Raw genomic sequence first — 144,179 nt, forward strand, 5'->3', positions numbered from 1 at the left:
TCCATGCGAGCAAGGTGATTGTAAGCCTGTTTGATTCTCCCTTTGAGAGACACTGTCCTTCAGCGTTACTCCTCTGAAGATGCCTGCCACAGCTGCTGGCAAGACGTCAAGAAAATACCAAGACCATGGTTACACAACCCGGATAACCTACAAGAACCAACAAACCAGGGCAAGTTGTAAGCTTCAGTGCTAGAGTGCTGAGGGAATACTGCAATAGCTGTCAAAGATCAACGAGAGTGTAGTCTTGCTGGCATTCGGCCACTCACTTTTATATTCTTTTGGAAAGGTTACTCTTAAGCACTTGCCTAATGGAGTGAGTAGAGCAGATAAGCATTCAGCCTCTAAAACAATGGACTGTAACACTTTTGAAAGAGATAACAAAATAGAACAGGCAGAGCTGAATGTTGCTTTTAAGAGGAATTTTGCAGGATCCATCTAATCCAGAATCCTGTTTCTGAGAGCATTCAGGGAGACATCCTTAAGAAGCTTACATGCAGGCCAGAGGGACAGCAGCTTCCCCCTCCTAGCAGGCAACCCTGAACTAAAGGTAAAGGTCCCCTGTGCAAGCACCGGGCCATTCCTGACCCATGGGGTGACATCACATCCCGATGTTTACTAGGCAGATTTTGTTTACGGGGTGGTTTGCCAGTGCCTTCCCCAGTCATCTTCCCTTTACCCCCAGCAAGCTGGGTACTCATTTTAACAACCTCGGAAGGATGGAAGGATGAGTCAACCTTGAGCCGGCTACCTGCAATTGACTCCCGTCAGGATCGAACTCAGGTCGTGAGCAGAGCTTGGACTGCAGTGCTGCAGCTTACCACTTTGCGCCACGGGGCTCATTAACACTGAACTAGATGAACCAATAATCTAAGCCTAACACAGCTTCCATCTTGACACAGCAGTCCCTTTTAGGTTCATTGAAGTTCGTCAGCATGAATTGACTACTACTTAAACCCACTGAGTGTTGTTTTATATCCTGCTAAGGTATAATGGTCCTCCTTTGCTATGCATGCTGAGAAACATAATTAAACACGTGGGGAGGTGTTAGGGCTTAGAGGTAGAGCAAATGTTTTTGTATGCAGGAGATCCCAGGTTCAATCCTTGGTTTCTCCCATTAAATGTGACCCCTAGTGAACTACAGCCAACCAGAGCAGGCTTTTTTTTTTTTGCCATCAAGACTTATGGCAACCCCTGGTGGCAAGCCTCAAAAGAGTGCCCCAGATGGAGCGGGTTACAACAATTAAACCTTGATATGACCAGAGCTGGACAATGAAGAAAGCTGACAGGAAGAAAGTAGATTCCTTTGAAATAGTGTTGGAGGAGAGTTTTATGGATACCGCGGACCACCAAAAAGACAAATCAGTGGGTTCTTCAGCAAATCAACCCTGAACTTTCCCTAGAAATTAAAATGACTAAACTGAGGCTATCGTACTTTGATCGTATTATGAGAAGACAAGAGTCACTGGAAAAGACAATAATGCTAGGAAAAGTGGAAGGCAGCAGGAAGAGAGGAAGACCCAATATGAGATGAATTAACTCTATAAGGAAGACATGGCCTTCAGTCTGCAAGACCTGAGCAAGGCTGTTAAAAATAGGGCATTTTGGAAGACATTGATTCATAGGGTCGCCATGAGTCTGAAGCGACTTGATGGCACTTAACACACACATGACCAGAGACTGAGAGAGAGCGGTTGGCCTGAGGTGTCCCAATAAGGTTCATGGAAGTGTGGGGTTTTAAACCTTGGTCTCTCCAGTCCGACACTCTAAGACACTGTAGCCACATTCAAGTTGGCCCCTGATTCTGCCTCCTAGTGCTTGTATTCAGAGGTTTGCTGCTTCTGAATATGGAGGTTCCCCTTGGTCACCATGCCTAATGGCCATTAATGGACCTCTCCGCCATAAATCTGTCCAACCCCTTTTAAAGCTGTCTATGCTTGGGGCCTCCTGTTCCCACTGGAAGTGAATCCCACAATTATATGTTGTGTAAAGTAGTAGTTCCTTTTGCCTCTTCTGAACTTATTGCCTGTCAACTTCATTGGACAGCCACCCTCATTTTAGTATTATGGGAGAGGGGGGAAATCGCTCTCGTTCTCCTTTCTCCACTTCTATGCATAATTTTATGAACTATATCACATCTCTCTCCCTAAGCTGTCTTTTTCCTAGACTGGAAAATGTCAAATTCTTCAGCATTTTCTCATAGGAAAGGTGCTCCAAGACCTTAATTATCCTGGGCTGCCCTCTTCGGCGCTTTCCCCAACTCTGCATTGTCTGTTTGAGATGTGGCAAATAGAACCATACACAGTATTCCAAATGAGGCCATACCATAGATCTTTACAGGGAGCATTATGTTGTGGCAGGGCTGAATTTGCTTCTTTAAATAGCAAAAACAAAACAAAAAAGCTTAATCTAAAGGTCCACAATAAAATAGCAGTGGAGCGTTGCATATATTGAGGTGTTCAATTGCTTTTTAAAATCAAGAGCCGGCAGATTTGGGTGAGTAGAGTAATAGGCAGAGCTGGTTCCAAGTTTTTTTTGGGGGGGAGGGGCTGCATAGACTGTGTCCAGGAGCCCCCTCCCCTCCTCTGTCCACCAGCTCTGCTGCTCGTGCCTCCCTTTCCCACCTACCCACTCCCTCACGTGCACCCTACCTGGGCATCCTTCCCATATCTAGGGTTGCTATCTCTGGGTTGTGAAATACCTGGAGATTTGGGGGTTGGAGCCTGAGGAGGGTGGGGTTTGAGGAGGGGAGGGACTTCAGTGGGGTATAATGCCATAGAGTCCACCTTCCAAAGTAGTCTGGAGATCAGTTGTCATCCCAGATCACCAGCTACCCCCTGGAGGATGGCAACCCAACCCATGTCCCCTTGCAAACTTTCCCACTTCCCTTGCGCACATACCCCACCTGCTCTTTCTTTGACTGTGCTGGGTTGTCCGTGCAGCCAAGTGTGCCTGCAGTAGCCAATGCTGGGCAGCATACACAGCCAGGAATGTTTGTGGCAAAACACAAGTGGGTGGGATGGGGAAGGGCAGGTGGTGGGGCAGTGGCAGTGGGCCCTACCTAGAGCCCCAGGCCCAGGCAGCTGCCCCACCTCAAGGAATGCTGAAGCCAGCCCTGGCGATCGGCTTCAGGCAGAGCATGATTCAAAATCCAGTTCGGAACCTGGCTTGCTGGCTGCCTTTGCACAAGACCACGTCTTTGTCACTCGTGCAGCCACGGAAGCAGATCTGTGCCTGAATCTTCAGTACAAGCCCTGAGATAGCACCACAGACTTTAGGCTCCTGGAGAAAACGCCGTGTCTGTGAATTGATGCCCTTGTATTTTGCACTGCAGTGCTGCGGGGGCCTTCTGAGATACAAACAAGATATCGGAAACAGGGCAGCTTGGGAAAGACACAAGGAGACCAATTATTTGATTCTTCTCAGGAGACAGCTTGCTCCACAAAGGCCCGAGAGCTTTGCCGCAAAAGATCACTCAACCCACTGTATGGTTCCTGTATGGTGAAGAAGAAGAAGAGTTGGTTTTTATATGCCGACTTTCTCTACCACTTAAAGGAGAATCAAACCGGCTTACAACCGCCTCCCCTGCCCCTCCCCACAACAGACACCCTGTGAAGTAGGTGGGGCTGAGAGAGCTGTGAACAGCCCAAGATCACCCAGCTGGCTTCATACATAGGAGTGGGGAAAGAAATCCAGTTCACCAGATTAGCCTCCGCCGCTCACGTGGAGAAGTGGGGAATCAAACCCGGTTCTCCAGATCAGACTCCACCACTCCAAATCACCGCTCTTAACCACTACACCACACTGGCTGCTGATGGCACCCCAATTTCTACTGAACAACTAAATAAATAAATTAGTCACTCAAAATGGCTTTTACTTCGTTCATCTTGGGTGGAGGATACAGCTTGACCAGTACTTTAAATATTGGGGGAAATACAGAAAGGAGCCTGGCAGCGCTTGAAACAACTAACACATTTATGGCAGCAGCAGTTGTTCATATGATTCAGGATGCCTGGCTTCCTTTGGGGCCGGGGCCATGACTTGGTGGTAGAGCATCTGCAGTAGCCACAGAAAGTTTCAGGTTAAGTCGCCAGTGTCTCGCCCAAAAAAGCTTCTGCCACCCAAATCTGTCAAGCGTGCCGCAGAAAAATCAAAGCGGCATCTTGCGGCACCCGGAAAATGAACAGAGCTGCCAGAAAGCAAGATGGGCAGCTTCGGCTAAGGTAGAGCGAAGCATTCTCACTGGTGTGATATAATTTCAGAAGTATCTGTTTAATACTTCTCCCCCTGGGAACACCTGAAAAACAACCGAATGTTCACAGCAAATAGGCTGTACGTGTGCGAGTGTTGCTTTGTTTTATCAACCCAAAGGACAGATGCAGGAGTTCCTGTTTGTATCAGCAAGGCGTTGATGCAGCCAAGCCTCAATGCTACCTGTTGCCAGGAACCAGGGCTCAGCTATGTAGAGCATTAATACACAGCACTGCTGTTCAGTTGAAGTTACATGGACCACACATTAGTGGCACTTCCACCATTTCTTGTTTGTTGTTGTATAGTTTTAAAAAAAAAGGGGGGGTTACCTAGGAAAGGACCTTGTGTTTGTAATAGTTATGCAGCAGAGCTATACCCATATCCTTTTCTCCTATAATAGCATCTGACAGGTATGATGAGGTAGGGTGGCAGCAGCAGGCACTAAAACCCCACCCAGTCCAGTACCGCTATTATCATGAGGGCAGCGCGCATGGATTTTGGGATTTACTGAGGACTACTGCCCACACCGCACTTCTTTGTCCACACCAGCATGCCCAGCTGAGAAAGAGGCAAAAGAAACATTTAGTTATTGGTCTGCCCGTCCTTGACGCTATTTATAACTAGCCACCCGAGGGAAACAAGATGGCGTTCCTAAGGTATTCTTTCCCCTGCCTTGGTAAAACTCAGTTATCGTCTTGTCTTTCCTTAATACCAAGGAGGATAGAGATTTAACGCAACAAGAAGTTTATTTTACAACGAGGGGAACATAAACTGTAAATGTTCAGGGCCAACTTAGTGAGAGTCTGAGATATGGAGATGTAGTTTCTTCACAGAATATTATAAAAAGTGTCAGAGTGGAGAGAATGCCAGAAACAGCCAGACTGCTTTGGACTTGAAAAGCTGTTCTGTTCCCTGAGGTTTCCAAACATTTTAGATTGTTCATTTTAAACCCACAGACTTCAGCCTGGCCCATATCTTTCAAATGGCCCTGAAAGTGCCATCAAATTGCAGCCAACTTATGGCAACCCAGTAGGAAGTTACTGGATAATCAACGTATATTGAATTATTGATTTAACTTCATTTATACCCCCTCCTGTCTTCTCAAAGGGGACCCAAAGTGCCTTACATCATTCTTCTCTCTTCCATTTTATCCTCACAACAATCCTGTGAGGTAGGTTATAGGCTGAGAGTGAGTGACTAGCTCAAGGTCATCTAGAAAGCTTTTATGGCAGAATGAGGATATGAACTTGGGTTTCCCAGATCCTAGTGGGACACACTAATCCTTACCTTTCAATTTTGTCAAATAAATCAAGTAGTCACTGCTTTATAGTGAAAGCATAATGGTTCATATCCAAAAATCTGTTATGCAATAACACACCACCAGATCCAAAGATAATTATATTAGGATATTTAAAGAGACTGGTAGCTTCTTCAGACACTGAGTTAGAGCGCTTTCACACATGTTGGAATAATACACTTTCAATCCACTTTCAATGCACTTTAATGATAGTTTGCAAGTGGATTTTGCAGTTTCACACAGTAAAAGTGCATTGAAAGTGGACTGAAAGTGCCTTCAGTCTCAATTCTGCTTACAGCTGCGAATGTGGTTATTGCAGCACATGGGAACAGAGAAAGAAAACAGAGGCCCTTTCTACTATAAAAGATTGGTTTAATCATATTTGGAATGTAGCCATAGTAACTAAATTAATGTATTACCAAAGGATGCAAAGAAACAATTTAAATTGTACCGATTGAGTTTTGTGAATGCTGTGCAATTTTTATTGTTTACTGGAATGAAAAAGTGGGTGATAAAACACATCCGTGCTATTTATGAATTGAGTTAACACCCTTCTCTTCTTTTTCTTCTTCTTCTTTGCATCAAGCAATAACGTAACATATGCAATAATAAGATTATATATATATATATATATATATATATATATATTTAAAAGAATCAGCTCCAATCTGGTTTTGCAAGAGATTGATGTTCTCAGGATCTTCTTTCTAATGACAAGATAAAAAGCCCATCCATTAAGCACTACTGTGAAAACATGTTATAAAGCAGTAGGATAATTATGTAACTAAATAAAATTAGCAGGGGGTATCCCTGTTCTACTCTGCGGAGGAAGGCAATAGAAAACCGCTTCTCCTTCCTCACTTGACTTGAAAGCCCCTTGCTGGGGTTGCCAAGGGTTGCCAAGTCGGCTGCGACTTGACAGCATTTTACACACATGTCCCTGTTTGAGGGCAATGTGACAGACTTCCTGCACAAGCAAAGATGTCTTTTCTACAGAATCACAAAATAATAAGTGTCCATACACACACACAACAAATACACACAGCCTTAATCCTTGGATTCCCTGCCCTTTATACAGATTCAGGTCCAGTAACACTTTAGAGACGAACAAGAATTTCAGGGTATAAGCTTTCCAAGAGTCGTAAGAACATAAGAGAAGCCTTGGATCAGACCAAGGCTCATCAAGTCCAGCAGTCTGTTCACACAGTGGCCAACCAGGCGCCTCTAGGAAGCCCACAAACAAGACGACTGCAGCAGCATTGTCCTGCCTGTGATCCACAGAACCCAATATAATAGGCATGCTCCTCTGGTCTTGGAGAAAATAGGTATACATCATGACTAGTATTGATTTTGACTAGTAGCCATGGATAGCCCTATCCTCCATGAACATGTCCACTCCCCTCTTAAAGCCTTCCAAGTTGGCAGCCATCACCACATCCTGGGGCAGGGAGTTCCACAATTTAACTATGCATTGTGTGAAGAAATGCTTCCTTTTATCTGTTTTGAATCTCTCACCCTACAGCTTCAGCAGATGATCCCGCGTTCTGGTATTATGAGGGAGGGAGGGAGAAAAGCTTCTCCCTGTCCACTCTCGCCAAACCATGCATAATTGTATAGGCCTCTATCATGTCTCCCCTTAACTGCCTTCTTTCCAAGCTAAACAGCCCTAATGGGCTGGCCCAGGCTTGATTTCACTTCCATGTATGGCTGGCAGTGCTATACGAGAGAGGGAGAGGGAGAGAGAGAGAGAATGAGTGTGTGTGTGTATTTGCGCGCACACAAAGGCTTTCCAACTGTGGTCGCCTTGTTGTGCATTCATGCCATCCCCACCACCAAAACAGCACGAGCGCTATCGAACACATTTGTAACACCAGACCGATTCCCCATTTGACTGGTTCAGTACTGGCAGACACATGTAAACAGTAGCTAGACTTTAAAAGAAAAAATCAGCAAGAAACTGCGAAGCCGGAGGGCATGAAGCTTCCGTTTCCATGGGAACCCACAAAATAAGAGCCTTTTCAGACAATGTTCTGTGTGTGGACAGACAATGCTTGTTGTGTTTCTTAGTGATAGCTTAGGTCCTGATGTAGCTTCAGTGGCTCCATATGACAAAAGGGCCAAAGATAGGTTTGCGGGGTGTGTGTGTGTGCGTGTCATGGCTCAGTGGTACAGCACATGTACTGAGCATGTTGGGAAATCCCAGGCATTTCCCAAGGATATCAAGAAGCAAAAGCTGGGAAGAACATTCCTCAGCTTGAGAGTCACTGCCGGTCAGAGTCGACAATACTAAGCAAGCAAGGTCAACGGTCAGACTCTGCATGTGGCAAATTTACATACTGGGTACATAGTGGGAGAGCCAGATTTTAAAACAAGAAGAGGAGTTGGTTTTTATATGCCGACCTTAAGGAAGAATCAAACCGGCTTACAATCACCTTCCCTTCCCCTCCCCACAACAAACACCCTGTGAGGTAGGTGAGGCTGAGAGAGCTGTGACTTGCCCAAGGTGACCCAGCTGGCTTCGTGTGTAGGAGTGGGGAAACAAATCCAGTTCACCAGATTAGCGTCTGCCGCTCATGTGGAGGAGTGGGGAATCAAACCTGGTTCTCCAGAGTCCACCACTCCAAACCACCGCTCTTAACCACTACACCATGCTGGCTCTCTAGTGAATCTATGCGACATTCGTTATCACTTGAGGTGGCCATGGAGATGCGTGTTAATGAACTCATAAAGCTCCCTTATATTAAGGCCATTGGTTCATCCAGCTCAGTAGTGCCTACTCTGGCCAGGGGAACTTTTCTAGGGTCTCAGGAAGAGAGCGGGGCTTTCCTAACTCAAGTTCGTCAAGATCCATTGAGTGAAGACCCCAGAGATTGAACTGGGGACCTTCTGCACACAGTTAAGGTACGCTGCGGGTTGTGTGCAGGGGAAGTTACCTTTCTCAGGGACAGCTCCAAGGTCCTTTTGGCTCTTCACAGCAACCCGGTAATGTTCTCGCCCCACAAACACCCTCCACAAAGGTCCTGGAGTCCGAGTCAAGAGGCCTAACACAAGCACCATTTGCAGCCCAAACTTATTAATGTAGCTGTTTGTAAAAGTTAAGTGCACAAACCACTCTTATCTCCTTTCATGGTGCGTTATGTTTAATTAGCACTGGCCATCAGCTTTCTGAAGCAATGAAAGCACATTCAAAACCGTAGCCTCCCTCTTCACGTTTCTGAATGGGAGAGACACCGTGTGGCCTGCGACCATCATTACAATTTCAAAGGTTTAGGGCTTTGCTGTGTGACAGCTTCTCCTGTAAGGAAACTCAAGGATAGTATTAAAAAAAATTAAAATGCACAAGACACACAGTACTCATCATGTGTTCCAAAGATTGCTGCCACCCCCTTCGCCAGTCTAAACCACCTTGGAAATATTTAAAACTTACCCCCTTTCAGTCTTATCAAAGGTTACCACCTTCTGATTTATTTATATCCCACTTTTCTCCCCAATGGGCATGGTGTGGTGAACCGGGTTTGTTTCCCCACTCCTCCACATGCAGACTGCTGGGTGACCTTGGGCCAGTCACAGTTCTCTCAGAACTCTCTCAGACCCACCTACCTCACAAGTTGTTGTGAGGAGAGGAAGGGAAGGTGATTATAAGCCGCTTTGACTCTTTACAGTAGAGAAAAGAGGGGTATAAAAACCAGTTCTTCTTTGACTTCATTGTCGTCCCCTCCTCCATTTTATCCTTACAACCACCCTGTGAGGTAGTTAAGTAGGTAGGCAGGGTCAATAGCAGAGCAGGGATTTGACTATGTGTTTCCCAGATTCTGGTCTAACATGCTCCCCACAACACCACTGGCTTTCATTGTACCCTAAGCAAAAAAAACCCTCTACCACTATATCTAATAATAAACTAGCCCCGACCCTGTGAGGATAACAAAAGCAGTACAAAGGCAGGCTTCTCTATCTATGTGGGTACGGTGACCAATCTCCATATGGGGCGTTGAGTTCTCTTGGAGTTACAACAGGGCACAGATATGAGTTCCCCCAGAGGAAATGACAGTGTTGGAGGACGGACTTTATGGTATACCATAGAATTTAGGAGAAACAGAAGTCCTAGAGTGACATCACATCCCCACTGACCTCTTTCCCCTCCCCAAACTCTACTCTCCCCATGCACTTTCCCCAAATCTCAAGGAATTTCCCAAGCCCGAGTTGGCATCTCTGGGGGACACTCCAGATAGGCAAAGAAAAAAAACCTAACTTCATAAATTAAGCTAATTATCCTCCCAAGTAAAATAAAAAATGGCCTGAGGACTAAGTATGCTCCAGGAGAATGGAGTGGTGAGAGAAACAGAATATCAAGTTAAAGGGGGGAAAAAAGATGTGTGTGTGTGGGGGGGAATCAGCCTGCTAAACCTCTGAGGATCCTACAGTAAACAAGAGCTGATAAGCAAAGGCCGCAGTAACTAGATTTGGGCAGTGATGAATGGAATAAGAAAAACCTATAAGGAAGACGGCTGAAAACACTACGCGGATGGCTGCTCCAGGATTTGTTCATGCATTTCCATAACGCTATAATAATTCATTTACTGTGAATGCTGAGGACAAAAGGGTCATTGCATTATATCCAGTTCTCCCCCCCCACAAAAAAAATAGGCTCACATGGCAGTGCCTGAATACGTTTTGACTCCTGAATGATGTAGAGTCCAATCTTTCTGAATGCTTACTTCCTGCTCCAATGGCAAAGGGAGACCCAGTTCTCTGGAGAGAATTCAAATGTGTTTAGACAGGCCGAGATGTTGCTTAATGAACTGTAAAGCCCATCGGAAACAGTGTGGCTTCAGAGTGGGTGACATGTGACAAACTGATTGTGACAAATCCAGGGAAGCCACAGCAGAAGGAAGAAGAGTTGGTTTCTATATGCCAACTTTCTCTACTACTTAAGGAAGAATCAAACCAGCTTACAATTCCCTCCCCTTCCCCTCCCCACAACAGACACCCTGTGAGGTAGGTGGGGCTGAGAGTGTGTGACTGGCCCAAAGTAACCCAGCTGGCTTCATGTGTAGGAGCGGCGAAACAAATCCAGTTCACCAGATTAGCCTCCGCTGCTCATGTGGAGGAGTGGGGAATCAAACCTGGTTCTCCAGATCAGAGTCCACTGCTCCAAACTACTGCTCTTAACCACTACACCATGCTGGCTCTCCTTTACCTCATTTATACTCCACTTTTCTCCACAACAGGTACCCAAAGAGGCTTCCCATCATTCTCCTCTCCTCCATCTTATTTCCACAACAACCCTGTGAGGTGGGTTAGGCTGAGAGTGCATGACTGGCCCAAAGTCACCGAGTAAGCATCCATGGCAGCCAGGAATTGAATCTGGGTCTCCCAGATCCTAGTCCAACACTCTACCACACCAAGTAGAGGTATCCCTCCTCCCCCTTTTAGCAGTGGCTTACCATTTTAGGCACTGTCCCCTACAAAGGGGCAAAAAACAAAAGGGGGAAGAAAACAACCATCTTCAAGTACTTGAGGGGCTCCCATATAGAGGAGGGTGCCGAGTTGTTTTCTGTTGCCCCAGAAGGTTGGACCAGAACCAGTGGGTTGAAATTAAATCAAAGGAGCTTCCATCTAGACATTAGGAAGAATTTTCTAACAGTTAGAGCGGTTCCTCAGTGGAACAGGCTTCCTTGGGAGGTGGTAAGCTCCCCTGGAGGATTTTAAGCAGAGGCTAGATGGCCATCTGTCAGCAATGCTGATTCTATCACCTTAGGCAGTTCATGAGAGGGAGGGCATCTTGGTCATCTTCTGGGCATGGAGTAAGGGTCACTGGGTGTGTGTGTGTGGGGGGGAGGAATTTGAAAATATGGGAGGTCAAGCACGTCCAGAAAGGTATGAAGGTTCAGAAGGAAGGTGTCCAGAGGAGGGCAACAAGGATGGTGAGGGGTCTGGAGACCCAAGTCCTATGAAGAAAGGTTGAAGGAGCTGGGTATGTTTAAGATGCTCCTCGTCCCTGGACATTAGCTCCTCTGTCTTGTGCTCCTTGCCATTTTCAGAGCTGGGTATGTTTAGCCTGAAGAGGAGAATACTGAGAGGGGATATGATAACCATCTTCAAGTACTTGAAGGGCTGTCATATAGAGGAAGGTGCCAAGTTGTTTTCTGTTGCCCCAGAAGGTCGGACCAGAACCAACAGGTTGAAATTAAATCAAGAGAGTTTCCATCTAGACATTAGGAAGAGTTTTCTAACTGTTAGAGCAGTTCCTCAGTGGAGGTGGTAAGCTCTCCTTCCCTGGAGGCTTTTAAGAAGAGGTTAGATGGCCATCTGTCAGCAATACTGATTCTGTGACCTTAGACGGATGATGAGAGAGAAGGCATCTTGGCCATCTTCTGGTCACTAGGGGTGTGTGTGTGGGGGAGGTAGCTGTGAATTTTCTGCATTGTGCAGGGGGTTGGATTAGATGACCCTGGTGGTACCAACTCTAGGATTCTATGAGAGGGAGGGCATCTTGGCCATCTTCTGGGCATGGAGTATGGGTCACTGGGGGTGTGTGGGGGAGGTAGTTGTGAACTTCCTGTATTGTGTAAGGGGTCGGACTAGATGACCCAGGTGGTCCCTTCCAATTCTATGAAAGAAAAATATTGCTTTTATATCAACCGTAGTTCAGAGGGCCCCAAACATGTAACCAGAAGACACTGGACGTCAGAGTTCAGGAAGAGGGGGAGTCACTGTTTTGACCTCACCAGCATCAAGGCTAGGACTGGAAGCATCAGAACAGGAGACCCAGAGAAAGGAAATGCCAAGCAGAGAAGCAGAAGATGCAACACAGCAAGAAGCAAGCCCAAGGTCCCAACCACCGGTATGACCACCCTCAGCATGCTGCCCATCTCAATGTGCACGCACAAAGAGGCAGGAGGCATGGTGCTCTTTACACATGCGCACTAGTAGCAGCAGGGTCTTCCGAAAGGCAGGAAAGAAGGCATCTAATATAGCAGTTTGCAACTCAACAAGTACGGCTACATGACCCACCTGACGGTCTTGACTCATTGGTCAAAGGCCTTCAATTATTCAGAAGGCACACCAAACCTAAGAGCAAATATTTCAAATTCTGACATGCTTTGAAGGCAATCGGCAAACAGGAGAAGAGCATGACAGGAGTTACATTTACTAGGAAACCTTTTCTATAGCTTTTCTGTAACGTCAGTCTTAGCAGCGTGGATGTCTTGCTATATTGTTACAGCGCTCGTGACCATAGCGAAATCTCCTCTCCTACTGTCTCGAGATGTTTTATGCTATTTTTCAATGTTTTCTATGGAGATTTGTCTCTTTCTCTTCAGGACACCATCCTATTGGGCAAATTTTATGCCCCTCTACAAAGCATTTAAATACTCTATGCAAGAAACCCTGATTGAGCAGTTGCTTGCTATTTTTATGAAAACAAGAGAGAAAAAGATGCTCAGATACTCACCAGAGATTTTAGAAGAGAAGAAGAAGAGTTAGTTTTTATATGCCGACCTTCTCTGCCACTTAAGGGAGAACCAAACCGGCTTACAATCGCCTTCCCTTCCCCTCCCCACAACAGACACCCTGTGAGGTGGGTGAGGCTGAGAGAGCTCTAACAGAGCTGTGACTTGCCCAAGGTCACCCAGCTGCCTTTGTGTGTAGGAGTGGGGCAACAAATACAGTTCACCAGATTAGCCTCCGCCGCTCATGTGGAGGAGTGGGGAATCAAACCCGGTTCTCCAGATCAGACTCCACCGCTCCAAACCACCATTCTTAACCACTGTACCACACTGGCTCTCTTTTAACAGCCCTGAAAAGTTTTTTTAATTGTTTTAACAAAAAGAAAAACTACTATTAAGGATGGTCACCATCCCAACAATTCCTACTGTTAACAACCCTGTACAGATTTATTTTAAAGTCATATACATTACGTTTTCCTCTACAGCTTCTTACCTGGTGTATCATCAAGGTAATTACAGCGACTAGTATAGCAAGGAAGAATTATGAAGAGGTAAAGTTGGTCTGAAACATTGAGCATCAGCATCCTGGGTGAACCCTGATAATGGGAGCATCAAAAAAGAGACTGAATTGTGATAGAAAGCAAATCTATTTAAGAACAGTTCTTTAAAAATGAAACCCTTTATCCTGGTTTAAGTCTGTCATCAGAAGGACTAAATAAAAATGGGTTTACACAGAAAACATTTCAAGGTAATTAAGCCCATAATTAAACATTAAATCTAATTCACAGAAGACACAGGTACAGTGGGTTGGAATAAAGTTGATTTTGTTCTTTTGCAGCTTGATTCAAGGAAGATGAGTCTTGGAAATCAGGGGTACCCACTGTAACTATCCATTCAGGGCTGTCTAGGAGCTTGTAGGAAAGAAGCTGGTCACCTAAAAATCTTTAGAGGGGGTGTATATACAATCGCTACATTGCAGACACAGGGCAAATTACAGAACATACCCTGCAGTGCAAGATCTGGTTAATTCCAGCAGTTTAAAAACCTAAAACAAACAGATTTGTAACCATCATTAGTTTCAGAGGAAGTCTGTAAAGTATTTGGTAAAATACTGCAAAATGGATACAGCTTTCAATATCTCAAGGACTGGCCTTTTATACTCAATATTATGGTTCCTGCTAAAAGGCTTTACAGTCCCTTTTCCAATAGTCCAACTCCCAGTCTTTTCTCCCCAGTCTCACGCAAACCCCAAAATTATGCAAAAAACCATATAAATCTACACAGATTTGAGCACATGAAGCTGCCGTATGCTGAATCAGACCCTTGGTCCATCGAAGTCAGTATTATCTACTCAGACCGGCAGCGGCTCTCCAGGGTCTCAGGTAGAGGTCTTTCACATCACCTACTATGTGATGCCAGGGACTGAACCTGGGACCTTCTGCATGCCAAGCAGATGCTCTACCACTAAGCCATGGTCCCTCCCCAATCTATTGCACAATCTCTTCCAACTGCAACCTCTGGTTTTCCTGCTCAGATATTATGGCATTTCTGTGTGAATCCTTAGATCGATGGTAAGGTAACTGGTAGATACCTTTGGAATACTGACAGAATGGAGAAGAGCTGTGGATAATCGATTTGTCCCAGATTTATGCAAATCTAAAATGGTGTTTGGTTGCAGACCTAGGTGAAAGAGAGGCGAAGCCCAGACAGCGTGGTCTGCCAATTCAAACAGAATAATCTGCTGGGGTAAACTTTTGTTATGTTCTCTGTATTTAAACATATAGGTGTGAAAGTATATGTTAAGTATGTTTATGTTGGAAATGTTGTTTTAGAAGTGTGTTTGTGTTTTAAAGTAACAGGATTTGAATCAGAGAAACTCAATGGAGCAGTCAACATTCTCCTGTAATGGCAAGATATAGAGCAACAGACTTCTGATGAAGCTGATATGCGAAACAAGTACCTGGAGGTTGGCAACCCTATAACTACTACTTGACTATCTTGGGCCACTGTAAGATAAGATTTAGAAAATAAACACTGATTTGGCGAGGTGGTTGTTCTCTATTCTTTCATTTTCACAAACTGCTCACAAGGAAGAGCTGCTCTAGTCCACAGAAGCTTATGAAGGAATAACATTTGTAAGGTGCTATTACCCTATTTTTGCTTTAACCGACAAACAATGGCTAACCATCTGAAACTGATCACTAGGTTGGTTTTTTTTTTTAATATGCCTATCATATATGTAAATATAGTCAACATCTGGATCAGTCACAGGGCAGTTCATACACTTCGTTGTTGTGCGTGTGCTCTTATTCCCCCTTTCTCGGCTAATCTCACCCACCTATTGTATCGCAGTAACGTCTGTGCCATTGAAAATGTCAGTAACGGGCAAGGGCCATAGAGCCATAGAGTTGGAAGGGGCCATACAGGCCATCTAGTCCAACCCCGTGCTCAATGCAGGATCAGCCTAGAGCATCCCTGACAAGTGCTTGTCCAGCCTCTGCTTAAAGACTGCCAGTGAGGGGGAGCTCACCAACACCTAGGAAGCAGATTCTACTGTTGAACTCTGGAATTTAAATATATATTCCTACTTCAGTGTAAGGTATTAAAAGGTAATATTAGTGCAAACTCTGTAGGCTACTGGCAAAGGGCAGAGGTCCCTCAAGAGGTTGCCCCGCACAAGTCCCGTGGTCCTCAGAATGAACAAATAACCCCTAACAAAACCTGTAATTTCTGGCAGTAAAAAACTTCGAAGAGAAAAAGGCTCAACTTCTACTTAGTAAGAAAGAAAGAAAAAAAAGAAAGAAAAGAAAAACTTGGAAGCATTTCCCCACAATTTTAATTATCACAAACGTGTAGTTTTAATCGGATTCAGACTTAAATAATAATAAATAGGAGGGAGAAATAATGCAAGACTTTGAAGGGGGGGGGAAACACCACCATGAGTTTTAAATTACCTCATGAGAGCAAATTAAAAAAAAAAAAAAACAACCCACAGGAATAATTGTCAACAACCAATAACCGAAACCCTTCATACTAATCTTAAACACAGCAGTGAATTGTAAAACCTGCATTTACTAGTTAACTAGTCAATTATTTTGAAGTGTTTTCCACCTTGGCAGCTTCAATTTTAGCACCAAAATTAGCCCCCCCACCCCAAAAAAAGAGCTACTGGTACATCTTTGATGTTTTCCAGTGAGTCGTTTAACATATAATACTTTTATATCATAATAATACACACATACTGTACATTCACACATCCACACAAACAGGAGGCATATTCAAATGTCTATGTTGTGGTGTTTCAGGATGTTTACCAAAGAACTCAAGAGCAATGGAAATAAAGCAGAAGGGAGTAATATTTTACATAGGAGGCAACTTTAATGCTGTAGTGCACTTATATATATAAAAAAGTCCAACTCTCCCTCCCAGCTCAGCAGCTTGTTTTCTCTCTCTTTAATATCATGATTCAGAAGATGCAGAAGTTATTGCCCTAAATATTATTCTATACATTTCCATTGTTGTTCTCAAAAAAAAAAAAAAAATTGAAATTGCTACTTTGTTTTTTAAATTTACAAACTCGATTGCTCTTCTCACATTACAGCTTTAACTCATTGGCGATTTTGGAAGCAATGTTTTTAAAAGCTATGGATGTTCCCGATATCCGTTTGAAGCGAACTCCGTTCAGGGACAGTCTTGGCAGCTTGCACACCTCCATCTCCCACTGCACGAGGTTTTCTGCGTGGCCGTCCCCATGGACGCAGAAAAGCAAGAAGCGCTCTCTCTGTTCATAGTCACAGTTGTTGGCGTCCAGGACTTTGCGGATCTCCCTCATCATGTCATTCGGGTCCATGGAGCTGGTGGTCTTCATGCTCCAGGTGAAGCGCAGAGAGCGGGGCTTCCCTTCCTTGTTGTCGTCCTTCTGATCCCCGGCCACGTTGCGGCTGAAAGGAAATCGCTCGGGTTTAGTGTTCGCCGGACAACTCTGTCGCCTCGGCAGTTGTTAACGTTAGTCGAAGCCGCCCTTCCTTTTTTGCAGCATGCATGACGGTTAAGTGTGTTATCTTAGCGGCCGCTACCAAACCCCGTTGTGAGTAAAAAGCTGTTCTCGCTAGGCGTTATGGGAAAAGCAAACGCTAAACAGAAATGACATGCAAATACGTATAACAGACCCAAACTGTGTGATCTCCCATGGAAAGAAGCCCCCCCGGGGGGGGGGTGTTGAAGTCAAGCAGAGAAGTAGCAGTGTTGGGGGAGGGGAGGTCACAAATTCCCCCCACCTACCACTTCTCTACTCAAAACCATCCTTTCCAAGGCATTTCTCCAACTTCCACTTCGTACACAGGGGACCAAATGTGTGTGTTTGCCCTTGCAAAGACATCTGGGATTTAGGATTTAGAATGTACATTCTAAATACACCGTGGGTCTTGCACTAAGAGAAAGGTCCCTCTGGGCACCTGCTTCATCCTTCAAATGCAAAAACCAATTGCAGTGTTGGAGAATTTTTAGTGCAGAATCCCATAGGTCCTATACCATGAACACGGTTTTTCCAACATAGTACCTGTCTTCTATATGCATTTACTGCATTGATATCCTGTCTTTCTTCATTCAGGGAGCTCAAAGGGACTAATGTAAGGCTCCTGAGAGGTCTCCCGCTCAAGCAGTGACCACATACAGGCAGTCTTCAGCAAGGTTGCTGTACTGTGTCACCTCTAACCCAGGGGGTCCCAAACCTTTTTGAGCCTGTGGGTACTTTAGAATTCTGACACAGTGTGCTGGGCGCAACCATAAAAAGGCGGCTGAAGGAGCCAGAGCCAACCACAAAATGGTCACCACAGCTTACCTTCAGTCACACAGTGAAGATCCTTTTTGCTGTGGTGGCAGCTGATGCTAAATAATTTTAAAAATCTGCACAGCCAGTCAGATCGCCAATGGCCAATCAGAAGCTTTGTGGGGCAAGAGGCACACCCACCTTGTAAAAACCCTTGGCAGGTACTAGAAAAGGTGTCTATGGGCATCACAGACCCCTGCTCTAACCACACCCCGGGAAGTCCTTGCAGAAAGGTCCCCTAGGACATCTTCCTTTAATACTGTGAAACCACATGGAGAAAGCCTATGACTTGGACAGACCTTCCTACTTCCCCACAAATTGAAAGCAGCTAAAAAGAATTACCGTATTTTCCCATCTATAAGACGCCCCCATGTATAAGACAAGCCCCTTTTTTAAACCCAAAATTAAGAAAAAAATAGGGGTCGTCCTCCGTGTTTAAGACGACCCCCAATTTTGGGGCAAAATTTAAAAGAAAAAAAAACGCAGTCTTATACATGGAAAAAGACGGCACTTTTTGTGTCAGGTGTTAATGCTTTGGGGAATAGTGGCCACGTATGTTTAGCTGCAAAGGGGATATGAAAGGTTAAGATCACTGTTTTCTAGGCACAAGTTGTTAAAGTTTAGATTAAAACTGGAAGGTATTAGTGACCAAAAAAAAAAAAAATCTTTTCCACTACAATTGTTAGAGCTAAAACATATAAACGCAGCAGCTGCGGTCCAGAGCGTCAGGAAAACACAACCATTTTCACAGCTGCACATGGCTTCCAGTTCTCTGGATCACCGGCTCTCTATTGAAACACGCTCACACAGAGCATGAGAATCAGAGATTCAGATATGAGAAACAGGGACTCTCCTATAGCTGCCTTCCCACTTCCCGTGCCCCTTTGGGAATGGCTGAGAGAAAACGAAAAAGAGTACAGAAATGTCTAGAATTTCATGTTGCTCTTCTGTGAAATCAGTGGCCTTTATGACAGGCAAGTGGTCTTTAGGCAAACGGGCACCCAGGAATTGAACTCTGTGCATAAAGCCAGTCGCCACAAAACTTAGAGCCACTTCACAGACAGTTGTCGCATAATAGGAGGAGAGTGGCACTTAACACAACTGTCGAGAACACGGCCCCCAACTTAGCTGATCCCAGTTTAAGGCAATGCGTCAATGAAATCCTAGAACTTCTGTAGAAAAGAGGAGCTTCCCGTTTAAAACCAAGGCCCTCTTATAGACATTTCTGTGATTAACTTACAGTTGCACAAAACTGGGTTCCGCACTGCAGCAGTGGCAGCCAATTGTACATGAGCATTATCTCCCTAGAATGCAAACTGGGGAGTCCGACTGTGTACGCCGAGGTGTTTGGTAAGGTCTTTTTCAGCAACAACCTCTGGCTAAGACGACGAAGCCTACTTTTCGAGCAGCGCCATCACCTGCTGGCTTTCTCCGCCACAGTTTAAGAACCGCAGCAGCATTACGAGTCATAAGACTTCCACCAGGGAATGAAGAAGAGTTGGTTTGTATATGCCGACTTTCTCTACTGCTTAAGGGAGAATCAAACCGGCTTACAATCATCTTTCCTTCCCCTCTCCACGACAGACACCTTGTGAGGTAGGTGGGGCTGAGAGAGCTGTGACTAGCCCAAGGTCACCCAGCTGGCTTCATGTGGAGGAGTGGGGAAACCAACCCAGTTCTCCAGATTAGCTAACGCCGCTCATGTGGAGGAGCGGGGAATCAAACCCGGTTCTCCAGGTCAGAGTCCACCGCTCCAAACCACCGCTCCTAACCACTACACCACGCTGGCTCTCACGCGGGCTGGAATGGGCATACGCGAGAAACCTCGAGTTGTGCGCTGTGATTTAATCACAGCTCTGCAGACAGAAGAGGCCTTCTTGGTTTTGCACGTTTGTTAACTCTCGAGAGGGGTATCCACCACCAGTGCTCTACTACCCAAGCGGCGTATCAAAAGGATTGGAGAAGAGAGTCCAAACTCACCTAAAGGAACATTTTAAACAAAAAACACACAACAACAACAACAACAACAAGTTGCCCTCACCTTGAGCCCTCATATCTCCCGTTCCTCTCATATTCAGTCGGGAGCCTCAATGAAAAGAATGCCGAAAGCACAAAGGAAGCAGGAAAAAAGAAGACAAATCTTACACTAGCAGGAATAAAGGCGGCAGAACACTTGCAAGCGACATCTCACAATTGTAAAACGAGAGCCTGGGTTTAAGCGTACGAGCTGATCGGTCGGCTTAGAGCACCCAACATGCCTTTGCCCAAATGAAATATATTTGGAAGCCACAAACCCTTGGCCTTCGGGCTACCTATTCACTATGCACATGGAAGCTGTCAGTGCGGGGATTCTAGCAAGAACCCCCATTCACCAGAAAGACCAGGGCCTGTTAGGCAAGGAGGATAAGAAAATGAAGGTGCTAGGAATTCAGTTTCAGTTGTAACACAAGTCCACCTTCATGAGTTGGTAATTGCTACCCACTTATCTTCTGGTTAGGTTTTATCACGGCATGCTTCTATCCGCTTAGCACCCTCTGCCTTTCCTTCGTACATACATCTTTTGAAATAAACTTACAGCTGTAAAGACGGACGCTTTTAAACTACTGAGGGAGAGAAGGTATGCAAAACTTTAGGACAAACTGAGATTGTCCCCCTCTTTGCTGGCTCCCACAGTGAACAGTAAAAGTGCACCTCGATTATTATGAAACTACGATGTTTTTTTCCTTCTTCACAAGTGCCTGCTTGAAAATTAATTTCCACCTAAAGATAAATGTTTTAAGTAGCCAGCAGAAACCCTTCCTCTAACTTGCCAATTCAGCAAAATATTACAAAACCAAAAACACTCTGGGGAGGGAAAGACATTTCCACTTTTAATCCCAATGCTCAGTTTCAACGTGACCCCACAACGGCCTTCGGTATAACTTGTGCTGATGTGGAATTTTGTCTGAGCTAGTCATGCAGAGCTGACATTACACACAATTCTATGCACAGGGACACACACGCGCACACACACAGAGTGTCTACAAATCAAATGGCAATGCACTTGCAAAGGTCTAGTTCAGTGATTCTTAACGGGGGGGGGGAGATCGAGGGAAATGGGAGTCGGGGCAAGGAGGTTATTTTACACTGCATGCTCGGCCCCAAGGCGAAAACCCCAGCCCCCCCCCTCCAAGTAGCACACAGCAAACAGGAATCCAACCTTACATAAAAGGAGTTGCGTGCAGGCCGTCAGGAACAAGGACCTCACTGGAGATGTGCCTGTAGTGTGTGTTTGTGTAAAGTGCCGCTAAGTTGCAGCCGACTTACGGCAACCCGGCAGGGTTTTCAGGGCAAAAGATTAACAGAGGTGGTTTGCCATTGAGTGTACTGCATGCATATACTATAAACATACCAATATAAATAAAGCGCCCTTATCTGATGGGCTGTTTTATGTCCTAATTGTCAACTGGTGGTGGGAGGTATGGAAATGATAATACAGTGTGCTGTGGGTGACGGTGGATTAAAGGTTAACAACTACCGATGTAGTTACACCACAGCCTTATATATACCAAGCTGCACACCAGTTCGCTCCCTATGTGCTTCCCTTCTATTCAGCACAGAAAGGGTGCCAGTGGCCTCCATTCCAGCACTATTGGCTTTGGTTATAATCGTCAATGAATATAAGCCTGGTCCCTGGCCTGAGAAGTGTCCAGCTGTCCTCGGCCAGGGCATTTCCTGGCCTGGTGGAACTCTCTCTAATGAGACCAGGGCCCTGTGGGATCTCAGGCAGTTCTGCAGGGCCTGCAACACTGAGACATTTTGCTAGGCCTCTGGTTGAGGGCGGCAACAGTCTTCCATCTTAGCTGGCCTCCCTCCCCTCCCCTTTTACACTTCAACTGACCTTTAATAGGGGACCCTCTGTCTGCTTTTCCTGGGCTGGCGACAGACCTGTGTGCCGACAAAATAAGTGCCTACTCGCTTTTAGCTCAGAAACGGTCGGTTTTAGATCGTATAATTTGTCTTGAACACATGAAGCTGCCTTATACTGAACCAGACCCTTGGTCCATCATGTCAGTATTGTCTACTCAGACCGGCAGCAGCTCTGCAGGGTCTCAGGTGGAGGGTCTCACCTACTTGCCTAGTCCCTTTCAACTGGAGATGCTGGGGATTGAACCTGGGGACACCTACATGCCAAGCAGATGCTCTTCCAAAGAGCCTCGGCCCTCCCTCTTGTGTGGATTTTAAAAAAACCCTCATATTCTTATTGCTATTTTATGGTTTTTACTGTTGTTAGCCACTCTGAGCCCGGCTTTGGCCGGGAATGAGCAGGATAAAAGTACAAATAAATAAATAAGGTTGAATCTGACACCATTACTCAGTAGGGTGATTTCACCAGACATTTAACATTGGAACAGAAGCCCACTAGTGGTACTCAATTGCTCAACTGCGTATGACAGCACACAGTCAACCTGAACACCCATGAAGCTGCCTTATACAGAGACTGGCCATTGGTCTATCAAGGTCAGCATGATCTACTCCGATCAGCAGCGGCTCTCTGAATGTGGGACCTTCTGCATGCAAAGCAGTTACTCTGCCGCTGAGCCCCATCCGCCCCCTGCCAATTTGTGTTGTCTTTTCAGAAAATTTGAGGCAGTTTGGAAAATGGTTGGGAAGACCCAATGATTGATCCTGGATGTAATCTTACCCCCAAGTCTGCTGCTAGTTTTAAAACCTTTTCACAGTAAAGGTGATAGAAAGTAAGTGGTCAGCCCGCTAAATACATGAACGGCTCAGCAAAGTCTGAGAAGATCTTAAAACTGCCAAGCTGATGGCATATGGATATTTGCAGAAAGGTCCCTGAAGGGCTCACAATGTTAATTACTCTTGGGCTACTGCTGCCAACCGCATGAGCAGGATGGAATTGGCTATGGTTGTGTTGCCCACAGCATGGATTTGCATTTTCATTTAACCTAATTCACTGGTGCAATAATTCAGTAATGGCTGAGTACCACTGTCTAAACATTTGTAGATGATAACTACAGCGTGAAATATACATCAATGATATCTCAGCAACATAACAGCAAATCTCAAAGCTCTCAGGAGATGATCTGGTATAAAGCATTTTTCATCACTGCTGAATAGTGACTTTGGATATTGAAACTAACCACTGGTCTCAATATCTGTAAACACACATGCTAGATTGAGAGCATTTTAACTCCGACCAACCGTGCTTCGGGGTATAAGAGTTGCTCTGTAAATGAGTTCTAAGATAGTTTTCACACTATCGGCAGGCCGGGTGATTCGAATTATTGAACAATGTGAAATGAAATGTATATAGCTGACCACAGAACTGCTGGGACAATGGTACATCACAGTAAATACTACTGTAAATTTAGTGTTTCCATTACAACAGACCAATAGCATGGGGAGAGGGAAATGCATGCACGTCACAATGGATGAGATGTGTCAGCTTAACGAGTAAGTAACATATAAGCAATCACAGCATCTAGGACTGCTATTTTGGAGGTATCTTATCTGGGACTCAGGATAAACAGGACTTTATGTGTTAGAACTCAACACATTATTTTTTTTTATTTCTGTCTGAATGGTAATCACACATCTTAGTAAACTCTTGCTGTCTGTAAACTGGAGATGCATGCAAGTAATTTAACGAGGCCAATTGTTAAATTCAAAACATAGCCAATCAATAGATTAACAGTTCTACAAGAAGCCACTATCAGAGTTTAACAGTTCTATAAGAAGCCACTATCAGAGTTTTCCATTCCTAAGTATGGAATTTTCTCTGACTTGCTACTGTTACCGCACTGCAAGATGTAATCCTTTCAATCTGCATCATTTCTAAGGTATGACACATACCAAAGGTCATATTCTTTTATAACCTACTGTTAAATAACGCTTAAGCTTGTTTGTCACTCAATCTTCCTTCGGATGACCCCCAAGCACCCTAAAATGCACTAGAATGAAAGAATTTGCAACATTTAAAAAGAAGTGATCTAAACTAATTTCTCTATAAGAACAGCTCTGGACATGGTGTTTTGGGGGGGGGGCAGGCCATGCGCTTCCTGTGCTGCCCCTTCCCATAACCAGGACACCTCCAAGGCTGGCCTGTTAAGAACACCCCTGGCCTGTTGAAAACACCACTCAACTCAATCATCTCAACCAAGAACCCCACAAGGTTCCAGCAGGCCACAAACGTGGCGCGTGGAAGCTACCCTATTAATGGAGGCATCTCCAGATGCATACAGTGATGTTCAAATACAGCTAATAAACTTGCATAGAGACAACAATTAAAGTGTGGAAGGGGATTAGACAAATTCATTGCTAGGTCAATCAATGGCTACTAGCCACAGTGATTAAATGGAGGGCTGTGTCTTGCAAAAAATGTCTACTAGCAGGAGAGGGGCATTCATTTGCCAGTACCCCTTACCAGCCCCTTCCCGCGGGTGTGTGTGTGTGTGTCCTTGGACCCCCAGGAGGAGCATTTCCAGGGGCACTTCAGGCGGCAGCAGGAAGGAGCAGAAAGGAAATCCCACTCTGCTGATGGAAATCCCTTCCATCAGCAGAGAGCTGCAATGGGATCAGAGCCAATACCCTCCATGGTTCAATGGAAGGAATCTTCTGCATACCAGTACCACAGTGCTAAAACAGTGGTAGGCCCCAGCCTCTGTACCCTGCTTGTAGGCCTTCCAGGGGCATCTGACTTCGCGTGAAGCAGAATGCTGGACGAGGTGGACCACTGGCCTGATCCAGAAGGCCTACTCTTCGGTTCTCACTGAGCGCTTCATAATGGTGATTGGGGAAACTCTTAATGTCACAGGAGCTTCAAATGTACTTCAGAACATCAAAGAAAGTTATTGAAATGGGGGAAGGGAATACAGTAGCTGGACCCAGCAATGTACAAATGTGGAAAAAATCTACTTAGTGTAGTTCTGCTTGCAGAAGGGATTGAGAACAATCTTGTGCGATGGCTCTGGCTCCTGTCCTAGTTTGCTCATGTACACAATGACACACAAACACACAGTCTCTCCCTTCTCCTATAATGTATCTCGGGGAGCCATTTTGAGAATGAAGAAACTGCTAGCATCACTTTCTGATTGATTGCCCGATATCTTGGACGTGCGGAAACACAAGTGACTCACAAAAGGGCATACCTTGCCAGAAACTTAGTTTCATCTGTAAGGTGCTACTGGACTCTTGCTGTTTTTTTTACTGTTTGAACATCTCACTGAGCTTGAGTTTCAGCAGGTAATTCTCAAAAAGGCAAAAAGAGCTAATGACTTTTTACTGATTTTAGAGCTACTCGGTAGTCTCGTAATATTATTTCCACCCTCTCAAACAGCAGAGACCGTTTATATCCACTGAATGAAAAGACTCTTCACAGATTCTGCTGTAAAAAGATACTAAAAGATTTGAAGGTGTCATCATATTTCTGGGGTATCACTATTTGAATTTAAGCAAATAAAACAACCGCCCTAAAATGTGGAGCAAGGTTCCAAATATATTATGACCAATGGAAAATAAAGCTCTGAAACTAAAATTAAGATTAATTGAATGAAGCGCAGTTGTACTTACCTCCGAATTATACTTTTCACCAATATTACTACATCATTCTTCAACCATAAGCATGCTAAGTGTATTAGTATAAAGAACAAAATTATTTTGGGCACTATCAAAGTAAGTAGAGCGCTCAAGGCATGCTTTGCATCTCATTATTCAGGTGCCAGAGATCCTTAGGGATTATCAGTAGTTAATGAATTTATTTTCATATCTTGGGTACATTAAGAGTATTTAGTTCTCAGCAGAAAGTTTAGTTTTTGTTTGTTTTGTTTTTTTCTTGAAAGAAAAACCAAAAAGGCTAGAAAAGCCAAATTCAAGGTTAATTGCGAGAGCTGGTTCTTAAAAATATATAAGTAAACGCCTACCTTTTGATAAACCTGAATGACATGTTTCTAAAAGAAATTAAGCCAAAATAATAATTAACAAAATGTGTCGGTATGAAGTAAACTGAAAATCCATTTAAAAAGTAAGACACACAATTATAACAGACTGACAAAACAAAAGGAAACAATAGTTTTCAAAATTCATTCTGTGAAATAAAGAATGGTTATTGGAATGGATGGACGCTCATGCTTAGAGAAATTCAATATTCTCATCCCCATGCTCCTAATTCAAGGGGCAATAAAGCCCACTCCCCTGTGTGAATGAGAGGAAGGTATCCAGTATAGGGGCCTCTTCATACTACTTCTGCATTCGAAGCTTGACAACGAAGCAAAGCCTAGGTCACATTTTGTGTGTGTGTGTATGAAGGGTACATGATATGGATGAACGATGACATCTTGCAAATCTATAGCTTTAATATTTAAGCAAGAAAGCTTAAGAACAGCTGGATGGAGTCCATTGTTCCCATCCTCCAGTGGAAACAGCCCTTCCTCATATGGAAGACTCCTTATTTAGCAGAAGGGAACCGCTGGATCTAATCCAAGGTTAGAAAGAAACCGTGCACTTCTTCCAGGAACAAGAGTTCATAAGGAACACAGAGCTCTCTGTGCTCCTCTGTGATCTTTTCCTAACCCCCCCCTGCTCCTTCCACTTCCTCATCTCCCAGGAAACTGGGAAATTCTAAATACACCAAGTCAACCACACACCATAAGTGTGAGACAATTGCATGATTTGTTCTGAGAATGTGCCTGTTGCATTCTGGAGCAGGGAAAAAAAAAACCTCAAACCCTAGCATTTTGGCTTACTGTTTACAAAAATCATGGTGCCAATTAAGAGAACTTGGAAGTCCCAAAAGTGATTGCTTCTTCCAGATGATATAGTGTCATTTTAGGAGTGGAAGTCAGAACATTCCTGCCCATTCTGACAAACTACTCAAAAGGATAGTTGCATACAGCTGACTCAAAATGTGAAGAATACTCCAACAGTTACAGTGCCAAAATATTACACGGGTGTGCTAATGTGAAGCAAAATGTCTCAAGTCCTTAGTGGCGGGACACCAAAAAAGTTTGGGGCTTGCACATTTATGAATTGCAGGCGTCACAGGAACAAAGCACCATAAATTTAATTGTTGACCCCTTGGAACAGCAGAATTCCCTCCTCAAATCGCGTTCCCAGTGTTCAGGGAAATCTCTCGAAGCCTACAGACCTGTCCACCAGGCTCTGGTCTTGATGAGGCAGAGTCTGCAGCCTGCCTGCCGCTTGGAATCATGGGATGCTTCAGCACAAGCTCCCCCTCCCAGTCACCTCAAGGCAGAGACACAAGACGCTAAACTTGCAAAAGGAGTGGAGTATGAACAAAGATGAGCTTGGAGCTGTTGCATTAAATACAAGATTGGAAGAACCGAAAAAGGATTCACAGAACCAGAAGGGCTCAGTGAAATGTGCCAGCTAGAACAGCCGCTCTAGAAAGCCAAAGGTCTGGATTTTGGGTCGGTCCAGATTTTGGATGTCCGGATAGGGGATACTCAACCTGTAATATGAGCCATTTAAAACTATACAGGGCATTTCTCAATTCCTCTTTTTGAGGGCATGACTCTCAGTCCTGCACGCTGGCACCTATGCTGTCCTCCTGCACCCATCTCTTTATGAAGCCCTGAATCCTGATAAAGCCAGCATAGTTTGAGTCTCACTACTGGGCTGCCCTGATGATAAAGCACCTACTTTTCTGGTGGAACGCTTCCTGTTCTCTTGGCTTACATTAGGAAGCTGAACCAGGAGCACGAGAAAGCTACTTATGAGACGATCCTTAGATTTCTAACATTTTTAGATACTGTAAACACTCCTTTCCTTGAGTGGATCTTATATGGGAAAGCAGGTGCAAGAAAAGGGCCAGCTTCCTGTTAGATTAATCTCAGCACATTTAAAAGAACATTGTCAAGGTTCAGTATCAGTGGTAATTTGACACTTGATATATAAAACACACTGATAAATGTTGGAGATGCCATGCTAATAGAGCAGATTTTAATCATATCTTTTGGACATGTCCTCAAATTCAAGCTTTTGGGACTGTTATTTTGGAACAAGAATCTGGAGTTACAAGCTACAGATTGTAAATGAATCCCATAAGTAATATTATTAATAATCATTAAGTGCAGTGAAGTCACAGCCGACTTGTAGCAACCTCACGAAATTCCACATTGGGTCTCCAAGGCAAGAGATGAGCGGAAGTGGTTTGCCATTATCTCCCTCTGCATAGCAACCCTGTCTTCCTTGGGTGTGTGTGTGTGTGTCTCCCATCCAAGTACTGACCATTGACAACCCTGCTTAACTTCCAAGATATGGCAAACTCAGGCTAGCCTGGGCTATTTAGGCTGCTGTAATATTATTACGCTATCTAAAAAACTGAAGTGCCTCACATAGAATGGAAAATGGTTATAATCTGTTGGCTGCAGCAAAAATTTGTATTAAGCTGGAACAATGGAAAAACATTAGTAAGATCAAGATGATTTCATACTATGTATATGCTCAAAGAATGTCTAATTTGGGGGTGAACAAATTCTATGAATGATGGTTGATATGTTTAACGTACTGGAACTCCAAATTCCAAGATGGAATCCGTCCACATATATTCTTTGGAATGCTATAACTGATGATATATAATTATCTGTGAAATTGATTTGGTTGTAAGTTTGTTGTTAGCTATTTAATAAATATATTGTAAAGAATTCTAAATAAAAAATGGTACCGGCTGGTTTATACTGCTTAGTCCTGGTATTTCTAAGACCGGCCAATTTATCTTGGCCTTTGCAACCCAACCCCAATAATGGAACAGTCTCATAGAGTATCTGTGCAAACTATCTTCTTTGCCGTATCCGAGCCCAACACCGATTCCTTTGAGGGGAACATTTGGAGGAGAAAAGGAAGGGTGAATGCTACATGTTTAGTTCTACCACACCTCAAACAGGGTTTTCACATCTGAATTTTCAATATGACTAGATGATCTACTTGGCTAATAAGAACTCCTGTGCTGAGCAAAACTCTTTTGCAGTTGCTGTTTGTTTGTTTTTGACTCGGTGGCAAGGTTTTTTCAGCTCGTAATTAGAGAACGTGATTGTTACTCTGCACCATATATCGGTTAAGTCAGGACTTGAATAACCAAGTTACCAATTTAGTGGGATTTGTATGTTCATATAAAAATGATTTTATAGTAAATTTTATCGTATGATATCTGCATGCCCTTATACCATGCTTTTACTGTAAACTTCACTGTACGATCTCCCTGTTAAAGCCAATAAAGGCTTTCGTATTCGTAAAATACGTACCTTCTCGTTAGCTTTGAGGTTAATTTACTGAATAGGTTAGTGGAGCCCCTACTTCGTGTCTGCGAAAGCGGCGTTGCTTCGTGGGACAGACTGGGCGACGCAGGCGGTCCGTTGTAAGTGGCGGTGCGCCGTTCTCTGAGCTGACCGTGGAAGGTGCTACGGCTGGCAGTGCCTCTTGGGAAACGGATCCGATCCGGCGTCGTTGCGCTGCTGATGCTGTGAGTTGAAGCAACCGGGGTTCTTTGATCAGGAGCAGCACTAGAATAGAGGAAAAAAATTCACCCACTTCTTCAAAAACATAAATCTTTGTAAGCTTAACATTGCATGTTCACAAAGAGAAGGAAGTTAAGTGCCATAATAGGGAACGAAACATTTCTTATGGATTACCATTTAGAGAGTTACACAGAACTCTTATTTTAATACACATTAGAAACGAACAGGCAGACTAAAACTCTGCATAGGGAAGGACTTAGTCTGTAAGGAAACCATAAAGACTTTTACTGGTAAGGGTAAAGCAAGAAAGGTGGGGAGGACCAAATGCGGCTTCTTTTGAAAAAGACCAATGTAAGAACCTTCCTTTCCTTCCCTCTCTATCTAAACTGATACACCTTGAGGATGTCTATGAAAAGGAAAAGCCACTAAATATCACCACTTCCACAGCTATATGATTACAATACCAGGCCAGGTGGCAGGGAGATTTGAGAACATTCAAGATGTTCCTCAAGAAGGGATCACAGCACAGACAACCTTGACCACAAGACAAATGGGAACAATGAGAATGTGGTGGTGGTGGTGGGGAGAAACACACTCTAGCACAGTCTACTGCTAAAGGTTCCACAGCACAGCGTTAACCAGCAGTGGACATGTTAGTTTCACGACAATTTCAGAATTTCTTACATAGACCTGAAGTTATCTGTGACATTGTTTACTGCAGGCAACATCATCTTCGCATGCACAGAGGCCGACATGGACATCGACTTCTGATGTCGCAGCCGAACACTGACGGAGGTTGTGGTATATACCGTAGCAGGGCTAGCCGCATAAGCGAACATTTCTGTCAGGCTGCGAGGTGGGGGGGAGGGGGAGGGTTGGGTTCAGGCAAAGGCAGAAAGAACAGCATGATGGACCAACAAACAAACATGCAAGCTACTGCATAGTTTCAAATAAAAAAAGCAAGCATCTTTCCTTCCACAAAGCTGTTCCAGTTCCAAATTGTGGAACTCCCTGCCCCAGGATGTGGTGATGGCTGCCAACTTGGAAGGCTTTAAGAGGGGAGTGGACATGTTCATGGAGGACAGCTTTGGCTACTAGTCAAAATGGATACTAATCATGATGCATACCTATTCTCTCAAGGATCAGAGGAGCATACCTATTATATTAGGAGTTGTGGAACACACTTGTCTTGTTTGTGGGCTTCCTAGAGGCACCTGCTTGGCCACTGTGTGAACAGACTGCTGGACGTGATGGGCCCTGATCTGATCTAGCATGGCCTTTCTTATGTTCAGTTTGGCTAAATGCTTACAGCTGGAGTCCAACCCACAAGGGGAGTCAAACCCCCAAGGGGGAAATAACAGTGAGGGGGACAGTCTTTCCCTTACTGGTCACACAGAGATAAAGCTGCCTTATAACAAGTCACGCTATTGGTCCCACCGGCTTCGTATTCTGACCGGCAGTGGATCTGCAGGACCTCAGGCTGAGAGCTTCCACAAACCAGCAACTTCATTTGCAACAAGCTCTTCTTGTAATACCAAATGAAGTGGGTTTTTGCAAATACCAACCAGGGCTGTTATCAGTATTATGAAAAAAACCCACATTTCCTCTCCTGAATGAACCATCTGCCATAAACGCACCCAATTTAGAAAAAAGGGTCTTTCCATGCAGGCTCTAGAAGATTAAAAAAAATACTTAAGGCTTTGCTCCACTCAAAAAATCTCTGGTGTTCAAAATATCCTCAGGAATTAGGACTACAACCTTTGTGAAACCCGACCCAGCCAATTCAAATGAAAATGAGTCAAATTTTGTCCCCCTCCCCCATCTCCTCACTTTAAACAGCTATGGGACAGGCACTTTCTAGGGCCAGATTTCCAGCATCTTTACAAAAAGAAGACTCATAGCTGCAAGGCTCACAACTAAAGAAATCAAATTCTGAAACCCAGAAGACTTTTCTGACTCACAGACCACCGAGCAGGCTAGATCCGTACGTTTTATTCTCCTCCCCTCCTTATTACCCTGCAGGATTCAAGGGCAATAAAACCTTTAGTATAGTATAAGCCGCTTACTGTGGATTACTCAAAGCACTTTTCTCCTGATACACATGAAATCCACCAAGAAGGAGTGCCTGACCGTTGGGGCTGGTGAAAATGGAGCAAGATGGGTAGTTTGTTCTGACCTTCAGCTCCCTGGAAAGGCCTTAATGTTCATGCACTCCTTCTCGGTAAGAAGAGGTTCTGTGAATGCCACTCAGATAAAGGGACAAGTAATTCTTCCCTCCTTTGAAGTGTCCACTATATCATTTTGCTGGAAGTCAGCTGGAGATCTGTGTGGCTCCAAAATGAACTCCCCCACCCCAACCAAAATGCCTGGAGAAAAGGAACAGTGGGGTGTGACCGGGACTAGGTGTCGGCCAGGAAATTAATTTACTTCCAAGACTGAGCGCTATTAGTTTTCACGTGGATTATCTGTTTGGGAAGAATGGGTTTAGTATTTCTACACGATAACTCGTTTGCTTGATGGAGTGCTTTCAACAGTGACATGCACAGTATATGAAATCTAGGGCCTGATACAAGACACCTACCTTGGCAAAATTTAAAAAAAAAGAGAGAGACAGACAACCTTCTATGGAAAACATGTACATTTTTTAGGAATGTAGCAAGCAGCACAGACTGGGCTGAGACACAGAAAGACAGACATGAACGCACCAAGTGTATTTTCTTTGGGTTTGAATGCAAAAAACCCCTCCTTAATTACCTTTTTATTCCACCTCGACTTAAAAGACTCAAGGGGAATCTGAACACTATAAAAAAGTCAAGGACCATAAATGCTACAGGAATGTCCGAGAATTAAGATCCCTATATCCCGCCTTGCATGGTAGCAGCATAGTTAATTACCAATTATGACAATAACCCAACAAGCCGTAGGTAGAATCAAACCAAAGTACTGTTAAGTTCCACTAATTTTAATGGAGAATGTTAAACAAATGTTAAAGTCTCCCCCACTCTGGATGGATTCTGTCTTCTGTATACTGTGTGTAGGGGGTGCCAGATTAGGATTTACAAAGGAAAACGGGGGGAGGATCAATATTGGGGCTCATTTGTAATACGCCACAGCTTGTGTTCATGTTTACTACCTGAGGAGGAGAGGAAAACAGACACACCCATTCAATGTGATAATGGCTTTGAGAAGAATGTCACTGCTCCTTATCTACATGAGACTCCTACCTGCTCTCCTTCCCATTCTGAATGACTGAATGCCTGTCTGCAGCGGTCCGTTCACTACAAACATACGTATTGCGCCGGGTCATGGCTCCAGGAGCACTGTTGTTCTACGAAAAAAGGGAACATATTTATTAATTTCTGTGAAGAAGGGATGCCCAGGATCTTACTGGAAAACAAAGAGTCTGTTTTACTGCCCTTGCTGAATTTAGGCAGGCCCAACCATAAAGACATTAGAAAACTATTATTTTTACTAGAACGAGCTCTTAAATCAACACACAAACTCGGAGACTTTTATCTGTTGTCACTTTCTATTCTTAAATATTTTATGGCTTTCCTTGAGTAATGAGATTCTTTCTGAAGGGAAATTAAAAATGACATAATTCAGAGGCTAGCAAAGACCCAGGGGGAAAAATGAAAGCAATTATTACTACCTACAGTGGGTTTTAACAACAACAACAACAAAAAATCAAGGCTGCAAGGAAGATAAAAGATAAAACAAAAGGAATTAAAAACAGACAGAATAACGCAGAAGAGCTGGGGCAAGTCATTTCAAATATGTAGGCACACAGGCACAGAGGAAAACAGAACCACACGGTCGCTCAAAAACAACATTTTGTTCAGGGAAGGAGCACAAAGAAAGTTAAAGCATTCCTTTGCCTCTGTCTTTACAGAGAAAGAGTGTGGAGATATGCCCAAGCCTTTGATTGATTTTCCAAGAATGGAAGAAGACCTCGAGGGTAACAGAATGATTTTAAAAAACGCATTAGGTGCACCGAACACAGACAAAGCGTGTAGCCAAGACAAGCATGCACTCGGCAGGGCTTCGCAGGAAACAGGGAAAGGCGGGAAGCCCCACACTCTTTCCCTCCTGAATAGTGCAGCAACAGAAGTCGGATAAAATACCAATGAGGACTAGAACAGAAACCAAGCAATTCCATTACAATTCCCTCACCCTCTCTCGGCTTCAGGGAATGATACAAGGAGAGGTCACCGAATCAAGCAATTCACAGGTGAGGGAAATCTTGCAGGGATTGGTTCTTGTAGGTTATCCGGGCTGTGTAACCGTAGTCTTGGTATTTTCTTTCCTGATGTTTCGCCAGCAGCTGTGGCAGGCATCTTCAGAGGAGTAACACTGAAGGACAGTGTCTCTCAGTGTCAAGTGTGTAGGAAGAGTAATATATAGTCAGAAAGGGGTTGGGTTTGAGCTGAATCATTGTCCTGCAAAAAGTATCAAATGTGCTAATCATTGTCCTGTAGGTATCAAGATAATGTGCTAATGAGGATGTGGTATGTTAAAATGGAACCATTGTATCCTGAAGTGATCTGTTAAATGTGTGAAATCCAAAGCTAATCTGCATGGCTATTGTTGACTGTAATCTTTGTTAGTCTGGAGGTTTTCAGGACAGGAAGCCAAGCCTTATTCATTCTTAAACTCTCTTCTTTTCTGTTAAAGTTGTGCTGATGTTTATGAATTTCAATGGCTTCTCTGTGCAATCTGACAAAATAGTTGGTAGAATTGTCCAGTCTTTCAGTGTCATGGAATAAGACCCTGTGTCCTGTTTGCGTCAGTCCATGTTCAGCCACTGCTGATTTCTCAGGTTGGCCAAGTCTGCAGTATCTTTCATGTTCTTTTAACCTTGTTTGTATGCTGCGTTTTGTTGTCCCGATGTAAACTTGTCCACAGCTGGACAAGTCCGTATCTTATTCATTACTAAAGGGAGGTCTGAGGGAAAACGTGGATAGGAAATCTGTAAACTTGAAAGCTCCACAATCTTAGCACCGGGCACACACCACAGCTTTCTTTCGGGTGGCCACCCGTCTAACCTCAGAAGGCAAGGGCACATGCAGAAGGGCCTGAGAAGAAGCTGTAGTGGTCAGCACCTTGAACCGGGCCTGAAACTGGGAACCAGTGAACACAGGCATCCTGGTTGAAGAATTCTGTACCAACAGGAAGTTTCTGAGCATTTTTCAAGGGTGGCCCCGCTGATTGCGCATTGCAGTAATATGATCCAAATATTACCAGGCACTCACCGCGGTGGCCAGATTTCTTCTGCTCAGGAAAGACCACCACGATTGTGGCCAAGCACAAGAAAAGGCAATTTATGGAGTGATCCTGACTCGAACACTTTGCCCAAACCTCTCCCAGCCTAGGGTACGTGTTAATTGTGCATGCAATTAACTGTATTCTTAAAAGGCAGTGAGAGGGAACCAGATGGACAGTGACCATGATGTGCAATATTTTTGACTTGGAAACTGGAACAGGAACAATTCACATGGTCAGCCCTGTGGGGGGGGGGCAGCATAGGTGGGGCAGAGGAAAAACGAGAGAGCAGCCCTCGGGTAAGTTGGGCAGGAGGTGATAAACTGTCCCCCGGAATGCTTATTCAGAAAGCTGCCATGAGGACAAATCCTTGGCATGATTGTGTCAATTCAAGAATAGTGTCAAAGCCTAGCTAGGCTTCTTGCTTTTGTCCTTTTGGCATATCTACAGGGCCAAAAACCAAAGATAAGTGGGAGTGAGAAGGGAATGACTACATTAAGACGCCATGGCTCAAGATCAGTAAGCATCCTCAGCTACTCAAGCATGCTTCTGAGCGAACTTTCTAACAGAACGTTTCCTCTGTGGAACAGGCTTCCTCGGGAGGTGGTGAGCTCTCCTTCCAAGGAAGTTTTTAAGCAGAGGCTGGATGGCCATCTGTCAGCAATGCTGATTCTATGACCTTAAGCAGATTGTGAGAGGGAGGGCATCTTGGCCATCTTCTGGGCATGAAACAAGGGTCACTAGGGGTGTGTGTGTGGGGGGGAAGGTAGTTGCGAATTTCCAGCATTGTGCAGGGGGTTGGACTAGATGACCCTGCTGGTCCCTTCCAACTCTATGATACTATGGAATGGAAAGCTGAAAGATGTTCCAAAGTCGAACAAAGACGGAAAGAAGTGTCCTTTGGGCAAAACACGATCGAGTGCATTCAGCACTACCAAAGGGATCCTTACTTAATGGCAAGCAACCAAGCAAGCAGGCTAAGATGCTTAAACAGATGAGTTAGAGAAATATCAAAGCCATCTGAGAACTCGAGAATTCTTTCATCCTCCTACTCAAAGAGTTCCTGAAAGGAAACAGGTTACTTTTCATTTGACTATGAAGACAGACAAGTAGATGTCAGAAAAATGTGCACGAGGTCAAGAAATTATAGTCAAGCTTACTCCTACTGAAATGTCGTACGCTTCACTGGAAGTGGTAATAATGAAAGGTTCCAGGAATTCCAACAGAGAGACCAAGAAAGAAAATCAATCAAGCCCGGAGTCTTGCAGAGAGATATTTTTACAAGAGAGCAGGATACTGTAGTTACATAAACCTATCTTTCCTACAGTGTTAACATAAATGTAAGTCTTAATGTTTGCTCTGACGCCATTTTAAAATGTACTCTAGTACCAGTGCTAATAGGACTTTTTTCCCTTTAAAAAAATAAAAATTAACAATGAATGGAAAGCTGTTTCAAAAGGCTGCATGATTCCTTACACAGAGGTTTTGTGAAAGAAAAAAAAGAGTTAGGTATACCCTAAACAAGATTAGCATATGCTACCCTTAGACAGAGGTACTAATTATAAAAAAAATACAGCTACAACAATGCTTGTCGAAAATATTTTCCTTTTCAAATGATAAAACTAGAGACCAAATAATTAACTGAGATAACGAATTATGTTAGTGCACTGGAATTCAAGCTGACTAGGTTAACAGAAGACAAAATGAATTCAGTACAGAATCAAAGACCTTTTGAAAAATATACTGAGAGTTTATTGTGCTATTAGGGTCCTTCTTTCTGAAACATACACACAACACAAGCAAATGAGAGGCACAAGGAAGCAATCACCAGTAAAATCTGACAAACCTTCTCTAAAGGCTGCAATCCTGAATGGGGGCGCGCGCGAATCTCTACAGGAGCTGGAGTGATCCCGCGCCAGCATAGGTGCCACTTTAGCATGGGATAAAGTGGCAAACACGCCAGTGCCAGGGCATAATCGTCGGCATCCGGGAGCAACGGAGCTCTGCCAGCCCCCACTGCTGGACAAACACTTGTCGGGGATGCTTTAGATTGATCCTGCAATTGAGCAAGGGGTTGCACTAGATGGCCTATATGGCCCCTTCCAACTCTATGATTGATTGGACTAAGACATTTTCACATTGTTTTGAAAAAAAAATTAAGACTCCTCCTTACAAATTAAAACAATGCTTCAACTTACGTTAGGGGCAGCAGAGCTTTTCTTCCGCTCAGGAATATCGGCCTTATTGGGATTGCTGGCATTCCCAAGCATGGGGCTGGCAGGAGCGATCCCTCTTCCTCCAGCAGCACTGCTACTAGACTTCCTGTCTTCCTTGAGGTCGCCATCTGCAGTGCTGGTCTGACTTCTTTTTGGATATGCCACTACTGGAGGAATAGATGGACCAGCTGAAAAAAGACAGAATATATCACATGTTACAATCCCCTACTCAAAAGTTAAGAGTCAAGAAATCTAGGAAGAACTAATAAATATCCAAGAGTAACTTTTTTTTAAAGACTACACCATTTAAAAGATGAAAAGCTGAGGTTGACTGGAGAAAATGGGTTGGATCCACTAACAGCAACCTCTATGCAGAGTCTAAAAGGTTAAGGTAGTCCCCTGTGCAAGCACCGGGTCATTCCTGACCCACGGGGTGATGTCACATCCTGACGTTTACTATGCAGACTATGTTTACAGGGTGGTTTGCCATCGCCTTCCCCAGTCATCTACACTTAAACCCCAGAAAGCTGGGTACTCACTTTACTAACCTCAGAAGGATGGAAGGCTGAGTCAACCTTGAGCCGGCTACCTGAAACCGACTTCCGTCAGGATCGAACTCAGGTCGCAAGCAGAGCTTTTGGCTGCAGTACTGCAGCTTACCACTCTGCGCCACAGGGCTCCTTCTGGTCTGAACCCATTGAAACGATTTCTCCCCATGTCAGTCCTGAGGGTCTCCTGTCCACCCAGGACTAGCATTTCAGTGGGCTGTAGCAGGAAGGGGAGAGGCAGGAAAGTTCTGTTCTGGTGTCGGAACTGCCTTCCATTAGTGGAAAATTTAAGTCTAAATGTAACCCACTGGATTACATACAAAGTACTCTCACGAAACAGAAGTTTCCTGCACCTCCTCTCCCCCACAGTCACATCCCACAAATACTGCATCTCTGGACCCATGAGAATAGCACTGACACAGCGGAGGAATCAACAGAAGAGGAGAAGCAGCGGAAAAAAAATTCCCTTCTGCTGGCGAGAAATGAGAGTTTGATCTATAACACGCAGCACACTGTCTGCCACCAACCACCCTGCTCCATATGACATCTAATATCTTTGGAGAGGTTCAAGATTACTAGAAAAGTAATTATTGGAACACCGATCAAAGTTTAATTTTCTTTTTGGATTTCTGGAGGAATCAATATATCTTGCCACCTGTGAAAAATGTCTGTTGGAGAAAACCTATTGCTTACGGCTGCTTGTATGTTTGTTAGGTCCAGCAATGCTCTATTAGTTCCCTTAAAGGGAACTGATTTAATGCATATGTTCTGCTTCAGGCTGTTTAAACTAACTGCGGTGTGTGTGAGATTTAATGATGGTGTTACATTCTAGACTGTACTCCATGATACTGACATGTGTGTTACATAAAACATTTCTTTTTGTTCTTAGTTATCGGCTGGATCCAGCCAGCTTTTTTGCTCAATCTCGTACAACTCCCCTCATTACTACAGCCCTCACCCATGCACGGGTTTGTCTATGCAGGAACCATGATAGGTAGTCAAGTGGACACCCACGCAGAATTTTACTTTTCCCTTGCAACCATATAGAAGGAGGCTGATCTCCCCAACTTCCCCTCAGATGCCCCCACAAACAAACAAACAAAATGGTGAGAGTCAGGGAATCCCTGTGGGCAAAACGGCATCTCAGGCTATAGTAAGGACAGGGAATCGGACAAAATCTTCTCTCCTTTTGTACCACTGAATAGCTCTCTCTGCTAGCGAAAGAAGGAAGGAGTAATTTCCTCTCTATAAACCACAGTGACGTCATTTTGCCCAGCGTTGGCTTTGTGGGGGCCACACGACTGCTAGGAGAAGGCCGGATCCACCTCTACAACCTCCTTGACACTCATGTTTCATTGGCTCCAAGCTCAAGTTAGCTACTTCGTTGTTAAATTATGATGTGACATATCTTTGGTTTTCTGGCAGCCAAGGGGGCCAGAGACTTTCTAGCAGCCATGGGGCAGGATAATAAGCTTTCGTCCATGACTACTAATTTCTAAGATGGCCTCAAAGCAGCATGACATCTAAGACAGCCAAACAAAAAGCAAGCAAAAAAAACAAAAATGAAAGTATTAAGCTTTACAGAATCTAGGGAACGTACTTGGTTTATGAACAAGCTGGGTGATAATATCAGGGCTCACATGTATTCCCAACTGAACTGGGGCATACCAATCAGCATACATGTGACATGCGCCAATGAACAAGACTACAGCTTCCACCGCTATCCTTTCTCCCCACAGTTGATAAATGCCCCTTCTCAAAGGAGCTATTGCAACTAGGTTCTAGTCCAGGGGTGGGGAACCTTTTTTCCGCCAAGGGCCATTTGGATATTTATAACATCAATCGCGGGTCATACAAAATTATCAAAAATTAGCTAAGCCCCAAGCAGGCAGCTGCCCCATATGATCCCCCCGTGGGCAAGCAGGCAGGCATCCAACCAGTGGTGCACAGGATGGTCTGTTGCACCAGCCTGGCGTAGCCATCCAGTCGCACGCCGGAGTTGCTCCTTCTTTGCATGGTCAGGGCCGGATTCTACAGCCGGCTCCTGCTACCTCTGGCTGCAGGAGTGAAATGAGGACACACTGGCTAAGAACTCCCCCCCCCCCATGCATTCTGGCCCTGCCCCCTTTAACCCCTCCATTGTCGCCACTTATGCCCCCAGCCCTCTTGTAGTACAGAGGGAATATGTTTCTCCATGGCCCAGGTGGGAAAGGGTTAACAGTTTCTTGGGCAGTCCTAGCAGCTCCATAGCTAACGACTCTTCTGCAAGGGGAAAAAAAAAGGTTCCTTTTCTCAGCAAAACAAACTCACATCCGCCTTGAATAGAGGCTATTCCTGTCTGTGAGAGGGGGGACGGATCACCAGTCTTAGATCCTTCTGAGCTAGAGATCTGCCAGGACCCACGAAGGGCCAGACCAAATGATTTTGCGGGCCTTAAATGGCCCCCGGGCCTGACGTTCCCCACCCCTGTTCTAGTCAATTAAGTAATGGTACAATAAGTTATGCATCCAGAGCTGCATTTCCATGCAGTGGGTTTTTTTTTTTTTTGGTTCTAACTAGTATGTGTATATTTCATATGGATGACTGGAACACATTGTTATGGAAGGAAAAGGGGAAATGGTGCCTTTCCTTGCTGGGAAACTCCCTTAATACACTGGAAAATACACTGATAAACCAGCTGTCACCACTCAGGGCCTCCTGAGAATGTCTAGACTGACCCAATGAGAAGGTAGTCGTTCAGCGCAGTACTAGAACAATAACAAAATAGCTCATAACCAACCTGGTAGCACCCGTGCAGTCTGGCACATGGGGAAGAGATTAAGAGAAATATCCCAGAGAAACAGACTGAATTAAATCAAGCCAAAAAATGACTTTATAATAAAGGTTTATCGTAAAAGAGAGAGAAAAAAGGGAAAGGGTGGTTGGATTAAAAAAGGGGTGTTAAAAAGGCAAAACAAAATACAGAGGAAAGCACAAAGCAACAACAGCAGAGATATTCAAATGAAAAGCAATGAAGTTGAACTAACCAAGGTAAACTAATGTTACCTACAGCATGTGCAGCGTCCCTTGTGGTAACAAGAAGTCGAAGGAGTCCTTAACCCCTACCCAACTTCCTGTGGACCCAGTTGCCACTGAAGATAAGGGAAAATCCCAAATGTCCAAGTATTTATGCTAAATGAAGTTGGACCTAAGCCAGCCTCCTTTCTAAGAACGACAAGCTGATTTCTCCAATTCCACGCAAATCCCCATCTCTGATGTCAGAGGCTACTTTTACCAATCAGAGCCACATACAATATAGTACCACCTCCATCAAGCACCTGGTAATAGCTCTGAACTTCCATGCCAAACAGATGGTCTGGTCTAAAGCAGATAGTCCTTTGTCTAAAAGGGATTAAGTCTGCCAGGATGGTCCAATGTGGAATGGAAGCGAATAGCTCATTCTAATGGAACCTCTCGGGGTCCAAGATCCCAGACACTCTAGGTGGTGAGGAGGAAGAGGAAGGAGGAGGAGTTGGTTTTTATATGCCAACTTTCTCTGCCACTTAAGGAAGAATCAAACTGGCTTACAATCGCCTTCTCCTCCGCACAACAGACACACTGTGAGGTAGGAAGGGCTGAGAGAGCTCTAAGAGAGCTGTGATTAGTTCAAGGTCACCCAGTTGGCTTCGTGTGTAGGAGTGGGGAAACCAACCCGGTTCTCCAGATTTGAGCCCACAGCTCCAAACCACCACTTTTAACCACTACATCATGCTGGCTCTGTCACACACATTGTGCTCCAATGAGCAAGAAGCATGGAAAAAACACAAATGTGACAGGCCAAACAACCCAAATCATCTTACAAAATGGGTAATGTCCAACTGTTTCACTGAGACAATGTGATCAATGGTTTAAGCAGATCTGCTGCTTCTAATATGTTTAAGAATACGAGTGCCCACCCATCCAAATGGTATGCCTTTCTTTCAAGACAAGTTCCCTTTGTCAGCCTTTATCTCTGCAGCAAAATTAAAAGAAACCAGGGGCTTTCACTGTTGCGTTTCCCACTTCAAAAAAGCCAACTGAGCATCGTGACAGACACGCACAATTTTAGTTTCTGCTTGTGACAATTCCAAGAGACTGCAGGAGGAAAAAGTTGACTTCTCAGACTGGGATAAAGCCTTGCAGTGCATTTAAGATTCAGAAGATGATTGCTCTTACTAGGTCACACAAGGCAAACAACAACAACACACAACAAACAAACTTTCTTTGCTGCTCTGTATTCACTATGCAGACTTTTAGAAGGAGATGACAGCCCCTTAGGAAGGAGGAAATGCAAAGAAATACTGGGGGGGAAAAACAGTTTCCCTGAATTCTTTTAAGCACAGGCTGACCCAATAGTGTCAAGAAGAAAACAAAAGCCACACACACACTTGCTAAGACTAAGAGAAAAGGAACTCGCTTGCTAAGACTAAGAGAGAAGGACCTTTTGTGCTTTTTGTAACAGACCTTGCAAGAATCTGACTAATAAGTCTTCTCTAGGACAATCATGAAAACCAGGCAAAGAAAGCACACATGATTTAAGTGTTCAAGGCAATGCAATCCATGAGTTAGCCAAGCCCATTGCTAAGTAAAACAAATAGCGACTTTCACCAACACATGTACAGCTATGTGAAAAGCAAATGAAAACATCCTAAAAAAGAGAAGACGTTCTGACATATCACATTTGGGTTAACTTGGTTTTAAACATCCTGTGTGTGTGTGTTAAGTGCTGTCAAGTTGCTTCCGACTCGTGGTGACCCTATGAATCAATGTCCTCCAAGACGTCCTATCCTTAACAGCCTTGCTCAGGTCTTGCAAACTGAGGGCTGTGGCTTCCTTTATCAAGTCAATCCTTCTGTTGGGTCTTCCTCTTTTCCTGCTGCCTTCCACTTTTCCTAGCATGATTGTCTTTTTGAGTGACTCTTGTTTTCTTATAACGTGCCCAAAGTACGACAGCCTCAGTACAGTCATTTTAGCTTCTAGGGTCAGTTCAGGTTTGATTTGATCTATAAACATCCTGCACCCCAAATTTTCATTAGGCAGATTTACAACATGTGGTAAATCCCTGAAGTGCAACTGCAGTAATTCTGGTAGTCTTCAGCTTAAGGTCACTTTTAGAAATCAACCTTGCCTATAAGGTTTTTGTATTGACTACCAAGAGCCACACATGAAGGGTGAAGCTGACAGCCCACAATGGAAACACATCTCCTGCATATCTGACATATGCAGGATTAGGTTCAAGAGACACCTGCTTTAGTTTATATCAGAAAGTGTGGATTTGCAAAGCACAGAGTGGCTAGCCCTTCTGTCAAACAGGAAGACATCTTCCCCCTTCAGAGATTATCTTCATTTATTTATCTCATCCTTTTCCTTAACTGTAAATGTAAAGCGACAGGCAAGCACTAGAAGAAGAAGAGTTGGTTTTTATATGCTGACTTTCTCTACCACTTAAGGGAGAATCCAACCGGTTTACAATCACCTTCCCTTCCCCTCCCAACAACAGACACCCTGTGAGATAGGTGGGGCTGAGAGTTCAGAAAGAACCGTGACTAGCCCAGGGTCACCCAACTGGTATCATGTGGAGGAGTGGGGAACACCCCAGTTCACTAGATTAGAGTCCGCCGCTCATGTGGAGGAGTAGGGAATTGAACCGGGTTCTGCAGATTAGAGTCCACCGCTCCAAACCACCACTCTTAACCACTGCACCACACTGGCAGCTAGAGCAAATAACCATGCTGGCAATTTGAGGTGTGTGCGTGTGACTAAGACAGTCTGCCCTAAGCAAATGGGACTGCTTTCAAACTAGAAGCTACACAAGTCTCCAGTGAGTAGCAAAGGTGGGGGAAGGAAAGCTTGTCCAGCAGCTGAAAAACCTACTTTATGAAGATATGCCCATCTTCATCCTGTTTTCTAGATGGGTCATGTTACATTTCTCTAGTATTAAACTTTAACAATATGCTCCTATAGAGCTTATGGAGGCTTCTGGGTAAGCGTGCTGAAAACTCTGTGGAGAATGGATAAAATTGGTCCATGCAGCAGGACAATATAAAGAGCAGAGACCATACAACATTTTAGTAAAGAACTATTTTGTTCAATATCACCATCAGAAACCAGTCCCAACACACAGGGAAGGGCTGTGGCTCAGTGGTACAGCATCTGCTTGGCATGCGGAAGGTCACAGGTTCAATCCCCAGCATCTCCAGTTAAAGGGACTAGGCAGGTAGGTGATGTGAAAGACCACTGCCTGAAACCCTGGAGAGCCGCTGCCTGTCTGAGTAGACAATGCTGACTTGCGTTGACTGAGTAGACAATGCAGACCAAGGGTCTGATTCAGTATAAGGCAGCTTCATGTGTTCATGTGTTTTCGCCACATGTACTGGAAGATTTTAATCCCTGGAGATGCCGGAGAGTCTCCAGAGCTCCCTTGCCCAAGAATATTAATGCAAGAGTTTGTGCGTGTGTTTCTGGCTTGGTCAACAGGAAAAATCCCAGGCTAATTTGATGACCAGCAACTCCGAATTTGGAAATTTTCTTTTTCAGATCCGTTAACCAGGGCTATCAAATTCAATGCAGAATTTTCCATTATTCTTGGAAGGGAAGACACTTTTAAGTAAAGCTTGCCATAACTTCTGCGATTGGGAGAGAACTGAAACTGTACTAATGAAGAACTGCTGTAGTCAAGTATCTAGGTAAAGGCAGTCCCCGTGCAAGCACTGGGTTATTCCTGACCCATAGGGTGACGTCCTATCCCGACGTTTACTAGGCAGACTATATTTACAGGGTGGTTTGCCATTACCTTCCCCAGTCATCTACACTTTGCCCCCAGCAAGCTGGGTATTCATTTTACTGACCTTGGAAGGATGGAAGGCTGAGTCAACCTTGAGCCGGCTACCTGAAACCGACTTCCGTCGGGATCGAACTCAGGTTGTGAGCAGAGCTTTTGACTGCAGTACTGCAGCTTACCATTCTGCACCAAGGGACATCCTTACACCATGGGTACCAGGTAGCAGGAGAAACACACCAGCACGTACTGGTCCCAGCACCTTTCTCCCACATCACGTATTACACTGGTTACCCTTTTGCCTTTCTGGGATTTGCATAGTAAGGACATCTGAAATGGCAGATATCACACAAAGCCGACAACAGCAGTAGGTTATGGTACACTGTGGATCTCCACATCAAAACCGAGACCTTCCGTTGGGCAGGATATGAAAACTCTTCATCCCAAACCCATTGCTTTTTAGCATTCTGAAGTCACTCCTATTTTAGAGGCTGAGCTATGAAGGACAGCTGCACTGATTTCCCCGACTCTTTCCTGCCACAAAAATTCTGCAGTAATGAGGCAAGGGACACTCACCATGATCGCTGTACCGTCGCTGCTTCTGGCTGGAAGATATACTTCTCTGCACCTTGTGATGTGGAGATTGTCCTGTGCTGTTGTTGAGATCACTACTTGGCCTGACTTTAGCGAGCGAAAGGTTGCTGCTGGAGCTTGAGTCGCTGGCATCCAACTACGCAGAAAGTTGCAGACAGGATAAAAGTTAGCCATTCGTCAGTAGGGTTGAGTGCCACAAGCCTGCAAAGGGCACTGGAAGTGTAATACTTCCTGTGCACCTACAGGGCAACATACAAGCACGGCTACCTATTATTTCACATTCGGTAAGGGGCAGTGGTTCAGTGGTGGAGAATCTGCTTAGCATGCAGAAGGTCTTGAGTTCAATCCCCAAAATCTCCAGTTAAAAGGAGCAAATAAGGAGGTAATGGGAAAGGGTAAAAAAAAAAAAAAAAGGTAGTCTCCTGGGAAAGTACTGGGGAATTACTGATCCATGGGGTGATGTCACATCGCAACTAGGCAGACTACGTTTATGGGGTGGTCTGCCAGTGCCTTCTCCAGTCATCTTCCCTTTACCCTCAGCAAGCCGGGTCCTCATTTTACCGAACTCGGAAGGACAGAAGGCTGAGTCAACCTTGAGCCAGCTACCTGAAAATGGCTTCCATCAGGATCGAACTCAGGTCATGAGCAGAGCTTTGACTGCAGTACTGCAGCTTGCCACTCTGTCCCACAGGGAAACGCCTCCACCTAAAAGCCCGGAGAGCTGCTGCCAATCTGAGTAGACAACACTGGCCTTGATGGACTGGAGGGTCTAATTCAGTATAAGGCAACTTCATGTGTCACTCCATTTGACAGTATATTGCACTTTGTACGGCATCCAGAACTCAATGATTAGTATGCTAAAGAATTATTCACTGAACAAAGAGAAAGTCCTGAGCAAAGCAGAACCAGTCATGGGGATGCCGGATCATGTGGCCAGTTTCCAGACCCTCTCACAACACAAGACCGGTTCTTTGCTCATTAATCTTGAAGTGAACCAGCAAAATTAAACAGACGACAGATAAGAGGACATACAGATGGAATTTATTATTATTGTTTTGGTTGCTGGTGTTGCTAGGATTGTTGTTGTTATTAGCAACAGCAACGACAACAATAACAATCCTGGAGTGAGTGTCTCAGGAACAAGGATGAGAAACACCTCCCCTTCAGACCCTGGATCAGCAGGGTGGGCCATGTCAACCACTGGTCAAACTCAGCAAAAAGCACCTGCTTATTTTCTGCTCAAGGCTATAGCTGAATGAGCAGTACTAGTGAGATAGGTAGACACACCAGAATATCACTCTGATCCTGACCTGCATGAGTCCACGTGGGTGCCACAGTTAATAAAATTAACTTTCTCAGCATCAGAAAGGACTGCTGGGCAGGGGGTTGGGGGAGAGAACCAAAGGAACAATTGGCGATCTTTGCATCATGGATCATTGGCTCCAACTCAATAATTGTGCCTTCAACTCACCTCCGATGACTTCCTTCCCAGTAGCAAATACGTAGCAGTGATTTCATCGTATTTCATTTTACTAAGGGATTCCTGTATTTCTTCTTGAGAATATCCCATTCCAACCATAATGTCTGAAAATAAAAAGAAAATTGGCTTCAAGCTACACGATATTGGGTATGGTATCGTCAAGTGTCACAAGAATATTTCAATGTCTTGCTACAGCCAGGATCCTTCTTCCCTCTATCTAAATTTGCATGTTAAATCAAACAGCAAGGTCTGTCCATGATCATCACGGAGCCACAAGATCATGGGCGTTATCAGGGGTCTCCGACACTTACCTATTCTCTTCTGGTCTGAGATGTCTAGCTCTGGCTCAACAAAAGGTTTAAGTTCATCATCCTCATGGCCTGCGTTGATCCACCTGTCCTTCATAATTTGCTGCAAGATCAGGTTTTGTATTAGTGTTAACAGTAACGAAAGACTCCTGTATGTCAAGCCTTATCATTTTAAGTTAAACTAGAGGAAAAGTCAGCTGATTTTGTATAAAGGACCAAGTATCTGCCCTTTCTCTGTCATATTCATGCCGCTTCCCCCTCGCAGAAAACAAAAATAATTAACAGTGCCAAGATCAGATCCTCCTAAACTTACTCTCCTGGTCTTCCCATTTCCCACACAAAATGTTCCAGCAGCACAAGAGATGAATACTAAATTCTAGCACAGGGGAAGCTAGTTATAGTAAAGGAAGAGGGCACATGCTAAGAACTTCTTCAAGACATTTGAAGAAGAAGAGTTGGTTTTTATATGCCGACTTCCTACCACTTAAGGGAGACTCAAACCGGCTTACAATCCCCTCCCCCTCCCCACAACAGACACCCTGGGAGGTAGGTGGGGCGGAGAGAGCTCTAACAGAGCTGTAACTTGCCCAAGGTCACCCAGCTGGCTTCGTGTGGAGGGGTGGGGAAACCAACCCAGTTCACCAGATTAGCTTCCACCGCTCATGTGGAGGAGTGGGGAATCAAACCCGGTTCTCCATATCAGAGTCCACCGCTCCAAACCACCACTCTTAACCACTATACCATACTGGCTCTCCATTTGCTGATTCTCTCCTTGTGGGATGATCTAAAGCAGAGGTAAGGCAACTCCTGGTGCAATATGCCGAAAATGGCACCAAACAATTTTCTTCAGCACAGCGGCTCCCTTTCTGCACTCCTGAAACAGGGATGTAGTTGGGCCAGGCTGGGCTGAGCTCAGTTCCAGGACTCAGCGTGGTGTAGTGGTTAAGAGCGGTGGTTTAGAGCGGTGGAGTCTGATCTGGAGAACAGGGTTTGATTCCCCACTCCTCCACATGAGTGGCGAAGGCTAATCTGGTGAACTGGATTTGTTTCCCCACTCCTCCACATGAAGCCAGCTGGGTGACCTTGGGCTAGTCACACTCTCTCAGCCCCACCGACCTCACAGGGTGTCTGTTGTGGGGAGGGGAAGGGAAGGCGATTGTAAGCTGGTTTGATTCTGCCTTAAGTGGTAGAGAAAGTCGGCATATAAAAACCAACTCCTCTTCTTCCTCGTGGCCCCACTCCCGCTAAGTGCGAGTAGCCCTGTGCCAGTGGTTGGTACTGTACTGCACAGCTGCAGCACTGCTGTTTCATGCACACAGAGTAAGTCAAAAGCAGGAGGCTACCAGGCACAGGTGTGGTGCCGTCACCTTTTCCAAGAACAGAAACCATAAGCGCTTGCTGCTAGGGCTGTGCATCATCCCTCCCCCTGGTATTTTTTGGGTTCAAGTTTAATAAACTCGGAAATTTAAAAAAAAAATCTGAAAAACCAAATCCTTTATTTTGGCTTTCTCCCCTGGCTAATCGAATATTTTTGGGTTTATTAAACCTGAAAAATATGTGGTGCAGAGCTGATCGCTGAGCTCGAGCCCAGCGTTCAGTTCTGTGCCACCTGCTGCCTCCTAAACCCACGTAGACTTTGGAGGCAGCAGCAAAGACTCAGCCAGCAGGTAGGTGAGGGGGAGAGGCCTGGGGGGGGGGAATGATCATGGGGCCAAAGCAGCTCTCCAATTGCTGCCATTTCCCCCTCAATAACCCCCCACACCCAAATACCGATAAGGTATTTTTCAGAGACCTCCCTCCCCCAGTATGGCTTTAGTCAAATGCACACCCCTACTTGCTGCCCTCCACATCCCGGTGGAGTTGCCTCCGTGGCCAACAAAACGGCTTTCAATGGGGTGTGGGTTGCAGGCAAATTATTGGGGAAGGTGTGGTATGCGTTCACTGTAGTTTGTATGTCTTAAATTTAAATTTCAGACTGCAAGCCACCTTGATTCACATGGGGGGCAAAAGGGCTATTAAATATTTTAATGAATAAACCCCTCATCCTACTCTCCTTTGGCTTGGCCGCACATCAGCATCTTCACATTTCGTTCAGCACTCAGACCAAAAAGGCAGCCTACCCCTGTGCTCTAAAGCATTGGGATGCAGCTGCAGGGACTCTTGCTATGAAGTAATGTAAATAAGACCATACGGTATTCCACATTACTTCCTCCGTGTAGCTGCATTCCCAGGATACTCTGCAGAGGAATCTGCAATACCCAAAGAGACACCCCTGCAGATTTCTATTCCTATCAATATATTGGGGGGGGGGGAGTAGGACTATGTTAAGCCAGAGGGGAATTCTTAGAGGGAAATGCCCTCTTTTGAGTGGGTAAGGGGACAGGGAAAAGAAAAAGGGATCATGGTAAGTACACTGTGCCCACAACAAAATTCTTCTGTATTTATGCTGCCTCTTCCCAAGTATCTGTGGATTATTTTGAACTGGACAAGAGGCTTGATACATAAACAGTAGCTTCTGCCCCCATTGTGGTCACAGAGCAGAAAAGGAGGACAGCTCTAAACCACCTCTGGGAATTTGAGATGGGGTCGTGGTCAGTTGGGACCAAGACTGTTCGAAGAGTGCTCAGCTGAAGTAGTGTCGGAAACTCTGACCTGAAGGAGAACTATTCAACAAGAGCAGAAATAGTAAATGGGCATGGTTAAAGCAACTGCTCGCTTAACTTTAGTTGTGTATCATCTACTACTGTTCACTCCTTTCCCCTCACAATGGAACTGTTTACAGCTTTGAAGTGCTGATTTCCATTCAGCCACTGGCTTCAAGAAATCTTTTTAAAGGGGTATTCAGAAAATGGGCAAATGCAGCATTAAAAATTGCCCAAAGAGGAGTCTCCTCCAGAGTGTAAAAGGAAGCCTCATGATATGCAACTATCAGAGTGTACAGGCTAAATTCAGATTGACCAAAAAGAACACCCTCTAGGTGGAGCACACTTCCATAACATTCACAGCAAAGCTGCGCAGCAACAACAGGGATCACAAGTCAGAAGGATTCGCAGATCTCCATTCAGGTTCATCGCCACATGGCATGTTGGATTAGTAGCACACAAACTGATGTTTTCATGAACACTCAAACCAGACCTAGAACTAAGGCAGGAGCTTGTGTGTGTGTGTGTTAGAAGGAATGGATGTACGGCGTTTGCAGGGGAGGCCTAATTTACCTGGATTAAGACATTCCGTTTCATAACCATGTAAATTTTTTTTTTTTTTTGCAAAATCTCAAATCTGCAGTTTCTTCTAGCTACAGAAAAACAATTGCTGACGTCAAGGATATGGATTGGATTCCAGACAAAATTTTCCAACAGCAGAATGGAGCTCCTGCCCAGCCCACAGATCTCCACAAAATGATGCTGGGGGGGGGGATTAGGGGACCCCGAGGAACAACATGAGGTGGGTCTGTAGGGGGGGAGAGGGAATTGGTGGAAATTGCCAACTTAGTCTGGACCCAACCCTAATAAACTACTCGTAAAAGGCATAATATTAGCCAATATCATACACGTTCCGTCAGAATGTAGATACTAATAATGAATGTACAAATCTTGTAAATTACTTGAAAAGAGACCACAGTCTCTTTTGGGGGGGAGGGGGAGAAACACAAACAGGTACCTCAAGAGTGCCTCTTTTAGTTGGGTTTAGCACCAGGAAACGTTTTAGCAGGTTTTCACAGTCTGTGGACATGTAGAAAGGAATCCTGTATTTCCCTCTTAGTACTCTCTCTCTCAATTCCTTAAATCAAATCAAGCAACATCAAGCAGAAAATTAGAAAATGCTGTGGTCACAGAATCATAGAAAATCACAGAATCATAGCATTGGAAGGGACCACCAGGGCCATCTACTCCAACCCCCTACACAATGCAGGAAATTCACAACTACCTCTCCCCACACCCCCAGTGACCTCTACTCCATGTCCAGAAGATGGCAACAAAAACCCTTCAGGACCCCTGGCCAATCTGGCCTGGAGGAAAATTGCGATTGGCATTACCCTGGGCATGTCACGATCCAACTTGCCAAGTTCTACCCCACGTTGGCATAAATGAGGCACGTACCTTAAGATTCTGACCATCGAAAGGCAGAGATCCACTCACAAGAGTGTAAAGAATTACGCCTAAACTCCAAACGTCAACTTCGGGCCCGTCATACTTTTTGCCTTGAAAGAGTTCAGGAGCAGCATACGGAGGACTGCCACAAAATGTGTCCAGTTTATTTCCAACTGTAAACTCATTGCTAAAACCGAAATCAGCTATTTTAATGTTCATGTCGGCATCTAACAATAGATTTTCAGCCTAGAGGGGGAAAGTAGAAAAGTATTTTTTCCCCAAGAAAAACTGAATTGCCCATATTTGACGCTCTCCAAGGACTAGTTTACATCATCAACTGAAACATCAAGTGACAAAATTTAACATGCAATTATCTCAAATATCATAATGCTGTAAAGCTTCTCAATACATGTACTGCATATAAAGCTGTCTTATACCGAGTTAGACCCTTGGTCCATCAAAGTCAGCATTGTCTACTCAGACCGGCAGCGGCTCTCCAGGGTCTCAACGTAGAGGTCTTTCACATCACCTACTTGCCTAGTCCCTTTAACTGGAGATGCCGGGGATTGAACCTGGGACTTTCTGCGTGCCAAGCAGATGCTCTACCACTGAGCCACAGCCCCTCCCCATAGAGTGCAAAAACTGGGGATGAATACTGGCCGGCCTCCAGCTGCAGGTGCTGGTTTTCCCCAAGGGCTTTCCCGGCCGGCTCTCCAGGGTCTCAGGCAGAGGGTCTTTCACATCACCTACTTGCCGAGTCCCTTTAACTGGAGATGCTGGGGATTGAACCTGGGATCTTCTGCATGCCAAACAGATGCTCTACCACTGAGCCACGGCCCCTCCCCACTGAGAACCTGAGGATCAGGGAAAATGAATGAAGGGGAACCAGGGGCCTGAGAAAGGAGAGGGAGATGGGGAAGAGCGAGACTGCAGGAATTTCCTCCTGCTGTTATAGCTTAATTCTACACAATGCCTGTGCTCCCGAGAAAGATGCTGCTCATGGGGAAAGAGTAGCTGCTCTCAGGAATAGAAAGTTATGGTATAAAGAGGACGAAAATTCTCTCTCATCTTCTATCATCCACAAAGCCAAAATAAAGCCATAAAAGAAGAAATGAGCGATGCTCCTGCTTAGGCCTCAAGCGATCATTTTGTTCTGATGGCCAAAAAGGAAAACCCCGCTGTGCAGATGGCAACAAAGTTCATTAACCTCCAGACAGCATTTCCACAAGGCCATCGCACAACCGGTTCCCAAGCAATACCCTCCACCTAAATAGTATCACAACCTCCAGCAACAGAATCTGCTACTCCCCCCCGTAATGTACCAACAAGCGTTTCAGTTTCTGAACTGAAGTCAACAAAACCAGATACAAATCCAGGAAAAGAACATCCTAGACACCTTAATTTATTAAATGTTATTTATTAAAGCATTTACATCCTGGTCTTTCCCTCTGGCTTTAAGCCATCAGTAACGCTCACATTCAAATTCTTGTGTTTCTTTACTTACCTTTAGATCTCTATGAACAATATGCTTTTGGTGGCAATACTGCACGGCAGACACTATCTAGATAGAAAACAGGTCCGATTATATAGAGGGATGCAGAGAAAGGAACAATTTGCAGTCAAGGTTTTCAGCAGAAGTTGCTAAAACAGGGAAGCAATTATGAAATCCATAAAGCCCATTATACTGAGCAACAAAAGTAAGAATTATTTAAATAAGTACATTTAGGGGTAAGTGTCAAAGTGACAATTCAAGGCAGGCCCATTACTTAGGCTACTTCAAGCAGATTGTTATGTCTTCTCTGTACAGTGCACAAGATTAACATAACAAATGGTAAGAAAGACATCACAGCAATTCTGTTTCTATTCCTGTGATTTCGCATGTTTTAACATTTTCCGGAGAAGTGCTTCATTTTGGGTTGCAATGAAAGCGACCCAGAATAAATGTGGCATTTCTAGCTCTAACATGTGACTGATGTGATCTCTCTTCTCCCCGTCTACAGCGTGAACTCCCCCTGCTGTGATTAACCATTACGCCAACACCATGGTTATTGTTAACCAGAATTCAAAACAGGCTTCAATCTGGATTAAGAGAGAACCATGGTTTGTGCTAGCCAAGGTTATTATGGATGGGTAACCCTGGCAGTGGGAATTCAATCTTCAGAGTGGGGGAACGAGATCCTACGGCTTGTTTCCACAATCAGGAGTGTTACAATGGCACAGGGCTCAAGAATCCATGTGTTGTCTTCTATTCTAAAGTCTAAACATCTTCCATTTCAAAGAAGAATTTTCAGCGTGTTTAATGTTATCCATGGATTTTAAACATGGAACTTAAGTACGGATCCATTGTTTTTAACAGTATGGTATGGCTTGCACAAAGGAGTAGAAGAGAAGAGCTGTGGGGGAAGCCCCATATTTTCATGTGAGCCAGAAAGCAATCCCGGAAATTGCTTGCTTCCAATTCTTTGCCACTATAGAACTTGAAGTTATATCATCACGTTATTCTAACCAAATAAAGAGTTAAGGGTTTAATTTTACCAAGCTCTCAGCAGAGATTAAACCTGAAAGCCTGTTTTCGATCAAACATCTCAGGGGGGCAATGTGAATCGAAGAGAATAATCTAAACAGGACCTAAACTACCAATTTCCCAAGATTCTTAAGCCTTCTCTCACATGAAATGAATCCTGGGTTGTTGTTTTTTTAAAAGTTGGGAGTAGACGTCCCTTCTGTTTCCAGGTTTCTGGGAAACGGATGTTACTTTCCTTGTACACTTTCACAGTACTTTGTGGCAGATAGGTTTATTGGTTGAACAGTGGAAACAGTGACACTGAACAGGGAAGAACTTGGATCAGTTGAAAGAAATGCAAGACTTTCTATTTGAAACAGGAGGAGCTGATAATCAAGCACAAGCTGTTCCATTTGCTTTGAGGTGTTTCCAATTATACCTCTTTGCATCACTCTCTCTCTCTCTCTCTCTTTCAAAGTCTCTTGTTAAAAAACCTTATAATTGATATCAGGGCTCAATCTCCCACACTACCACTTTAAAAAAATTTTTTTTTATTAAATGTAATATAAATACAAAAACAAAAGCTACCACCACAGCAGCATTTTACAAATAACTAGCAGGCAATTGTCATCTGTCTGGTTTTGTACAAACAGTATCTAAATAATTCTTAAAATGTGAACCCCAGAAAATGAAATGGAGAATCTTGTGGAAGAATGCTGGATTCCATTACCCCTCCCCACCATGCAGAACCGCAATTGTCTCCCAGGAAGCCATCAGTCCCATACTACCACTTTTGCAGATGTAAATGAATCTAAAAAGGACCAAGGCTATATCAACTGCACACTTGAGGGGGTCTGCAGAGAACCTTGCAGTTCAGGATCATTGAGGGAGGAGTTATGACCGTTCCAATTTCGCCAATGAAGCAAGCTAAATTTGTAAGGCGTGCCTGGTGTTGAAGACAGCAAGATACTTCAAACATCTAAGCATGCTGACATGATGGTCAACAGCCAATAAGGAAAAACTAAAATCAACATATATATTTTTTGCTGTCAAGTCACATCTGACTTATGACGACCCTGGTGGGGGTTTCATGGCAAGAAATGTTCAGAGGTGGTTTGCCATTGCCTGCCTCTGTCTCACGATTCAGTATTCATTGGGGGTCTCCTGTCCAAATACCTGCCAAGGTCAACCCTGGTTAGCTTTTGAGATCTGACGAGATCATGCCTGCCACCAAAGAAATATGAAGCTTGGTATCTAAACCCTAAGTTGTTTACTTGAAGGAAAAATTTCAACTGGCACAGTAAAATGGCAAGCAGACTAGCTGACTAGACCACATGTTACCTCTTAATTGTTTTTCCTGCTTTGGATTCTCTATTTTCATTTGTTGTCTCATGGATGCTGCCTTGGCTTAATTGTTTATGTTGGCTTGTATCATATGATCTGTTTCTGATGGTGGGACAACTCTTGATATGATAATCAGCTTCAAGTACCTGAAGGGCTGTCATATAGAGGAGGGTGCCGAGTTGTTTTCTGTTGCCCCAGAAGGATGGACCAGAACCAACAGGTAGAAATTAAATCAAAAGAGTTTCCATCTAGACATTAGGAAGAATTTTCTAATAGTTAGAGCGGTTCCTCAGTGGAACAGGCTTCCTCGGGAAGTGGTAAGTTCTCCTTCCCTGGAGGTTTTTAAGCAGAGGCTAGATGGCCATCTGTCAGCAATGCTGATACGATTACCTTAGGCAGATTATGAGAGGGAGGGCATCTTGGCCATCTTGTGGGCATGGAGCAGGGGTAACTGGGGGTGGTGGAGGGGAGGTAGTTGTGAATTTCCTGCATTGTCCAACTCTATGATTCTATGAACTCTGATGGTGGAAGGCATGTGACATTACTGCCAACTCCCCCACCCCCACTTTACAGACCCTGTATACTGTTCATGAGCAGCTCCAAACCACCAGAAACAGTATTTCTAGGGCTCAATGGGAGGGGGAAACTAGGAAGTCCTGCTCTACGAGTTTTGCTTGTGGTTCTGGTAGGACGATCAGTGATCTTTAACCTGTCAACCACCTCAAAGGCTTTTTAAGGCTAAAGATAGGGAAGGCTACTTTAAAATAAAAGGACCCCTATTGATTTCAAAGGCGCTTACATTCCAAGAACACCGCTTAAGACCACAGACAAAGGTCCCCTTCTTTCCTGCCGCCACCACCACCACAACGAGCTAAGTTACAATAACTTCCCTACATAGTTATCGCACGCAGGTAGAGAGATTGGGAGTGAAAGGATGTCGATATCGTAACCATTGTGTAGGGCAGATGGCCCTGGTCTTTCCCACTTCATTTGTGGCCTATGAGGGAGGGCAACAATTGGGTAGGCAAAGTGCGATACACCTAAAATGTTCCAACAGTTCACTACAGATTGCACATACCTGTCTAAATTTAGCTCTTGCCTCCTTTTCCTTCATTCTTCCATGTGCAACTAGATAATCAAAAACCTCCCCTGTAATTGAGAAATATGAAAGATTAAACAGGATTTCGCAACTGTTTTAGCTAGCTTTTTTCCCTGACTGAATGGAATCTTAATAGATTTGGCACAGTTTACAAGAACGAGTGTAGGACTGCAGGAGCCTTAGGAGGCGGGGTACCTTAAAATTAAAAGCAGAGGACAGAGGAGCTTAAAATTTTAATCTGGTGTACACAGCTGCTGATTAAATTAATTTCATTGCAGTAAAATACTGAAAATTAAGCTAGAAATAGAGATGACAATGTCATAAGCAAATAAAAAGGTCTAAAGAAAGACCGGCAAAAACTGAAGGCCACTGAAGAATGCGTGTGCATTGCCCTTTTGGAGAAATCTGCTCATCACTGTAACTGCTCGTCTGTCAAGTAATAGTAAACATCCAGCTGCTTAAAGAAGGGCCTTTGACAGTGCAATCTTGAGGAAGAGGAAGAAGAAGAGGCAGAACAGGAGGTGGAAGAAGAAGAGGAGGAAGAGGAATTGGTTTTTATATGCCAACTTTCTCTATCACTTAAGGAAGAATCAAACCAGCTTACAATCACCTTCCCTTCCCCACAACAGACACCCTGTGAGGTAGGCGAGGCTGAGAAAACTACTGTGACTGCCCCAAGGTCACCCAGCTGGCTTTATGTGTAGGAGTGGGGAAACAAATCCAGTTCACCAGATTAGCGTCTGCCGCTCATGTGGAAGAGTAGGGAATCAAACCCGGTTCTCTAGATCAGAGTCCACCTCTCCAAACCACTGCTCTTAACCACTAAACCACACTGGCTCTCTTTGGCAGAGCTGGACTCTTAAGGCTGTACCTAGACTCAGAAGGTTGTTACACTGCTTAGGATATCATTGTAAGTCTCCTTCAGAGCTTGTATGGGCAAGCTGATATGGTTTTTGCATTCTTCCCTTCCTACCTCCTCCATGCTTTGTCTGCTGTTATAATTTTACACAAATCTGACTGCTGTTACTGTTTTTTTTTTAATGATTTTAATAATATACTGTTAGCCATTTTGCTCATTTTCCCCCCACTGAGAAAAGGTTAAAGTTTTGAACACTCTTAGCTCTTGAAAACAATCTGTGCATTTTGTGTCATAAGACTTGTGTGAAGCACTATACATATACTACTAATAGTGTTTTAGAAACAGGCGTGCCTTAATAATATTTAACCAGATTTGTTTTCATGGCTACAACGTTTATTCATATTACGATTTTGACCCCCAACCTATCCGAAAGGTTTCAACCAATTAACATACTTCAGGTGAGGATATGTATAGAAAATTATTTTAGCATGACTTTACCTAACGTGATACCTTATAAAATTATTCAGACATGGATAATTAAAATATGATTTATTTTAGACATTTTGAAATAATCGGATAAGAAAGGGTTAAACTGCATTCCTGCCTAATCCCCCCGTAAGTCTACCAAATTCAAAGGGAAGCACAACAAAAATACAAATTGTTTGACAAGAGACAGGGATCAACATGATCTTAACTACTAATTTAAAGATCTGTTCCTTTTACTGGTATAAGTAATCCCTAGATTTTTGGAAACAGATGTCATGCTTCCAGCAAAGAGTACATTACAAGTACAAACATAAGTACTTTCTTACTGGAAAAAAACCCCTTGTCTGATAGGGGGCACCTCTTACTGCTTGACCTTCAGGGACAAACATTTAGAAAAATCACCATCATCTAAACTGAGATAGTAAAAGGGTGGTTTCAACTACAGTACACACTATAGAGAGATTTGTAAGATTCGAGTAAATGGAGCAGGTCACAGGAACCGCTTAAAAAATTCATGCTGAAGACGTCAATCTCAATGCTGCGGGAATTAAGTGATTCATTCCAAGGCAGACAACCAAGACAGGAAATTCTCAACAGATACTGTCAATAGTATTAGCAACCCTCTGGCCAATCAGCACCCGCCCCTTTGGGCTCGTCTTTCACTTCAAGAGCATTTTACTCCCGATGAAGCAGTGATGATGGGGCAGGATGTATACAAGCGCGCCTCCACCACACATACATTCCAGGAGCGTACTGAGTACATATCCCCGCAATAACTGCATGTGTATTTTTAGACATAACATCGATTTTTTAAAAAGGGTCCAGAGGAGGTCCAGGAAATTACAGGCCAGTTAGCCTAACATCTGGTTTAGATACATTAGTAGAAGCTGCTACTAAAAAGATAATTATTAAGCACAAAGAGAAACAAGGCCTGCTGAGGGAAAAATCAGCATGGCTTCTGCCGAGAAAAGTCCTCCTGCCTCACCTACTTTTAAAGTGTTCTTCGAGAGTGTTAGTGAACATGTGGATAATGGTGATCCGGCATGTATTACATACTTGGAACTTCCGTAAAGCTTTCAACAAAGTCCCCTACCAAAGACTCCTCAGTAAGCTTAGCAATCAGGGGATAAGATGACAGGTTCTCTTGTGGATTGAGAATTGATTGAATAGAAAGCAGAGCATAAGAATAAAACTGGACAGTTCTGGCAACGGAGGGAAGTAATTAGTGGCATCCGCTAGGACTTGATACTGGAACCGGTGCTACTTATCACATTGATCAATGAAACCAAATTCAGGTCGTGGCCTAATTTACAGATGATTGTTCAGTATGGTGAAAATCAAAGCGGTTTGTGAAGAGTTCCAAGAGGATTTCTCCAAACTGGGTTAGTGGTCAATGTAGCACACTAAATTTAAAGTAAACTCAGAGATGAACACCGGAACAAAAAGAGATTTCTAACTTAACAAATATACTGATGGGGGTCTAAACCGAACTATTTATTTATTGGATTTTTATCCCGCCCTCGACTCCGGCCACTAGCGGTGACTGAGAAGGGAAGGAATCTTGGGGCCGTAAGCACAGGTCTTGACAAATTTTCTTTGGATCTAGGAGCCAGCCCAAACATTCAGGGGCCAGATTTATTGGTAACGAACACAAAATTTTCATTGTCCTGTGAGCCACCTCAAGCAGGTCTCTGAAGAAGAGGCATGTAAGTTTACTGGGCAGTGATTTAACATGTATCGTAGACTCATCCTGAATGACAAGCTCAATGCTTCTCATTTGGCTCAATGCCTCTCATTAATACTAGGATCTTGGACTATACAGGAAAACACTGAGAAATTGTCATTATTATTCATCGTACCTCCACTTCAGACTAACACTTCAACCATGTGGCACAGCAGACAGAATGTGCGACTGGGAAAATTTTGGGATCCTTCGAAGAAGTGAGCTGTGGCTCACGAAAGCTCATACCTTGCCAGAAATTTTGTTAGTCTTTGAGGTGCTATTGGACTCTTACTATTTTCTATTGCTACTGACAGATTAACATGGCTATCTTCGTAATATAACATATCCTGAAGTATTAAGATTATTCAAAAGGTTTTGTTTAAATGCAAATGGGGGTGGCGGTGAAGAGGAGGACAGAAGATATCTAAACTGAACAAGTTAGAAGGAATCTCTTAGATGTGCTTAAACAACCAAACTATCAAGATAGTATTGGGGGTGGGGTGGGCATATTCGAACTGAATTATCTCACAGATAGATAACTATGAAGTGCACACAGAAAACACACACATGCTCAGCAGGTAGTCTGGGGCTTGATGACCAAATCCTTGGCCATGGTATTTCTAGAATGGTGGGAACAGTGACACCAAATGGTGACAATACCTTTATATATGGGGAAAGATTGCAGAGTTTGTGCACTGATACTTACTGCAACCTAATTTACAGATTAATAAGGAAATTGTTTTGTTTGAAACATTTCGGTACTTACCTCCACTTGCATACTCCATGATTAAGTAGAGCGTTTTTTCTGTTTCAATTACTTCAAATAATTTAACTAGAAAGGAGCAAAAACAAAACAAAAAAGCCATGAATGGATTATACCACTCGTACAAGGATTTCATCCATGTAGACGATACAATGTTGGACCTCATTTTGCCTTTTGATATTTCCTTAAAATTAACTTATAATGCCACAACATGGGTTCGCCCTATAAAATTTATCCAACACTAGATTTAAGCTAGAAATAGGCACGGCAAAACTATGGAATTTGCCGCAAAAATATAAAAGACAGTCCTGGCCACTGTTTTAAGACAGTTTTAAAAGGGATTAGACAGATTTATTTATTTATTTAAAACATTTTCTCCCCGGTTTAGAGCCATTAAGGTGGCAAACAAGCAAAAACATTAAAACAAGCTTTTAATGTACATAAAATAAAAACAATTAAAAAGGGCAACACACAACTAATGCACACACACATATCCATGGAAGATAAGTCTATCAGAGAACCAGCGTGGTGTAGTGGTTAAGAGCGGTGGTTTCGAGCGGTGGAGTCTGATCTGGAGAACCAGATTTGATTCCCCACTCCTCCACATGAGCGGCGGACACTAATCTGGTGAACTGGATTTGTTTCCCCACTCCTCCACACGAAGCCAGCTGGGTGACCCTGGGCTAGTCACAGCTCTTTAGAGCTCACTCAGCCCCACCTACCTCACAGGGTGTTTGTTATGGGGAGGGGAAGGTGATTGTAAACCAGATTGATTGTTCCTTAAGTGGTAGAGGTAGAGAAAGTTGGCATATAAAAACCAGTAGTAGAGAAAGTCGCAGAGAAGTGGTAGAGAAAGTCGGCATATATACCAACCCTCCTTCTTCTACTCCAATATTTAACTTATCTAATTCAGTCATCATCTGAAGCCCTATTTCCATGTGACACCATTATCCAAAACAAGCTGGGTTAGCTACCAGAGGCAGGGCTTTTCCTGTAATGGCAGCTTTACTCATCTTCTGCAAGTGCCTACCTGCAAATAGGCAAAATTAACAACTGCCCATACATGTGCCTTCTCTGCTGTGGCCCCCACCTTATGGAACAGCCTGCCTGAAGAGAAGGCTCCTGCTCTCCTGGCTTTCCGCAAACTATGCAAAACTGAATTATTCAAGAAGGTTTTTCTACACAGGCAATAGAATTGAGGAGGGGCCGTAGCTCAGTGGTAGAGCCTCCGTTTGGCATGCAGAAAGTCCCAGGTTCAATCCCCGGCATCTCCAGTTAAAGGGACTAGGCAAGTAGGTGATGTGGAAGACCTCTGCCTGAGAACCTGGAGAGCCGCTGCCGGTCTGAGTAGACATGCTGACTTTGATGGACCGAGAGTCTGATTCAGTAGAAGGCAGCTTCATGTGCTCATGGATTAAATGATTCACAAAATTACTTGGAAAAATTATTAGGGACTGTAGTCTATACTATTGTGTATAGCTAGCTGAAACTAGGATCCAATTATGGGACTTTGCATCATTTAATGTGTCATGTTAATACTTATGTTTTGCTTCAGTTCTGTTTTTAGATTTCTGATTAGTTCTACAATAGGGTTGCCAACCTCCCACTATTACAACTGATCTCTAGGCAAGAGATTAGTTCACCGGGAGAAAATGGCTGCTTTGGAAGGTGGACTCGATGGCCTTATACCCCACTGAAGTCCCTCCCCTCCTCAGGTGCCAACCCCAAAATATCCAGGTATTTCCCAACCTGGAGCTGGCAACCCTATTCTACAACCCTAATCCTATTGTACTCCTTATTAAATGGTCCATTCGTTGACAGTATTGACTCACTCTGTGTAATCCACCTTGAGTCCAAGCGAGAAAGGTGGACTATAAATAAAAATCTCTATTGTGGAATAGCCTCCCTACAGATATTTAACAAGCTCACTGCCTGCTTTGATAGAGCCAAAGATGTACTTGTTTTATGCAGGCTTTCCAATGATTATTTTATGTTACTTTAAATGTGATTTAAATATATGGCTATGGTCTATAGTGTTTTTAGTTGTTATCTAAAGCTCCCTCAAGTACCTCTGGTAGAAACGGACAGGACTTATCAAAACAGATAAAATAAATCTGGTTGACTACTCTAGGAAACCAGGTGCTGTCTAGCTGGATTCTTGGCCGGACCCGACAGGGATCTTCTTATGTTCCTAATTCTTAATTTGAGTGCAGCAAGTTTAATGCTTTCTACATTGTGGCTATTAATAAAAGAGGAAGCCACTTAAATGTGTACAAACAGCCCTGAATTGAAGAATGGGAAAGTTCCATTCACAGTCCTTTAAACCTGCCATATTGGCTGCCCTCTGCCATTCATTCCTCTGTATCCAGGGTGGAATAAAGCCAAGGAGGGGGAAAAAAAGAGTACTGTGGAAGAAGCTACTTCCAGTACTATCCTCTTCACTGATGAAATTAACACATTTCCTGTTTCAAGACTGCTCCCATCTCTCCCATTCTAAAAAACGAAAAACTTCTTTTGATCCTTTTATCTTTTGCCGTTTGCCGACCTATTTTCTTGTTCAGTTTCCTGTCTGAATCCCTCGTGCGCGCCGCCTCCATTTCTTCTGTTCCTATTCATCAGTTTTGATGTGAGTCTCTAATGTACACCTTCCTGGCAAGCGGCAAGCTTTTTTCATTCTGCTCCTGCTGAATGTCTCCTCCTTATTTGACATCACCTAGCCTACTCTGATCCTTGCTCTTGCTCGGTTTCTCTGACTCTTTCTTGGTGATAGTGGGAAGTCTTCCTCTGCCCTCTGCCTCTTCTCCTTCCTTTGCCAGTTTCTGTCCCCCCCCCACCAAAGCAGATGTCCGAGTCCTCATCTGCTGACTCACGTACATTCTTCCTCCAAGAAATATAATAGTTTTCATTACCAACTTTATTTTGATAATCCTGCACCTGATCTCTCGATGGTGGAAACTGCCATCGAGTCACTGCCAACTAATGGCAACACCTCAAGGGGTCCTCAAGGCAAAAGACGAATTGAGGTGGTTTGCCATTGCTTGCCTCTGCATAGCAACCCTAGACTTCCTTGGTGGTCTCCCATCCAAGTACTAACCAGGGCTGACCCTACTTAGCTTCCAAGATATGGCAAGATTGGCCTGGCCATCTATTATCTTGGTATTGTTTTGGCTGTCTTCTCTACAGTCTCATATTGGGTCCTACTCTGTCATCTGAAGTTTAACTCTGCAGAGAAGGATATAATGATGCCTTTTTAAAAAAATAAAATGGATCCAACTGCAGTTTCTTGGCATTCATTGTCGAACTATCAAAGAACTATGAAGATAGATTCAGTAAATGCCTGCCTAGATAAGAAACGTAAGTAGTCATCTATCAATTCTTATAAAAAGATGTGCACTCGAATTTATGGGGAGGAGGGGAATGCAGAATGAATAATGAATTCTGGGATTTGTACAGAGCTGACAGTTTTATCAACTACTGGATAAAACATAGCTCATGTCATTAGCCATATGTAGTTAAAGCTTCTTAATGAAATAGAACCCTGCCCTAAATTATCAAATTTCATAACCTCCGCTAACATTTTTTTCTCCAAAAGAGATGATAAAAAGGTTAAGGAAGGAAGGAGCTATGCCTTGTATGCAGACTGTCTTTTCTGGTTGATACTGATATGCACATTTTGAATGTAATGCCAGCCCGTTCCAGAAAGAAATATTTAAGCTGCATTCCTTGGATGTGTGCTTTTACAATACAAAACATATTTTAGTAACATTCTGGTGTTATAGGCACAAAGTCCATTTGGAATACATCTTATAATACATACCCAGGCTGATGTAAAATTGTTCTATTTGTTAATGAACATTTATGTGTGCATAATATGTTTTATAAGACCACTGAAGAAGGCCTGGGGCCAAAAGATTATCGGCCCTGTTCTGGTTGCCATAAAGGCTTGTTTTTAATATATGCAAGAGTGCTTTGTATTAAATATATGTAATTGTTTAATTGAATTTTATTTCACCCAACCTTTTGGGTACCAGACTTTGTTTTTAGGGTTGGGTCATTTTCCCCTCTGTTTTGTCCAGTAGTATGCAGAAAGGCCCAGCCAGGTTCAATTCCTGGCATTTCCAATTTAAAAAGATTATACACACAGAAGGGGTAGGAAATATCTCTGCCCAAGATCTTGAAGAGCCACTTCCCAGTCCAGTAGCCTGTCCTGAGATTAAGGCAACCAGGGGCCTCACTCAGTACAAGGTAGCTTCATATACATTGTGGTGGTACTGATGTGATCAAGACAGCATCCATTGGAATTCTAAGGGGGTGGTAAAGCAGGTCTGCTAAACCTACTATTTTGACTTTTGATGATCAAAGCCTTAAAGAAGTGGTTCCTAACCTTTTTTGAGGAAGAAGAAGAGTTGGTTTTTATATGCCGACTTTCTCTACCACTTAAGGAAGAATCAAACCGGCTTACAATCATCTTCCCTTTCCCTCCCCACAACAAACATCCTGTGAGGTAGGTGGGGCTGAGAAGTTCTATCAGAGCTGTAACTTGCCCAGTCACCCAGCTGGCTTCGTGTGTAGGAGTGGGGAAACCAACCCGGTTCAGCAGATTAGCATCAAACCCGGTTCTCCAGATCAGTCCACCACTCCAAACCACCACTTTTAACCACTATACCACACTGGCTCCCTTTTTAACATCGAAAACATTTGCTCTCCCCCTCACCAAGACAGTAGTTGTACTACTAGTATCCATTGACTGAGAAAATACTTAATAACAATTAAGATTAGTGGAGCATATGGATTTGCAGCCCCCCTCAGGAGTCCCCAAGCCCCCAGGTTGGGAACCACTGCCACAGTGAACACACATGAACACATAAAGCTGCCTTATACCGAATCAGACCCCTGGTCTATCACAGTCAGTATTGTCTACTCAGACTGGCAGCAGCTCTCCAGGGTCTCAGTCAGAGATCTTTCACATCACCTCCTACCCGGTCTTTTCAACTGGAGTTGCCAGGGATTGAAGTTGGGATTCCAAGTTGGGATTCCTTCTGCATTCCAAGCAGATGCTCCTCCACTGAGCCACGGCCCCTCTCCACAACAGAAGAGGCTTGGAAGTGTGTGTAAAAGGAGTCTGCATTTATCTGTTAAGCATTCAGAATGGCAGTGCGACCTTCCATTTTAACAACCACCTTTCATCATTCTCTCCTTGGATATCTGTGGACTACTGGAAGCCGCTCGAAATGAAAGGGTGTACTGAAGGAAAATGGGAACGGAGACCATTGCTTGGCTTCACAATACATGCATGGAACATCATCATTCAGTTAATCATGCTAGATTATTATTTCTGCCAAGAATGCTGAAGCGATATTCACAGATTCAACTGGATATAGACAGAACATACAGGGGTGGTTAAAGAAAGTTTACAGAAATAAATTGCACTTTCAACATTTCAGCACAGACCAAGGGAGACCTGAACTGAAACCTCTGTTTAGCTCTGGAGGCTTGCTGGGTGACCTTGCATCAGGTACTACCTCTCAGTCTTATGTACACCTTGTACACTGTGGCTCAGTGGCAGAGCATCTGCTTGGCATGCTGAGGGTCCCAGGTTCAATCTCTGGCATCTCCAGTTAAAGGGACTAGGCAAGCAGGTGATGTGAAAGACCTCTGCCTGAGACCCTGGAGAGCTGCTGCCGGTCTGAGTAGACAACACTGACTTTGATGGACCAAGGGTCTGATTCAGTATCTGGCAGCTTCATGTGTTCATGTGTTTACTTAGTTGTTGTGAGGTTGAGATGTGTGTGTATGTGAAAACCAAGCATGCTTCCCTGAGCTAAGAGAGGGCAGAATAAAATCTCATCTATAAAAATATTACACAAATGTTTTTGTTAAGCTACACAATTTAGCAGTAATTGTATACTAGAAACTGCTAATAAACTACTCTTCATATTGCAAACGAGATTGGAAAACTAGAAGCCAGTTTCTTGTAATGAGTTTTTTTATTAGCTTTCCCCAGCTAAAGACATCACTACCAGCCTGTTCCAAGGTATACCCTCAAACCTACAATCCGGAGGAAATAGAGAAGCAGTATTATATGAAGGCAAGTCAATTCCAAAGTTTGTTGATTTAAAAACAACAACTATAAATCCTCAAAACAGTTTCAAAAAGTTACATTCCTAAAAACATCCAGGGAAGCTTCCACTCACAAAATACTAAAATTAACGTAAGCAGTGTGGATTGCAGATCTGAACTGAGTACAATTTCCTGGCAGTGGAGAATGAGTTATTCCATGATTTGTTTTTTCCTCCTCTTAAAAATCCTGCCAAGTAGTAACAAGCACAGCAGAATCTAAGATATTTTAATAGGGAGAGTCACAGTGCAATCCTATGCAGAGTTACTTCAGTCTAAACCCACTGAAATGAATGGGCTTAGACTGGAGTAACTCTCCACAGGATTGCACTGTGACCGATTTTGAATGTTGGTTACAGGTGGCAACAACAAACACACGAAAGAAAACATTCACTTGGGTTTTAAATTCAGTATATACAACGTGCCCTGCCCTGGACAGCCCAGACTAGCCCAATCTTGTTGGCTCTCAGAAGCTAAGCAGGGTCGGCCCTGGTTAATACTTGGGATGGCGGACCACCAAGGAAGTCCAGGATTGCTTTGGCCAGGCAGGCAATGGCAAACCACCTCTGATTGTTTCTTGCATAGAAAACCCTACAGGTTCAGCATAGGTCAGCTGTGACTTGATGAGAAAAAAAGTATAACCTACTATTGGATACTGGATTGAATCCTAGTGCTAGAAAGTTTTAGCAGTATGTCATTTTATATATAGTATATTAGGCCTGAATTTTGTATAAAGCACACTGAATTATACAGGAATGCTCTCAGAAACCATCACTATAGAATAACAGTATCAAATACAACTTATTTTTTTATACTGGGCTGAATTTTATGTCGAGTTGAATATTTGCAAGTGAGTACCAGGCAGGTATCGGGGATCATGTAACAGCCGTCAAAAGAAACTTGAGTTGAGCTTGGAGATCAGAAGGGCTGAGTCAGGGAATAACTAGATCTCTTCAGGGATTTATATTTCAAAGGAATGATGACATATTTAAGAGAGAATGTCTTTTCCCCAACCTCACCTTCTCTCCCAGAGGGAAAGTAACCTCAAATATGGGGGCCCCCCGCTATAGGTGTAACTGAACTAGTTTACACCTCTAAATATTTGCCACAATTGCAGACAAGCAGTATACAGTTTGAAGAGCCGAAGGCAAAACCGGTGGACTGATTGTGCAGAGTCTGACCGCCGTCCAAAACCCCTCTTCCATGAGCAGGTCTCCTTTGCTCGTGACAAGGGGAGGGCACCATTAACCCCTTCCTATGGCAGACTCCCGTCAGAGTGACTACCCTTCCCAACAGTCTCCCAACCCCCTCGGGAGCTTGGGGGGGGGCAGAGAGATAGTGTAGGAAGCGGCAGCAAGAATGAGGAACGGGGAAGATCTATCCAGCAAGAGAAACTCTGTTAGAAGAAATTGGTTTTTATATGCTGACTTTCTCTACCACTCAAGGAAGAATCAAACCTGGCTTACAATCACCTTCGCCTCCCCACAACAGATACCCTGTGAGGTAGGTAAGGCTGAAAGAGCTCTAAGAGAGCTGTGACTACCCCAAGGTTACCCAGATGATTTCATGTGTAGGAATGAGGAAACAAAATCCAGTTCACCAGATTAGCGTCCGCCGCTCATGTGGAGGAGTGAGGAATCAAACTCAGTTCTCCAGATCAGAGTCCACCGCTCCAAACTACCACTCTTAACCACTACACCATGCTGGGTGTTAGTGGTCCCTGGGACCCAATCCTAAAGTGGCGGGCAGTAAGTAGTTTTCTGATAGGTCAGACTGGCTTGTAACTCTGGAGATGGCTGCCTTCCGCTATAACAGGGGCTCCTGCTATGGTGCCCACTAACACCTTTCCTGGCACCAGCCAAGTGTTTTTAGAATGCAGGCAGGGCCAGGTGGGGCTTTTAATCTCCAAGGCTTCTTATTGGCCACTGGGGATTTGATTGGCTGTGCAGCCTTTTAAAAAAATAGTGTTGGCACCAGCTGCCACAACAGCACGAGGATCTTCACTATGTGACTGAAGGTAAGCTGCAGCAGCCCTTTTGTGGCTGCGCCCACCATGCTGAGTCAGAATTCGAAAGGTTCCCATGGGCTCAAAAAGGTTAGGGACCTCTACTCTGTAACATGCAACAGACTCAACCGTGTGTATCTGGAGCTAGCTTGTTGTTGGTTCTTGTAGGTTATCCGGGCTGTGTGACCGTGGTCTTGGTATTTTCTTTCCTGACATTTCGCCAGCAGCTGTGGCAGGCATCTTCAGAGGAGTAACACTGAAGGACAGTGTCTCTCATTGTCAAGTGTGTAGGAAGAGTAATATATAGTCAGAAAGGGGTTGGGTTTGAGCTGAATCATTGTCCTGCAAAAAGTATCAAAGGTAATGTGCTAATCATTGTCCTGTAAGTATCAAGATAATGTGCTAATGAGGGTGTGGTTTGTTAATATGGAACCACTGTATCCTGAAGTGATCTGTTAATGTGTGAAATCCAAAGCTAACCTACATGGCTATTATGGACTGTAGTCTTTGTTAGTCTGGAGGGTTTCAGGACAGACTAACAAAGACTACAGTCCACAATAGCCATGCAGATTAGCTTTGGATTTCACACATTAACAGATCACTTCAGGATACAATGGTTCCATATTAACATACCACACCCTCATTAGCACATTATCTTGATACTTACAGGACAATGATTAGCACATTACCTTTGATACTTTTTGCAGGACAATGATTCAGCTCAAACCCAACCCCTTTCTGACTATACATTACTCTTCCTACACACTTGACACTGAGAGACACTGTCCTTCAATGTTACTCCTCTGAAGATGCCTGCCACAGCTGCTGGCGAAACGTCAGGAAAGGAAATACCAAGACCACGGTCACACAGCCCGGATAACCTACAAGAACCAATGAACTCTGACCGTGAAAGCCTTCGACAATATCTAGCTTGTTGTGTCTTAAAGAATGAAGGCTAGATTACTGTGCATTGGCATAAGATGGCAGGAAGGGAGAACTCAAGAACTTCAGCTTCAATTTCTTTCCCTTCCAAATACAATCATGTGAATAGCCCGCCTAACAGTTTTTCTTTTTTTTTTTAACTGCAGCATGGTGAGTTGTTTATGAAACTTTGGGGAGAGGATGCAGTTTTATAAGCTGCTTGAACACAGTGGGGAAAAGACTACCATCATAGCTCCCCCAAAGAGTCTACACAGAAACCTTGGGCTTGTTAATGCGATTAAATCACATACCTAATTTTTAAAAAAAAACAAAGACAAAAAGTACATCTAAATGCAAATTTAGAGCAACACTGCAGTGATCAATATGCAAATGTATGGGACTACATGGTAAAGAACACAACACACTGCACATTTTATGCACACCACACAAAGTTTCAGTATAACACACACAGGGCCTGTTACATCTTCTCAAAACAAAATGTAACTCTAGCCGAAGAACCCAAATATTATGGGAAAGCGTCCATTTACACACATTTATGCATATTTTATTACAAACAGAAATACATTAAACTTCACATATATGAAGACAATCTGAAGACAAGTGCATTACCTATATTTGGATGATTTAAAATCTTCATTATCCTTACTTCCCTGAACAGCTAGAACAGAACAAACAATACAAGAGTTAATGATAAAATTGACTGACTCGCAATTATGTTTTCTTCCTGTCTCCCTCTGTCTGTCTCTTTAATAAGGCTGTAATCACATTCCAGTAGTTTGGGAGCAACACAGCTATGTCTGAAAAGGGTTTAAAGAAGATAAGCCCCCCCCCCCAAAGCCACAAACACTGGAGTCTTTAAAAGTGTACGCTAAAAAGTCGCTTCTGAGAAACAGTCTAGGTTTTGCAGGGCTTTTTAGTCTGAACTCTAGAAATACTTTTAGCACTTCAAGAGCCGGGGGACAAGCATTCCAGCAATAATTATGCAGTCTGATAGGTACCTGGAGTCTGTCCAGTTCTAGGTCAAAACCAAATGTTTATCTCAAAAGTTGCACAACAATCTTTGGGATCTGGCCAACCAGTAAGCTCCAATTCAAGGAACGGGGAGGGGTAAAGGAGGAAAGAAGACTTCTTGCTCTGTAATGTCCTAACACCGAAGGATCGAGGTGCAAATCCAGATACAGAAAAAACTATAGCTTGCACTGCTGCACTGAAACTGCCAACACCATGCAACGTACATGTCTTACGTTGGTGCAAACTGCATGCATCTAGGGCTAGATCCAGCACTAATTTCTGCTCGCACCAGAACTCCTGTGAAGTGGAAATGCAAGAAAACACACTGCCATAGCCACTTCCACTAAGTCAAACTTAGCAAGCTAAATTACACTTAAGTAGGTTTAGTTTTCCATTTGGATCCAACCTCTAGTGTGGCCTGATCTTTCTAATAAAGACAATTCCTGTCAATAACTGATTTGCGTTCACTCTCTGCACTGGAAGCACGATTCCTTCTTCAACATCAGTCTAACTGCTAATTTACATAGTGTAATCAAACTAAGAGAGCCAGCGTGTTGTAGTGGTTAAAGTGTAGGACTAGGATCAGGGAAACCCAGGTTCAAATGCCCACTCTGCCATGTAAACTTGTAGGGTGACCTTGGGCCAGTCACACACTCTCACCCTTGACCCTGGCAAGGATTTGGATGGGAGACCTCCAAGGAATACCAGGGTCATGACGCAGAGGCAGGCAATGGCAAACCACCTCTTACAAACCACCTCTGAAGGTCTCTAGCCTTGAAAATCCTACAGGGTCACCATAAGTCAGCTGTGACTAGAAGGCAACCCTCCCCTCAAAAAAAACCTCAATCTGTACAGGACACCATGTATCTCAAACAATAAGCTGATCTTCCACATCACAATGGAAACAAAGAACGGTGTTAAGAAACAGCAGCAGACCAATACAAGCTGTCAGCTGCACATAAAGGGCTCATAACATATGCAGGCCATAAGGGGAAGTTTGATCAATTAAACAGACTTTGTGAGTTTGTGGTGGTGTTCAAGGAAAAAACAAAGCATTTACTGGGAGAAGATTTACCTATTTAGCAATCTGCCTCATCTGGTCACCAGATCAGTGGTAGCCAGGCACTTAAGTAGCAAGGCAACACTCTTGATTTTACAGTAGCTCCTTGACAAGGCGCTGCACAAAACCACATTACATAATATTTCTTTTCTGCTATTGCATGGTGGGATCCAACCCCACCTATGTTGCCAGATTATATTTGAGGCATTAAACGCACACTGAATTCGCAAAGCTGAATCCCACCTTGAAATCTTTTTTATAGTTCTTTGGTCACAAGCTAAGACAACATTTCATTAAAACGATGACAAATGAGGGGCATAAAGCCCAGGGAGTAAAGCTGAGGCAGGGAGGGGGTAAGGCTGGAGGCCCCGTCTTAAAAGGCTTTCCAAGAATACAAAGTCTCTGATTCCTAGGAAGTGCAGAACCTCGTAATCCCCTGCAAAGCTGCATTTTGCTCTTGCATCCTTTCAAGTTGCGCAGGACTCCAGATGGTTGGCAGCCTCGACCATCCTGTTGATTATTTTCTAAAAGCTGGTCTTAACACAGGAGGAGACACCGCGACCCTTATTGAAACGCAGCCACTACTATCCTCACCATTGCAGTACTAAACTAGCAGGCCAGTGCCTCGAGAGACAGAGAGAAAACTGCCTATAGTATTTGAAGCAACAACATTGGCTTAAGAAAAGAGGCACAGAAAAAGAGTTTCATAGATTGGAGCTACAGGTTTGGCACAGAACCAGAATGCTACCAAGCAGGTTGTAAGCTGGAGGGGAGCATGGGCGATTCCCAGTGGTGGGCAGGATGGCAGAGAAAATTCCTATCCCCTACTAGTTTCCCCTCCTGCCAGGATTTAAAATGCTTATCTGCTGCATCTTAGGGAAAAGTAGCTGGAGGAAGAAGCTCGCAGGGAAAAAGCACTGGGGAGGGAAAGGGTTAAGCTCCCAGATGCTGTTCAGCTGTTTGGTTGCAATTTGAGTTCTCAGACCTGCTGCTAAGCTCCGGCCTAAGCCGGTGGATCTCAGTAGGTGTTATTTTTGTAGATTCTGCCCACAAGACAAAACAGTGGAAGACTGGGTATTTTATACACTGGGTATTTTATTCAGTTTACATAGCAGTTCATGGTAATAAAATAAGGCTAAAAATACTGTTCAGCCCTTCTGCATAAACTTGTGTTAAGTTTCTACCTCAAATTTGGATTTCCCCTGATGACACCTCACGATTCTCACACCAACATGTCCATTAGGGGACTCAGCACTAAAATGAAAACTCACTATAGGATGTACACTCTAAATATAAAGCATCCATTGTTTAAATAAATCCAGGCAGAACTGACAGAAGAGAAGACCATCAGGCAAATAAACTAGCAAACCTGGACAAACCAACGTTTGAAATGGACCTACCTTCTGTAGACTAGTCGGATTCAACTGAGTTTTGTCAATTATTTTTATTGCAACCTAGAGGGGGGAAAGTATTCAATTAACGTGAGTTTCTGGATCGGGTTCAGTCACGTTACAAATCAGAGGACAGAGCAGGCACTTTACAAAACACAACAGTCAGGTATGACCTACAGAATTAGAATGCACGACAGAAACTATATCTGGCATCCTTGGAAGACTCAAAAAATGTGTATATTACCAGATCCAAAATAAAAACAATCATATTATGATCAGAGCTATTTTGGAACTGTAATTATCAACCCATGAGAATTATCACAGGTAAATTCTGTCCTAACAACAGTTGTACCCCCTTTAAAATAAATACATAAAAAACAAACATACAACCCAGTTGTACCCCTTTCATGTGTCTCATGGCTAAACAATGCTAGATGTAGAATTATTAAACATGAGAGAATTACTGATGAAGAGACAGCGTGGTTTCTGCTACACCAACCTTTTGTACTTCTTTGAGACTTCTAACAAGCATGTAGATAAGAATCTCTCAGAACCAGGACACCATGGGTTGGATCCTAAGTTCCTCTTCCATTAAGTGAGGAATGATTTTTCCATGGAAGGTGTTATTCCGCAGGAGTTATTCTGCAAGAGGAGAATAACTCAGGATCCAACCCAATATCCTTTGACGAAGGAGGAGGAGGAGGGGTAGGTGGGGCTGAGAGAGCTCTAACAGAGCTGTAACTTGCCCAAGGTCACCAAGCTGGCTTCGTGTGTAGGAGTGGGGAAACAAATCCAGTTCACCAGATCAGAGTCCACCGCTCCAGACCACCGCTCTTAACCCCTACACCACACTGGCTCCCCTCCACAAGCCCTCCACAAAGGTTCCCGAGTGAACTCAGAAATCATAGGGGAAGACGGCAGGTCCTTTTAAGGATCAGGAAGCAGAATGTAAACCGAGTAAAGTAAGCAGTGGGATTCCCCCCCCTCCCCGGAATCTGAATTAGGACAGCTGCTATTTAAGTTGTTCATAGGAAATCTGGAATCAGAGGTAACCAGCAAAGAGGCCATATTCGCAGAGGATGCCAAATTATTCAGGATGGTGAAGGGAGACTGCAGATGTCTCCACATGGAGGGAACAGGCAACCATGCGGCAAACGTGGTTCAATGCGAAACGAATGCAGGCTGGGTCAAAAAATCCTAGCTTCACAAATACACCAGTGGGGATGTAACTGACTATGACTAATCAGAAAAAGGATCTTAGGGTCATGAAAGTTAGCTCAGTGAAAATTTCTATTCAGTGCACTTCAGCAAAAAAGCAACCTTAATGTTACAAATTCTTAGGAAAGGGAGTGAAGGGGGGATGACCCATGTCAGTATTGTTATATGCCCTTACTGCACTTGGAATAGTGAACACAATTCTGGTCACCCATTTTTTTAAAAAGGGTATATAATAGAACAGGAAATGGTAAAAATTAAAAATCATCAAGGGGTGAAGCATCCACAAGCAAAGCGAAATATATTATTAATACAGTAATCAATGCATAGTCTAGAGCAGCGATTCCCAAACTTTTTGAGCCATGGAGCACTTTTCAGGAGAGAAATTCATCACGGAGCACTAATTTCCATCTAGCACCTATGTTCTAAACCCAACAACAGTAGTATTTTTCTTTCCAATCTCTCCATGGAGCACTAGGAGATGTTTTGTGGAGCACCAAGGGCTCTGTGGAGCACAGTATGGGAACCTCTGGTCTAGAGAATGAGGAGAGAACTCCCCTCCTTCCCATAGTACCTGAACTCAGAATCACCCAACAAAACAGGTGGGCAGTAGATTCAGGAAAGACAAAAGGAGTAATTCTTCACACAACAGACAATTAGCTCATGGGACTTAGTGCCGCAAGATGTGGTGACTGCCAGTACCTCAGATATCTTTAAATGGTGCTTCTCAAATGTTTTGAAGCGGGGCAGCCTTCTTAAAGTTACAGCTCTTTTCGGGAGCCAGCTGCAAAACAACTCCACGCCACTCTTCTACTCCCCAACATAAAACTTGGGAATCTCACGTTAATTCATGGCAAACAAGTTTCTATTTTGAATACACCACATTAATGAATAACATGGGGTCTTTCAGAGCCTCTACTCTCATCACAACCTGTTCTTTGCCCTCCTCCTTCCCAACCCACCTATGAGAGTGCTGTGATCCACTTTTGGGTCCTGAGACACGCTTTGAGAACCGGCACTTTAAAAGGAGATTAAAGCAACTCATGGAGGACAAGGTCTAAACCAGGAGTCACCAATGTGGTGCCCATGGGTGCCAAGGTGCCTGCTGACACCAATCCTGGCACCAATCAAGTGTTTTCAGAAAGTGGGAGGAGCCCGGTAGGTGAAGAGAGCCAGCATGGTGTAGTGGTTAAGAGCGGTGGTTTGGAGCGGTGGACTCTGACCTGGAGAACCGGGTTTGATTCCCCACTCCTCCACATGAGTGGTGAAGGCTAATCTGGTGAACTGGATTTGTTTCCCCACTCCTACACATGAAACCAGCTGGGTGACCTTGGGCTAATCACAGTTCTCTCAGCTCCACCTACCTCACAGGGTGTCTGTTGTGGGGAGGGGAAGGGAAGGTGATTGCAAGCTGGTTTGATTCTTCCTTAAGTGGTTGAGAAAGTTGGCATATAAAAACCAACTCCTCCTCTTCTTAGGACTCTTGCCCAGCACAGCTTAGGAGAGTCCACTGGAAATTTCATTGGCTGTGCAGATAAAAACACTGCTGCTTCAGCAGCAGCTGACACCAACGTTGGTTGTTTGAATCTTTCTCTCATTCCTCTTTCCCAGCGCTAATATGTGCTCTTTTTTTACCTAGTGGAAAGGAAATGGTGGGCACATTACGGCCACTATAGCACTTCTAGGCAGAGAAATGCAGCACAGTTTTGTAGTTGCTGAAGGTGTGTGCACACACAGTCCACACTCTTAAAAGAAGTATGCCTTAATAACCTGGAGAGAAAGAGAGAGCCTGCCCCGCAAATGCACAGCCACTGTAGCAATCAACGGTGGCTAGAAACAATTTCAGCAGCAGGAGCAACAGGCATATTGGTGGCAACTGGGCAAGTCATAGTATCACTGGTAAAGCAAGTGGAAATCTCAGACAGCAAACAGAGTATCTGAAGAAGTGAGCTGTGGCTCACGAAAGCTCACACCCTGCCAGAAATTTTGTTAGTCTTTAAGGGGCTACTTGACTCTTGCTCTTTTCTACAGCAAAAAGAGTCACAAGCTCAGCCTCTCAGATAATAATCCAAAATCTCAAAAGTAACCCTCAAGCTTCGTGACAAATGGCTGCGGCAGCGATATTTTCTGAATGCTACCCAGCTCAGAAGAGTCATCCTAGCAGAAGCTTGAAATATTAGGAAAACTGCCTGCAGGTGCCACAATTACCGGGGGGGGGGGGGGTAGGTTTAGCACAAACATTTTAAAATGTTCCACAATTTGTACTCTCTAGTCATCCTGCACATCATGATGAAGTTTCATTCTCTTCCGTTTGTGTCTGGGCCGTGCCCCTCCGGCCGTCGATTTTAACCTAAGATACACACTGCCCCACACTGAGCAATAAGCCTCTTCCCCTCGATTCAACTTTCTGCAACGTGTTCAGCAAGGATCGTCTGTGCACAATAGCGCCAGCTCATCCTTCTAAAGACAACTCAATACCGCCAGTCCCAACCCGCCTTCTGTTGCTCAGCAGATGCACGCTGATCCAGAGCTTGATCACCTCCAGACTAGATTAACAGTAACACCCTATAGAGGAGGAGGGGGGGAGATAAGAGAACAGCAGAAAGGTTAGGCAAAACGCCCACTGGTAAAAAGGCAGTTGCCTGTTCACTAAGAGCTGACTTCCTCTTGTAAGAAACTTTATCTCATTCGCCTGTGACCTGCAATGAATTCCACTTAATGCAGTAATTTTATTGCTCGGAATCCTCGGATAGCTCTGACCCTAAAAATCTGCCGCCGCGTCATTTCCTGTATGGAAACTGTTGTATGCATTGCTTTTACTTCATCCTCGCTCTCCCAGGGAAGAGCAGGCACTGCTTGAGCATCAGAAGACGTGGGCCTGGATCCTACGAACGAGGTCCATGCACGCTGGCCTCTGCTGTAGAGCACGTCTCCTGTCCCGCTAAAACGTCTGTCGGCATAGTTTTCAATGGCTCTTGTGTAAATGGAAGAGGAAGCATGCTCCGAAGCAGGGACAAAACAGCACTTATCAAACACCCATTCTCAGCATCCAAGCCTAACAGACCAATCTTGAAAGGGGAGGGTAGTTGCAGGGTGCCTGGGGATGGTGCCACCATGCTGCCTCCTGAGCAGCTTGCAGAGGCATGGCTGCATTTAAAAAATCAGATTTTCCCTAAGCCATGAAACTGCTCCATAGAGTTTCACAAGGTTACGTCATCCCTTTTGCCAACGCAAGGGGGCGTTCCTGGGGCAAAAGGGCTCAGAGAGCTGACTAAAGTCATCCCTGCCCCCGGGAATGCCCCCTTTGGTGCCGGCGTGAGCCCCTGGGCAAGAGAAATGCTGTCAGTGAGGTTCTGCCAGCGACCCGCCTCACAGTTCTCCAATACCAGCATAAGCCTTCCTGCACCGGTGTTAGTGCCCATTTTGATGCCACAAGCGGCACAAACGCCAGCGCAACGATCACTCTGGCTCCTAAGCCGATTCCCCCCCCTTGAGGAATGCACTGTAAGTCAGCCTCCGTTTCTGCAATAACTTTATGCACAAAGGCTCTAAAAACTGACAACGTGCCCTTTGCAAAAATATTAGAAATGAGCATATGAGTGAACTATTTCGATTGTTCCAATGCTGAGCTTTGCACACACTTTTAAGACACAGCTGAATTCTAAGAATAGCCTAACACTGCATGTTATTTTTTAAAAATATGAATATTTCATTCAGTGAAGATAGCAATGACTGCAAGAGGGGCTGCGTACACTCGCAAGAAGTCAGAACTCCAAATCAACTTCATCCAGATTGGTACTGCGAGAGAAATGATTATGGCAGCATTCGTTTGAAAGTCTGTCCATTTTAAATCCTGTTTTACTGACAAGTTTAAGGTGATCTAACTGTCCCATTTTATCCTCATAAAATCCTATGAAATAGGTTAGCTTGAGAGACTGGCCAAAGCCTAACAGGCAAGTTCAAAATCCTGGCTAAGCCAGGATTTGAGGGTCTCCCACCTCTGTACCTAATACACTCGTGGTAATTACACCACACTGAGGAGGCACTCTGGCAAATGCAAATATTCAGCTGTGGCTTTGGGAGAGACTGACTGCAAGAAAAATGTATCTCCTCCCATTTCTATACTGTATTGAAAGGCTCAGCTTTGTATAGCTTTAGTGCTCCCTCTTTTAATATCGAGATTACTTAGTGAATTTGACTGGGGGTTGCCAGGGTTATTACCTCAAGAGGGTTATGGGTATGCAGTGAACGTAATGTATCTTGAGCTCAGCAAAGCATTTGACAAAAGCCCCACATTATATTAGCGAACAAGCTGGTTAAGTGCTGAGCCCCATGGCACAGAGTGGTAAGCTGCAGTACTGCAGTCAAAAGCTCTGCTCACGACCTGAGTTTGATCCTGACGGAAGTTGGTTTCAGGTAGCCGGCTCAAGGTTGACTCAACCTTACATCCTTCCGAGGTTGGTAAAATGAGTCCCCAGCTTGCTGGGGGTAAAGTGTAGACGACTGGGGAAGGCAATGGCAAACCACCCCGTAAACACAGTCTGCCTAGTAAATGTCGGGATATGACGTCACCCCATGGGTCAGTAACGACCCGGTGCTTGCCTTTAGAAGTCAGTATAGTCAGGAGGATTCACAGCTGGCTAAAAAAATATACCCCAAGAATGAGTATCCATGGCACTTCATTGATCTGGAGGGAAGTTTCAACGGGGGGCTCCAGAGGTTTGTCCTGAGCCGGAGAACCTTCCATTTTTATTTTACTTTTTAAATGAAGGACTTAGATGGAAGCAATCCTTATCAAATCTGTAGATTGCTACCCATCTGAGCTTTGTGTTAACACCTCAGAGGACAGAAATAAAATTTAAAATGACCTTGATGTGTTAGAAAGCTGGGCTGAAGCTAACAGAATGAAATTCAATACGGTCACATGCAAAATTCTACATATAGGGGAAAAGAATCAAATGCAGGGGTAGAGGATGAGGTGAAAGGAATACCCGGTTTGGCAGCAATCCATGTGGAAAAGATTTTGGGTTGCAGTTGATCCCAAGCTAAACACAAGTGAGCAGTGTAATGAGACTGCAAAAAAGGCCAACGCAGTTTTCGTCTGCATTCAAAGAAGCATAATAGCCAAGCCAAATAATTTAATTCTGTTCTGGGCAATCACCCTATGGCTTCCCGCATCCAGTTATGGGGCACCACGCTTTATAGGGCACCGTGCTTTAAGAAGAATGTAGATGAACTGAAAATGGTGCAGTGGGGGGCAATAAAGATGGCGGGGGCCAGGAAAACAAATCTTACCAAGAAAGGGTGAAGGAACTGGGTAAATTGAGCGTGGAAGAGAAGCCTGAGTGTGGTGGTGGGGAAATGTGATGGCGCTCCTCGGATAGCTGTACGGCGGTCATGTAGAGAAGAGCAAAGACTTGTTCTCTGCTGCACCAGACTACAATCAATGGGCTTAAGAGTCACGAAGACAGATTTCAGTTCCATATTCAGAGGAACTTTCTAACAGTGACAGAAGTTTGACAATAAGTTTGAGAGCAGTCTGGGGAGGGGCTGTGGCTCAGTAGCAGAGCATCTGCTTGGTTCCAGGTTCAGTCCCCAGCATCTCCAGTTAAAGGAACCAGGCATGTAGGTGATGTGAAAGACCTCTGCCTGAGACCCTGGAGAGCCGCTGCCGGTCTGAGTAGATAATACTGACTTTGAGGGAGCAAGGGTCTGATTCAGTATAAGGCTGCTTCATGTGTTCATGACAACGGTATCAATTACTGGAAGGGGCACTCTCCCTTGCTATAGGTCATGGGGAGGAGCTGTGGTTCAGTGGAAAAGCCTCTGCTTTGCTTAAAGAAGGTCCCAGGTTCAAGCCCCGGCATCTCCAGCTAAAAGGACCAGTCAGCAGGTGATGTCAGAAACCTCTACCTGAGACCTTAAGAGCTGCTGCCAGTCTGAATAGACAAGACTGATCTTGACGGACCGATGGTATAAGACAGCTTCATGTGTGACCAACGAGGGTGTGGTTGAATTAATATCAAGGTCTTCAAGCAGAGGCTGGAAAGCCATCTACCAGAGATGCTGCAGCATTGGATTTCCTGAATGGACCAGGGGCTTGGACTAGATGGCCTGTAAGACCTCTTCCAATTCTCTGGTTCTAAGGTGTGCTCTTCGCTTTGGTTAAAAAATAAAACTACATTCCACACATGCCCAATAATCCTCACTCTTGAAGCCTGATCTTAAGCACAGTCATTTGGAATTAAGAGAGTTTAACTAAACTTACTCCACAGAAAGTGACTTTACAACCAGAATATGACTGCTAAAAAAGTAAGGTACTTTTCAATTTTAGTTTGTATAGTACACCCCTCACCTTAAGTGTCTTGTTAGGTAAACACATGTATTCTCTATAAAGATACTATAGTGCAGGGGTGTCAAACTCATTTGTTACGAGGGCTGAATACGACACACCAGCGTGGTGTAGTGGTTGAGAGCAGTGGTTTAGAGTGGTGGACTCTGATCTGGAGAACCCGGTTCGATTCCCCACTCCTCCACATGAAGCCAGCTGGGTGACCTTGGGCTAGTCACAGCTCTTTCCGAACTCTCTCAGCCCCATTTACCTCACAAGGTGTCTGTTGTGAGCAGGGGAAGTTGATCGTAAGCCGGTTTGATTCTTCCTTAAGTGGTAGAGAAAGTTGGCATATAAAAACCAACTCTTCTTCTAAATGTCACTTGGCTGGGCTAGGCCATGCCTTGCCAGCCCAGATTGGGACTGGGGATGGTGGTGGCTGCCTCAGCTGGCTTGTGGGCCAGATAAGAGCTGTTTGACACCCCTGCTCTAGAAGGCTGACATAAACTAATTCCAGAGTCATCACCAACATCTTGGAGGCAGGAATGGTTTTTTTTTTTTTTAAATTACAGCATACCTGGAAATTTATTACCACAATACCCCCAACACACACTTACCTTAGAGGAGCAGCACAGTTTAGATTTAATGGGGAGCCAACACTGAATTTTAGTTAAGTCAGCTTAACTGGACAGCACTAATCAGCAAAACTGGCAATCAGAACCCCAGCCTATTACCAATGACTTACTGAAAACGAGTATACAGGCTAAGACTCCCCATTGCAGCAAAGAAGAAAAATTATTTCGATAAATTGCCATTGCAGAAGATTAAAAGCAAATCATGTCCTAAAATTTCATTGGCAATTTGCCTGTTCTAATCTTCAGCTGTAAAATCTTCTTCCTAGGATTTTATATCCATGACAAAGACAAAGCAGCAATAATTTTGCCGAGCTTGCATGAATGCTGGCTGACTTTACATTATTATCCCACTTGCCAGAAATCGTAACATGATAGCTCTTTCATGCAACTTAAACCAAAACGGTCTTGCAGCTCTTCTGTACTTATGCACAAGGCCATTTTTTTTTTTAAAAGTCTCCACTCTAGCAGAACACTTTACCTCTCTGCCGGTGAGGATGTGCCTGGCCAATTTCACTTTTGCAAAATTCCCCTTCCCGATTGTTTTGAGAAGTCGGTAATTCCCGATATGGGGCTGCTCATCCGCACAGGAAGCTATAGAATTCCTACAGCGAGCCCCAGAACGACTCGTCCGAGAGGAAACATCCTGCCGTCCTTCACCATGAGAAGTGTGCTGTAACAAAGAAATGCATATGTTTAAGTACATAAGCTATGTATGGTCTATATGCCAGTAAGAGCATAGAGTACAATTAACTAGAACCAAGGGTAGCCCAATAATGCTGTAGAATGGAAGATAATATTTACCAAAATACTGGTTAGGGCATAAACAGTTTCCTACATCTACTAGCAAATAAGCAACACAGAGCAAATAAAAAACTGAAAATAACTCACTGCAGGTGTCAACATTTGGCAAATTCAGGCCCAGTCACCCATTATGCTTTAAGCACAGAAAAACTACAGACCAGTTATCTAAACCTACCACATTCAGAGGCAGTAAACCTCTGAATTCTAGTGCCAGAAGGCAACCTCAATGGAAGACCTTGGCCTCTTTGCTCTGCTGCTGAACCTCCAGAGGAATTGGATGACCACCGTGTGAGAGAGGATGCTGGACTGGATGGACCACTGGTCTGATCCAGAAGAGCTCTTATCACGTACCACCATATTTTTTTGTGTGTTTTGCATCAACAACCACTTCATCAGATGGAATGAATAAAAGGATTAATATGCATTATATTGTGTTATATATGTACAAGACATGCCAAGTCTGTCGCAAAGAGAGGATAGCACTCCCCCCGAAACAGATGGGATTCTTTATAAACCTTCATGACTTAAATTAGCAAGTCTAGCCACATATGTCTTCCACTGCTAATACATTGCTCTCAGAGAGGCAACAGGAGGTGAAAAATAGGACCTGATAGTATAAGATGACAGATTACATTCCAAGGGCATTCTTCTCTTTGTAACCTTTTTGAACACGCCTTCACTATGCAAAGTTGTTGTTCTAGCTGTTGCCCAGTGTCACACTTTAGCAATTCTTGTAAGGATCCCACATGTTTTCATTTGTTCTCTAGGTCTTCCCACCACACCACCGTATTCCACAGGGGGTTCCAAGCGACACTCACCTGCACTCATCCTCTCTCCCCCATCATTATTTCATCCAGCTCTAATCAACGTTATGACCCCCTCCAACTACCCTATTCTTTCACCAGATACAGAATTATTTTACGAAATCACTGACAAGGAAGTGGTGGAGCATCTCAGTACAAATAGAGTCCATCAGCGCTACACAATGAATACAGTTACTACCATCTTCATCTGCAGAGGCAACACTATACAGTAGTGATTTGTCTTATCCCAGCTGGTCCTGTTAAATATTAGAAAGGGTTGATTTTCAAGAAACAGGTTTTCATGGTTACCATGAAGGGGAGCAAAATGTCTTTTTTTAAAGTTTCACATGGTATGTTACTACTTGGGGGGAGGGATGCATACCATTCAGATTTTCTTTCGCCACAGGTACCAAAACATTTTGGACTCAGAATCAGAACATGAGAAGAGGGTAGGGCACCGAGCAGAGCACACAGGAAATGCCAAAATCAAGAATTCCATACCATTCCCGGTGGGAAATGGATCCAAATCTGCCATCATAGAGTAAGGCAGGCATTGAGAAGTCAGCAAGTGTTTTGGGAGCAAGCAGCACTTGTTCTTCTTGTAAAAAAAAAAAAACATTACTGAGAAAACAAGACCGGCCTTAGGTTTTGTCCTTGTAATGGAGTCACTGTCTTTTCAAAAAGCTCAAACCTACCAAATGTAGTTGGCAACTTCCACATGACCCACCCCGTCAGCAGTTGAAGAAGACCTTATCTTCTAGGATGACAGACATAAAGCCAGCATACTAAGAAAAACTAAAACACACACACACACACACACACAGAGCAAACACAAAGAAAGAAATCTTCTTTTAGAACAAAATTTAAAACCCACCTTTTCACAAAAGCTTTCCCCTACTGACGTTCCAGCATCCTTTCATATTGTGAAATAAGCGTGATGAAAGAGAGATAAAGAGAAAGAGAAGGAAAAATAAAACAGGGGGAAAGTAGCAGTGGAGATTTATTTTGTTAATACCTGAGTTTTCTTTCAGTTGGAACATACTCCAAGTATAGTAAAGAGGATGCCATTAACCAACCAGCCAACACTCATCATTAAATATTACTGTACAGAAGTATTAGCAGATAGAAAATCTAAAAGGTAACGAGTTATACTACTTAAGGAACAGAAAATCTCTATTATAAAACCAACTCTGCATGCAAGTTTGGATAATCCATTAAACCCCCACCCCGGTTATCCTCCGTATAGAAGTCATTTGTATAAATGCACACTGAAGCATGAAACACTACCCAGGAACAGACCCATACATTCAGCTGAGAATGACACTTTAGCCGAAATCTATGTCTGGAGTATGGTGAAGGCTCCATTATGATAATCCTCTTCGTATAAGGAGCAGCGAGTCACTCATCTTTAGAATCCAAAATAGTTGACTCCAGAGAATACCATATGATACTATGGAGCAATACACATCTAAGGGCAAGTGTGCATGCGCCTCCAGCATTAACACCTGTTTGCAGGACTCCCTGTGCTGACCTCGCACACTGCCTGAAGTGCAGGTAAGCATAACCGTACAGGAAACAAAGTGTCCCACTCAAAGAGATACAACAGACTTTTCCCACTTAAGGACTTAAGAGGGAAGTGATGGATCCAGAATCAGAAATTATCCACAAAGAATACCCTATTATACAGAAGGGGCTGTTAATGATAGGACGTTTTGGAGGACTGATTCATAGGGTCGCCATGAGTCAGAAGCACCTTGACGGCACTTAACACAACACACACACACACACAGAATACCAAATTTTTGTTGCAACTTTTTCCAATATAGTTGGGTTAGAAATAAAACACTAGAAAAATCTTGAACGCCAAATATTGAGAGATAATTGGTACAAAATGCTTTTTATTTTATTTATTTTAGCAACTTATAACCTGCCCTCCCCAGCCGACGCCAGGCTCAGATGGAATATTACACCTAAAGATATAGAAAATGTAAATGTATTATCAGATATGAAAACATAATGAGAATATAGAGAAGTGTAAGTCAAAGAAGTTAACAACTGAAATATAATTTCAAAGTAAGCTCCTATATAATGTAACAATCTTATTGGTTATGTTTATATGTTTGTAAGTGCTGTGTTGAAAAATAAAATTTAATAATAATAATAATAAACAATGTCATGCTCTTCCAGAGGTTTTTTTGTAAGATTTACTTTGGGCAGTTTTTCTGTCTAGAAGATATTATCACAGATGCTTGGTTTTGCAGTTCTCAAAACTGTGAATTTGTGTCTGCAGAGATAACATGCCTCTTCTTCATGGCAAACATGTTACAAAATAAACAGAGTTGAGAAAAAGACCTTACTCCCATTGTTCCCTTGCAAATCTATGTACACAGAATCAACCCCATACCCCTTAAGTGCTAAGTTTCAAGAAGTTCAATGAATTGTTTGAAGTGGAATAGATCTGCACAAGGAGCTAAGTGTGAGGAGGGAGGGGCAAGCAGTAAAAATGAAAGTGAAACTGTTTGAGCACATGTCTGCACACGTCTTGGGATCTTTGTGTGTATAGCCTGAGGTTTATCATACTATTCTCTCCCGGGAGGAGAAAATTTATAATGGCAGCAGGTCATAAAAGAGACCCAGTTTGGGAATATTTTAATGACGTTCCTCTACCTATGGGTAAGGCAGGCATGTGTGCAAAATGCAAACACACTGCAACAAAGAAATGCAAAGAAATGGTGGTGCAAAGAAACGGTGGCCCAAATGAAACTGGAGATCAATAACTCTGAAATTATTGTAAAGTAAACTATCTATGTATTTCTAATAGTATAACCAAATCAGTAATTTTTGATATAACAGCGACAGGTGTTATCCATGCATAGTTGGGGTACCCGAACACTTAATTCACGTCTTACTGCACTGTAAGTTTTACTTGAGGCTGAGGAATGTTTATATCAGACCTTTGTTATCGCGTGCTCAGAGTTTCTCAGACCAGCAGTTGGTGGTGTATCTTTTATCAGACAGAAATTCTTTTATTACTCAACAAGTAGCCAGATACCTGCCAGCTGTATCAAGGATACGTGAACTGCTTGTACACGCTCCTAGATAATGTTACTAACAATGTTATTTTAATGCTTCTATAGACTGTTTGGTTTTTGTAATCTTGTTTTATAACTATGGTGTGGTAAATGCCTAATAAAGGTAGTGATGATAATACTGTAAAACTAATCTGAAAAAGTTATTATTCTAAAAGTGAAACCTTCATCTGGCTGTAAATATTAAGATTATACCAGCAAGAATGAATCTTTCTGTAGAAAACCATGATTTAAATCTAGTCTTGCTGACTAGTGATTTAAATCAATTTGATTTAAAATCAAATCCACCCTGCTTGTACCTAAGTTTTTGTTTTAAATCTACAGCAGGGTCAAAACTAATTCTGCAGTTTCTTTATAGCTGTTATTTAGAACCTGCTGTACAACCAAAAAAGTCAACATCCCAGTTTCACTAGATACAGTATGTGTAATTTTTCACATCCCTGCAGAATGAATGGCCTTTTTAACTTGCAAAAAACTATAAAGCAGTTGAGAATACGACAAAAGGATTCTTTAATTTGCTATCTTAATGGGTTACAATACAGATAAGGGAAACCTGTTTCTGCCTTACATCTTGAAGTTAGATTATCACTCTATGACGCTTTGAAGGGAGAACAAGTGACAAAGTGACAAGTGCTGCTTCAGATATCATAACCAGCTGTAACTAAATTCCAACTAGGCACAGATGCAGTTTTTGTACTATGCGACACCCATGACTCCCCGCCTCCCACCTCTAACAGGGTATAGAGCTTAACAGAATACTTCCTGGGCTTCTTCCATACATGGTTTTTACCCCAAATGGACAACATGCCCCTGAATTTTTTTCAGATCCTCTGCACAATGTCCTCAGACAGTGTGGTGTAGGGGTTAAGAGCAGGTTACTCTGATCTGAAGAACCGGGTTTGATTCCCCACTCCTCCACATAAGCGGTGGACGCTAATCTGGTGAACTGGACTTGTTTCCCCATGAAGCCACCAGGGTGACCTTGGGCTAGTCACAGCTCTCTTAGCGCTCTCTCAACCCCACCTACCCCACAGGGTGTCTGCTGTGGGGAAGGGAAGGTGATTGTAAGCCAGTTTGAGTCTCCCTTAAGTGGTAGTGAAAGTCCGCATATAAAAACCAACTTCTTCTTCATGCCTCTTTTGAGCATGAACACATGGGGTTCCTGGGGATACCCTGTTGAACTCATCCATGGATCCAATTTAAAAGGGAACAAAGGGTGGAAGCTCTGCCCACAGCCCATCTCAGGAGGGGGTGTGCATAGATCCACCTTCAAAATGGCAAAGCTAAACTCCATATCTCCCCCCATCTCCCTTTCAAGGCTTGTTTTCTTTGTGCAGCTCAGCTGTCTGTGCCAAGGGCGGCTCAACTGGGAAGGAGGAGGGGTTACCAGGTGCCGAGAGACACACATCAGACCAAAAGGGAGAAAGGAGAGGCCATGCAAAAAACGGTCTCCGTCCACTCCTACCTTGCTTACTGCTGCATCAAGGGTATCTGTGTGGAAGGAGGCGTGGCTTCTTCAAGATCCAACTAACTAATGTTTGAACGCAGGTGCCGCAGTGAAATGGAGCTTGTCTACTGGGCAAAACCTAGGAATCTCAACTGGAATTAAAACCAAGGATTAGAAGACTGGAAAGTAGCAGGCGTCAATAATGATTTTATAAAAGGGGTTCAGAGGAGTTCAGGAAAATTACAGGCCTGCTAGCTCAATGTCTACGCCAGTTAAATTAGAAACTGTTATTAAAGATAGAATTGTCAAGCACGTCGAGAAACAAAGCCTGCCGAGGGAAAAATCAGCCTTGTTTTTGCAAAGGAAAGTCCTGCCTCATCAACATTTTAGAGCTCTGTCAGTTAAACACGCACATGGGCAAGGGTGACCCAGTTCCAAAACACTTTTGACACAGTCTCTCATTAAAGACTCCCAAGCAGCAGTTGTGGATTCTCTTATGGGTTAAAAATTGCTTAAGTGACAGGAAGCAGAGAGTAGAGTTAAATGGACCGTCCGTGCAGTACAGGGAAACAAGAAATGGGGTCCCACAGAGAATGAGAGAGCTGCGCTATTTAATTTGTTCATAAGAATTCTGCAAATGGGCTAAGCAGTGTAATGACAGTGGCTTGGATCCTATGAATGAATTCGGTGTGTGCTAGATAGCCTCTGCCACGAAGCGTGCTTTCTCTTGTACTAGCACTTTCGCTTGGCAGGGGCTCTCTGAAACCCACTGAGCTTGCGCAAACCAAAGTGTTAGCACAAGAGTACATGGATTCCGTGGCAGTGGCTATCTAACCCACATGGAGATCGTTCATAGGATTCAAACCCACGTTTGCTGATGTTAAGAAGTTATTCAGGATGGTGACAACAGATTTTGAAGAATCATAGAATCATAGAGTTGGAAGGGACCACAAGGGTCATCTAGTCCAACCCCCTGCACAATGGAGGAAATTCACAACTACCTCCTCCACACACACCCAGTGACCCCTACTCCATGCCCAAGATGCCCTTCCCTCTCATGAACTGCCTAAATTCATGAGCTCTAAGAGGATCTCTACAGATTGGATGAAAGGGCAATAATGTAGCAAATGAAGTTCAAAAGTCTAAAGCAATGCACCCTGGAACAAAAAACAGTAACTTAAAGTATATTCTAATGGGGTCTAATTGGCAGTGTTGGAGAGTGAGAGAGATATCGGGCTTGATGCAGATAGCCCCGTGAAAATGTTCAGTCAATGAGCAGCCCTGGTGAAAACGCAAATTTTGTACTGGGGATGATTAAGGAAGGGACTGAATACAGAGATGTAAAAATTTGAAGCTATGGGCATTGAGAGGTTGGAAGGAGGGCGTTTGGAAAAAAATGGAAGTTCTTTGAAAATTGTAATATATGCAACACCTAGACTTATTTTGCTGTGTTACTACCACAAAATGCATGATTTGTAACTTTATTAGCATATGCAGTTGTACTATTTGGCATATTCATATAGCTTTAAAATATAAATGCGATCATTTTCTACAAGCAAAACTGCAAATATACCCAGGACTTGAAAGGGCGCTGCAAACGGCTGTACCCTATGCTACTTCAGTACATGTATTTTTTTTCTTACTTCTCAGATTGCAAAAATCAAAAGTTGAAAGCAGAAAATAATTTTTATAGCAAAACAAGCACATGTGATTATGAGATTCTTTCTGTTCAAATTGTACAACAAGTAGGATGACTGGTTTATCATGTTAATTTTGAAAACACTGAAATCTCATTATCAAACTTATATTACAGAATATTAATTGATACCAAAACTATTCACGTGTCAATATATCCTTGAAAACATGTTGCACATGTCTCTGTAGTCACCATACATACAATCTTTCACACTAAATGTTCAGAGCGAGTAAATTCTCATCTTACACAGCATTTCACACATTCTAAAAAAATATTTCCTGGGAGTTTCCCCCCCCCACCCCGTACTCCTCAAAATTTCACGTTCTTCCATTAGAAAAATGCAAAAAAACATACCCCCCACTCCAATTTCTTAGCAGGCCAGCATGGTGTAGTGGTTAAGAGCGGTGGTTTGGAGTGGTGGACTCTAATCTGGAGAACCGGGTTTCATTCCCCACTTCTCCACATGAGCGGCAAATGCTAATCTGGTGAACCATATTGGTTTCCCCACTCCTACACATAAAGCCAGCTAGGTGATTTTGAGCTAGTCACAGCTCTCTTAGAGCTTTCTCAGCCTCACCTACCTCACAGGGTGTTTGCTTTGGAGAGGGGAAGGGAAGGTGATCATAAACTGGTTTGATTCTTCCTTAAGTGGTAGAGAAAGTCAGCATATAAAAACCAACTCCTCCTCCAGTTGAAAAGACAATTACTAATACTATGTCATTGCATGAAGCTATGGTGTGGACTGACTTGGAATATTGTGTGTAGTCCTGGGTACTATATCTTGGGGGGGAATTGCACAGCTGAAAATAATGCCACAGAGGGCAACCAAGATTAGCCAAGGGGTTAGAGTACCTTTTCCACATACTTAGAAAAATGAATACTAAGGTGGGCACATGATAGACATTAATACAGTTACTTGTGGAATGGAGAAAGGGGACAGAAAGAACTTTTTCTCCCTCTTCCGTAATACTACAACTCAAGGGCACCTAATGAACTTGACAAGCAACAAAGTCAGGATGGACAACAGGAAGGACTTCATTCAATGAGTAATTAAACTGTTGAACTCACTGCCAATGGATGCAGTGATGGCCACTAGGCACAGGTGGCTTTAAAAGGGGATGAGACAGATTTGTGGAGGACAGGTCCATGGCTACTAGCCAAGATGACTGGAAACTGCTCTGAATACCAGTGTTAGAAGGCAGCATCAAGGGAAGGTCCTGACCTCTACGCCCTGCTTGACTGGCCAGTGTTGGAAGGGACCACCACGGTCATCTAGTCCAAGCCTCTGCACAATGCAGGAAATTCATAACAACCCTCCCCACACACACACCCCTCCAGCAACCCCTACTCCATGCCCAGAAGATGGCATCAAAAGCCCTCCAGGATCCCCAGCCAATGTGGCCTGGAAGAAAATTGCTTCCTGACCCCAAAGTGGCTATTGGCATTACCCTGGGTATGTAAGAAGGGGCCACAAGAGCCAAACACTGACACAACCCTTCCTGTTCTCCCTCTCATAATCTGCCTAAGTTCACAGAATCAGCATTGCTGACAGATGGCCATCTAGCTTCTGCTAGATGAAACCACCGGTCTGATCCAGAAGGGCACATCTAAGCTTCAGCTTCTGTGAGGTAAACAAGCTTCACTTTACAAAGGAACCTGCATTCAGATCCCATGGTGAATTAAAACCTGATCAATTCAAAAAGTTTTGCGTCAAGCCCTGCACGAGAAGGGAGGCGGGAGGTGTGGTGCACGAGCACAGCAACATACAGTGTTTGTGCCCAACTGGAGAGCTTAATTGCAGCAAGTTGTGATGCCTAACCGCAGCCAAACTCTGTCCCCAGAGACAGGGATGGAAACAACGGAGGTATACAGACGCTGGCTTTGTGTGTGGGAGTGGGGAAACCAACCCAGTTCACCAGATTAGCCTCGCCGCTCATGTGGAGGAGTGGGGAATCAAACCCGGTTCTCCAGATCAGACTCCACCACTCCAGACCATCGCTCTTAACCACTACACCACGCTGGCTCTCTAGTCACTGGGGCTTCAGTTAGAAGAACGAGTTGGACTCTACCAAACAAGATTTGCCAGAATGGGGTCACACATGGAACAACAAAACTTCACGACGTTTCTGAGGGAGCATCCATTCCAAGGGAATATGCAAGGTTTGGTTAGCTTTAATGGGTCAGCAGAATCTAATGATCAGCTGGTGAGCAGGATACACCAATCACTTTTTACTGAGCTCTTGGCAAGAACCACCTGTGCTCGAGGGCGGGGCACCCAGCAATGGAGCATGTTGAGCACTTTCCCACTGACCGCTCCTTTGAGCCCCACCCCAAGTCTTCCTCCAGGCTACACTTATAATTGGATCTTGGCTAGAAGCCAATTTCAATATCCTCTCTACACTCCACCCTCCCCAGACACTCTGAACAGTCAGCATTCGAATTCACATTCTGCTCTGTGCTCACCTTGGAATTCTATGACTTTGCTTCAGCCAAAGATGCTCAATAAACTGAAGTCAAAGTCTGGCAAAATTCTGCCACAGTAAGAAACTTTTGGCCTTTTGTGGACTCTGGGGACGTATTTCGTTCTATCTGATATTCTTCTGGTCTCCTGAGCTGGTGAGGTTGGCTTAAGCTCCGAATCAAATCTGTGGAGTTTGTGTGCGTACACACATATGCTTGCGCACACACTCATTAAATCTCAAGGGCAATGAGTCTTTTCACCACAATAATGATCTCTGAACATTTCACTAACTAAGGATGCACACATCCTTCACCTTTTCTGCATATACTACATTACCTCTTTCTTCTAGAAAGTCCCATTATGCACACAGTATCTCATAAGCACAGTTGCATCCTGGGGATGGGGACAAATGTCTCTCTGTAAACAGAACAGCCACTAAAAATGGAGTCAAGGGAACACATAGCTAGATACACACCTTGGGCACTTCACCTCAATGTGAAAAGAAAACAATTTGTTTAAGAACCAGATTATGATATTGCCAGATAATCAAACAGGTGCTTGTTAACCAGACGTCACTCCGCAATATCAGTGGCAACAGCCAACAGAGTTTATTGTGCAAATACAATCTCTACGCTCTTTTCTCCCGCTCAGTTATATAGCTCCTAAGATGGTTGAAATGATTGGCCAATTTTAACCAGGTTATACCTGCCAAACAATAATTAGTTTAAAAAGATAACTGGCAGAGCAAGCGTAATCTTTCCTTACAAATAGCTTGATCATTTTGAGACACACCCTAATTTTCCCTCTGCGTTCACCACTGCTGCCTTACAAATCAAGCCTTCAAAGGTAAGGGGGGTTGGAAGCGAGAAAGATTACCACACTACAAATAACAGGACACGATTCTAGGACAACAGTATACTCAGCAACTATTTGAAAGCGAAGAGTATTGTCCTGCCAAGTATGTGATCCACTGAACTGTCAAGCACTGGTGCTCAAGAGCTCTCTTCTTCCCATAATGTTTTGGTGTCACTGCGACTGTATTCCTCGTGCAAGTCTAATCGTGTAGGTCAAAGACAAGCACACATATTCCAAATATAGAATCCTTTTCCACAGCCAACCTGCAGACGGGGAAGAGCGACAAAGCTAGGCATCATCATGCCAAGGAGCCAGAAATGGGAACAGCTTGTTAAACCTTGGCAGTCAAAAGACGCTAAGCAACCTTAAAGGGACTGCTATATTACAGTGCTGAAATTCATTATTTCAATGTGCAGGGTCATCAAAAAGGACAATCAATGGTTTGGGTTACAGCTATACTGTAACACTGCCGAGCCGTACAGGGAAGTATAAATTAGGTACTATTAGTCATAAAGGGCTGAGGTTTGTCTCTGAAGTCCTGCTGTTCTAAAGAACCACCCCTGAGTATCTGGATGCTCAGGTGGGGAATGTGTCACAGAGTAAAGGGCTAGGCTCCAGATTTTAGGGGGGGAGAGGCAACATCTCTAGAATATGTAATGATCCCAAAACGATATTTGATGATGCAACCCTGTAAGAAAACATAGCTTGTAAAGTAAGCAAGTGTGTTCAGACAGGATATGTTTCAAAGGAAATGGTGAAATTTGTATCCACATTAATATCACTTCCAAATCACACTGACTCTGCTCGCTGGTCATAGCACGTTTTTACTGACATCAGCACTGAAGAGTAAATATAGCAAGACATTGTCAAGCCTGAATCATCAATAAAACTGCCAACTAAGTCCAACTCTCATATAGCCATTGTTAGCAATTATGTTTGAAGACAGGAGGATACCCAATGCTCTAAAGTCTGAGACAGAAAACCCCTGTTTAGATTTGAATCCCATGACTCAACCGGATGCTATTTTTGAGACATTGGTTTTTTGGTCCAAAAGTTCACTTGAGGATTTCATCTCTAGAGACTTGATAAAGCAGGGCTTTGGGGGATGCAGTACTTCTAAAATGTTAAACTCTATGCCTAATGGGATGTGCAACAGAACCTCAATGATTAAAATGCCTGGAAATAGCCAAGGACGTTCAAAACTAAGAACTGTGGAATGTACTGTCCTGACCATATCTGGCGAGAAGGGCGACTCTGTGGCCATGTTTAGCATGTAACATCCCTGCTGAACATATTCGCTTGAAAAAGAGACACTTATGTGGCTATTCTCACATAAAACACATGTATTTCATATGTAATTATGCAACTTTGTGCAAAATGGAAATGCGAGGAGCACCCCTCGTTATTTCAAGCGTGTCAGCACAGAAACCAGTTGTGCCGCATGGCACAATGACAGGTAAATTATGGCTAGGGCCCTAAAGCAGTGTCCTAATCCTAGAGGGAAGAAAAGGAAAGTCAACAGTAGTGCAGCACAGTTTCTCTGGTCAAATGGTACAACAGCAGCATTCACTACTAAGCCTGCAGGCCACTCAGGCAGACTATATTGCAAATGCATTGTATTAAATCCAGTGAACACACTCAAAAGGTGCCATTTTTCTCATGGAAATAAAGCCTAAAGCTCATCTCTCTTGACTGGAGGACAAAGATTGTGCTGCCCCAAATTTCAAGGGGCCAGAGGAAGCTTTGACTTCTGGCTTCTCTCATTTTGCAGAAGAAATATGGTTGACAAACAAGTATAACTGCTTGCAGGAACCTTAATATGAGTGTCCCTTATCCAGACAGCTTGGGACCAGAAGTGGTCCGTATTTCCGAATATTTCCATATTTTGGAATATTTGCATCTGCATAATGAGATATCTTGGGGATGGCACCCATCTAAATGCAAAATTCATTTATGTTTTATATACGGTTTATATGCACATAGCCTGAATGTAACTTTAAACAATATTTTTTAATAATTCTGTGTACACTGAACCATCAGAAAGCAAATTGGTGTGCTGCTGAGGGCCTGTGAATAATGCCTGCATGCCGGCTCAAAAAAGTCTAGTTTTGGGGTCAGTCTGGATATCAGATGTCCAAATAAGGGGTACTCAACCTGTGCGGTCCAGAAAGACAGACAGAAAAGATATGAAATAGACAGTCTACGCCAATACGACAACAGACCCACAAAAATACCCTAATGAAGTAAACAACATTACAAGTTGACAGAAATGTTCTACTACCAAAGCAGAATGGGCAAATGGTTAACTTTCGCATTTGTGAGATGCAACTAACGGACTATCTAAACCACAAGTCACTTAGAAACGCTTTATAGGTAATAAACGTACATCTAAATTCTCAATCATTTGCAAAATCCATGCAAGTGCCCATTTTCCTAGGTATTTGGAAGCTGTTGCTCGGAGTCAAAAACTATAATCTGTAAAGAGTTTCAAGGAGGCCTACTCTACTGCCTCTGACAAATGTGTTCAAAAGGAAAAGTTCTTCACATGTTATCACACAAACACCATCTCAGAGCAGGTCAGCTACAGTGCAAGCAGAAACGAATGGTCTAGGCTCACAAGAACACAGCGAAACAGCTAGAAAAAGTCAGAGGTCAGGAATCAGAGGTCCACAGTCAGGGAGACATGCGTTCTCAGTACTTAAGACGGCCTTTTGATTACTCAGAGTTTATAAACTTTAAATTGCCTTTAGAGGATATCATTGAGTCTAATGATTCCGGAAACAAAAAGATGTTTCTGCAGGGACTTGTAAGATTTGTCTTTACTTTAAAATTACTAAACATACCTAAACTTCAGGCACAGACAAGAACAGTGCTCAATCAGCAGTTTTTCAAGAAACCAATAAGCAACTGTAGCAAACATTTTCAGTCTTTGCCAATAGATGTTATTCAGTATTAACTTGGAAAATTCAGCAATGGCTCAGTTACATCCCTTCCCATTGTCAGAAATGAGCACATTTTCCTGCTACTATGTACCGAAGGCAGTCCTGTGACACTTGAAACCAAATGCAATTGGGGTATTTTTCAAATTATGTGTTCAAATCATCCCCAGCAAAAGATGGTCAGTTCTTCGCCACCAGAACTATTATAATGTTTGTAGTAGGGTTAGATGAGCCCTGTGGCGCAGAGTGGTAAGCTGCAGTCCTGCAGTCAAAAACTCTGCTCACGATCTGAGTTCGATCCCAACGGAAGTTGGTTTCAGGTAGCCGGGTCAAGGTTGACTCAGCCTTCCATCCTTCCGAGGTCAATAAAATGAGTACCCAACTTGCTGGGGGTAAAGGGAAGACGACTGGGGAAGGCACTGGCAAACCACCCCGTAAACAAAGTCTGCTTAGAAAACGTCGGGATGTGATGTCACCCCATGGGTCAGGAATGACCCGGTGCTTGCATAGGGGACCTTTACCTTTAGTAGGGTTAGAACTTGAGAAAATAGGAAGAGGACAGGAATTTCTTTAGCAAACTGAAGTTGTGGGTATGTCTATACAAAAATTAGTAACATTGGGACAACATTAACACATGAAGTGTTCTTATGTTGAGAATCCTTTTTCAATTTAGTACTTGTGGTCAAGACTAGGCCTCAATCGAAATGGCATTTCAAACACATCAGTATTGCTACCCATGTGTAAATTTCACGACCAATCAACCCAGTTTTGCTTAGTTCACAAGCTCTGACAAGATCAAAGAGGTACATGACCAGAAGCAAAATAATCAAACACCATACCACATAAATTTTATATTTCTAAAACAAAACTGGGCACGTTTCTGGAAATGAACTTCTGCCTGACCACAAATATTAAGCTTGCTTCATTTTAACTTGAAAAGAAAAAGAAAAAAGAAAGCCATCCACATTTGTTTCTTAATTCATGTACTATGGAACAGGAAAGTTGGGAAATTGGAAGACTCTGGAAAGTGGAAGTTGGCCAGACTCCAGAAGACCTCTAAACTTGATGAGTTTGCTGATATAGGTGATACTAAACTACAGGAGAGTGGACTAGCTAGCAAAAGAGTGGGTGGTCAAATTATTCATACCAGACCTAATGAGTATTCAGCTGTCTTCAGGGCTGGCACAGTAGCACAGAAGTTCTAATTTTGAATACTTTTTATCAAATGCAGCTTTGGAGACTTGGGCTGAAATCCACATATATTCCATAATTGAATTACTTAATTGATTTTTGCTGAGTACAGACTTCAGTTTGCAGACTGTATTAAGCACTAAAGCAAACAAAGACTAGAGAAGGTGTTATCTACTATGTCAATAAATCCAAAGCCTGGACAAAGAAGCAATTGTTCCGTTGAGCATATTTTCCACTTCTGTATCTAAGCATGCTGGAAGTATCTTCAGTCACAATGCACAGACTGGGTGCATATATCCTCCACAAAGATGTATGGATAAGCTTCTTTGTTACAGTCACAAATATACAATTTCAACAGCTCTGAAACATCTGAAAGTTTACAGTAAATCTGGAAATCAAATCAGCAACCCAAAAAGGTTTCATGTTCAGCTGTATATAAACTCACACATGTCTTCTACATAATTTCATGGAAGAGAATTCCACAACAGTCCTTTTCATTAGTTGCAAGAAAATTTTGTTATAACTCCAGCAAATACAACAGCTTTCCTCTCCACATTCCAAAGACAGTGAATTTCCACTTCCAGTTAAACAGCCAAATAAACACATCACACTTTTTATGAATAATGCCATTTTGGTTAGCATCTAAGCAAATGCGTACTCAAATATAATGCCTGAAGAAGGAAGGAGTCTCTTTCATATCATCACATTAAAGCACCAGTTTTTTTACTTAAGAGAAATACAAACATTTGAAAGACATGTTATCTAGGTCACTAAATCCATTATTTGTCAGAACAACACTCCTGCGCTATGTTTTTAAAAGCTCTGCTTTTAGTCTTGAACACATTTTATGGCAATGGGCATCTGCTAGATGTTGAATTTACATTTGCATCCTGAAGATGTGTGACTAAAATGCAGGGGCCTTTGCAGAAAAAAAGCAGCAGAGTTCTCAACTTTGAATGAACAGAAGCTAATTGTAGAGAGGCCGTAAAAACAGCTTCCCTATTGATAACATTTTTCCTAACAACCTGTGAAACATCTGTTCCCAGATGTCCAGCTGCCCAACAATGCATGTCATAACAGTAGGGGCAGAGGATATCGCACGCAATGTCAAGTTTCTATCTGAAGGGATTTTGGTTATCATGGTTTCAAGATAATCACAACTGCTGACGCTGATCTTCGGTAACAATACAAGTTTTCATGATAAAACAACATTTCTTTTCACTTATAATTTAAAAAGCCACTTTACATAAATATCTTACAAGAGGGCAGCAAAATACAGCATTAGTAGAAGCTACACACGTATTATGAAGTTCTGCAGCCAAAAGGTGGTTAATGTAAAACTACTATTAACAAATGGACCGTCCTGAAATACACTTACATTTTCAGTGTCGCGTTCGTTCACCGTGGGCAAGGGAGTTCTAGTGGACATTTTCATTCACTTCTGCTGGAGCACCCGTTTGTGATGGCAAAACCCAGCTATACGTTATTTAAAAAATAACGTATAGCTGGGTAAAAAAAAAAAATCCTAACACCCTCCTTCCCTCCAAAAAAAACAACAACAAAAAAACACCCCTATATATATTTACAAAAAAATGGTAACTCTACTGCATGATAGTGGTTACAAAGGGCCACCATCAAGGAACCATGGAGTGTTGGGAGGGGAGGGAAATTTGGGGGTGATTTCCTCCTCCTCCTCCGGCACCACTATCTCATCTATATTCCAGTCTGGCAAGGAGGCATTGTGTCCTCCCGGGAATCTTCAGGGATCATCCTACAGACGAGATTAGGAGCCTCAGAAGGTGGTGGCGGAGGGATTAAAGAGAAAGGGGATTTCTCATGGAAGTGCCCAAAGGGGGAAGAGGGGGGGGGGCTGGGATCCGAGAAACGGGACCCGACCAGCCTCGCGAAAGAGCTTGCCAGGCGGAGGGGACGGGGCTGCGGGCGAGGAGGGGCGCAGAGGGCACTGCAGCAAGAGCCCGACTGAGAGGAGTGGGGAGGCGGTTCGAAACCCGCTTTCTGCTCCCCTCACGCCCTCTTCCCACCCCCTGCGGGGAAGCAGCGGGAGCCGCTCCCGGCGCTGCTCCAAGGAGGCTCCTCCACCCCGCTCTTTAGCCTCTCTCTCCCCGGCCCCGCTTCACCGGGCCCCGGCTCTCATATTTAACGCCCCCCCCGGTTCCTTCTTCCCCCCACAGGTCCCCCCACCCTCCCACAGCCACTCCAGGCAGCGGGGCAGGCCGAGGCCGCGCAGGGCCTTCTCCTCCCGCCCAGCCCCCTTCGGCAGCCCGAGGCCTCGCTCGCTCCGCGCCCGTGGGAAGCAGGAGCCAGGCGGGCTTCCCCCTCAGCCAGCAGCAGCAGCAGCGCCGCCGCTCCCGGATGATCCAAGATGGCCGCCCGGCTTCCTCCGCTCCGACATGAACCGGAAGCGACCGCCCCCCCTGCGGGTTGAGTGACAGCCCGGGTGCTGCGGAGGGAGAGGCGGCAGACGCCTGTCCCAGGCGGCGGGGGAGTGCGCATGCGCGACGGCGGGGTCGCGCCTCTTGTTGCTAAGGTCCCCGGGCAGGGCTGGGGAGGCTGGATTGGGGCCCTTTTCTTGTCGCTGTGGGGATGGGGGAGGGAGCCAGCGGGACCCCTCCCTCTTTTCTGCCTCAACACTCCTCCCACCGGCTCCAGTTTGAAATCTGGGTTCTCTCTCAAGGATATCCGCGTTACACCACAGTCAGAAAGAAATTCAAAGAGGCTACCCAAAAAAAACCTCAAGAGGAAATTGCAACGGGAGATTGCTGGCTTCATTCACAAGTTCAGGACAATTCATGGTGAACTTCATTCATAAGTTCAGGACCCCCCCCCCTCCTCCCTGAATAGGGACTAGGGTTGCCAACCTCCAGGTAGTAGCTGGAGATCTCCCGCTATTACAACTGATCTCCAGCTGATAGAGATCAGTTCGCCAGGAGAAAATGGTTGCATTGGCAATTGGACTCTATGGCATTGAAGTCCCTCCCCAGGCTCTGCCCCAAAAACTTCCCACCGGTGGGGAAGAGGGACTTGGCAACCCTACTTGGGAAATACCTGGAGATTTCTGGGGCGGAGCCTGAGGAGGGTTTGGGGAGAGAAGGGACTTCAGTGCCATAGAGTCCAATTGCCAAAGTGGCCATTTTCTCTAGGTGAATTAATCTATATGGGCTGGAGATCAATTGTAATAGCAGGAGACCTCCGGCTACTACCTGGAGGTTGGCAACCCTAGTGGGGACTCAGGATTTTTATCTCACCACAGATGCTAATTTTCTGTCCCCAAGCATTTCCCTTCTGCTCTAAGCAAGCTGGTTACAATATGCCTTGTACCTTTGCATCCTTTACCAGCATTCTTTACAATACCCCTCCCACCTGACTAGAATGAAAAGATGGAGGCTCCAATCCTGAAAACACTTTCCCAGGAGTAAAATGGGTTCTCCATTCCTACTGGTGTCTGAACTTTGACTCTGGAAAGGTTATACCCTATGACTCAAGTCCCTCCCCAAACCCTGCCCTCCTCAGGCTCTGCCCCAAAAACCTCCTGCTGGTGGCAAAAAGGGACCTGGCAACCCTACCTGCCATTAAAAGTTTGCTCTGGTCTTGCAAACTAAAGGATCTGGCTTCCTTTATTGAGTCAATCCATCTCATGTTGAGTCTTCCTCTTTTCCTGCTGCCTTTAACTTTTGTTAGCATTATTGTCTTTTCAAGTGGCTCTTGCCTTTTCATAATGTCACCAAAGTATGATAACCTCAGTTTAGTCATTTTAGCTTCTAGAGACATTTCAGGCTTGATTAACAGCCCATTCCTGAGCTGACGGCGTTGAACACCTACGCCGTTGAAAGAAAAAAAGCCGTATTGCGGCTTTTTTTCATTCAAGCGGGGCTGTTTGCTCAAAAGCAGGTGCAGCAACGCCGTTCCGGGCTCCCTACTGAACATTTCTGTTTTGCACATTCACTAGGTAGACAGATTGTTGGATTAGGGATAAGAAAACCAGGTTTAAACTGCTCAACTTTTCTGGGTCGTTCTCAGTCTAGCCCACCTTGCAAGGGTGTTGTGAGGATAATGTAGCAGGAGAGAGGACCATGCACACCACCCTGAGCTCCTTGAAGAACAGGCAGGATAAAAATCAATAGGAAGTGCTTTGGGAAGGGAAATAGGAGTTCACCCATGTGCCAGAACTATTTTGTCTTGTATTTTGTTGCTAAGCAAAGGTATGACTGGTTCTAGCATCTGAAATACTGAGTAAAAAGTAGCCAATTAATTAGGCCCTAGGGAATACACAAGTGCTCTTTCACTTCCCCCTTTCATGCATCACATAATAACAATTACACTGATGAAGATGTGGTGTGAAAGTATTTTTGCGAGCATCCTCTCGGGAGTTGCAAAATTAACTCCTCTTAAGGATTTCTGGAGAGCCCCTTGGCGCAGAGTGGTCAGCTGCAGTACTGCAGTCAAAAGCCCTGCTCACCACCCGAGTTCGATCCCGACAGAAGTTGGCTTCCGGTAGCCGACTCAGGGTTGACTCAGCCTTCCATCCTTCCGAGGTCGCTAAAATGAGTCCCCAGCTTGTTGGGGGTAAAGTGTAGATGACTGGGGAAGGCAATGGCAAACCATCCCGGAAACATATCTGCCTAGGAAACGTCAGGATGTGACGTCACCCCATGGGTCAGGAATGACCCACTGCTTGCACTGGGGACTACCTTTACCTTTTTAAGGATTTCTGAAGAAGTGGCTTGCTGCTTCTGCTAGGGTTGCCAGTCTCCAGGTGGAGCCTGGAGATCTCGCAGAATTACAACTGATCTCCAGGCTACAGGGACCAGTTACCCTGGAGGAAATGGAAGCTTCAGAGGGCGGACTCGATGGCATCGCATCACGGCTGAGCTCCTTCCCCTCCCCAAACTCTACCCTCTCCAGGCACCACCACCACCACCCCGCCAAAATCTTCAGGAATTTCCTAACCCTAAAGTGGCAGTCCTAGCTGCTGCAGATTTAATGTCCACAGATGGTCTGATTAGGATGCCAGCCTCCAGGTGGGTCCTGGGGATCCCCCTGAATTACACCTCATCCCCAGTCTACAGAGATCAGTTCTCCTGGACAAAATGGATGCTTTGGAGGGTGGACGCTATGGAATTGTACCCCACTGAAGTCCCTGCCCTCCCCAGGCTCCACCCCCAAATCTCCAGGAGTTTCCCAGCGTTGAGCTGGCAACCCTACACTTCATCCCCCGCCGGTGGCCAGTGGGGGCAACCCTACTTGGAGGCATGTACATGAACCTGATGCCATATTGGGAGTTACTCCAGGCTGATGTGGAACATGTCAAAATAATAGTGGGAGATGGTGATATAGGGATTCCAGCCTCCAGGTGGGACCTGGGGATCCCCTGGAATTACAGCTCATCTCCAGACTACAGAGATCAGTTCCGATGGGGGGAAATGGATGATTTGGAGGGTGGACTATATAGCATCGTACCTACTGAGGTCCCTGTCCTCCCCAGGCTCCATCCCCAAATCTGCAGGAGTTTCCCAACCTGGATCTGGCCTCTCTACCCCCCTCCTCCCCCTGCTGTTGGCCAGGGGGGGTCTGGCAACCATATATACTTCCCATAGTGAAGATATGGCTTAAGTTTTTATTTATGTAGATATTTATACCCTACTTTTCTTTCCAGTAGCCCTGACCTGGATGGCCCAGGCTAGCCTGATCTCGTCAGATCTCAGAAGCTAAGCAGGGTCAGCCCTGGTTAGTATTTGGATGGGAGACCACCAAGGAAGTCCAGGGTTGCTGTGCAGAGGAAGGCACTGGCAAACCACCTCTGTTAGTCTCTTGCCATGAAAACCCCACAAAGGGGTCGCCATAAGTTGGCTGCGACTTGACGGCACTTTACACACACACACACATTCTTTCCAGTAGGGGCCCAAATAGGGCTGGTGTGGCACGGTGGATAGAATGTCAGACTAGGATGTGGGACAACCAAGTTTGAATCCCCAACTCAAGAATGGAATCCTGTCAGGTGACCTCGGTCCTGTCGCAATCCCTCAGCCTCACCTACCCTTACAAGGTTGTTTCAGTGGAGGAAGGGGGAAACAAAGAGAAAATCCACTTCGGGTCCCCGATCAGGGAGAAGAGCAGAATATAAATAAAAATAAAAGTATAAAATAAGCAAAGTGGTTACAGCATCACTCTCCCCTCTTCCATTTTATCGAAGAAGAAGAGTTGGCTTTTATATGCCGACTTTCTCTACCACTTAAGGAAGAATCAAACCGGCTTACAATCCCCTTTCCCCTCCCCACAACAGACACCCTGGGAGGTAGGTGGGGCTGAGAGAGCTGTGACTAGCCCAAGGTCAGCCAGCTGGCTTCATGGGTAGGAGTGGGGAAACAAATCCAGTTCCCCAGATTAGCCTCCGCCGCTCATGTGGAGGAGGGGGGAATCAAACCCAGTTCTCCTGATCAGAGTCCACCGCTCCAAACCACCGCTCTTAATCACTACATCATGCTGGCTCTCACAATAATTCTGTGAGTTAGGGTAGGCAGAGTAGCGATTCGAACCTGGGCCTCCTGCATGATGCCTTTCCTTCCCTCCCCCCACTATGAAAATCTGTCAGATGCAGACTATTCCAAGGGTTTGCCTCAGGCACCATCTGGCAGTCTAGATAACAAACAGGTGGGGCGAAGGGATTTTGTTGCGGGGGGGGGGGAGGATCTGGAAAAACCTGCACATCTTCCCGTTGCCATCTCGTTTTGCTGTGTGATCAGCATGCGGCACCAGTCTGTCTTCTCGGTTCTCACGGTGCGGAAAGAAACACAAATGGAAATCGCCCAGCTCCAAACACCTCACATCTGATAATGCGAGCGCTCTGAGCTGCTTTGCTATAGGGTTCCCTGTCATCATGCAATCATCTTCTCGTACGCGAAGTTCATTACGATCCTCGTCTCATTTGTCCTCACAATAATTCTGTCGGAGAAACAGCTATCCAGTGACAGTAAACGCCCTGGACATTTTGATGCGTTGGCATGTGATTGGTCAGTCGACAGTATTAATAAATTTGATTTGGCAGTAAAAGCCCTGTTTAGCCGAGACACTGGCTGCTTCCACATGGACCCTTTGCTCCCAAACTGGAGTGGGTTTTTCTGAAGCATCCCTCCATGTCTCTCCTGTGTTTCCCCCTGCTTTGCTGGGCTCTTTCCCCAAGCTTATTTGGCTGTGATGATTTGCAAAGGACTACAGTCACATAAACACACATGAACGCATGAAGCTGCCTTGTACTGAATCAGACCCTTGGCCCATCAAAGTCAGTATTGTCTACTCAGACTGGCAGTGGCTCTCCAGGGTCTCAGGCGGAGGTCTTTCACATCATCTACTGGCCTGATCCCTTGAACTGGAGATGCCAGGGATTGAACCTGGGACCTTCTGCATATCAAGCAGATGCTCTACCACTGAGCCACAGCCCCTCAAACCCATTTTGCCCCAGCTCCCTCCCTCAATAGCTGCCTTGTTCCCCACTGCAATTCCACCAAGCTGGGTTTTTCGGGTGTTCTTTTAAAATCAGTAATAGATACAGGTAGAGTATTCCTTATCCCATATCTGGATCGATCCGAAAACCAGATCTGAAAACCAGATCCCATATCTGGACTGATCCGAAAACCAGACCCTTCGAACCGGCACATGGGCAGATCCCTGCTGCTTGCTTTCCTCTCACCTAAAAAATAAATAAATACAGTGTACACTGCATTGTAGGTGGAGACTGAAAGCCTGCCGTTGTTAGTTTGTTGTTTGCTGTCATTCTTGTTTAACAGCTGATACAGGTATTCTGGTGAGAAAGTTACACCTTTACTTTCTGATGGTTCAACGTACCCAAAATTATTAAAAATATTTGCATTCAGGCGATGTGTATAAAGCGTATATAAAACATAAATGCATTTGGATCCCATCCCCAAGACATCTCATTATGTATATGCAAAAATTCCAAAATATTCCAATATATGAAAAGATCTGAACGATGGACCACTTCTGGTCCAAAGCAATTTAGATAAGGGATACTCAACCTGTATATTGCTATAGTGTTAAGCTATACCAATATTTTTTAAAAGCCTGAAAAGGTCATCCAGTGGCACCGGTGGAGGAGGCACGGAATGGCATCTGGGGCAAGGAAACGGCAGGGGAGAGACCTGTGTGGATGCTCTGTTGCCGCTACAAATACCTCTGCATTTGCAGCAGCAGCAACAGGAATGTGGTAAGTCATCATCGTTTGGATGCAGTGTGGATGCATCATGTGGATGCAGCCTCCATTTGTAAGGAGAGCCAGTGTGGTCTAGTGGTTAAGAGCAGTGGACTCTAATCTGGAGAACAGGGTTTGATTCCCCGCTCCTCCACATGAGCGGCAGACTCTAACCTGGAGAACCGGGTCTGGTTCCCCGCTCCTCCACATGAAGCCTGCTGGGTGACCTTGGGCTAGTCACAGCTCTCTTTGGGCTCTCTCAGCATCACCCACCTCACTAAGTGTCTGTTGTGGAGAGAGGAAGTGGAGGAGATTGTAAGCCAGTTTGATTCTGCCTTAAGTGTTAGAGAAAATCAGCATATAAAAACCAAGTCTTCTCCTCATCCTCCTAATGCGCAGTGATACAAATTGGGCTCTGGCATGCCTGGGATTATTCCCAGTATAGAACTCACAATACAAGTTTGATCATGCGGATCTGGGGGGAAAATGTAATGTGTAGTTAGGACTGTAGTCAAATCTCTTTCCCTTCCACCCTTCTTCTGTTTGTACCCCTCTATCTGCCTATAGATACAACTTCATGCCTCTGATAAAGCAGGGGTCTCCAACCTTTTTGAGCCAGCGGGCACATTTGGAATTCTGACTCAGCCACAGGAGCCGGAGCCAGCCACAAAAGGATTGCCACGGCTTCACTTCAGTAACACAATGCAGATCCTTGTGTGTGATGGCAGCTGCCCTGACAGAGCGTTAAAAAATAATGCACAGTCAATCAAATCTCCAGTAGTCAAGCAGAAACCTCACTGGGCAAAAGCCCTGCCTGGCTCCTCCCACTTCCTAAAAACACCTGGGCCCCATAACAGGTGTTGGCAGGCGCCAAGGTGCCCACTTTGGGGTCCCCTGTATAAAGCATACTTAGGCTTGCAAAAGCTCCAGTCACCATAAATGTGAAAGTCCTTAAAGTGCCATACATCAGACTGTGCTATAAAGCAGCGTAAGGCTACAATCCTGTGCGCACTTACTCCTATCGAACTCAGCAGGTCTTCTTTCCAAATAAACAGACAGAGCATTTGCTGGAAAGTAGATTGAGCCCACAACCCAGAGCCCATCATTTGTGATACAGCTAGAAGAAGAAGAGTTGGTTTTTATATGCCGACTTTCTCTACCACTATCACCTTCCCCTCCCCACAACAGACACCCTGGGAAGTAGGTGGGGCTGAGAGAGCTCTAACAGAGCTGTAACTTGCCCAAGGTCACCCAGCTGGCTTTGTGTATAGGAGTGGGGAAACAAATCCAGTTCACCAGATTAGCCTGCGCTGCTCACCTGGAGGAGTGGGGAATCAAACCCAGTTCTCCAGATCAGACTCCACCGCTCCAAACCACCACTCTTAACCACTACACCACGCTGGCTATGAGAAACAGTGTGGCCAGCCAGGCTTCCAAATAAATGTGATCAGGGTAGGGCTGTAAGCTTAACGTGCCTTTTGTTTAACATGCTATAAATCTGGGATTGCTCCCGGTTCACGGAGCAACTGCTGTACAAGGCAGCGGGTCAGACTTTCTCCCTTTGAAGCTGAAGAGGCAATGCTAACAATTAATTTGGCCGAACATGTTTAAAACCAACAAACTTGTTTTATGGGAGCCTTCTGTTCCTATCACTGCCTCCCTCCCTTTGTAGATTCATCTCCAGCATAAATCCTGTTGGATGCTCTACTTTCTGACTCAGGCATGTTAACTGTTCCACCTATGCCGTATTTCCTGTGTGGTTAACATTGGATCAAAGACTCCATTCACAATGATTGGAGAGAAAAAGAGATGATGCTCCCGTAGCATTTTAAAGTGCAAATTAATAATTGATGCACCCGAGCATTAGTAGGAAGGAACTTCAGCTGGGGCCATGAGAGATGCAAGCAAAGCCCTTTTTAAACGGCCGTTGCTGTGGGACAGGGATTGAAAATGAATTGCATGAAGATTCTTGAAAAATATATTGACCTCATGTAAGCTGGACTGAAAGCCCAAATTAGCCTTGTCATTGTGTTGTATGCAACCATGCCACAATGAAAGGTGATACCTTCCCCCTCTGGGCTCAGTACTTTTCAATACTATGCATAGTAGTATTGAAAATGAGGGACTACTCATTAAAAGAGGGAATACTTATTTAGAGTGGTGGACTCTGATATGGAGAACTGGGTTTGATTCCCCACTACTCCACATGAGCGGCAGAGGCTAATCTGGTGAACTGGGTTGGTTTCGCCACTCCTACACAGGAAGCGAGTTGGGTGACCTTGAGCTAGTCACAGCTCTCTCGGCCCCACCTACCTCACAGGGTGTCTGTTGTGGGGAGGGGAAGGGGATTGTAAGTCAGTTTGATTCTTCCTTAAGTGGTAGAGAAAGTCGGCATATAAAAACCAACTCCTCCTCCTCCTCCTTCTTCTTCATATGGGTAACAAAAATGAGAAGCACGCATACTGAATGGGAGATACACTTCTGGATAGCACTCTGTGTGAACAAGACCTCAAGGTACAGGTGGACTGTAAGCTTAATAAGAGCAGTCAGTGTAAAGCAGCAGCAAAAAAATCTAATGCTGTCTTGGGTTGTATCAATAGGGGCATAACATCCAACTCACAAGATGTAGTCTCGCTGTATACCGCACTGGTCAGGCCGCTCCTGGAGTACTGCGTGCGAGGATGATCAGGGGCCTGGAGACCAAGCCCTTTGGGAAAAGGCCAAGGGAGCTGGGAATGTTTAGTCTGGAGAAGAGGAGGTTGGGGGGGGGGGACACGATTGCTCTCTTTAAGCATTTGAAAGGATGTCAGAGGAGGCCAGGGAGCTGTTCCTGTTGGCAGCAGAGGATAGGACTCACAATAATGGATATAAATTACAGGTGGAAAGGTACTGGCTGGACATTAGGATTTTTTTTTTTTTACAGTGAGAGTAGTTCAACAGTGGAATCAACTGCCTAGGGAGGTGGTGGTGAGCTCCCCCTCGCTGGCAGTCTTTAAGCAGCAGCTGGATGAACACTTGTCAAGGAATCTGCTGATCCTGCATTGAGGAGGGGGGTTAGACCAGATAGCCTGTATGGCCCTTTCCAACTCTATGGCCCTATTCAGATTACCATTCTAAACTGGATATCATCCGTTGTTGGCCCATTTTGGAATAAAGCGATGCAAAGTTGGGTGTTCATACAGCTCATTTCAGTTTGTCTATGAGCCATCTCTAAAGCTCTCTGGCTAGTTCAAACAGCCCCGCAATTGTTTTCCTGCCTTTTTTGCCAGGGCGTTCTTTTCTGGCTTAAAAAAAAAAAAAATCTCTGAACTTTTTTTTTTTTTTTTAAGCCAGAAAAGAACACACCGGCAAAAAAGGTGGGAAAACAATTGCGGTCCTTCCCAAAGCACCCCAGGCAGTTCAAACAGCAGACTGGAGCGATTCAGAGGCTCAAGGAAGAACTGAAAACGGTTAAAAGCCGTTTTAATAAAAACCGGCTCAGCCTCGCTTTGCGAATGGGACACAAGCAGCTTTGTCTGAAAATCAGTTAGCAGCCAGGAGCCAAACCGGTTGTGTCTGAACTGACACAAAACATCCATTAGCAACCTGCCGCTCAAATGGATTATAAAGGCAGTTTGAATAGGCCCTATGATTCTAAAGAGGGATCTCTGAGGGGAATGGCTTGGATCCAAAGCTCTTTCTCTGCTTACAGAAATCACTTCTGTCCAGTGAAATTGCCGGGTAATTTTTGGTGATTCCCCAAAAATTAACCATGGTTAATCGTGACAGCCACATGCAGCTAAAGTCACAGAAACTGGAAAGCCATCAGACCAGCACTCGTTTACTAAGAAAAAGGGAGCAGAAAATGTTTTCTGGAGGGTCTGCATTTTATTGTGCTTTATCAGCTGTTGTCTGATGCATTTGCCTTGTGAAAGTTTTATAGAATAGGCGGTTTAGCAGTAAAGAATCGCTGCTTCCCTGCAAGAGAGATTCCCACATTTATCAAAACATGGGAAAATGGGAAATGATGCACAGAAGAAGCTTAGCTCTGCTTTGCAAAGACAAAGGGAAATTAATAGAACATTAAGGGCTATTTATATCGACCCCTCAAATGGAAGACATTTTGTGCCCAGTGGCTTGAAAAAGACTGGTAGCTAAAATGAACGCAGAAGGACAACATCTGTCTAATTACTTAGGCAAAGAAAAGATGCCACGACTGTTCTCAAATAAAAGTTCCATTTTGTTCATTCATTGCAGTGTCTATGAAGATGTATGAGCCTCACTTACTGGATTACTAAAAGCAACCTCCACAACAGGTAGAAATCTGACATTTGGTGGTACAAGATACCCAAATGAAGTTTGCCTTACAAGACCTAGCAGGATACTAGCAGACAGCAAGCTGCCAACTTGGAAGGCTTTAAGAGGGGAGTGGACATGTTCATGGAGGAGAGGGCATCCGTGGCTACTAGTCAAAATGAATACTAGTCATGGTGCATATGTAGGGTTGCCAGGTCCCTCTTTGCCACTGGCAGGAGGTTTTGGGGGTGAAGCCTGAGGAGGGTGGGGTTTGGGGAGGGGAGGGACTTCAATGCCATAGAGTCCAATTGCCAAAGTGGCCTGGAGGTTGGCAACCCTATGCATACCTATTCTCTCCCGTATCAGAGGAGCATGCCTATTACAATAGGTGTTGTGGAACACAGGCAGGGTGCTGCTGCAGTCGTCTTGTTTGTGGGCTTCCTAGAGGCACCTGGTTGTCCACTGTGTGAACAGACTGCTGGACTTGATGGGCCTTGGTTTGATCCGGCATGGCTTTTCTTATGTTCTTATGTAAGCTAAGCTGCATCCCTAATAGTACATAGTGGTTAGAGTGTTGGACTGGGATCTGGGAAACCCACTTGCAAATCCTCATGCAGCCCTGAATGTTGCTGGTTAACTTTGGCCAGACACTCTTTCTCGGCCTAGTCTACCACGCAAGGTTGTTGTGAAGGTAAAATGGATTAAGGGAGATTGATGTATGTTGCATGGAGCTCCTTGGAGTAAGGGTGAGATAAAAATGCATTAAATAAATATGTGGAGGTATCTGATTTTCCCCTTCACTCACTTCAACCCTCCTCTACTGCAACAGCAGCCAGGGATATATCTGAGAGTAAAGAATGCAAACAACGTTTACAATTCATACTTGTGAAACTGCTTAAGTCTTACTTGCCCATGCATGCTGGCAGCCTTAAAGTGATTCAGCTGCCGTTCCCAGATGCTGGGCCATCCATCAACCAGGCTCGGCCTCCCTTCCCCCATCTTGATCAACCTATACAATCCAGGAGTGTCTTCTCTAGGTAGGGTTTCCAGTTCTGGGTTGGGAAACACCTGGAGATTTTGGGGGTGGAGCCTGAGGAAGGCAGGGTTTGGGGAAGGGAGGGACTTAATGGAGTATAATGCCATAGAATCTACCTTCTAAAGTGGCCATTTTCTCCAGGTGAACTGATCTCTGTTGCCTGGAGATCAAATATAATGGCAGGAGATATCCAGCCACCACCTGGAAGTTGAAACAGAAAGAACAGCACAACCAAAAAAGCCCAATTAAAGGCAATAAAACATCACAACAGTAAATGCTCTTGAAAAAACATAATAAGAGGACAAGCCTCAGAATGACAACTGCAGTTGAAACAAGGACGAGAGTCCAATAAATACAAGAAGTAAAGGAACACAAGGCGTTAAAGTGCTACAATAGGTGCAAACGCTCACATACACAATTCATAAAATTCCATTCATGATAATTATGCAAAAAGCAACGGAGCAAGGATGATATATGCAATGGACTTCTGGTAAATTCCCATTTCATGAAGAATTTTCTCAAGCATAAACTTCTGTATGCTTATAAAGTCAATTGGAAGTTAAGGGAATATACCCTCCAAATATGTATGGACAGCTGGTTAAGACCTAGAAGTTGGCAACCTTATCTCTAGGTGGGGAGTAGTAGTGGCCTCCCTGCCCCCTACCTGGGATGACTGTATGTTCTGTATCACATAGGGTGGCCAACATTGAGTTGGGCCTAGAGATCTCCCAGAATTACCACCGATCTCCAGACAGAGGTCCGTTCCCCTGGAGAAAATGGCTACTTTGCAGGGTGGACTATATGGCATTAGACCCTGCTAAGGTCCCTTCCCAAATTCCACTCTGCCCAATCTTCATCCCTAAACCTCCAGATATTTCCAAAGCAGGAGCTGACAACCCTAGACCTTGCATGTGATCAACCTTCCAAACATAAAAACATAAGAAGAGCCCTGCTGGACCAGACCGAAGGTCCGTGTAGTCCAACATTCTGTTCACACAGGTCTTTTATGTATGGCTGTAGGGTTGTGCAAAAAAAAGAAAAGAAGAAGTAAATTTCAGGTTCGGGTTTATTGGCCCTGATTTCCTGTAAACCCGGAATAAGCCGAATACCCATACTGTTAAATATTGGTATTCCGATTATTACTGGGTTTACAAATTTTTTGGGGTCCATTATAGTCTATAGGTTTTTTTTCCAAAGCTCCTGTAGGGGCATTTTTAGAAGTAGAGTCCCCAAATTTGCAGCATGGCTGCAAGGGACTCTCCTTAGACTGTCACCAAAGTTTGATAAAGTTTGGGACAGGGGGTCCAATTTAATGGGCCCACAAAGGGGTCACCCCCATCCTCCAGGCATTTGTGAACCAAGCTGTCCATTGGTTTTCAGGTTCAGAAGTTCAGCATTGCCGAGGACTGGCGGAAAGAGCCAATTGGCAAGCTGGTGCCTCAAAGTCTGGGGGCTGCTTTTGTATCTGGGGCACATAGCATGATGTCCATGCAAATGAACTTGCAAACTGAGGAAAAAGCTTACAGGCAAGAAAAATAAGGCATGGGAAACATTTATTTTGGTGGCAAATGACATCCTGTGAACGATCCTTTATTATGGTTATCAAAAATCTGATTTCAAGAGATGGTCACAGTGCAGGGAAACGAAGCCTCTACTTGAGGTGACCTTCAGTTTCGGAGGAGGTTTTTTTGGGGGTGATATCAGAGCCAGCCAAAGTCTTGACCATGGGGGCTGTATGAAGGAGGATGCTCATCCTTGCGGGTGATGAAGTCTCCTTCGGAAGCCTGGTGGTGTGAGCAGCGTTTGAAGCTGGTTCTTTTTAGTTGGAGGGTATATCCCTCTGGATGGAACTGGGTGAGCCCCGTCTTTTAAACAACCCTTATTCTTTATCCAAATTAACCCACTGAATGGTGATGGACAGATGGTTGTGTGGTTGGATAGTTGGTCAGATCAAGTTGGTTCCGATTACACGACCCCTGCCTCAAAAGGGCCCCAACTATGGGTCCCTAACCAAACCAATCAAAAAAGAGAGCGAGCGAGAGAGAGAGAGAGAGAGAGAGAGAGAAATGGGAGAAAGCACAGAGCCGTGCCTCTGAGCAAAGGCGAATAGCTGAACCCAAAAAAGCTGAATATTTATTCGGCTTTTTCGGGAATCGCCTATTTGGCTTCAGGGAGATCCCCAGGTTTTGGCGTTTAGTAAACCCAAACCCCGAATATTGCCCAAACGGCTAATTTCAGGTTTATTTTCAGTTTGGGATTATCAGTTTGACAGCAGATTTTCGGGGTGATATTGGAGCCATCCGAAGTCATGACCAAGGCAGCTCTTGTGAAGGAGATTGCTCATCTGTGCGGGTGAGCAGTCTTCTTCAGAACAAAGCCTGTTCAGTAGCTGTTGAAGCTGGTGCTTTTTAGTGGGAGGGTAAATCCCCCTGGATGGGTGAGCCCTGTCTTTTAAATGACCCTTCTGCCTCCAGACTATCTAGCTGGATAGTTTGGTCAGACCAAGTTGGCTCTGATTACACGACCCCTACCTTAAAAGGGCCCCAACTATGGGGCCCTCACAAAACCATTTGAAGATAGACAAATGGAAGAAAGCACAGAGCTGTGCATCTGAGCAAAGGCAAATAGCCAAAACCTGGAAAAACTGAATCAGCTTTTTGGGAATCTCCTATTTGGCTTTGGGCAGATTCCCAGGTTTTGGTATTCGGTTGACCCCAAACCCGAATATTGCCAAAAAGGCTAATTTTGGGTTTATTCTCGGTTTGGGTATATCGATATGCACAACCCTAATGCTGAGTTGATAGAATGGACTGCATCACTGCAGACTGAAGCGGAGGATTCCTTGCAGAGTGGGGGGAAGGGGAAGACAGCCAATGTGGTGTAGTGGTTAAGAGTGGCGGACTCTAATCTGGAGAACTGGGTTTGATTCCTCACTCCTCCACATGAGCGGTGGACTCTAATCTGGTGAGCCAGGTTTGATTCCCCACTCCTCCACACAAAGCATGCTGGGTGACCTTGGGCTAGTCACAGTTCTCTCCAAACTCTCTTAGCCTCACCTGCCTCACAAGGTGTCTGTTGTGGGGAGAGGAAGGGAAGGTGATTGTAAACCAGTTTGAGACTCCTTGAAAGGTAGAGAAAAATGGGGTATAAAAACCAACTCTTCTTCTCTTCTTTTTCAACCACCTCTGTTTGTTGTGCTAGCTTTCTGTTTGCAGGAAGTTTGTAACATAAAGGGGAATTCCAAAATGCGATCTTCCATGCTGCTCCACCTGAATTCTGAAGAGGTTTGGTCCCTTGTATCATTGTGGGCTCTCTGCCACCTCATTCCCTTGTCTGTGTGAATGAGGCCGTGGCTCAGTGGTAGAGCAGCTGCTTCGCATGCAGAAGGTCCCAGGTTCAATCCCCAGCATCTCCAGTTAAAGGGACTAGGCAAGTAGGCGATGTGAAAGACCTCTGCCTGAGACCCTGTAGAGCTGCTGCTGGTCTGAGTAGACAATACTGACTTGAATGAACCAAGGGTCTGATTCAGTATAAGGCAGCTTTGTGTGTTCATGTGTTCATGAGGCAATTACTTGCTCACTTTCCTCTAGGTAAAACACAGTGTCAGATGCAGCGCTTATATCCCGAGTACTTCTGAGTTTTTCTCCTCCACACCATGACCCCTGGTTCTAAAAATTTAAAAATCCCTTTTTGTCCTCTCCTTTCATTGAAAATAGATACCTTTAAGTGACTTCATGGAATTTCAATCCAGCAATATCCTCTTTGTACAGTTATACAACTCCTGCAAATAACAGCATGCAGAAACACGGCAGGTGAGTCATAAAGGTAAAGCGTTCTTATATAATTAATATAATTATTTAGCGTACATTTTAGCTGGCGGATAACAGGAGTCCTAACAAGGGGAAAGCCTTGAGTGGGTAGGTGGAAGCTGAATGGGAAAAAATCCTGAAATTCTGTTCATATACAGCAGAGGAAGGTCTCACAGGGGTTCAAGAACCATCTGGGCCAAAGACTAATATTCTGGACGGGAGGAGAGAGGGTAGCAGATGAGATCGTGATTTGTTGTTGGATGACAGGAACCAGAAGTACAAACCAGAAGAACCTGTACAGATGTGCCTTCCCACCCCTCCTCCATTACAGCCTTCTGTTAAAAAAAAGTTATTTCCTCTCCTTTTTTTACTCCACCATTAATAGCAGCCCTGAAATCTCCATCATCTCTTTCGGTCTTTTCTGTCTGCAAAAACCATTTGCTTAGTGATAAGGATTTGGCTACCATAGCATAACTTGATGTGACATTTTTCACGTTTCCTCCCTAGATTTGCTCCAAGGGCTTTCAGTCAGATATCACCTGTGAGTTCACCTGATGGGAAATCAGTTCCAAATAGGGTTCCAACCTCCAAGTAGTAGCTGGAGATCTCCCAGCAACTGATCTCCAGCTGATCGAGATCAGTTCCCCTGGAGAAAATGGCCACTTTGGCAATTTGACTCTATGGAATTGGAGCCCCTCCCCTCCCCAAACCCCACCCTTCTCAGGCTCTGCCCCTAAAATAAAGTCAATACTGAATACATATTTTAAAATAGCAAATTAAAATTACAATTAAAATAGCCACAGGATCATTGAATATTTAAATAGGCACTGAATTAATGGCAGTAGCTCACATTTTTAGTGCAGCCAAGATATATTTGGTGACTGCCAGAGAGATGTGATAGTCCTCTGAATGGCTGGCAAAAGTTACAAGGGGAATTATCAAATAAGATCTTAAACTGCTGTAGAATTTGCATGTGAAGAAAAAGTGTGACCCCCCAGAACAAATCCTTTGACCATGTGGTGTGTTAGAAAATCTTCCAAAAAGGTCACCAATAGGTAAGGCATTGAAACGGGATGTGGAGAAGAGACAGTGATAAGAGGGAACCATAAGAGAATACAGATAATGATTGTCGACAAACGGTCTTGAAGGAATAAAACCCAGGTCCGGTCCGATGGAGAGCAAATTCGTTTGACATCTGATAGAAGATGATTCTAGTCTAATAGTTCAAACTGTTTTTTAATCAGAGTACAAGCTCTATCAAAGCCTAGCTCGGACAAGCCAGAGAGGGAAAATCCTATTTTATTTATTTATTTTGTGACTTATAACCTGCCCTCCCCGGCTGAAGACGGCTCAGAGCAGGTAACATCATATAAAAACATCACAACATCAATATAAAAATCTAAATTTAAAATAATAAAATCCCAATTAAAACACAAAATTACAAAATTTCAAATGGCGCCTAACCACACTCGTATTGCTGGATATTTGCAGCAGGTTACCCCGTTGACACTGATAGTATAACAGGAAGGAGGGGTAATAGGGAGGCCAATAAATTATATTTAGAATTTAGATGATATTTTAGAATCCAGAAATGGGTACAAAGGAATCAAAGTGTGACCAAAGCCAAAGGGGAGGGAGGGATAAGCCATATCCCTTAATTCATCACTGTAGCTACAATGTGTCTCCCTGATTTTTAAATCAGATCTGGCAGCCTTACTGACGTTGACAGATTGGCTTGTATAAGAAGCCGTATGCTAGAAGGGAAGCTTATTTGTATGACAACCAGCGTCAAAATAATCGAGACTGCAAATTAGTTAATATTTTAAATTATGCATAAGTATGTCACACATACACTTTTGTGTGTGTTAAGAAGACAGTTTCTAGGCGGACAAGCTGTTTCTTCCACAGAGGGATTTCCTCCACCCCCATGGGAAGATTTCAAACAGATACCTTTTATCAGCAGTTTGAAGTGGTATGATTCAGATAGTGCAATCACGTGATGAGCAATTTGTCTAGACTGTGCACAGGAAGCGGGGGAAAGATGGTACTGTTGTAAGCAAGCTAAAATTGTCTTACTGGCAGCTATGAAAGCCTGAAAATTCAGAATACCCCTTCCACTGCCACTGTGCATCTAATCTTAACTGAGGGCATTAGAGTCAACAGGTGTCTTCAAGGAAAGAAGGATGAGGGGGTATTGATACAGCTGGAACGAGTATTTATAGCCCTTATTTGCAAAAAAAAAAACATCAACCCCAGCTTATAGATCGTATCTCTGTTATTGTGTGTAACACCATCAGGGACCCCCCCCCCCCCGCCACCATTCTTGATGTCTTCGATGCAGGATTTTTGGTGGAATCCTCCTGTGACCCCAAAACAAGGTTGAAAATTAACATTTGGGATTCCCTCACTCAACTTGATACTCTCAGTGAAATACTGTGGACTCGGCAGTTTAAAGATGGGGGTACTCATCTTAATCTACAAACTTTTAAAATAGATGGTTACCTTTTCTAGAATATGTGGAAAAGGGGGCATCATGAAGTAAACGATGCCCACGAAACTATCGTACGATTTGCATTTATTAAACTCTGCTAAGAGAATACAACAAATAGTATGATTTCTGTAAAAAATACTGTTGTATAATATTGGAACTTATATTGGAACCAAGTATTGAAACATATCTCGACTGTAAAATGTTTAATCTACTGTTGTTGTATCTTTATGTTGTTGTTGTTGTTGTTATAAAATAAACTTATAATAAAGAGTTTTTAAAAAGAGGGGGGTACCCATACATACTTTATGAATTTGCAGCGGGAAACAAAGGCGTAACTCCAGTGAACTTGCAGCCGCTGTTTCCTCACCTAAAGTTTCCCTTAGCAGACCCATGTGGACTAGTAGACTGGTGGTTAATTTGTTGTTGTTCCGCTCTTACCCTCAAGACTGTGCTAATGTTTCCAGTCAGGGTCTGCTCCGTACCAGCAGTTTAATGTGTCAACAACAATTCTTTATCCTTGAATTTCACTATTGTACAAGGCCTGGGAGAGCGGCTTGTTTGGCAGCTACACACAGCTGTTCACAGCACCAGAATAGGCTCTTGGGGTGTTGGGCAGACTGAGCTCTCAGGGCTGGAAGGGGGATACCCTCTAGGTTACATTACATAAGTGGCCTCCTGGCTTGATGTTTTGTGTGGCTTGGTATGCGACGAGTTTGAAGCAGTATTTAGGAAGTCAATATGAAGGGAGCTCAACAGATACAAAGCCCATATGAACACATGAAGCTGCCTTATCCTCCATCGGGCCATTGGTCTATCAAGGCATGGCTCCTTTATGCATGGGTGCTTGGACTCATGTTCACCCGCAGACTGACTCTGTTGTTCCTTGGAGTTATGACTGAGCTTTCCATCCCTCAGAGATGACCTTATGCCCAGCCCTCGCAAATTCCGGGTCTTCTCGATGCTGTTAATCCAGATACTTCAATCTCTTCTGAGATCAGCTCAGGTCAAATTGTCCTCCTTTTCATGCATAAGCCAAAGCGCGGGACAGGGGAGCTGGGTGTGTGTGCAACTTTTTTTTTACAGTAAGAACCACAGCCAATTACAAAGCAGTGTTTCAAGGGGTGAGGTCTCAAATGCTTCCTCATTTTTTGTCTCCCAGCTGGAATTATTTCTGAGTAGATATGTCACATAAAAATGGGTTTTACAACAATGCTTGAGTCCCCCCCATTCCGTTCCTTTAAAAGAGCTCCTTTTTGTGAAATACTTTTTAACATGGCACTTGGCTTTCTGCGGGAGTGTAAGCAAACGGGTTGCCAATCTCCCGGACTGGTCATGGCAACCACAACAGATGTGTGACACCACCTTTCCAGACATAACGGCCAGCCCGAACCGCCACTGAAAGGGCTCCTATCCCGTCCCGCGAAACAGGCAGCTAAGGAACCACGGCCAGGTCAACCCCTCCTGTGAACCAGAGGGAATCCATTTTCCTGTGCGCCCGTTCCAGCAGAAGCCATCTTGCAGGGAATTGTCAAGCACATAATTGTCACCAATCCCCCCCTCTCCCTGCATCATCTGCATGATTGATGGCCCATCGGAAAACATCGAGATAGCAGTAACGGAGGATTGCTTCCCCGGGTAGGCAAAGCGACCCGCCCCAGACCCAGCTGTACGCCTCTTTGTTCCAGCTCATTAATCCCATCTACAAACGACTCCTCCCGGAATTGTGCAAATCAGTAGGAGTAGAATAGTTTGTCTCAATTGCCCTTTTTGCCCCACCCCAGCAGCCGACCATTAGTGTTATTGTCACCTTTGCTCACACAGAGAACCACCCGGGTAATTCAATCAGCCCCAACCCTTGAGAGAGTATAACTGGGGTCTCCATAGTCCATACCTTACCTTAGGTCTTCCTCTTGCATACTTGCTGTCACTCTGTTGGTTTGGGCCTTGCGCAGCCTGACCACGCTCCCCTCCCGCCTCGCTGGTCGAGTCCCGGGAACCCCTCTTCTTCTCCTCGCTTTCTCAGTATCTTAGCCCATGGAACCCCTGACGTCTCGGCTTCTGGACCAGGTGCAGTATTACCCATCTTCAGAGGGCCTGCTGCATTGGCAAACGTCTCTATACTACTCTCTTTAATTCCTAGGCTCTCTGTGTTGTTGTGTACATGTTATTTGAGTGTCTGTGTACATACAAGTAATAAGTAAATCCTTGAAACAAAAACCATTGACTCCGCTTTATTCTTTCAATCACGGTTTGGACTCTCGTAGACATAGGTTAGATCCTGCAGGTTATGTCCAGTGCCGGTTATTGAATGCTAATTCCCCCATATAATAATTCTTAACCGAGCATTTTGGCTAACGGGGAGGAGGGGAACTGGACATTTTTCTCACAGTAAGCACTACAACCAATTACTAAGCAGCGTTTTCAAGGGGCAGGGACTCATGCTTTTGGACTTGAGCTGGTGATTGTGCTGGTGCATAGCATTTTTAGCATTCGCAACAGAAAAGTGTGGACGAGCGAGCATTGAGCCCCAGGTAAAGCTCCAGTGCATAAACAACCATTGTATATTCTGACTGGAAGCAGCTCTCCAGGGTCTTAGGCAGAGGGTCTTTCACATCATCGACTATACGATCCTTTTCACTGGTGATGCCAGGGATTGAACCTGGGGACCTTCTGCAAGCCAAGCAGATGTTCTTTCCTGCTGAGCAACGGCTCCTCCCTGGAGCTGGAGGCAGCTTCTGAATAATCAGCTCTTGCACACAGGAATGCAACTTAGATGCAAAAGAAAACAGGGCTCCTGTATATGTATGAGTCTAGAAGAGGGCAGTTTTGGGCAGAGACAGCTTGTTATGATGTAGGCATGGGGGAAGCTACAAGGATGTCCTTGTTTGCACAGTTCTCTCTCCTCCTTTCCATCTCTGGTCACCTTACTATTGTGCCATCTTCTCAAATTGTTCAAACAGGTTTTGGGGGCATTGCTAAGAGAGCTGAGAGGCAGGTGTTGAAATGTTCCCAGCACAAGTCTGGAATAAGGGTGCCCATCTTTTCAACCAACCCACGATAACTGTGCCTTTAGCAGTACCTTGATGCCCAGCTCTTCTTATGTTCCCTCTGGGGCTATTATGGACCATTATAGTGGCTGAACATCTTCAGGTTTTCCTGGATGGCACATTGGCTCCGCCCCATTTCATTCTGGCTTCTGCCCTCTATGGCATTGAAATCCCTCCCCTCCCCAAACACTGCCCTCCTCAGGCTCCGCCCCTAAAATCTTTACCCCTAAAATATTTCCCAACCTGGAGCTAGCAATAGGTTAGCCAGGTCCCTCTTCACAACCGGCAGGAGGTTTTTGGGGTGGCGCCTGAGTAGGGCGGGGTTTGGAGAGGGGAGGGACTTCAATGCCATAGAGTCCAATTGCCAAAGTGGCCATTTTCTCCAGGAGAACTGATCTCCATTGGCTGGAGATCAGTTGTAATAGCAGGAGATCTCCAGTTGGTACCTGGAGGTTGGCAACCCTACTCAGCTCTCAAGATGACCATGGGGCCAGTCCCTTCTCTCAGCTTGGCCTCCCTCACAGGATTGTTGTGAGGTTCAAATGAAGGCAGGGAGAACTGCGTACCCCGCTCCGAGCTTCTCAGAGGGAGAGCAGAGTAAAAATGCGAGAGGTGGGCTGATAGATATGGACGGTATGTGTGTTCTTCACCAGGCTGCATTTCAAAGCAAGGGCATCCCACAGCAAGGATTTCTTTTTTATAATGGTGGGTGGGAAACCTCCCGCTGCTAGCCCACACACAGGGACTGAACACTAGGCTGCCGCTATAGCTGGAGGGTTTGCCATTAGCCTCTGGCACTCTGCTTCTCACAGGGCAGACTGTTAGTTAGTACCACATGAGGGCAGCTCCGGAGCTGTAAACGGTGTCCCTCCGACAAGGAGAGAATTCTATTCCCGGCAGAAGGAGCTGAACAGTACAGTTAAAACTGTGCAATTATCCCAGGATGCTGCAAATGTCACCATGTGAAAGGAGGGGCGGGGGCGGGCAGCCATCGCTGCGTTGGCAGGGGAAAGAAGGGAGTGACTCTTAAATAATGTGCAGCAATAATGTGTGTGCCAATTGGTTTTTGCAGACATTTGTTCTTTTTGCATATCTCATTGAGAACCTGGCGAAACCAGGACATTTTGGAGGAGGGGCCGGGGGGGAGACCAGTATGGTTGCGGTTGCCAACTAGGGTTGCCAACCTCCGGGGAGTAGCTGGAGATCTCCTGCTAGTACAAGTAATCTCCAGCCGATAGAGATCAGTTCACCTGGAGAAAATGGCCACTTTGGCAATTGGACTCTATGGCATTGAAGTCCCTCCCCTCCCCAAACCTTGCCCTCTTCAGGCTCCACCCCAGAAACCTCTTGCCGGTGGAAAAGAGGGACCTGGCAACCCTACTGCCAACCTCCAGGTGGGGCCTGACGTTTTCCCAGAATTACAGCTCATCTCCAGACCACAGAAATCAGTTCCCCTGGAAAAATGAAGCTTTGGAGGGTGAACTCTGTGGATTCACTTCCCAGTGGAGCTCCTTCTCCCTTCCCAGTTCGCCTCCAGATCTCCAGGAATTTTCCAACCCGTAACTAGGGTTTCCAGCTCCAGCTGGAAAATACCTGGAGATTTGGGGGTGGAGCCTGAGGAGGATGAGGTTTGGGGAGGGGAGGGACTTCAACGGGGTATCATGTCATAGAGTCCTCCTTCCTAAGTGGCCATTTTCTCCAGGTGAACTCAGAATCATAGAGTTGGAAGGGACCACCAGGGTCATCTAGTCCAACCCCCTGCACAATGCAGGAAATTCAAAATTACCTCCCCCACACACACACCCAGTGACCCCTATTCCATGCCCAGAAGATGGCCAAGATGCCCTCCCTCTCATCAACTGCCTAAGGTCATTGAGTCAGCATTGCTGACAGATGGCCATCTAGCCTCTGCTTAAAAACCTCCAGACAAGGAGAGCTTACCACCTCCCGAAGAAGCCTGTTCCACTGAGGAACCACTCTGACTGTTAGAAAATTCTTCCTAATGTCTAGATGGAAACTCTTTTGATTTAATTTCAACCCGTTGGTTTTGGCCTGACCTTCTGGGGCAACAGAAAACAACTCGGCACCATCCTCTATAGGACAGCCCTTCAAGTACTTGAAGATGGTACTTCAAATCCATGGTTATCCATGGTTACCATATGCATGGTTATCCATGGTAACTCATCTCTGTCGCCTGGATATCAGTTGTAATAGCAAGAGATCGCCAGCCACCACCAGGAGATTGGCAACCTTACCCGTAAATAGGGTTGCCAGGTCCCTCTTCGCCACTGGCGGGAGGTTTTTGGGGTGGAGCCTGAGGAGGGCGGGGTTTGGGGAGGGGAGGGACTTCAATGCCATAGAGTGCCAAAGCGGCCATTTTCTCCAGGTGAACTGATCTATATCTGATGGAGATCAGTTGTAATAGCGGGAGATCTCCGGCCATCCCCTGGAGGTTGGCAACCCTACCCGTAACATGTCATTTGACTATCGCCTTTAACTACCCTGGCAAGACGGCAGAGTCTGCAGATGCCTTCTGAAGATCCCACGGCGCAAACGGCTCTCACAGACTCTGTGTGGTTTCACACTTCATGCTGCAACTTTGCATCAAGGCCTGGAATGACTCTGCAGGAGCAGGAGCAGCTGGTGTGCCTATCACCCGCTGTGCGTCAGTGCTTCAATCCTTATGGCGATGGCTGAATGTGAGGCTCCTCGGTGCGCACGGCCAAAATGCAAAGCTGTAACTTAGCCGTGCAGTCTAGCTCCGTTGGTGGGTGAAGCAGGATGCAACAGAACAAAACAGGGCCTACCCTAATCAATTGTTTTAAGACCATGTTTTTGTCCCTCAGTGAGGAAACTGTTTATCGGTTTATTTAAAATATTTCTACGTAGGGATGCCAGTGAGAGCCTGTGTGGTGTGGTGGTTAAAGTGTCAGACTAGGACCTGGGAAACCCAGGTTCAAATCCCACTCCTGCCATAGAAGCTTGCTGGGTGACCTTGGGCTGGTCACACATTCTCAGCTCTGGCACTGGCTAGTATTTGGATGGGAGACCTCCAAGGAATACCAGGGTCACTATGCAGAGGCAGGCACTGGCAAACCACCTCCAAAGGTCTCGCGCTTTGAAAACCCTTTGGGGTCACCATAAGTCAGCTGTGACCTGACAGCAAAAAACCCAAAACGTGTAGTGATGCCAGCTCCCAGGTGTGATCTGGGATCCCCCAGAATTATAGCTCATCTCAAGGCTACAGAGGTCAGTCCCCCTGGAGAAAATGGATGCTTTGGAGGGTGAACTCTACAGCATGGTATCCCACTGAGGTCCCTTTCCTCCCCAGGCTCCATCCCTAAATCTCCAGGTGTTGAATGCTGACCGTAGTTCTCTGCACCACATAACAGCTATTTCTCCAGTGGCAACCCCAGGCAGTATCTCGTCCCCATGGTGCCCAGAAGTGGGGTAAAGCAGGAGACACAGAGGCAAGACCTCAAAGGGAGACTGGGGGAACATCCTGCCCCCTGCCCCAGTGGGCAAACCCTACAATGGTCAGGTGGTGGAAGTGGGTACCCGAAAAGACAGAGAGGCAACCCCCTCCAAGAGAGGTTGAGAATCCCTGGGAGAGGGCAGGAGTGGAATAAGACCTGCGAGTCTGAGCAAGCCCATTCCGCCACAGTTTCCCAAACTGCATTTGGCAACCCTACCCGCATCCCCCACTGGCAGCCAGGGGGAAACTGGCAAGCCTATTTCTATGCCACCTTTTCAAAGTCCTGCTTAAGGTGGCTTACAATGCATAACATGTCTGCCAAGGACTTGGAGCCCAGAGTGTTTCTTGACTGCGGCAGGGACTAGGCAAGTAGGTGCTGTGAAAGACCTCTGCCTGAGACCCTGGAGAGCCACTTCTGGTCTGAGTAGACAATACTGACTTTGATGGACCAAGGGCCTGATTCAGTATAAGGCAGCTTCATGTGTTCACAGGGATATTCCTTTCGCAATAAACAGTTCTCACCTGGTAGCTTCACAAGAACAATCCCTTCAGTGGGGCTTGGGTGAGAGGCGTTCTAGGAAGAGTCTGGTTTCTGCCTTGTGTACCTCTCCTTGATTCTTTGTGCCTTTTCTACCACTCTGGCCTTTCTCCTCTCCTTTTATCCTGAATTATATCCACAGCCTTCCCCCAAATATCCACCCTCCCCTGAGGACAACCCTGGGCACAAGAGGAGTAACCAATGAGATGCAGAGACAATCTGAGGGATGTACCAGTGCTAGGGATGACAGCCTCCAGGTGGGACCTGGAGATCCCTTGGAATTACAGTTCACCTCCAGTCTACAGAGGTCAGTTCCCCTGGAGAAAATGGATGCTTTGGAGGGTGGACTCCGTGGCATCGTACCCCACTGAGGTCCCTTTCTTCTCCCCAGGCCCCATCATCAAATCTCCAGGAGTTTCCTAACCTGGATTTGGCAACCCTACCCCCCATCCCTCACCGGTAGCCAGGGGGGACCTGACAACCCTATGTGCCATATACCCTTTGTAGGGCTGCAGGATCCTTCCTCCTTCTCCTTCCTAACTTCCTCATCCATCCCTTAATGAGAAAAGTGGTTGGGGGGGGTGCTTAATCATGAATATCAAAATATCACCATATAATATATAGCAGAATTAATCAGAAAGAAAACGAGAGAGAAAGAAGAAGAAGAAGAATTGGTTCTACCACTTAAGGAAGACTCAAACTGGCTTACAATCTCCTTCCCTTCCTCTCCACACAACAAGTAGGTGGGACTGAGAGAGCTCGAAAAGAGCTGTGATTAGCCCAAGGTCACCCAGCTGGCTTAATGTAGAAGAGTGGGGAAACAAACCCAGCTCACCGGATTAGCGTCCGCCCGCCGCTCATGTGGAGGAGTGGGGACTCAAACCCGGTTCTCCAGATTAGAGTCCACCACTCCAAACCATTGCTTTAACCACTACACCACGTAACCACTACACCATGCTGGCTATACCAATAAAAAAGCTATAATAATAAAACCAGCAGTCACCATTATGGAAATAAATAAGCAGCCATTGTGGAAACAGTTGGAGCCGTTGGAACACACACAGGAAAGATCAACTTCACAGGTTTCACTGTCCACTAGGGCTGCCAACCCCCAGGTGGGGCCTGGAGATCTCTTGGAATTGCAACTGATCCCCAGTCTACAGAGATCGGTTCCCCTGGAGAAAATGGATGTCCTGGAGGGTGGGCTCTATGGCATTGCCCCCCACTGAAGATCTTCTCTTCCCAAACCCTTCCCTCTCCAGGCTCCCCCTCTAAATCTCCAGGAATTTCCAAACCCTACCATTCCCTCAATACATTGTGGAATCCACCCTGGGGTTGTGCAGAATAGAGGGATCCGTTTCTGCCACTATCAAAATTTGTCAGTCCTGATCACGACAATACATTGATTTCCAACATGCAAATGTGTACGATTCAGCCTGAGTGCAAAACCAGACCTTTTGTTGTAAAAAAAGCCTAGCCCCACCTTTTCGGTTTGCTCTTTTCATTGGGACGGTGGCATTCAGATGAAGGTTATCTGATGAGCAGATCCCTGTCTGCTTTCTGACGCCAAATATCTTGCTTGGGTTTGCAGCCGTCATCCTTTTTCATTGAAGTTCTCCTGTGTGTCAAGGACACGGGGCTGCTATTTGCATACCTTGCTCTTCAACGATGTAAACTTTTGTGTGGCCATAAACAGTATTTCTAGCCGCGTTAGCCATATTACTACAGGGTGGCAATTCATTTCCGATGTATCTCTTTAACAAAGAGGACAATTAAAGCAGGAAGGAGAGGTGTCAGCGTGGGGGCTGCAGCTGAAATATGTGGACACATTGAGAAAATAGAATCTTAAGTTTTCTAACCCTTGGCCCATATTTTCTTATGGGAGAATGTGATGGGAAGAAGTGCCACAGGTAGGAAACATGTTTGTCATGTTAAAAAATACCTGCTCAGTGGGTACAGCTTGGGTGTGTTTTGATTGGTTAAGGGCAGGGTCTAGGGAGGATTTCTTTGTATATCAGGGTGATCACTTCTGTGGGTAAGGGGTAGGGTTTAGCCTGGCAACTGGTGGGAAGACTGGGGGTGACCATGATGTCAACAATGTTGATACATCACTTCCAGGGACAACTCAGAAGTGAAAAGGGGTAGCTCTAGGAATTGCTGGAAACTCTACAGTTACCATAGAGTTTCCAGCAATTCCTAGAAGTATGCCTTTTCACTTCCGGACTGTACCCGGAGGTGACATGGTGACATTGGTAACGTTGCTGGTTTTTGAAAAACCTTTTTCTCCCACTGCCGTCCCAAGTGGCAGCAGGCAACAGAGCTTACTCACAGGAGGCTTCCCACTGGCAAACCAGTAAAGTGGGTGGATCCTGGAGGATCAAGTGACAGAGAATGATGGGGTTTGGTAGGTGGGAGAGGAAGCCTGGTGAATCTGAGCAAATCAGGAGCAGAGCTGATTATGGATCTTTCTTTGTAAACTGTGCAGTTCAAAATAATTAGCTTTGGATCCTATGCAAAAGTGGAGCTAAGGTGAATAAACTGTACCTTTCCTGCACAACTGCCCCCAACATTTAATTGTTCCCCTGTGGGTCTGGAATACCCCAGGAACATTCCTGGAGATTTGGGGGGGGGTGCCTGAGGAGGGGGGGATTTTACCTATGGTATACTACACAGTTTGCCATCCAAAGGAGCCGCTTCCTCCAGGGCATCTGATCTCAGCAGTCTGGAGATCAGATGTAATTCTGGGAGGATTTCAGACCCAACCTAGAGGTTGGCCGACTAAGAAAAACCATGCAACCGATTTGAAAGGCTGTAGCACACAATTAAAGACTGTAATGAAGGGGTGTGTTATAATTATTCTGCGCTTTGAATGTTAAGCTTTCCCCCCCCTAAATGCAGAAGTGAATCACAAAGTCATTGTTCCCTCCGGCCAAAAAAACAAAAAGAAGAAGAGAGAACAGCTTCCTTTTTATGAACAGTTACTTACAGTTGATTCAGAGAGTCAGAATTTCCCTAGCTTGCAGTATTACATCAATCTCCCACTTGAATGGCTCCCTCCACCCCTGAAACCCATTTTCTGCAATGAAATTGGAAACGATCTGTGATTTAAGACCTGCTTCCAGGCTATATAAATCATCACTGCGCATTTTGAATGGCCGAGGAACTTTCATTGCACCTGAAGGAACAGGGAATTCTATTCATGTAGTGTCCAAAGAGGAGTGGGGGGAGGAGACAAGAATCAGCCCTGGGTGAAACATGGTTATATATTTTGTGGTAAGAAGATAGTTCCTTTAGGAGGCGATTTTCTCTGAAACTGCAGTCAGCAATTTTTAAAATTAGTATTCTTCTTTTCTTTTAATGTCCAAGGACAAAGAGAGAGCGCACGTGAACCCAGGAGTAGCATCAATAGTGCAGAGCCGTGCCCTTTTGGTACCAAATGTACCAGGTGCGCTGGCAATCATGGCTGCCCCCCCACCCCACTGTACTGAGCCGCTATATAAACATCAGGCAGACGTTGATGGATTTCCCAAATCAAAGTAGAAACTCTAGGAGTACTATATTTGTATTTCTATGCTCCTTCCCAACCCAGCCCTGAACTCCACAGCTGTCTCTCATGGGTGGTAACCAAGTCAGCAGCTGTGAACATGAGAGCCGGCATGATTTAGTAGATACAGTGCTGGAATAGGATTCTTGGAGACCCAAATTCGAATCTCCATTTCTACTATGGACTTAGGGTTGCCAGGTGGGTGGTTTCGGCAAGCAATTGCCCACCAATCCACCCAGCTGCTCAAGAGCGGGGATCGAACACACGCGCAGCCGTGATCATGTCACGCCAGCATTTTTTGGGTGTGTGTGTTTGAGTTCCAAAGCGGCCCCGGAGATGTGGCGCTTCCAGGGGTTAAGTGACTTGATCGTGTCACGCATGGCCATATGTGCATGCAATCACCCCAGCCCCACCCCCCAAAACCTCCCACCGATGGAGAGGGGGACCTGGCAACCCTATATGCACCATGCTGGGTGACCTTGGGCCCCACACAAACTCTCAGCCTGACCTTCTTCACAAGGTTGTTGAGAATGGAGAAGGGGAGAATGATGTTCTAAGCCACTTTGAGTGCCAACTGGGGGAGAAAAGCAGTATATAAATGAATGAATTAATGAATGAATGAACACCAGGATGTCCTTCTTGAGGAATGACACATTCCTTGTTTCCCCCCTCAATTTTTGAGCCACAATGAAGCAGAAAGTTTTATCAGGAACCACCTGCTTAAGTACCCTGACACAGAGAGAGACAGAATGAAAGAGAGAAATATATGCTCAAATGTTTTGATGGGGAATTAGATCAGGCAGGGTTGGCAATCTCCAGACTGTGGAGACCAGTTCCCTGGATGAAAAGGCTGCTTTGGAGGGTGGGCTCTATGGCATTTATACTCTGCTGAGGCCCCTTCCCCACCCTTCCCAGGCTCCACCCCCAAATCTCCAGTAATTTCCCTAACCAGACAGGCAACCCTATCTAAAGGAGGCCTGCCATACTTGTGACCTACCACGCCAAAGGCAAGTCCACCAGCCTTGACTTGTATTGTGTGCAATGCATGACAACCACCGTCTTTTGCAGTCTAAAGAAGATAGCAAAACCAAAGGGGATCTTAGGGCCCTCATATGATTGCTGAGTAGAGTTGCCTACCTCCAGGTACTAGCTGGAGATCTCCTGCTATTACAGCTGATCTCCAGCTGATAGAGATCAGTTCCCCTGGAGAAAATGGCAGCTTTGGCAACTGGGCTCTATGGCATTGAAGTTGCTCATTTCCCCAGACCCTGCCTTCCTCAGCTCCGCCCCCAAAAAACTCCTGCCGGTGGCAAAGGGGGACCTGGTGACCCTAGTACTGTGTCATGTTTTGCTTAGAGGACCCAAAATGTGTTGGCCTGATGAATGGTGCATGTCCTGCCTGGAAAGCTTGGAGATCCACATGGTTATGGATCTCAGTTGGGCTTCCGATAGGATTGCCGACCTTCAGGTGGTGGCTGGAGATCTGCTGCTATTACAACTGATCTCCAGGTGACAGAGATCAGTCCCCCTGGAGAAAATGGCCGCTTTGGCAATAGGACTCCATGGCATTGAAGTCCCTCCCCTCTCCAAACCCCACCCTCCTCAGGCTCTACCCCCCAAAATATCCAGTTATTTCCCAACCTAGAGCTGGCAACCCTAGTCTCCGAATATGACTGGAAGGCGATGTCGAGGCTTGACAGGGGAGGAGGAAAGGGGAGGAATCTTGTAATAAGGACCAAACCGTATTTGTACAGCCTAAGCTGCCTGGGACCCAATAACACTGAGCATAACATATTTTGGCAATAAAACAGCTGGCTTGCTACCAGCATAACCAAAACACACCAGATCAGTTTTTGGACCATAAAAGTCAAAGGACATACTTAGCATGTTCGATGTACCATAATCTTTGTTCATTTTCATGTGGCGAGGGTGTACAAATGCTTTCTTGTGTGATAATTTTTTGGGGGGTTAAAATATCCACGGATTTCTAATTCTCTCTCAGTGTACCCTTTCTGGGATAGAGTGTATGGGAGAGATTGGATTCATGTAGATGGTGTATTCGTTAACTACTTGGGGGACAACGTTTGCAGAAACATGGAAAGACACTCTTTCCACATGAGCGGCGGAGGCTAATGTGGTGAACTGGATTTGTTCCCCCACTCCTACACATGAAGCCTACTGGTTGACCTTGGGCTAGTCACAGTTCTCTCAGCCCCACCTACCTCACAGGTGTCTGTTGTGGGGAGGGGAAGGGAAGGTGATTGTAAGCCGGTTTGATTCTTCCTTACGTGGTAGAGAAAGTCGGCATATAAAAACCAACTCTTCTTCTACTTCTTCTTCTCCTCCACCACCTTTCAGGCGATACAGACTTCTTTAAATTGGAAGCAGGAAGAAAGTGGGGAGCATGTGAATCGAGGAGAGGGTTAAAATGTAAGAGGAACAATAAGGCGATCAGGAGCAGACCATGACTGACAGGGAAAGAGGAAGGAACAGAACCCTCAAGGAAAGGAAAGAGAACACAAAACATCTAAGCCAAAGCCTGTGTGGGTATGGTCCACAGGGAAATTATGCTCATAGGACAGTAACCAGGAGATAAGTGAATGTCAAAATGTGGTAAGAGCCCCAGTTCTTTTCCGGAGAGCAATAAATTGCCTATACTTCTAATAGGTTTGCTTTCCAACCAGCAGCTGACAGCCGGTTCTTCCAGAATTACCAACCCATAAAACCACCTGATTAAACATAACACTGGGTGACCTCTGGGAACCATAAGGGCGGAACTGTGAAATCTTCGAGGGATCCCTTTCCCATTTCTGCTTCTTTCCAAGTTCAGTTTAATGGAGCACAACTAACCTGTGTTGGCTGTCAGAGGTCATTTATGCATGGGTGTTTTCACTCACGTTTGCCCCTGGTCTGTCTGTTCCTTGGAGTTATGCGTAGTGTAGTGGTTAAGAGCGGTGGTTTGGAGCGGTGGACGCTGATCTGGAGAACCGGGTTTGATTCCCCACTCCTCCACATGGGCGGCGGATGCTAATCTGGTGAACTGGATTTGTTTCCCCACTCCTACACACAAAACCAGCTGGGTGACCTTGGGCTAGTCACAGCTCTCTCAGCCTCACCTCACAAGGTGTCTATTGTGGGGAGGGGAAGGGAAGGGAAGGTGATTGTAAGCTTGTTTGAGTCTCCCTTAAGTGGTAGAGAAAGTTGGCATATAAAAACCAACTCTTCTTCTTCTTCTGCGTGAGTTTTTTGTCCATTAGAGATGACCTCGCTACCAGCCCTCACAAATCCTAGGACTTCTCATTCCTCTGTTAACCCGATTCTTCCCTCTCCCCTGAGCTCAGCCCAGGTGAAATCCCTGTGCATAAGGCAAAGCACGGGACATGGAAGCTTGTGGGAGTGCCGTTTCTCTCACAGACAGCACTGCAGCCAATTACAAAGCAGCTTTTCAAGTGGAGGGCATTAAAATGCATCCTGCTTCCTTCTTCCTTGGAGTTCTTTCGGAGCAGAAGAAAGAATTTTAGAAATGAGCCTTGGGTCGTTCTCCCCCCCCATTCCTTTTAGAGAGTTCCATTTTTTAAAATGCTTTTTATGCGGCAATTGGGTTTCCACGGGGGGTGGGTGGGCTTTTCTCTCACAGTAGGCACTACAGCCAATTACAAAGCAGCATTTCAAGGGGCGGGAACTCATGTGCTTCTTGATTCAAGCTTGGAGACTGCTGATGCATAGATTCCCAACAGAGATGTGTGGGTCCAGCGAGCAACGAACCTCCGGTAAAACTCCCATGCATAAATGACCAGAGGCAGAGCGCAATTTCTTCTGGGTGGGAAATCTGATAACATTTCCACTTCTTCCAACAGCCTTGTAAATTGGACAGATTGAATGTTGGTGGCAAGACTACTAGCAGAGACTGGGATCCACTGTCTTGCTTTCCTGGTTCTGAAGGGGGTGTATGCTTGGGAAAACTGGTGTTTTGTCACTGGGGCTGGGTGGTGGGATGTGGCTCAGTAGTAGAACATGTGACTTGCTAGCAGAAGACCCTGGATTCCGTCCCTGCTACCTCAGGTGTTAGGAAGGACCGTCCTCTGCTGGAGATACTAAGCTGCTGCCATAAGAACATAAGAAAACCCCTGCTGGATCAGACCGAGGCCCATCAAGTCCAGCAGTCTGTTCACACAGTGGCGAACCAGGTGCCTCTAGGAAGCCTTCAACCAAGATGACTGCAGCAGCATTATCCTGCCTGTGTTCCACTGCACCTAATATAACAGACATGCTTTCCTGATGCTACAGAGTATAGGTATGCATCATGACTAGTATTCATTTTGACTAGTAGCCATGGGTAGCCCTCTCCTCCATGAACATGTCCACTCCCCTCTTAAAGCCTTCCAAGTTGGCAGCCATCACCACATCCTGGGGCAGGGAGTTCCACAATTTAACTATGTGTTGTGTCTATGCCAGTCAGAATAGATGACACTGAGCTAGGTGGACCGATTGTTGGGCTAGTTGGATTAATCAACCAGCTCTACCGTACCACTGGCCGGGGTTCTTCCCCCAGGTTGCCCCACATCATTAATACTCACTCTGTGGCTCACAGACAGTCACATTCGTAATGACTGTCAACCAAAAGAGCCTTCCATCCCTGATGTGAGGCCAGTACCTTAGGGAGGTTCGCAGCTGATCTGTTAACTCCGGTGGCTGTTTCAGGGTGGGAACCGCCTGCCAACTACAAGCCCCACTGGGCAAGGGTCTTGCTCACTTTCCTGAAATATGGAGCAGGTGCCGCTTTGGGGAATGGTGCTCAGAACAGCCACAGGTAGTGTGTCAAAGAGCCCTGCGTGGCTCCTGGGCCACTGAGTATCATTGCCCTACACAGAGTAAGACCATGTGTGTTGTCTGGCGATGTAAATAAAGTGCGTGCGTTTTATTTCTATGTTTTAATGTGGAGTTTTAACAGGTCCCTCTTTGCCACCTGTGGGAGTTTTTTTGGGGGGGAGCCTGAGGATGGTGGGGTTTGGGGAGAGGAGGGACTTCAATGCCACAGCGTCCAATGGCCAAAGCGGCCATCTTCTCCAGGGGAACTGATCTCTATCGGCTGGAGATCAGTTGTAATAGCAGGAGATCTCCAGTTAGTACCTGGAGGTTGGCAACCCTTTACATGTATGTTGCTGTGAGCAAAAATGTAGGCCTGCAGAGTAAAAAAAAGGGGGGATGGATGGGCGAGGGAAGTGTGTTTTTGGGTGGTAGCTGTTCCCCATGGGGCAGAGTTGACGGTTTTGTTCAGAGACAGGCTTTGTGTGTGGGAGAGTTAGTGCTGAGCAGTGTATGTGTATGGAGGAAGGAGCCTGAGTGAGGGGCTGTAGAGAGCGAGAGAAATCTGCGTTCTGTGTGGAAGTTATGGGTGGCAAGTTAGAGAAGTTAAGCTTTCCACAAGTTAGGAGCCTAAGTGGCAAGAGAGGAAAATAAATCTGTGTGGAAGTTAAGAGCCTAAGCGGCGAGGGAGAAAATAAGCCTGTGTGGTTAGGTCTATTTAAGGAACCATTGCACTTTGGTACCTATCAGAACTATTATGCTTATTAACTGTACAGAAACCATTATGCTGTTATAAATAGAAGAAGAAGAAGAGTTGGTTTTTATATGCCGACTTTCTCTACCTTTTAAGGAGAATCAAACTGGTTTACTTTCCCTTCCTCTCCCCACAACAGACACCCTGTGAGGTAGGTGGGGCTGAGAGAGTTCTGAGAGAACTGTGACTGGCCCAAGGTCACCCAGCAGGCTTCATGTGGAAGAGTGGGGAATCAAACCCGGTTCTCCAGATTGGAGTCTGCCGCTCTTAACCCCTACATCATGCTGGCTCTCTAAGAAATAGAGAATAACTCCATGTTTAAGAAAAACAACTGTTTATTTTAGAAGACAGGATCCCCTTTTACCTCAGAGCCAATCTGACGCTCTGACCATTCAGTCATTCTACCAAATACAACTAAGCCATCCTGTTCTTTGGGTCCAATGAAGAATTCTAAGGCCTTTGGGTGGCAGCGAAAATAAGGAAGGCAAGGAGGCAGCGTAACACATGTCACCTCAGCACACTACGGAGAGGTGCCTTCTCAGAGGTTACAAGTAAAGGGGTCACACAGAAAACAGCAAAAATGTTACCCCATGGCTGCTTTTTGCCTGTGGATACCAGCGTAGTGTAGTGGTTTGGAGCGATGGACTCTGATCTGGAGAACTGGGTTTGATTCCCCACTCCTCCATATGAGCAGCGGAAGCTAATCTGGTGAACTGGATTTGTTGCCCCACTCCTACACATGAAGCCAGATGGATGACCTTGGGCTAGTCACAGTTCTCTTAGAGCTCTCTCAGCCTCACCTAGCTCACAGGTGTCTGTTGTGGGGAAGGGCAGGTGATCATAAGCCAGTTTGATTCTTCCTTAAGTGGTAGAGAATGTTGGCATATAAAAACCAATTCTTCTTTCTTCTTCTTCGTCTTGCTTTTCTGCTTTCCCAGACCCACCCTGTAGCTGTCTACCTATAAAACAAACTTGAAAGCGGGTACTATTTTGTTAAACTATCAGCTTATTATTGTATGTCTGTATTATAATATGATGTGTCATATTTGTTACCCACCTCAAGTGTTCTTTTGAACTGAAAGGCAGGATACAAATCAATCAATAACTAAAATATTAAGTCTGTATTATCTTATTCTGACTGGGTCACAGGCAGAGAAACGGTGTTCCCTATCATCTGCTACCTGGGATCTTTTAGTGGGAGATAAACCTGGGGCCTTCTGTATGCCAAGCAGATGCTCTGCCACCGTCTCTTAGGAAGCCCTGGGTTCAAGTCCTCACTATGCTCCTGGGTGACTTTGGGCCAGTTCGATGTTGTCAACCTAATCTGCTGCACAATGTTCTTGTGAGGTTAGAGTGGGTTTAATTACTTCATGTATACCCCACCTTTCTCCCCTATGGGGATCAAAGCGGCTTACGTTGTTCTCCTCTTGTCCATTTTATCCTCACAACGACCCTGTGAGGGAGAACATGAGAACATAAGAAAAGCCATGCTGGATCGGACCAAGGCCCATCAAGTCCAGCAGTCTGCTCACACAGTGGCCCACCAGGTGCCTCTAGGAAGCCCCCAAACAAGGGAGGTTTGGCTGTGTGACTGGCTTCAAGTCACCCAACGAGCTTACGCGGCAGAGGGAACCTGTAGTCTCCCAGATTCTAGGTCTACACTCTAACCACTACACCACAACAGTGGATAATACCCTAAGCTCCTCTAGAGGAATAAATTAGATAAATAAATTAGATAAATGCTTTGGGACCGAAGCTGACCTGAATGTTGTGGCTTTTCCAACCTGCAGTTGCTGCTAGATAACATCTGAAGATTCAGGTGAGGGAAGATGGTATGGAAATGTACCACATCAGTGACACCTGCTGGATGGATCGGTCATTTGTAAGCAAGGTATGTAACCTCACCCTGTGCCAAACCATACATTGAAACACAGGAATCATTGCAACGCAGCAACAACCATCACCTTCAGTCCATGGGGCGAAAACGCATGGTCGCTTTAGCCTCCTTTATTCCCTGTTTCAGGCAGGATTCAACCAGGATCTAACGCACGTTTGGCGAAACGCATGTGTTCGATCCTGGCTAAAAGGGAATAAAGGAGGCTAAAGCGACGTTTAAATGAGGATTTAGTTGCTTCAGTGTTCTGTAGCAGATGGTGGCTAACAGATCTAGCAACATTCTCTCTCCAGGGTCTTTCCCAGCCTTGTTACAACGGCAATTACAGGCGCTGAAGAAACTCTTAGCCACCCTTGGATGATCTCAACTTACTTCTAATATGGGGCTTTTATAAAGGAACTTGCTCTAGAGTAGATAACCCTCTAGTGGTTTCCCACAGAACTGCAAACACTCAGTCAACCCAGTGCTTTGTTTTTTCATCTTAAGAGATGAGAAGGCCACACTTCATGTAGTAAAAAGAAGGGAAGATGCAGACGCCATGAGATAGTGCCAAACCCAAGTGAATGGAAGGTGCTTGCTTCCAGGGCCTGAGGAACCCCACCCCCTTTCCATGAACTTTTGGGTTGGATCCTATGAATCTGTTCCTCTATTGGTGGTACTTTCCCACACTCTTACAGTGTAAAGGTGCCGTCATTAGAAGAATTGAATTGCAGGATCCACCTCATCATGTTGGTCTGATAGACTTGAACACATGAAGCTGCCTTATACTGAATCAGACCCTTGGTCCATCAAAGTCAGTATTGTCTACTCAGACCAGCAGCTGCTCTTTAGAGTCCCAGACAGAGGTCTTTCATACTACCTACTTGCCTAGTCCCTTTAACTGGAGATGCTGGGGATTGAACCTGGGACCTTCTGCATGCCAAGCAGATGCTCGAACACTGAGCTATGGCCCTTCCACTTGCATGAAGTTAGTGGTAAAGCCCTATACATAGGCTTGGGACCTATGTACCAGAAGAACCACCTATTCCTATATGAACTTACCTGACCACTGTGATCATCTTAATTTTTTTTTCTAGTTACAACTTGTATATCATTCTAGTTACAACTTGTACATCTAGTTACAACTTGTATATCATGATATAATACCGGATGGAGGAGGGTGGAGGTCTTAAATGTTATTTACAATTTAATAGAATTATGATTAGTTTGTAACAAGTTGTAACTAGAAAAAAAATTTTTTTTTTTAAACTGTGGTCATCTTCAGAGTCCCTGCTTCGGGTGCCCCCACCTTCTGAGATCAGGTGGGTGACAGTTAGGGTTGCCAACCTCCAGGTAGTAGCTGGAGATCTCCTGCTATTACAACTGATCTCCAGCCAATAGAGATCAGTTCACCTGGAGACAATGGCCCCTTTGACAATTGGACTCTATGACATCGAAGTCCCTCCCCTTCCCAAACCCCGACCTCCTCAGACTCCACCCCAAAAACCTCTCGCCAGTGGTGGGCCTGGCAACCCTAGTGACAATCCAGGATAGGGTCGTCTTGGTCGTGGCACCGAAACTCTGGAACTCTCTCCCCAGAGCGACTTGCCTGTCCCCGCCTGTTGTCACCTTCCACCAGCAGGTGAAGACTTTGTTTTGTTTGGTATTCCCTCAATGGTCCCTCCTTTCTTGCCCAATGTTTTAATTGTGTTTATGTTTTTGTATGTATTTTCTAATGATATGCTTGGGTTTGGGTGGTGGTAGATGAATTTAATAGTTCTGAAATGTGATTTTATTGTGAATGTTTTTAATTTGTTAGCTGCCTTGGTGGCCTTTGTGAGGGCAGACAGGTAAGGTAGAATTTTTGAGAAAGATTTTGTAAAAATGTTTGTTGTGAAGGTACCTCGGAGAGCCACTGCCAATCAGAGTGGAGAACAGTGACCTCGAGAGACCAGTATAAGGCAGCTTCATGTGAGCTCATGTGATTTAGCAGGCAGGAAGGGATCTGGTAAATGATTCCTCAGAGTGAATGGGAATGCTGCACTTTCAGAGGGCGAATGCCAGGGACAGGGACTTTTCATTTGTGGCACCAAGACTCAAGGACTCCTTCCTCACAAAGGCCTGCCTGTGCCAAATTGCTGTATTTTAGGCATCAGGTGAAAACATTTTTATTCTTTGGAATTTTTGGACATTGTATCTTTAACTATGTTCCCTCCAGCACGGTGTAGTGGTTAAGAGCAGTGGTTTGGAGTGGTGGAGTCTGATCTGGAGAACCGGGTTTGATTCCCCACTCCTCCACATGAGCAGCAGAGGTTAATCTGGTGAATTGGATTTGTTTCTCCATTCCTACACATGAAGCCAGCTGAGTGACTTTGGGCTAGTCACAGTTCTCTCAGCCCCACCAACCTCACAGGGTTGGCGGGGAGGGAAGGTGATTGTAAGCCGGCTTGATTCTTCCTTAAGTGGTAGAGAAAGTCGGCATATAAAAACCAACTCTTCTTCCCTGTACTGGGTTTTTGGGTTTTTTTTTAGCATTTTTAATGGTTTTTAGGTAAGGTTAATCTGTTCAATTAGCTACTGAACTGGGACTTTGTCTTAATTAGAATCTATCAGTAGATGATGTGAAAGACCTCTGCCAATTTGAGTAGACAGTACTGACTGTGATGGACACATACATGAAAACATGAAGCTGCCTTATACTGAATCAGACCTTTGGTCCATCCAAGTCAGTATTGTCTACTCACACCGGCAGCGGCTCTCCAGGGTCTCAGGCAGAGGTCTTTCACATCACCTACTTGCCTAGTCCCTTTAACTGGAGATGCCGGGGATTGAACCTGGGACCTCCTGCATGCCAAGCAGATGCTCTACCACTGAGCCACAGCCCCTCCGAAGGGTCTGATTAAAAATAAGGCAAGCTTCATATATGTTTCTAAATGGGTGCAGACTGCTGACACACTGTGGATGCCTCCAGAGTTCTTTGGAAGCCAGGATTATTGCTTTGGTTTGGGGAAGAAGGAATTGGGTGTCAGTGGGCACTGCACTGGGGGGGGGGGCGTTACTGCTTACACCACACAGATTCAAGTTCAGACAAATGTGTTGCATCTTACAGTATAGGAATCTACAGTTCATAGAAAATGCACATGTGAGTGGCACTCTCAATGGACACGTGCCAATGTTAGAAGCTGGGAGAAAACTCTGAAACTGGTGAGTTTTTAGGAAGCATATGCTGAGAAAGATCATAACTACTGGGGTGGCTTTAAAAGGTGGTTAAACATATTATTGGAGGAGAGGTTCATCAGTGACTAAAGGGAACCTCCACATTCAGAGGCAGCAAGCCTCTGAACACCAGTGCCAGGAGGCAACATCCGGGGAAGGCCTCGGCCTTTATGCCCTGTTGTTGGATCTCCAGAGGAACTGGTTGGCCACTGTGTGAGACAGGATGCTGGACTAGATGGGCCACTGGTCTGATCCAGCAGGGCTCTTCTTATGTTCAGAATATGCAGGTAACCCTGTCTAAATATTTCTCAACAGCATACTTAAATACAGACATTTCACCCACTTAACTAGAAAATGAAAAAAACAAAAATAAATATTGCTTGGGAAGAGTTTTGTTCTGCTTCCTGGCTGGCCGGGGCTTCTTTCAAGCTGCAGTCAATTACAAGATCTTTAGCTGACCTGCTGGTTGCAGATTTATGGGTGATAAAGAAGGGAGAATCAAACTGGATTACAATCACCTTCCCTTCCCACAACAGACACCTTGTGAGGTAGGTGGGGCTGAGAGAGCTCTAAGAGAGCTGTGATTAGCCCAAGGTCACCCAGCTGGCTTCATGTGTAGGAGTGGGGAAACCAACCTGGTTCACCAGATTAGCGTCCGCCGCTCATGTGGAGGAGTGGGGAATCAAACCCAGTTCTCCAGATCAGAGTCCACTGCTCCAAACCACCGCTCTTTACCACTACACCACATTGGCTCACCACCACGCTGACCCGCATTGGGTGGCTGAAGTCAACTTCATAGGGGTGCAAAGGAGAAATTTTAAAACAAGAACAACACATCCCTTTTCAGGTCAAGTTTTCTCCTCTTCCCTAAAAATGCAAAAGTAACTGTTCACTTATCTACGGCTAGGGGGCAGCAGATCACACTCAGAGGAATTACTTTGAGGGAATGTCAATGAGGAAAACATGAAACTAACTGCAATCCTAAGCATGTCTACCCAGTATCCCACTGAAGTCTACTCAATAGTGCTTACGGCCAAGAAAGCATTCTTAGGATTACACTAGAAGGCGAGCCCGCGGCTGCTGCAAGCAACATTAGTTTCCTGTATGTCTGTCTGAACACATGCCGGACAAATGAAGACTTTGTACTCAAATCCAGTACCAAGGCCAAGAAGAAATCCTGCAGTGTGCTTTAAAATCACCTTTCTTCCAAGGAGCTTAGGAGGGCAGACGCCATTCTCCTCTCCTCAGTTTTATCCTCACAAAAAACCTGAGAAGTGAGTTGTGTGTGTGTAAAGTGCCGTCAAGTCGCAGCTGACTTATGGCGACCCCATGGCAAGAGACTAACAGAGGTGGTTTGCCAGTGCCTTCCTCTGCACAGCAACCCTGGTATTCCTGTTAGGCCAAGAGAAAAGTGATTGGTCCAAGTTTACCCAGTGAAGTTCATAATTGAACTAGGAGGATTAGAGGCCAGGTTTCCCCAGGCCAAGCCAATTCACACATGACAGAGGATACACATTGGTTTTGAAGACCCCACTTTGTGTAAGTCAGGTGTGAATTGGAGGTTCTCTTGGAATCCTTTAGTGCAAAGTTCCTGAACACACAAACACATGAAGCTGCCTTATACTGAATCAGACCCTCGGTCCATCAAAGTCAGTATTGTCTACTCAGACCGGCAGCGGCTCTCCAGGGTCTCAGGTAGAGGTCCTGAGGTAGAGGTCACATCACCTCCTTGTCTAGTCTCTTTAACTGGAGATGCCGGGCGTTGAAACTGGGACCTTCAGCATGCCAAGCTGATGCTCTATAAAATGAGCCACAGCCCCTCACATGAACACATGAAGCTTCCTTATACTGAATCAGACCCTTGGTCCATCAAAGTCAGTATTGTCTACTCAGACCAGCAGCGACTGTCCAGGGTCTCAGGCTGAGGTCTTTCACATCACCTACCTGCCTAGTCCCTTTAACCAGATGCTGGGGATTGAACCTGGGACCTTCTGCATGCCAAACAGATGCTCTACCACTGAGTCATGGCCCCTTCCCCTCCAGATTAAGATGGAGACTGTGTAGACGTCGAGAAGGGGGTTCAGTCTGTCTCCCTGTGCCATTTTCCTGACCTGTGTGGATTTTGCCAACAGGCCAAGCTGTGCCTCCCTGGACCATTTGAGGTTGGGAAAATGGCCTGTATGTGTGTGTGAGTGTGGGGGGAAGGCTGAGTTCTTTCACCAGGCATGCCATAGCCTCAATTCAAAATGACACCGGGCATGTGGGAGTTATAACCCACAATTTACATTTGACTGTTGCACAGGGTGGGGATCCCTGACCCAACTTGGATATTCTGTAATGTGTGAATCAGCACTACACCTGCTACACCCCACTGGTGTAGCCACGAATTGTACAATGAATTACCTTTACATCTTTTCTGGTATTGCTAGAGGCAAAGCGTATTTCCTTTGACTGGGCTGATGTGTTCAGCTACAGCCGTGCCATACTGATACCAAGACTAGACTACTGCAATGCACTCTACAAAGATCTCCCCTTGAAGACAACTCAAGAGAATTCAGTTAGTGCAGAGTGCCGCAACTCAGTTATTATCAGGACCTAGGTGGAGCACGCCTATTACTCCCATTCGACTGTCACTCTATTGGTTGCCCATCAGTTTCTGTGCTCAATTTAAGGTGCCCGCTATGACATACAAAGCTGCCCATGGCATGCCATGACAGCCATTCTTCCTATGTTCTGCCATGATAGCCCTGCTCTTCTGTTCAGGACCTTCTGAAGGTACCATTCTGCAAATGGGCAAGATCAACAACTGCCCATACACATGCTTTCTCTGTTATAGAATCATAGAATCATAAAATTGGAAGGGGCCATACAGGCCATCTAGCCAACCCTCTGCTTAATGCAGGATCAGCCTAGAGCATCCCTGAGAAAGTGCTTGTCCAACCTCTGCCAGTGAGGGGGAGCTCACCACCTCCCTAGGTAGCTGATTCCACTGTCAAACAGCTCTTACTGTAAAAATTTGTTCCTAATATCCAGCTGGTACCTTTCCTCCTGCAATTTAAACCCATTATTGCGAGTCCTATCCTCTGCTGCCAACAGGAACAGCTCCCCGCCCTCCTCTAAGTGACATCCTTTCAAATACTTAAAGAGAGCAATCATGTCCCCCCCCCTCAACCTCCTTTTCTCCAGACTAAACATTCCCAGCTCCCTTGGCCTTTTCCCAAAGGGCTTGGTCTCCAGGCCCCTGATCATCCTCGCACGCAGTACTCCAGGAGTGGCCTGACCAGTGCGGTATACAGCGAGACTACATCTTGTGAGTTGGATGTTATGCCCCTATTGATACAACCCAAGACAGCATTAGACTTTTTTGCAGCTGCTTTGCACTGACTGCTCTTATTAAGCTTACAGTCACCTGTAATCATGTCCCCCCTCAACCTCTTCTCCAGACTAAACATTCCCAACCCCCTCGGCCTTTCCAGGCCCCTGGTCATCCTTGTCGCTCTGTTATGGCTCCTACCTTACAGAATGGGCTACCTGATGAGGTCAGGAAGGCTCTCACCCTCCTGGCTTTCCTCAAACTAAGCAAAACGAAACAAGTAAAAGGGGTGTACTGTAATGAAATGGTTCAGAAAGATGTTTTAATAAAGGAATAGGGGCTGTGGACTGTACGGTGTATAGTATATACTGCCTGATGCTGCATGTATGATCTTCCATGTACTTTCTATATTATTGAACATGTCATATTAATACTTATGCTTAGTTTGATTACTGCTTGGTTTCAGATTTCTGCAATCCTAATCCTGCTATTTTGCTTATTGGATGTCCCATTTGGTGAGCAAAGCAGACTATAAATAATGTGTGTGCTGTCAAGTCACAGCTGACTAATGGCAACCCCTTGGGGTTTTCAAGGCAAGAAACGTTTGGAGGTAGTTTGCCATTGTCTGCCTCTGCAAAACCCAGTTCTCCAGATCAGAACCCACCATTCTTAACCACCACACCACGCTGGCTCCTATAAATAATGTAAATAAATAAAAAATATGGCACCACTGATACAACCAGTTCTCTGACTTCTGAGATTTCAAGCCTGCACAATTTCAACAATGGGGGGGGGGAGAATAAGAAGAGGAACAGTTGGTTTTTATATGCCAACTTTCTCTGCCACTTAAGGAAGAATCAAACCGGCTTACAATCACCTTCCCCTCCCCACAACACCCTGTAAGGTAGGTGGGGCTGAGAGCTGTGACTAGCCCAAGGTCACCCAGCTGGCTTCATGTGGAGGAGTGGGGAAACCAACCCGGTTCTCCAGATCAGACTCCACTGCTCCAAACCACCACTCCTAACCACTACACCACGCTGGCTCTCTAGAACGGTAGAGAAGCCCTATGATTCAAGCCCACCAGTTTCTATCGAAAAGGATAGTCACATTTTTGGGCTTGATTTGCAAAGCTGTGTCTAGGTGAACTTTGTCACTGAAACGCACAGCTGATCTTGCTGTTGCTGGGAAACAGAGTTGACCTTCAGCATTAACCGTAGAAAGTCAGGTGTTGCAAGGACTCCACACGCTCTGGTTGTGAAGATAAGCTTAGACATCCTGCATGCCAAGCCAACACTGTTCCTGTCAGTGCACCCAGCAAGATCTGAAGTCTGGAATTCCAGCGTGGTGTAGTGGTTAAGAGCAGTGGTTTGGAGCGGTGAAGTCTGATCTGGGGAACAGGGTTTGGTTCCCCACTCCTCCACATGAGCGGCAGAAGCTAATTTGGTGAACTGGATTGGTTTCCCCACTCCTACAAATGAAGCCAGCTGGGTGACCTTGGGCTAGTCACAGCTCTCTCAGCCCCACCTACCTCACAGGATGTGTTGTGGGGAGGGCGATTGTAAGCCGGTTTGATTTGGTAGAGAAAGTCAGCATATAAAAAGCAACTCTTCCTCTTCATGTACATAGGGATGTGTTCCCGGTCCCTTTTTAAAACGTCAAGCTTTCCTGAGAAGCTGCTGCCATTTTGGCGAAGAGCTGGTAAATCTGTAATTCATCATAAACGCGATATACAACAATACGCTAGCAGCTTGAGGGATGACAAACGCATGCTGTTAAGGGCCTGTGATCAGATTGCCTGATGGGTGCAGAATATAATACAAAAAATAGCCGTCATGTGCCAGCTATGGGTAAACACTCTCTTCCCATAACCTAATTTTCAGGATTATTGCGAAAGTAAAACAAAAGGGACAGCCACAGCCTCAGCTCCTTGGATGAAAGGCTGGATAAAAATGTAATCAGTAAAAAACAGCCCTGCAGGTGTTTGTCAAAACTCCGTGGCTGTTTTATTAAAGCTGAATTATGTCATGGGATCTGATGAATCTCAAATGTAAGGTGGCTCCATTCTTCAGTGCAACACATACTGACCTTGTCAAGTTCTCTGGATAATTTCTGAACAGAACTGCTTGCCAGCATGGTGTAGTGGTTAAGAGCAGTGGAGTCTGATCCGGAGAACTGGGTTTGATTCCCCACTCCTCCACGAGTGGTGGCGGCTAATTTGGTGAACTGGATTTGTTTCCCCACTCCTACACACAGCCAGCTGGGCGAACTTGGGCAAGACACATTCCCTCAGCCCCACCTACCTCACAGGGTATCTATTGCTGGGAGGGGGATTGTAAGTCTCCTTTAAGTGGTAGGCTTACAGGGGTGGGGAACCTTTTTCCTGCCAAGGGCCATTTTCACATTTATAACATCATTCGGGGGCCATACCAGGTGTAGATCTCCCGGTGGGGGAGGAGAGGCTAGGATTGCCAGGTCTCTGGCCACCACCTGGAGGTTGGCAACCCCAGGGGAGGCCACGCAGAGAAGGCCTGGAGGGCTCCCCTGGTCCTCCTCCCCCTCCCAGGCGGGAGGGCAGCCAGTGGGGGGCCCAAGCAAACGAGGCGCCAGGGAGGAGCAGCACGCGGTCGATCGGCAAGGGAGGAAGGAAAATAGAGAAAGAGGAAAAGGAAGAGAGAGTGAAAGAAATGGAAAGAGGGGGAGAAAGAAAAGGACAGAGGGAGACAAAGAAAGAGACAGAGAGGGAGAGAGAAAAGCCTTCCCCCACACACACACTCGCCGGCCCCACGCGACCTGGCCCCAGGCTCCATGCCCTCCCCTCCCCAGAGTCCACAAAAGGCCCCCTGAAACCCGATTGGCTCCTGAGCACATGCTCTGCCACCGGGAGCCACGGGCCTCTCCCCCCCCTCTTGCTGCTCAACAGCCGACAGACAGCAAGAGGGGCTTACAGTGTGCCCCAGCGTTCCTGCATGCTGCGGTTATAGGGGGAAGAGGAGGCGAAAGGAGGTCCAAAGGGCGCCGCAGCAACCCTGCAAGCAGTGGCCCCAGGAACACCTTCAGGGAGGGCCGCCCTATGCCGCGCCTCCACGGCGGGGCCCCGGAGCTCCCGAGGGCCACAAAAAATGTCCTCGGGCCTGAGGTTCCCCATCCCTGGCTTATAATAACCAACTCTTCTTCAGAAGTATGTACAAAAAAGTTAGGGTAAAAAGTCAGGTTTGAATTGGGGCTGAATAAAAAAATTGAACTGGATCTTTTCATGAAATTAAGGAAATGGCACCAGGAAACCAATGTGATAGTAATTTCTACTGGCTTCAGCATTTAACATGTTCATGGGTATCTTCCCCACCCCTCTGCCTGGCCTTTCAGACGGGGGTTCCCAGGGTTATAGTCCCTAATCCAAAAAATCCTTCTAATTTCAAGCAGACCTTCACGTCTTAATGCAGTTGAGCATTCAGGACTGGGAGCAAGGCTGAATTCCTGACCTGCAAGCTCCGGTTTAAAAACCAAACCCCCTCACTTCGTGAGTCAGAGCTGTCTTTTTTTCACTATTAGAGATCAATAGCAGGAGGCAGGATTTGTATTGTAATGCTTTTACATTTTAGAGATTATGTGATCCTTCACTAAATTTTACATTTAATCTGGATTGTTTTGTTTGAGGGCAAGCAAGCAGCCTATTATGTGTTCATATCAAGGTATTATTGTCTGTCCACCAGTAGCAGCTCCATGATCTCAGGCCAAGGTCTTTCACATCACCTACACCACCTTCATCCTTGTGAGATGCCAGGGTTGAATTCTCAGATCTTTACAGAACACGAAGGTGCTTGGCCTCTAAGCTCCAACTCCTTCCCAATCAAGACTACGTTTGGTGTTTACAACCCATGCATGTTACAAATCACGATTAGGAAAGCCCTTACAATGTATTCCTAGCTTTGAGATATTCATACATTTCAAGCAACCTGTGACTGCAGACCATATTTACTTCTATTTGAATCCATTTAATCTCAGTTGCAGGGGAGGGAAATACTCGGTGAAGGCTTCCTATTGTACTTGCGTTTCCTGGGTCACCTGGGTGACTACAGGACACTAGCGTACACACAATTTTGTTTGTAAAAAACGAACGTATTCCTAAAATGTTCATCCCCTCATGGATTTAATATTGCTATAAATTTTACATACTTTGGCGTCTGCAAATCATGCCATTTACTTGTTCTTTCATACAGCAAGCTGCCCTTGCTTCTGTGAAATTCAAACCCAAGTTTATAGCTGAGTCAAAAGAGTGGCTGGTAAACATTCAAGGAAGACTCAAGGTTTAGATTCAAGTTAGTATCCTCTCACAGAAAGAGATCCCTTTACCTTGCCTATAAGACAGTAACAATCTGCAGCCTGAGGGACACAAGTGGTTTGAAGGTTATATTCCTGGGCTGT

At 44.9% G+C, this 144,179-nt stretch overlaps 1 protein-coding gene and 1 non-coding gene across 6 annotated transcripts; both read right to left on the reverse strand.

Annotated features, from left to right (window-relative positions):
* Positions 1–16,445: 16,445 nt before the first annotated feature.
* On the reverse strand, positions 16,446–96,883 carry MARK3 (microtubule affinity regulating kinase 3). 5 transcript variants are annotated; one of them, XM_056851031.1, is made up of 20 exons: positions 96,735–96,883; positions 82,553–82,591; positions 80,553–80,744; positions 71,903–71,956; positions 69,041–69,089; positions 59,371–59,436; positions 55,516–55,586; positions 52,095–52,151; positions 50,600–50,836; positions 50,160–50,279; positions 46,503–46,602; positions 46,183–46,295; positions 44,694–44,847; positions 36,756–36,961; positions 32,520–32,623; positions 29,980–30,144; positions 29,083–29,340; positions 25,744–25,770; positions 19,863–19,907; positions 16,446–16,934 (listed from the first exon to the last, which is right to left on the reverse strand). In XM_056851031.1, the coding sequence occupies exons 1-20, from the start codon at positions 96,789–96,791 to the stop codon at positions 16,589–16,591; spliced, it is 2,460 nt and encodes an 819-aa protein (XP_056707009.1). In that variant the 5' UTR covers positions 96,792–96,883; the 3' UTR covers positions 16,446–16,588. The 5 variants fall into 5 exon arrangements, with proteins under 5 accessions (XP_056707009.1, XP_056707011.1, XP_056707012.1 ...); XM_056851033.1 differs by lacking the exon at positions 82,553–82,591; XM_056851034.1 differs by lacking the exon at positions 29,980–30,144.
* A 5,858-nt stretch (positions 96,884–102,741) lies between these two features.
* Positions 102,742–102,813, reverse strand: TRNAI-GAU (transfer RNA isoleucine (anticodon GAU)). The gene has a single exon. It is a non-coding gene; the product is annotated as a tRNA-Ile (tRNA).
* Between the last annotated feature and the right edge of the window lie 41,366 nt (positions 102,814–144,179).

This window comes from Euleptes europaea, chromosome 6 (assembly GCF_029931775.1).
Source record: "Euleptes europaea isolate rEulEur1 chromosome 6, rEulEur1.hap1, whole genome shotgun sequence".
NCBI classification, from domain to species: Eukaryota; Metazoa; Chordata; class Lepidosauria; order Squamata; family Sphaerodactylidae; genus Euleptes; species Euleptes europaea.

Bases quoted from the DNA above. Each gene is read 5' to 3' on its own strand.
- MARK3 (XM_056851031.1), bottom strand. From the start codon at position 96,791: ATGAAAATGTCCACTAGAACTCCCTTGCCCACGGTGAACGAACGCGAC. The intron at 55,587-59,370 runs GTAAGTACCGAA...TCTCAATTACAG, and splicing joins CATGGAGTATGCAAGTGGAG to GGGAGGTTTTTGATTATCTA. The intron at 50,280-50,599 runs GTACGTGCCTCA...ATTTGATTTAAG, and splicing joins TCGATGGTCAGAATCTTAAG to GAATTGAGAGAGAGAGTACT.